Source organism: Nicotiana sylvestris, chromosome 6, assembly GCF_000393655.2.
Source record: "Nicotiana sylvestris chromosome 6, ASM39365v2, whole genome shotgun sequence".
NCBI classification, from domain to species: Eukaryota; Viridiplantae; Streptophyta; class Magnoliopsida; order Solanales; family Solanaceae; genus Nicotiana; species Nicotiana sylvestris.
In genome coordinates this window covers 133,769,963-133,914,141 of record NC_091062.1, presented here as the reverse complement: position 1 = coordinate 133,914,141, position 144,179 = coordinate 133,769,963, and the positions used below count along the sequence as shown (strand labels likewise).

The window sequence follows — 144,179 nt, the reverse complement described above, 5'->3', positions numbered from 1 at the left end:
TTTGGTACAGGATGCCTTGGATAAGGTTAAGATCATTCAGGATAGACTTCGCACAGCTCAGTCCAGGCAGAAGAGTTATGTCGACCGTAGGGTTCGTAATGTGGAATTCATGGTCGGAGAGAGAGTGTTGCTTTGGGTATCACTTGTGAAGGGCATAATAAGGTTTGGAAAGAGGGTCAAGTTGAGCCCTAGGTACATCGGGCCTTTTGAGATCCTTGAGCGAGTGGGAGAGGTGGCCTACAGACTTGCGTTGCCACCTATTTTATCAATAGTCCATCCAGTGTTCCATGTGTCCATGCTCCGGAAGTATCACGGCAATCCATCCCACGTGTTAAACTTCAGCATTGTCCAGTTGGACAAAGATTTGACCTACGAGGAGGAGCCAGTAGTTATTCTATACCGACAGGTTCATCAGTTGAGGTCGAAGAGGTATCCTTCAGTTCGGGTGCAGTGGAGAGGTCAGCCTATTAAGGCATCTACCTGGGAGTCCGAGTCTGATATGCGGAGCAGATATCCCCACCTTTTCACCAGCTCAGGTACTTTTCTATGTCCGTTCGAGGACGAATAATTGTTTTAGAGGTGGAGAATGTGATGACCCAAAAGGTTATCTTATGTTTTAGAACTTGATTATGCACTCTTCAGCCTTAAAAATCTCATTTTTACCTTCATCGAATTGCGTGAGCAGTCTGGACTGTTTTTGGAAAGCTTTTATGTTGAAAGTTGATGAAAATAATAATTTTTGCCTTAAAAGTTAAATTTAATTGACTTTGGTCAACATTTTAAGTAAACGGATCTGAACCCGTATTTTGACCGTTCCGGTGGGTTCGTAATGAAATACGGAACCTGGGCGTATGCCCGGAATCGAATTCCGAGGTCCCTAGCTTGAGATATGAATTTTTGTTAAAAATTGAAAGACTGAAAATCTTAAAGGTTTTAAGAATTTGGTTAACATTTGATCTTGTTGGTATCGGGTCCGTATTTTGGTTTCGGAGCCTGGTACAAGTTCATTATGATATTTAAGACTTATCTGTGAAATTTGGTGAGAAACGGAATCGGTTTGACGTGATTCGGACGTCCGGTTGTGAAGTTAGAAGTTTTAAAGCTTTCTTGAAAATTTCATTCGATTTGGTGCTAAATTCGTTGTTTGATAACTAGGGATTCTAGTTCATTTTACACTCCTTTTTACTTGAGTTTTGATTAAAAATGCATACAAATAGTCCCAAAGGCTTACATATTGTACTTGTTTGCAGGGTTTGGTCAAAAAGGTGACAAGAAGTCAAAACCAATTCAAAAAGGAGTGAAACATGCACAAGTACCAAGAACAAGTCAAAGCACAGTTGCAACAGACCCACCGCGGCCGCAATCCATTTAGTGCGGTCCGCGGTGAGGAGATTTAGAGAGGTGCAGATTTTGGAAGCTCAAGCACTGCGGCCGCAACCCATTTTGTGCGGACCGCAGCACCCTCTTCGCGGCCGCAATCCATTTTATGCGGTCCGCGGAGCATTTTATGCGGACCGCAATGAAGTCACCGCGGCCGCGGTGCATTTTATGCTGCCCGCATTGGCCACATTCAGAGAATGACAATTCAAGCCAAAAAGCCTCATTGCGGTCCGCGGTGCACTTTATGTGGACCCAGTACCTCCGTCAGGGATATTTTGTCCAGAAAATTCGGCCTAGTATAAATACTTTCTTTTCACATTTTTAGGGTATCTTTTATAATCTGTTAGAGACCAGAGCACGTGAACGGCGTTTTAGTTCCATTTTGAGTAATTTGTAGCTAGATTAACACTGAATCTTTATTATCTTAGTTTGTAATCAAATCATATGGTTATTCTTCATCTATTTCTCTATTTTCTTCCACTATTATGAGTAGCTAGACCCATTAGCTAGGGTTGTGGCTCAACCCTAGTGTGGGTATTTGATGGGTCTTTTGATTTAAGACTTAAATGTTTATGGGTGTTTGATATTTGGACTGATTTATGTTTTTCATGTTGAATTAGTGGTTGCAAATACTAATTTATGCCTATTTGACTTGAGTTCTTCTTGAGAAAGAGAGTTTAAGTCTAGGAAAATCAGTCCAACAAGGAATTGGGGTGTAATCAAGAGATTGATAGCCCCAATTAAAGGGTTAAACCTAGAGATAGTAATACCCGACTTGAGTCTACATTGCTTCCACAATTTGACACCCAATTGGTCTTGAGAAAGTCAATTAGGGCAAAGTTGCTCAAGCTACCCGAGAGGTATAGAATGAGTAATTCCGTGTATTGGCTATATCATAATCCCCAACATAACATCTTTGCCTTAGGCTTTAGATCCCGTCAAGTATTCACCTAGGAGAAAGTCACTTCCCTAGTGCCTCTTTAACTATTTAGAAAACCTTACAAGCAACCATTCTTAGTTTAATTTAGTATCTCTTTAGTATAAAAGTAGAAGTAACAAACAACAATTATGATTGGAAGTGTAATTAAGAGCACTACGCATCTCTTGTTTAAATAGGAATCCAATTCCCAATTCTAGCTCCCTGTGAATTCGATCCCGACCATCTCGGGTAAAAGCTGGTTTGACCGCTCTTGCCACTTTGTAGTGGTGTAGGGTTGGCACCGATCACTTTTTGGCGCCGTTGTTGGGGAGCTAATGATTTTGGCTATCTATCTAAATAGTTTTGTGTATTGTTTTTCTTTCCTACTGTCTTACTAATTTGTGAGTGTCACTCATTCAGGTACAAAATGGCTGCAAACAAAGAACCTTTTGGAGACCTTCCACCGGGGGAGGAGGTAGATCACAATATTGATGACGAGGTTCCTATAGTACCTCAAAGACAAAGGAGAGGCCGCCAGGCCAATGATAATGTTCCAGACCCTCCCCCGCCACCTCCAAGAGTGGCTCCTCAGGTGCTTCCCAACCAAGGAAATGCTAGTGCAATTGTCCCACCCCGGATCCAGGCGGGCAATTTTCAAATTACAAATGTGATGCTGACATTGTTGGAGCAGCGAGGGTATTTCACGGGTGCTCCCCATCAAAATGCTTACAAACATCTCAAGGGTTTCATGGATACCTCTTGGGGGAGCAAGCAAACCAATGTGTCTGAGGATGCACTTCGGTTGAGATTATTCTCTTTCTCACTTAGAGGGAAGGCTTTGGACTGGTTTTAAAGGCTACCCAACCATTCCATCACTACTGGATATGAGTTGGCGGATAAATTCATTGCAAAGTTTTTCTCGCCTGGACATATGGCATCTTTGAGGGATGAGATCTTAACTTTCAAGCAGGAGCCCAACGAACCATTACATGAGATATGGTAGAGATACCGAACCATGGTAAAGGAATGTCCCAACAATGATATGATTGAGGCAATGATACAACAAATATTCTACCGGAGCATTAACACAACAAATCAATGCATAGTGAACCAACTTGCCGGGGGTAATTTCATGAAGCTGTCTTATGATGAGACCTGTGACATTCTTGATGAGATGGCTAACACGTCCTCCACTTGGCAAAGTAGAGCCAATGTGCCACAGGGTTACCCCACGGTCATCCACTTGCACAAAGAGCTCCATGATTATGGGCAGGCAATAGCAGAGCTGACAACAACAATGAACCAGCTAGCAAAGGCACAGTTATAGCAGGTTCAAAATCCAAGACAGGTAAATGCTATAGAGGGTGTCAACATGTTAGTAAACAAACGAAAACAAAGAGGTCAACAGAACCAATGGAGTTCAGATCAATATGACAATGATAGTGGTGGATTCCAAGATGATGGTTATGATGGGCAGAATGAAGAAGTGCAATATGTGAACAATTATCAGGGCCAAAGGGGCAATTCTTCCAACCAACAATAATGGAGACCCCAAGGTAATTGGGAAAATCAACAACAAGGGAATAGTAATTGGGGGAATAACAACCAAAATGCAAACTGGGGCAACCAGAACAATAATCAGAACAATCAGGGTAATTGGAGCAACAACTGGGGTGGAAAGAACAATCAGGGTGGTTGGCATAATGGCAACCAAGGAAATGGGGAGCAAGGCTTTCAAAGGCCCCCAATGTATCAACAACCGAACAATCCACCCTTGTTTTCCTCCCAAGGTCCTAGTTCTTCCAATAATGACATGGGGAGAATTGAAATGATGTTTGAACAAATGATGAAAAAGAATGTTGACTCTGATGCCCAGTTGGCATCCCACAATACTTCAATCAGAAACTTGGAGGTTCAATTAGGCCAAATCTCACAATCCTTGAATACTCGCCCTAAGGGGGTGATACGGTAGTCAACCCAACGGGTGGGAATAATTCCGGACATGTAATGACGGTAAGTGGACGAGGCGGTGATATGAATGCCTCCAAACAAAAAGAAATTTTGAGTGATGAAGTTGAGTTGCAAGAAGATGAGATTCCTTTGGTGGTTGAAAATGTGATTGATGAGAACATAAATGAGGAAGTGAGGATTGATATCCATGAGGCCGAGGTGGAAACTCAGAATGACGTGAACCCGTCTAGGTAACACGTAATAGACATGCCAAAAACGGTTATGTCTAAAGCCAAGGCTCCTTTGCCAAGGTCACCTCCACCTTATCCTCAAAGGCTCGCGAAGCAGAAAAATGAGAACCAGTTTAAGAAGTTTATTGACATGATGAAGAGTTTGTCCATCAATGTGCCTTTGGTGGAGGCTCTAGAGAAAATGCCGGGTTATGCTAAATTCATAAAAGACTTGGTGACAAAGAAAAGATCCCTGGATTGTGAGACTATCAAGATGACCCACAAAGTTAGTGCAATAGTTCACTCAATGGCTCCGAAGCTAGAAGATCCTAGTGCTTTCACCATTCCTTGCACCATTAGGAGTGCAAACTTTGCAAAAGCTCTATATGATTTGGGGGCAAGTATCAACTTGATGCCCTACTCAATTTTCAAGACTTTGGGTATTGGGCAACCGAGGCCGACTTTCATGAGATTGCAAATGGCGGATAGAACAATAAAGAGACCTTTGGGTATAATTGATGATGTTCTTGTCCGGGTGGACAAATTTATCTGGCCGGCTAATTTTGTGATCTTGGATTGTGAGGTAGATTATGAGGTTCTGATCATATTAGGAAAACCTTTCCTTGCTAATGGGAAGGACTTAGTTGATATGGAAGCAGGGGAACTCACCTTCCGAGTGGGTGATGAGAAAGTGGTCTTTCATGTGTGCAAGTCAATGAAGCAGCCCAACAGTTCTGAAGTGTGCTCTTTTGTGGATCTTGTCATGGTTGTGATAGTTGATGATACTAGTGCAATGATCAATGTGGAGGACCCTCTTGAGGCAGTATTGTTGAATCTTGATATAAATGAGGATGAAGGCCGAGTGGAGTGCGTCAATGCTTTACATGGAATGGGCTCTTACTCTTATAAGCCTCGGAAACTCTCTTTGGATCTTGAGAATAGGAAGACTCCACCAAAAAACCCTTAATCGAGGAACCTCCAGTGTTGGAGTTGAAATTGTTGCCTCCACACCTCAGGTATGAATTCTTAGGCCCTAGTTCAACTTTGCCAGTTATTCTTTCCTTTTGTCTTACTAACATGCAGGTTGACGCCACATTGGCGGTGCTCCAAAAGTGGAAGAAGGCAATTGGATAGACCTTAGCTGATATTCAGGGGATAAGCCCTGTATTCTGTATGCACAAGATTATTCTGGAAGATGATGCAAAGTCCTCCTTGGAACATCAAAGGAGGTTGAACGAGGCAATGCAAGAAGTTGTGAAAAAAGAGGTAATCAACTGGTTGGATGCCAGGGTTGTGTATCCCATCTCTAATAGCTCTTGGACTTCTCCGGTGTAATGTGTGCCGAAGAAAGGTGGTATGGTTGTGGTTACCAATGCAAAAAATAAGTTGATTCCTATAAGAACTGTCACCGGGTGGAGGGTGTGCATGGATTACCGCAAGTTGAATAAAGTGACCCGCAAGGATCACTTTCCATTGCATTTTCTTGATCAGATGCTAGACAGACTTGATGGGTGTGCCTTCTACTGTTTCTTGGATAGGTATTCTGGGTACAACCAAATTTTGATTGCTCCGGAAGATTAGGAGAAGACCACTTTCACTTGTCCATATGGTACCTTTGCCTTTTCTAGGATGTCGTTTGGGTTGTGTAATGCACCAGCTACATTCCAACGGTGTATGATGGCTATTTTCACCGATATGGTGGAAGATATTTTGGAGGTTCTCATGGATAGATTTAGTGTTGTGGGTGACTTGTTTGATAAATGTTTGAAAAATCTTGATAGAGTGTTAGCCCGTTGTGAAGAAACCAATCTTATACTTAATTGGGAGAAATGCCACTTCATGGTTCAGGAGGAAATAGTTCTTAGGCATAAAATTTCAAAGCATGTTATAGAGGTAGACAAAGCAAAAATTGAAGTGATTTCAAGGCTCCCTCCCCCTACTTCGGTCAAGGGAGTTAGAAGTTTTCTTGGGCATGCGGGGTTCTACCGGAGATTTATCAAAGACTTTTCGAAGGTAGTGAATCCCTTGTGCAAGTTATTGGAAAAAGATGCCAAGTTCGTGTTCAATGAGGGATGTATGCAAGCCTTTGAACTTCTCAAGCATAAGTTGACCACCACTCCTATTATTACCGCACCCAATTGGAGCTTGCCTTTCGAGCTTATGTGTGACGCGAGTGATGTTGTGGTTGGGGCGGTTTTGGGTCAAAGAGTGAACAAAATATTTCATACGGTGTACTACGCGAGCAAGACAGTGAATGATGCTCAAGTGAACTACACGGTGACTGAGAAAGAACTATTGGCTATTGTGTTTGCAATGGAGAAATTTTGGCTGTATCTCATGGGTGCCAAGGTCATAGTTCATACCAATCATGCCGCACTCTGGTACTTGATGACGAAGAAGGATTCCAAAGCTAGGCTGATGCGATGGGTCTTGTTACTTCAAGAGTTTGATTTGGAGATTGTGGACCGGAAGGGTAGTGAAAACCAAGTGGCGAACCACTTGTCCCGCTTGGAGGAAGAGGGGAGGCCTCGTGATGGCCTAGAGATCAATGATTCATTTCTCGATGAGCAACTCTTTTCTGTGTCTATGAATGGTATGCCATGGTTTACGGACGTTGCTAATTTCCTTGTGACTGGTATAATCCCGTGTGAGATCTCTTCTAACCAAAGAAAGAAGCTCAAACGGGATAGTTTGGACTTCTATTGGGATGAGCCGTATTTGTTCAAAATCTGCACAGATGGTGTGATCCGAAGGTATGTCCCGAAGGAAGAGCAATTGAGTATCTTAGAGGCTTATCATTCCTCTCCCTATGGTGGCCATCATGGCGGGGCGAGGACGGCTTCAAAGGTTCTTAGTTGTGGGTTTTATTGGCCAACTTCGTACAAAGATGCAAGTGAACTTGTGAAGAAATGCGACGAATGTCAAAGAGCGGGTAGAATTTTGAAGAAAGATGAGATGCCTCTTAATACCATTCTTGAAATTGATATTTTTGATGTGTGGAGCATTGATTTCATGGGCCCATTTGTTAGCTCGTGTGGGAACACATACATTCTAGTGGCAGTTGACTATGTTTCAAAGTGGGTTGAAGCGGTGGCTTTGCCCAACAATGAGGCCCGAAGTGTTGTTGCATTTCTCAAGAAGAACATTTTTACTAGGTTTGGCACTCCTCGAGCAATCATAAGTGATGGGAGGTCTCATTTTTGTAATCGAGCTTTTGACACTTTGCTTTCAAAGTATGGTGTCAATCATAAAGTTTCTACTCCTTATCATCCTCAGGCGAGTGGCCAAGTTGAAGTCTCAAACAGGAGACTTCAACTAAATTCCACTTGCAGAAAATGGTTAAATTACGAGGCAGTGGAGGAAAACAAAAGGTAAAAGGAGAGTCCTCCCGGGGTAGGGGACAAGGTATGATCAGATTGACCCCCCAAGTCCGGCAGGCAATCAAGGATACCAGAAAATCAATCAAGGCTGCGGATAGAGCTGCTTCCCAGTCGGAAAGTGAGTATTTGCCCTCCCAGGAGGCATCCGACTCCGAATCAGTTCCAGAGTATGTTCCTGACTGGTCGGAGAGGCACAGATTGAGAGATACACCTCTAGGCACTCCTACTGCTCAAGATTTAGTTGCAATTTCTTCTGAGTTATCTGGGGGCTCAGCTGATGGCAGTGGTAGTGAAGCATTTACTTCTCCTAGTGGTTCATCACCTGGAGAGGATCCTATCGACGATGAGGTTTCGAATAAAGAGGGAGTGGGTGTGCCACAATCCGGGGGTGTGGAGAGAACTAGAAACCTCAAGGTATGGAAAAGGAGATTCGTCAGTGAGATTGCTTACCATAAATTTCGAGAGTGGTGGCCTGAGAGGAAGTTGATACTTGAACGGAGATTCATTGACAAAGATTTTCTGCCTCACAATCCTAATGTGTAGAGGCAATTCAGGGAGAGACTAGGCTGAGATTACTTTACATGCAATGTTGAGGAGGCAAATGAGCACCTAGTCAAGGAGTTCTTCTCTAATTTTACCCACATCAAAAGGGCACGAAAGTGACTAAGGTGCGGAACTTGATAGTGAAGTTTGATGGAAAGACAATAATTGACTACCTGGGCTTTCCGGAGGAGGATGAAACATTATACTTAGAAAAGGTAACCTTAGGTGAGGATGCCCGTCCATGGATAGCAGAGTACTTGGCACTCCCAGGTACCACCCTAGCATGGTTGACAACCGGAGTCCAAATTTTGAGGAGAACCCTGAACTTTGAGGCAAAAGAGTGGGAGACCTTTGTTTGCAGCAGGCTAGACCCTACCACTTATGAGAACTCTCTTCATGTCTCCCGGGCTATATTGGTGGCTTCTATCATGGTAGGGTACCCGATCAACATTGGGAATATGAGTCCAGGGTGATTACTAGGATGGTGAATGAAGGTGATAGATCCTACCCCTTCCCAAATTTCCTGACAATGTACTTTAAGGATCAAAATGTGGAGAAAAGAAAATTTGATGTGAAAGTGAAACCCAAGGCATCTTTCTCCTGGTATAGTCTCAAGGGGATGACAACCCCAAAGATCCTAAAGACAAAGCCACTACTTCTATTGGCCAGTCTGAAGAGCCAGTAGTAGTAGTAGCTTCTTCTTAGCCTCCTTCAGCTACACCAAACATTGCCCCAGGACCCTCTACTTTCACAGTTTCAGATATTCCCTCATCCACAACCAACCTTTTGACTGCCCACCGTTTGAGCCAAACCCTTGCCAGTATTAACAACTGTATGCAAACAGATACTTCTAAGTTGTCTGTGCTTTCTAGCTCGGTGGCAGCCCAGTCTATACCTCCACAGCCACAGATTCCACCCTCAGTGGAGGAGACTCTCAAGGAGCTTCTGGACAACCAGAAGAAGCTCCTAGAGAACCAGAAGTTAACATTGGATGATGTGGGTACTCATGGAAAAGCACTGAAGGAGTTAGCAAAGGAAACAAAGAAGTTGAGAAAGACTCGAGCATCAAAGGAGTCTATGAAGGAGCTGAGGGGCGAAGTGGAGAAAATGAAAGCTGATCACTTGCCATTGGAGTTGTTATTGCATGACTCGGTTCCAGCAACCCAGCCTGAGCAGGAGTTGGAGAGGCCAGCAAAGAGGAAAAGGGTGATCCCCCGTGCTGATTATGATGTGATAGAGTTGGAGGACCCGTAAGGAGGTTCCTCTAGCCAGCCTCAGGACCCAGTGCAGGCCCAATTCCCGGTGTAGACACAGGTTACAGGGATCCAATCACAGGTTCCCGAGCAGTCCGAAGACCCAGGGACCCAGGCTCATGATCCTATGCAGACGGAGGGCTAATAGGGAGTTTTGTTTACTCTCTATCTTATTTTGAGCTATTTTTGGTTAGTTAGCATTGGGGACAATGCTAGCTTTTATTTGAGGGGGTAGCCCTATTTGGATGATATGGTATTGTAAATATGATACTATTTTCTTTTTATTATGCTTTGATTTTCACTTTTGGTATGTACATAATTTTACCATTTTATTTCAGTTTTCATACTTTGCAACTTTGGTCTGTATATAAAGTTACTCTCTGATGTATATATTCATTCCCCCTTATGTATATTCTTCTAAATCCCCTCTTGTATATATTCATTCTACTTTCTGCATTTTTTCTTTCATAGCTTCTTATTTTGAGTTTTGCGTTCAATAAGCCTTTGGTTTTCTTAATGCCACGGTTCTTTTCAAAGGTGGAATTTGTGTGAGCCGGTTGGCTCTTCCCGATAATGAATGGCATGACAACCTTCTTAAGGGTTTGAGTCTATTTTCTTTTTGCTTTTGTGTAAATAGTAGCTAGTGAGTAATGGTGCCTCAAGCAAAGCTTCACTTGGGCCTAACACATTTGCCTTTGATATTATGGTCAAAAAAAATTGTTGTGTATAGGATGGTGAAAGTTGTGACCTTGAGACTCTTATGTTGGCCGATAATCATCAAGTGATTTTTCGAGACCATTGTGTTGCTCAAATCTTAGCTAAGGTTGTTGTGGGCCCCCGACTCTGTCTCTTTAGCAATCCTATAGTTTGTGTGACGAGAATTTGAATTGCAAGTCCAAGTCTCATGTCATTAGTCTAGAACTTGCCCTGAATGCTTGTCTAGGCGAAATTCTAAGTGTAGTTTGACTTGAGAAGTGATTATAGGATCTCCTTGATCCGAATGTTATTTTGAAAACTTCCATAACTTACCAATGATAATATCTCTAGTCAACCCTTTTGAGCCATAGCCCTTTTTCTTTCAAAGACCATGATACAAGCCTTTACCCGTTCTAAAAACGACCCTCTCTTGGCACCCGATATTTCCTTAGCACAAGGCAAAAGCATAAGTTTAGGGGGGAGAGACGAGGAATGCAACAAAGTGGTAAAAGGTACAAAATGGAGAAAAGGAAAGACAATGAAAAAGAAAGAAAATCAAAAAGTTAAAAAGAATGAACAATGTAGAAGAAATGAAGGGATTCAATAAACGAAAAGAGATGAAAGGTATGGAAAGTTTAGAAAGGAGAAAAAGGTTTGAAAAGAACAAGAAAGAGTGATTGTGTGTCTCTCTAACCCCTAAAAAGAAGTAAATGACTCAAATAGTCAAGAGAATGCGTGCCAAAATGAAGAAATGAAGTGCTTAAGGGAAGATGAACCTACTTAGACCAAATATTTTCTACCCTGAACCAAAAGCCTCCACTACATCTCCACAAAAGCCCTATATAATCTTGAGTTAAATGAAGTTTACATTAGTGGTGACTCACATAAGGGGAAAGCTTATGATACTTAGAGTCGGACTTGTGACCTTTCTTTGAGAGAGATGAGTGTGTTTACACTATCCTCGTTCTGAGTGCTACAATCTAAAAGTGAGGTTTGCTTAGGGAGAGTTGAGGATGTATGAGTTTGGGATCCACAATGACCAAAGTAGTAGAAAGAGTTTCCCTGATGGGTTGAGTCAACTCTTGATGCTCTTGTGTCGCACTAAAACCATGGTGCTTAGAAGGTCGAATGTTGTTAATGATTCATTTGAATTGAGGGCAATTGTTAGTCCCAATTGATGCAAGATGAGGTCACTTTAGGTCAGCTGAATTTTCTTGGTTTTACTCTTAAAGAGATGGGACTTATTTTGTTTTCTTGAGGACAAGCAAAAGTTTAAGTTTTGGGGAGTTGATAACTAGGGATTCTAGTTCATTTTACACTCCTTTTTACTTGAGTTATGATTAAAAATGTATACAATAGTCCCAAAGGCTTACATGTTGTGCTTGTTTGCAGGGTTTGGTCAAAAAGGTGACAAGTAGTCAAAACCAGCTCAAAAATGAGTGAAACATGCACAAGTACCAAGAACAAGTTAAAGCATAGTTGCAATAGACCCACCGCGGCCGCAATCCATTTAGTGCAGTCCGCGGTGAGGAGATTCAGAGAGGTGCAGAATTTGGAAGCTCAAGCATTGCGGCCGCAACCCATTTTGTGCGGACCGCCGCACCCTCTTTGTGGCCGTAATCCATTTTATACGATTTGCGGAGAGGGGATTCAGAGAGTTGATAGTTTGGACGATGGAAGCCAGTGGGGTCCACGGAGCATTTTATGCGGACCGTAATGAAGCCACCGTGGCCACGGTGCATTTTATGCGGCCCGCGGTGGCCAGATTCAGAGAATGACAATTCAAGCCAAAAAGCCTCATTGCGGTCCGCGGTGCATTTTATGCGGACCATAGTACCTCCGTCAGGGGTATTTTTGTCCATAAAATTCGGCCTGGTATAAATACTTTCTTTTCACATTTTTAAGGTATCTTTTGTAATCTGTTAGAGACCATAGCACGTGAACGGCGTTTTAGTTCCATTTTGAGTAATTTGTAGCTAGATTAACACTGAATCTTCATTATCTTAGTTTGTAATCAAATCATATGGGTTATTCTTCATCTATTTATTTGTTTTCTTCCACTATTATGAGTAGCTAGACCCATTAGCTAGGGTTGTGGCTCAACCCTAGTGTGGGTATTTGATGAGTCTTTTTATTTAAGGCTTAGATGTTTATGGGTGTTTGATATTTGGACTGATTTATGTTTTCCATGTTGAATTAGTGGTTGCAAATACTAATTATGCCTATTTGACTTGAGTTCTTCTTGAGAAAGAGAGCTTAAGTCTAGGAAAATCAGCCCAACAAGGAATTAGGGTGTAATCAAGAGATTGATAGCCCCAATTAAAGGGTTAAATCTAGAGATAGTAATACCCGACTCGAGCCTACATTGCTTGCACAATTTGACACCCAGTTGGTCTTGAGAAAGTCAATTAGGGCAAAGTCGCTCAAGCTACCGAGAGGTATAGAGTGAGTAATTCCGTGCATTGGCTATATAACAATCCCCAACATAATATCTTTACCTTAGGTTTTAGATCCCGTCAAGTATTCACCTAGGAGGAAGTCACTTCACTAGTGCCTCTTTAACTATTTAGAAAACCTTACAAGCAACCATTCTTAGTTTAATTTAGAATCTCTTTAGTATAAAAGTAGAAGTAACAAACAACAATTATGATTGAAAGTGTAATTAAGAGCACTACGCATCTCTAGTATAGAGAGGAATCCAATTCTCAATTCTAGCTCCCCATAGATTCGATCCCGACTATCTCGGGTAAAATCTGCTTCGACCGCTCTTGCCACTTTATAGTGGTGTAGGATTGGCACTGATCACTGTTCTAGGTGTTATTTTGGCGATTTGTTCGTGTGAACAAGTTCGTATGATGCTTTAGGACTTGTGTGCATGTTTGGTTTGGAGCCCCGAGGGCTCGGTGAGTTTCGGATAGGCTACAATATGATTTGGACTTAGAGAAAATTCTGGTTTCTACAGCTTCAGTGCTTTCTGGTTTTCTTCTTCGCGTTCGCGAAGCTACTCTCGCGAACGCGAAGTGTAAGCTAGGTTGGGGGTGGTTTTGTTCAATGCGAACGCGAGGCCATGGTCGTGAATGCGAAGCACTGGGGGGGTCTGCTCTTCGCGAACGCGACTGGCAACGCGCAAACGCATAGAGTAAATTGAAGTGGGTTGGGAATCTTTAGATTGTTATACGCGAGCGCGAACCAAGGCTCGTGAACGCGATAGCCGGTGGGACAGACCATCACGAACGCAAACAACCTTTCGCGAAAGCATAAGCCTTCTAGGCTGCGACCCTTCGCGAACGTGGCAGGCTCTTCGCGAACATGAAAAAGTCCTGCCCAGTGATTTAAAAACAGAACTAAAATGGGATTTTTGCCATTCTCTCTAAAATTTCAAAACTAGAAGACCTAGGGGTGATTTTCAAAAGATAATTTCTTCCCCAAAGTGTTGGTAAGTGATTCTAAACCACTTTCTTTCAATTACCCATTGCATTTCATGAATTTTCAACCTAAAATCTAGAGTGTTTTATGGTAGAATTGTGGGTTTTTGGATAGAAACTAGGGATTTAGGAAATTGGGGATTTAGACCTCGAATTGAGGTCAGATTCCAAAATCAATTTATATATTCGGGTTCGGGGGTGAATGGGTAAATAGATTTTGGTCCGAACCTCGGGTTTTGACCAAGCGGGTCCGGGGTCAGTTTTTGACTTTTTGGGAGAAGTTTGAGAAATCTAAATTTATGCATTGTAGTTGATTCCTTTAGCAATAGTTGATGTTATTGAGTTAATTGTGGCTAGATACGAGTGGTTTGGAGGTGGATACTAAAGGAAATGTTGTAATTGAGCCTTGAGTGGCCCGTAGAGCGAGGTAAGTGTCGTTGATGTTATTGAGTTAATTGTGGCTAGATACGAGTGGTTTGGAGGTGGATACTAAAGGAAATGTTGTAATTGAGCCTTGAGTGGCCCGTAGAGCGAGGTAAGTGTCGTGTCTAACTTTAACTCGAGGGATTAGGAACCCTTGACTTATTTGCTATATGAAATCCATGTGAGCGGTGTATAGGTGAGGTGACGAGTACTTATGCACCGCCAATTTACCTGTTTTGCCTATTTTTCCCATTCCTCTCATGTTGTCTCATTTTCTGTCATAACTGCTACATGTTTTACTTGTATTTCCATGCTTAATTGCTACTTGTTAGACATTATTCCTCTTTGCTGAAAGTACTAGTTATTTCGTAGTTTCGTTGCCTCCTATTATTTGCTTAAGTTGGTTATCGGTACTTTCAAGGAATATTCTAGATTGGTCTCTCTGAGTAGTATTACCTGTGTAAAGTCTTCTAGTGTATAAGCTCCCTAATTGTTTTCGTTTGAAGTTGAGGCCTTATGAAGGGTTATGTGATTTGAATTGTGTAATTTCTATACTTGATGAGTATCTGATATTGATATAGTAGGATTGGGTTGCGTGCTGCAACAAATGAAATAAGGGTGATATATTGAGGAAGAAGGGTGAAATGATATGTACGACTGGATCGGGTTGCACGCCGCAATAGGTGTAATAAGAGTGGATTGTGGTGAAATAAGGCTGAATTGTGATTGTGATGATTGTGATATGGTGGGATCGAGTTGCACGCCGCAACAACCTTTATGCTTATACTTTTCCTTGACTATGTTAGCCGAATGGTAGTCTTAAATTGCACTTAAGGATTGGTAATGACTGAACACTGATGATATGCTTCGACAACTGTATTTATTTCTTGCAAGTTACTAGTCTATTCTATCATGTCTTCTTTCTGCTTTTATTATACACTGTATGCAGGTTATATTGAAATTGCCCCGTCGTAACCTCGTCACTCCTTCGTCGAGGTTAAGCTCGACACTTACTAGTACATGGGATCAGTTGTACTAATACTGCACTCTGCACTTCCTGTGCAGATTTTGGAGCAGGTTCGGGCTGATCAAGAGGTTGACAGTAGGATTCACTTGCTTGGAGACCCAAGGTAGTCCTGTTGGCGTCCGCAGGCCCTGACGTCCGCTTCTATACTCCATACTTTACCATTTTTCTTATTACGTAAATAGTTGTATTTTCTTTCGGACAAATACTTGTAGTAAAATCTTAGAATGTTCGTGTATTGTGACACCGCATTCTGGGTAGTAATAGTATATAATCAAAGTGGCTATTTACGTACTTCCGCATTCATTTCGACTTGTTTTAGCTTGTTTATTGTTAATCACTGAAACGTAAAAGAATTGGCTAATAAAACTCTAATGTTGGCTTGACTAGCAAGTGTGATGTTAGGCGCCATCACGGTCCCAATGATGGAAATTTTGGGTCGTGACACAATAAGCCTCCAAATTATAGCGATTTGTGAAAACTCCTCTTATATCAATGACCGTTTTTCCGTAATAGCCCCAACAAGCTCTAATAAGGTTTAAAATCATTTGAATAAGGAATTTTTTTAAACAGACGATGAAAACTCTTAAAGCAAAAATAAATAAAATATGATTATTTTAGAACACTCAAATAAAAGATGAACTGAAATTACTTAATAAAATATAATATCAATTACTAATAGAAGAAATATTTTGTATTTTGTACATGTAGATTATTTTTATTCTCATTTTAAAATTAAGATAACCATGAACTTGTCCGGAACTTCCAATTACATGCTTAAACTTCACGGATGATATTTTTTTGGGGGGGAGGGGGAAGGAGAATTTCATTAATAGAGGTTACAGAGACATTACATCACTATTAGTAATAGTAGGAATAATACTTAGGTTTCCAAACACTGCTAGTGTATTACATATGGAGCTAAATACTAGTCTAGTAGTAGATGCTTCATTTTTGTCTTCTTGGATCATCCTCTTTACTGGATCTGGAGGTGAGTGCAAAATAATTGTAGTAAAGGTTAGATGTTGTTGTTTGGAACCCAATTTACACAAAAAGTGTGCCACTTTGTTGCCTTCACGGAAGCTATGTCGGACACTGGATTTCCCAATCTCTTCAACAAGTACTGCATTCCAAGAGAGTGTTAGTATAAGCAGGAAAGATATATGTTCGAGTAGTTGGATCGTGTCCATCGAATCAGTGTCAATCTCCAGTGGTGCTAGTCTTTTGTCGTGTGCCATTTTTAGACCTGCATAAAGTGCTTGTAACTTTGCATGGGCAAAGTTATAGGCTTTGATTTTGTTAGCAAATCCTACAATCATGTCCCTTGACTATTTCTTATTACGCCTCAATGCCTCCAGTATTATGATTATCCAAGGAAACATCTATGCTTAATCTGTAGGTGTGAGGTGGTGGTGGGTACCATTTAATGTGTACAGGAATTTTGTGCATGGTGCATTTGTAGTTGGAGGCTAGTAGTTTAAACTCAATGGTTCGTATGTTAACCATTTGGTAGTTTAAGTTCTTTGAGTAGTTGTGGAAGCAGTTATTGTTTCTATTTAGCCAGAGGTGTCATATTGCAAAAGGAAATACATCTTCCCAAGTTATGCAGTTGTGAGTAACCGGTATTTGTAGGTCTTTAATAGCTAGTAGCTAGTGTTTGTTGTGAGGGATGGTGTTGATCTCAATGCTTGTATTGTCCCAGAATGTGTGTGCTACTGTGCACTCAAGGAAGATATGAGTTATGGTTTCTTCTGCCACCCTAGAAACCGTGCAAGTACTGTCATTTGAGACTCCAATTTGATGAAGATAAGAATTAGTAGGTAATCTATTTTTAAAGCATTGCTAGAGGAAAAATTTAATTTTGTTTAGGGTATGTAGCTTCCAAATCCAATCATAGTCGTTGGTCTTTTGGATGTGTTGGTGAAGTAATTTGTATGCTGAATGGGTTGTGAAGATGCCATTTGTGTTGAGCATCCAAATGGGTGTGTCTATGGCTAGGGGGTTTGTTGATATGGAGATGGAGGAGGTATCGTTTGAAATACTACTGGGTAGTTCAAAGGATATTTTGGACCAGTTCCACTGATCATTTGCCCAAACCTGATCAAGGGTCAAGTTACTATCATTCTTGTTAAGAGGACCCTGAATGATTGAGCAGATATTTGTTTTGTTAGGGGTCCAACATCCATAGTAGAAGTTTATAGATTTACCATTGCCAACATCCCTAGACAATCCTTTGGTAATGGTTTCTCATCCTTTCAGGACATTTTTCCAAATGAAGGAGGTATTCTTAGCATTAGGTTTATTATTGTTTTTTTGGATTAGAGTATTTGCCCACATGGTTGATGAATTGGTGAATTATCTCCATGCAAGTCCTGCTAGAATGGCCTGGTTTTTGTGCCATGCTTTAGGTATCCCCAGGCCCCCCAATTCTTTTGGAAGGGTTACAATATCCCAAGAGATGTAGTGTATCTTTTTTTTAATTGGGGTTGTGCCCCAAATAAAATCCTGCTGGATTTTGTCAATTTGATGAAGGATCTTTTTTGGGAGGGATATGTACTGCATATTATGATTAGGGATGGCATTGAGGGCAGGCTTTGCTAGGGTTGTACGTCCCGCTAGAGTTAGGAACTTTGTTTTCCAGTTTGAAAGTTTGTTCCTCATATTGTCAATTACAAATTGGAAGTCGGAAGGTTTAGGCTTGTTATTAGTTATGGGAAAACCTAAATACTTGCCAAATTGGCTAGTTGGATTAATATTAAATAGGTCGATTGCATAGTCTTTCATGGCATTTGAGCAGTTTCCGGAGAAGAGAATTTTGGACTTGGTGTTATTAATTTTGTGACCTGATAGGGAACAAAAGGTTGCTAAGGAGTGAAGAATGGTATTTATGGATTTTTCATTGGCTTGGGCCATGAATGTCAAGTCATCTGCATAACAAATGTGTGATAGATGGGGTCCTTTTGGCCCAATTCTAATGGGATCTCACAGAGTAAGGTCCACTAGGTGATGTATGTATATAGAAAGCAATTCCATGGTTAGTATGAACAAGTAGGGGGATAGGGGGTCCCCTTGTCTGATGCCCCTCGAGGGTTCAAAGAAATTAGTTTGAGCACCATTTACTAAGACTGTTATTTTGCTTGTGGATATGCAGTTCATGATCAGAGTGGTGATTTTTGGTGGGAACTTAAAGAAGGTTAAGGCCTTGTAGACAAACGACCATTCTAGCCTATCAAAGGCTTTCTCAAGGTCTTGATTATCAGTTGGCCATTCATCCCTTTTATATTTTTAAACTAGTTTATAACTTCTTGTATAATAATAGCATTGTCACTTGCCACCTCCCTTTTAAGAAGCTAGCATGGCATAGGCTGATTAATTTAGGAAGAAAAGGTTTGATGCGGTTAACAATTATTTTGGTGATTATTTTGTATGTAGTGTTGAAGAGTCCTATTGGCCGGAAATTATTGGGGTTATTAGCATGCTTGAATTTTGGGATGAGGCATAATTGTGTTTGATTCATTTCCTCAGGGATTCTTGATATGGCAAAAATTTCTTTGCATAGCCGTTTAATAGAGGGACCCACAATATTCCAGTGTCGTTAGTAGAAAATTGGGTGCATACCATCAGGACCGGGGGCTTTGTATGGCTTAAAGGAATATACCGCAGAAATAATTTCTTGGGTGGCTAAGGGCCTATCCAATGAGGAGAGGTGAATGTTGCTAAAAATTGGGTGCGCACTTTTAATGGTATTCCACTCTGAACGAGTATTATTGGTTGTGAATATATCTTGGAAATAGTGGTGAGTGTTTCCATGATTTTTTGTCGATCCGTTATCCAATTACCGGCGTTATCTTTAAAGAAAGAAATATTGTTACGCCTACGCCTATTAAGGACTGATATGTGAAAAAATTAGTATTTGCATCACTCTCATTAAGCCAATTCAGGCATGATCTAATCTTCCAATGATCCTCCTTCAGGCGTAGAGTGTTATTATAATCATTGATTATGTTGTGTTCTAAATTTCTAAGGAAAGTGCTATTAGCATAATTTGGTGAGTTTTGGATTCCCCTAATTCTGACCAGTATCCTTTTCTTATTGGCAAAAATATTGCCGAAATTTTGAGCACTCCATTCACTAACATTAGTCTTGAAACATATTTGGGCATCATTGAAATTCCTATTATCCCAATTTTTCTCAACCACTTTACTAAACTCGGGGTGGTTTAGCCAATATTTTTTGAGTCTAAAGCGTTTGATAGAGTTAGTCCTAGTATTAGTTAGTCTGACTAGTAGGGATTATGGTCGGAGTAGGTCTTTGGGAGGTGAGTAACCAATATTGAGGGGTACTGCTCTAGCCATGCTTCATTAGCAAGGCATCGATCAAGTCTTTCTAATATAAGTCCATGCCTCTTATTTCTATGATTTGACCATGTGTAACGGCAATCTTTGAATTCTAGGTCAATTAAGTTACAGTAGTTAATACAAGACCAAAATCTGGAGGTCCTATTTCTATTAATGTTCCTACCTCCCCATTTCTCATCTTGATTTAGGATGTCGTTAAAGTCCCCACCTGTAAGCCAAGGGCCTTTGTAATTGTCAAACATAGTCTTGAGGTTTTCCCATAGACCTATCCTATTAGTTAACGAATTACTAGCATAAATTGAACTAAAAAGCCAAGGGTTGTGATTTGGTAATACCTGAACTAGGGCATGAAGTTCCTGATCAGTCTACCTCACGATCCACTGCTACCATTGTATCAACCCACATGATGACCATGCCACCAGCTCTGCCAACCGCTAGGATCTCTATTAAATCAGAGATATTGAAATCTGCCCTAAGAAGTGCATGATTTTCCATTTTAGTTTTCAATAGGGACACCATCCATGGATTGTGATTATTAATAAGTTCCTTAAAATTACGCCTGAAGTCTGCATTATTGGCGCATCTAACGTTCCAAATGATTATGCTAGTGGGTGTATTCATGATAGGGGAGTGGTTGTGGAGAGCATTTGCATAGTGATTAATTCCCCTCATGAATGAGTTGTCCCTCAGAGTGGGATTCACTAGGACATCATACTTTGTTGTTGTTATGTTGATCGATGGAGTTATCTTGATTGAGCACCTTTGAAGTGCTACTGGACAACGTAGTATGTTTTTCTTGTCCTCCCTTTCCGGGAATAACATAAGGACTATATCTCTTATTGTTGAGATTTATGTGAAGGAGCTTCTTCCCGGAGGGTGAGGGATCACTACCTCTTTTGCCTCTTGCACTTCCTGATCCTGATTTGCTCCTTGTTCCATCGGAGGGGCCACATGGGGATGGGCTTGTTGAGGTGTCCAAGGAAAGAATAGAGGATTCATCTCTGTTACCTCCTGTGATGGAAAGAATGGTAGTTTGAACATTTGGTTCATGTTCAGTAGGGGATTGAAATGTTGTGGAAAGTTCCAGTAGTTGTGCATGGTATGGTAAAGAGTAGGAGCTATTGCTGGGGCTAGGGGATCGAGAATGTTTGCCATCCACATATGGTTCATATAGTTGTCCATAGCCATTCTCATCCCCTCTGAATGGACTAGGAAGTTTGGGTTTTGAATGATCACCATGACTTCCTGCCCTTCTATCAACATTGAGAAGAATAGAGCTTGGCCTTGAAGTCCCTGCTCGATCCATGAGGTGGGTTGATGGTCCGAATATTGTGGTTGAGTTGCATATACTAAATTTGGAATTTACATGGGGTTGTTTGGGTTGTTGAGGTTCGTCGTGGGAGGTTGGAAGGAGTTTCTGGGCACCTTGTGAGTTAGTAGGGCCAGACGTGATCGTTTGTTTAGAGGCAAAAGTAAGTTTGGCATTTTGTTGTTGTGAAGTATTTGTTTTTAAGATATCGGAGGAATGTTGTAAAGATAAAGAAAATGATTGTGTATCTTTTGTGGAAGATTCAACTTGGGTGTGATTGGGCGAATTAGGTGTGCAAGAGTATATATGATCTATTTGGTTAGAGGTGTCCATAGGTGTGTCCATTTGGACAATGTTTGATGATAAGTGTATGCATGTATGTTGCATTGTGTCTGACTTGTCGTTTAGAGATTGAGTATTAATTGCATGTAGGATGTGATTATCGGCTATGTTATAGCTGTCAGCAGCTTCTTGATTTGGCAGCAACTTGTTATGCAAGTGTTCAACATTCTCATTGGTGGTAGCCACATTTTGCACACATTTCATGTGTACTGTGGCCATGTTCCTTGTTTGTATCGAAGAGCTTTTGTGTGTGGAAGAGGAAAGGTTTTGTGGTTGCAGAGGAATGTCTGTGGGGATGTCAATTCCTTCATATTCCTCTATTTCCTGAAGAGTGTCGAATTTATTATGTAGTAGTTGTGATTGATTAATAATATTGGAATCCATTTTTCTTGTTGAGTTCGTGGTTGTTTGTTTTTTGGGTGTGTATATTAGTCTAGGATCGGGGAGATGAGATTGGTCAGCATCTTTAGACCTATAAGAGAGCTTTTGAGTGTGGAGGTACTTACCTGTGGCTGCTTAAAAAAATTTGACATTAATACATACGTATCCACTTTGAGTGCTTTGTTGGTGTGCTAATAGTTGTGCCTTGTTGTTCCTCATTGCTCTTGACTGTGGTATACTTGCATGTGCTTTACTCCTCTTTTGGAAGGCCACTATTTGCCAATGGTTTATAGGGGTGGTGGAGGTCACCACTTTGTGCTCTGCATTAGAAGGTATGGGGCCGGGGTGGATTTGGTGTGAGAGCAGTGTAGGGTGGTGTGGCCTAGTCTCCCACAAGCTTTGCAGAGGATGTGTTCACCTTTATAAATAATTTGCTGCTTGTAGTTGCCTATGAGAATGCAAGATTGAATTGGTTCTTCAAGGGGCATCTTAATACAGAGGCATGCGTATCGTCCTCGAAGTGTTGCACTTGTGCAGGCATCAATCTTCAGTAGTTTTCCTATGGTGGTGCCTATTTTCCTTAGTATATTGGCATCATAAAAGTCTGTGGGCATCTGGGGAAGCCGTATCCAAATGGCTGACCTTTCCTGGGTGGCATTGCTTGCAATGAAGTTTGGTTCCCATTTCTTTATGGATAGAAAAAAGCCATTGATAAACTAGGAGCCATTTTGCAAGGCACTGATCATGTTTTCCTCCTTGTTAAATTTGACAATAAAATAATCTGAGCCAAGATCTATGAGTGGGAAGTTCTCCGATGGTCTCCACATTTCTTGTATTTTCTTTTTTAGATATTGGTGTCGTATACGTTTATCCAGTAGTTTAATGATCAGAGAGTATTTCCATGGTTGATACATTCTGCTTTTGTCATCCTCTGAAAGTTGAATTGTTCTTATGCCTTCGTGTAATTCATTTGAGGTTAAAGCCATGAAATCCTCTGCTTTGTTGTGCTCTTTTTTTACATGGTCGTTTTCCACCATATCAATATGCATCATATATTCTGATGCTAATAGTTTTTCTTTGAAGGATGATTGGTGGCTTGTAGTTGTAGTGATAATATTTGTTGTAATGATTTCTGGTGGTTTGGGTGGGATGTGCTGGGCTTCCTTATCAGCTTCTTCTTTCTCCATGGATGATATGTTTTAATATAAGACTCCATGTACTTATTAAAAGTGCACCCATTTCCACCATCCAATTATGTTATTACCAATACTTCTTTTTAATTAAAAAAAAAGGCAAAATACAATATTGATGGGTCGGCTGAAACTAATTACATTTTCTAGCCTAAAAATGTATAAAATAATAATTTTTAGTACGGGCTAAAAGTGAAAAAAGCCCTAATTACTTTTTAGGAGCAGCTAAAAATATACCTTTCTTAAAAAAATCAATAGTGTCCAATTAAATCAGTGGAATTTGAGTAAAAATTGTGTTGGGTAGCCACTTTTTAAAGTGGTATTTACTTTTTATCTAGCATTTTCAATGCTTGGCAATAGTAGCCACTAGTTTATTAAAATTAATATGAAAAGATTGTGTTACCCTTTCTTCTATCTTTTTCATGTTAAGGAGAAGAATTGTGATGCCGTCTGTGAGACGGCGACTGCCGTGGACTCCATTCGATTTTCTTTTTGTAAGTTGTCTCCGATTCTGGATATTTATCATATAATTAGTGGGTTTACAGAGGATATCCACTGATGACAAACATCTTCGTTTTGCATACTGCTACTTGATAGTATGTGCATAAGACACTTGGTAGAAAAGATTCATTAGCAGAAGTTGGTACCTTTCTAGGACAGATAGAACTATTTCCTCTTAAGATAGTTTGAATGAAGCACCTGCATGGGAAATACACTTGGCAACTAATTTAAAGGATAAACTAGAACTTTTTATTTTGTAGATGGTGATAACTGTTTATCCCGCATATAGCAGGTAATAGTTTCTCTACTTTTGAACTTTTCATTACAAGTTCAAAAGTTAAGGACACTTGGTCCTGAACTTCGAGTTCCAAGTTCAAAAGTTAAGAATACTTGGTCTTGAACTTAGAATTACAAGTTCAAAAGTTAAGGAAACTTGGTCCTGAACTTAGATTAACAAGCTCAAAAGTTAAGGACAATAGGTCCTGAAGTCCTGAACTTAGACTAACAAGCTCAAAAGTTAAGGATAATAGGTCCTGAACTTAGGCTAAGAAGCCCAAAAGTTAAGAACAATAGGTCCTGAACTTAGACTAACAAGCTAAGTTAAGGACAATAGGTCCTGAACTTAGGCTAAGAAGCCCAAAAGTTAAGGATAATAGGTCATGAACTTAGACTAACTAGCTCAAAGTTAAGGACAATAGGTCCTTAACTTAGACTAACAAGCTCAAAAGTTAAGGACACTTGGCCCTGAACTTACAGTCACAAGTTCAAAGGTTAAGGACACATGGTCCTGAATTTAGACTAACAAGCTCAAAAGTTAAGGACAATAGGTCCTGAACTTAGACTTACAAGTTCAAAAGTTAAGGATAAATAGTCCTTAACTTAGAGTTACAAGCACAGAAATTAAGGACAGGTGGTCCTGAACTTCAAGTTCCAAGTTCAAAAGTTAAGGACATGTAGTCCTGAAGTCCTGAACTTAGTGTTGCAAGTTCAAAAGTTAAGGACACTTGGTCCTGAACTTTATGAGCAGAAGGGTATTTTCGTCCAGGCAGGTAAAGTTTATTAAAGCACTGGCTAAAGACTAAAAATATTTTAAACAGTAGCTCAAAAACAAATACTCCCTTCGTTTCAATTTATGTGAACCTATTTCCTTTTTGGTCCGTGCCAAAAAGAATGACTCCTTTCCTTATTTGGAAACAATTTACCTTTATGCAATGATTTATAGTCACACAAAATATATGTGCCTCATTTTACACCACAAGTTTAAAAGTCTCCTCTTTTTTCTTGAACTCCGTGCCCAATCAAATGGATTCACATAAATTGAAACGGAGGGAGTATATATGTTATTAGTGGGTGCACTTCCCCCGAAATTTGATAAGATCTACACACAAGCCCACTGGACCAGGTCCCTATAATTATTTCGGCACATATGATTTTGGGTTGGACTCAGAGAGGAGCCCAGAACCAGAGCATCAGAACTAGAGTACCCGTTAAACTGTAAACATTTTGGGAGTTTTCATCTCCGGTGGTGGAGTGGTTGTTACGAGTAAACTGGCGGAAATAGATTCGCAGCGGAAGCGTGATTAGATGGGAGAAAACAGCTCTGTCACCGCCGCACCACCACCGCCACGGGGAAAATCCTCCGCCGAGGAGGACGCGCTTCTCAAGCAATTCTTCGCTGAGCTCAGCGAGGTTGAGCGCGATAACGAAGTTAACAGGTCAAGCCCCTTCTCTCTCTCACACACACACACAGCTTTTTATAGCAGATTAAGTGCAAATTCAAATATTGCTGCTTATATGCTTAATTCTAATTTCTTCGTTTGGTTTAAAACTTAAAAAATCTGCAGGATACTTTCATGTTTCAAGTTGAATCCATTTGAATACCTTAACATGTCGTTTGATTCATCCATTGACGATGTCAAAAAGCAGTATCGCAAGGTATATGTCTTAAACATCCCCATTGGCCTCAAATGAGTCCATTTTTATATCATATTTTGTGACCCCGCCCTAATATTTTTAACATAAATTACGTATACGCAGTTGTCTTTGCTTGTTCACCCTGATAAGTGCAAGCATCCACAAGCGAAGGAGGCGTTTGGTGGCACTCTGTGTTGTTACTCGTGTAGAGGAGAGTATTGTTATTTTAGATACTTTCTTCGGTGAGGGACTTCTCTATTCAAACAAACATTCATTATGTATTGGATGAATGCTAAGGTTCATATTTCTCAGGTCCTTAAGCCCCCAAGGCTTTGGTTTAGTGGTACAAGCGCAACTTGTGATGTGTGGCTCAGGCACATGTCACGGGTTTGAATGCCTGGTATTTAAGTGGAGAATGATAGAAGGCAGGCGTATTATCCACTTAATTTCGAACAGTGCGCCACTCGCCCTTGAGGGGTTTCACGGTTATTAAAAGAATTTTTTGGTTTCTTTAGTCTTATAAATGGATCTTTTCACTGAATATTTGAGTTATGATTTAATTGTAATCCCTGTTCTGCTCAGTAGGTTGTTTAATGTTTATAAATTGGTATCTTTCATGTAGAGACTGCCCCTTAAATGATCTTTTTTCATGTATAGACTGCCTGTTAAATGATCGGTTAAAAACATTTTACGTCGAGAAAGATTTTTCATAATGTAAGGCAACCACAGTAGTTGAAAATGGGTAATCCACTAAAGAAAGCAGAAGACTGCAGTTCCTGGGCCATTAATGTGAAACCTATGTTGCTTGGACTCTTTAAAATCCATGCCACACTCGTGTCAACACAACATGGGCGTAGGTGTGGGTGTGGGATGGATACTAGATTTGGTAACTTATCTTGGGTGCTTTGAATACATCTATGACGGAGAAGTATATATTAATGGAGTATTTGGTTAGATTTTTGGGTTTAATATATATATTTTGGTTAGATTTTTTTTTATATGTATATATATATATAAAATATGAGAATATTTTGCTGTTACGTAATTCTCCTGGGTCATACATGCCTTTTTTTGGATCAACCATGAGAAACACACCACCTTAAATGGAGCTTTACTTTCCATATGTGTTCTCATAGTCTGTTTGTGACCTGTTGTCCAGAAGAAGAGGAGCTGGTATGCAGCTTTCATTGAGAAAAGCTTCTTGTTGTTTCCTTTCCATACTAAGTAATCTTTAAAATTGTTCAACCATAAAATCTTATATTGTCTTGAGGAAAAAAAAATGCTTTTGAATCTTGTGATTATGAATATGACATAGTACTAAATGACGATAAATTTTTTGAAATATGTGATCTTAAATGTCATAATATTGTAGAGCTATAAAAACTTGTCATTAAGGGTAGAATGAGAAGTTAAATTGTTTTCAAATTTCAAAAAGTAACATTTTTTAAAACAAATTAATAAGAAAATTGTGTTAATTTTCTTAGGGAGAAGGAGTACATTTTTCCTTGTAAGAACCTAAACATATAATATGCAAGTAAGTTGATGGGTCCCCATTTTCCTCGAATGGTGGCTCTGATGTGTCTTGGGTATATTATACAATATTGGATTAGAGTAATGAGAAACTGAAAGTAATTATGAAAAATAAACCTAAGAGAGAGAAATGAATGAACAATAGGAAATTGAGAATTTTTGAAAGAATATAATTGAATGTTAGTATTAAGTGCTATGGAAAAGAAATCACTGTAGGTTAGCATCACCGAATGCTTTAGTAATTAATTAGCATTCAACTTGAAAATCAAAACAAATCATTGCAATTGAAAATTCAAAATAAACCACTCAGTGTGGTGTGTGTATGTCATCTCTCCTCTGAGATAGCTTCCCTAAACTTATCCAAAAATCAGATGCTCATGCAGAAAAAGGCCAAGAAAAATCTGCAACTAATGGTCCCCCTTCAAGAATTTGACAAATAGTGAATACCTCTTTCAAATGAGAGTATAACCTCATAATCGCTTTCCCACACTAAAAAGAAACGGACAATGGAAAAGTCAGCAAAGCGAAGGATGAGTTTTCATGGATTATGGAGCATGGAACACGAGATAGCTTTCCTCGAAGGCATACTTAGAAATGGGCAAGGGAAAAGGTATGCTCTTTCTTTCCAGTTCTGCAAGTATTCCTTTTGAACCAATCTTCCCGGTCATAAGCACTTCCCTTCACATAAAACCAAACTCGATCATTGTCCTGAATTACCACCATTTAAATTGTCCTTTCCCATTAATACAATCTTTTGTCCATGGAAACACATAGTGTGTTTCTCATGTGTGATCTCAAAAAAAACATGTCTGGACCAATAATATTCCATAATCTCTGGAACTTTCTACAACAACTAATGTTTTTGAGCATGCCTTCTAGGATAGCTATCTCGTCTTCCTTGCTCCATAATCTCTGAAAACTCTAACATCCTCACTAGCACCTTCCTTTGCTGACTTTTCCATTGTCTGTTTCTTTCTATTGTTGGTATGAGATTTTGAGGATATACTCTCGATTGAAGGATGTGTCTAGTGTATTTCAGATTTCTTGGAGGGGATAATTAGGCTGCAGTTTTTTCTTGGTCTTTTTCTGCATGAGCTTTTGATTTTTGGATAAGTTTAGGGAAGCCATTTCGGAGGAGATATGAAGCAATGTTGAGTGCTCTGTTTTGATTTTTCAATTAAAATGTTATGTTTGGATTTCCAAGTTGGACATTACTGAAGCATTTCGATGATGCTAACCGACAATGATTTCTTTTCCATATGTTAGTATTAAGTGTTAGTTAATACTAATATTCAATTTTATTCTTTTGGAATTTCTCAATTTCCCATTTATCTCTTTGGTGTTTGTTTTTCGTAATTACTTTCATGTCCGTAACTCTCATTTAATCATGTATAACACTATTTTTGTTTCTATTAATACACATGAACGATCACTTCAGAAGTATAGTCTATAATAGGCTGTGTCACTATAACAAAGGCATATTTCACTACTTCAGAATTTTGGCTTATACTGGGCTCATCTTCTAAACTAACTGGATAAAGCCTTTTCTTTTAATTAAGCTTCAGCTTTTGATTATTTAGTGTATTGCTTGAAGTAGTGGTTGATCGAATTTTCATTTTCAGATTGCAGAATAATGAGTTTCTTATCATGTTTCCCTGCTTAATTGATCATTCAACTTGGAGCACTTTGTTTTTCAAATAGCACTGTGCCGATTTCTCATTGTTTGAATGTACAGGACCCTTCACCACATTGTCAACTTGGTTATTTGTAGTAAAATGAAATGGTTTAGTGCTGGAATCATTTATTTCGTGTGTTGTTTTCCTTTCTTTTTTCTAAAAAATCAATATTCTATGGTCACAATCTTTAAGGACTATCAAAGGAATGCACTTTCAGGAGAAATATCATAGGTGTTGAGTCAAAAGAATCAGAAGAAGGAATGGGGAGAGCTCGAAAGAGTTTAAGCTTTTCTTGAATTTCAAAAAATACAGGCTTACCTGTAGTCTTATTGCAGGATGATTTAGTTTGATTTATCATTTTACTGCTCAGTATGAAGTAGCTGTTTTTTAGAAGTGGTTAGGTTGACACTAAAATGCTCCCAGACCTTGATAGGAAGGCCTGGAGGTCAAACATTAGGGTTGTAGGATAGGGGTAGTAAAGCTTTCCTTACTTCATTCTGGGAGTGAGGCGGGGTTGGATTAGGGTTGGTCTTAGATGGCTTGCAGTTTATGTTGGACCCACACTATTCTTGTTGTTTGTCTTAGCCCCGGGCCTTAGATTATGGTTACTGTTATTGCATGTCATTCATCTTTCGGTTTTTATGTGTATGTTACTATTACGGTTTCTATTGGAGTTACTAATGAATTCTCTTCTCTTGTTTTTTTTACTTTATTTTTGTCTTTCTGAGCCGAGGGTCTATCGAAAACAGCCTCTTGGCCCCTATCGGGGCAGGGGTAAGGTTTGCGTACACATTACCCTCCCCAGACCCCACTATGTGGGATTTTACTAGGTAGTTCTTGTTGTTGCTTCCCTCTAGGAGGGAGATTCCTCTCCTTTCTCCGGTTCCCTTCATTGGAGAGCAGTTTTAGTTTTCCTTTTTCTTCCCTAGCCTCTTAGTTGCAAGGTTTTATATATTTTCTTTTTTGCTTGTCATGGAGCATAAGATGTTTTTCAGGTCAGGGAAAATGTTTCGACATTCAAGCTCACAATGAAGGTGCTGAATGTTGGTTCGAATGGGTGGAAAGCAGTAGGTATGTTTATTGTAAGTTGATGTTAAGCAGAAAGCTTTCCTTGTGGATCTGTCATATTCTCAAGGAAGCCTCAAAGTGTAAGGGGTCGTTTGGTAGGGTGCATAAGAATAATGTTGAATAGGGTGTATTAGTAATGCTGGTATTAGTTATGCTGCATATTTCTTATCCATTGTTTGGTTTGATATATTAAAGTATTGCACAATTTCTAAAAGAATTGTTTGTTTACAAAAATACCATCAAAACTAGTCCACACTCTAACTTTTTAAAAGAAACATATGTTGAGAAATGTTTTTATATGAAAAAGTTTTAAAAAATTATTTTATTTGTCTACCTATATTGTAAAATAAAATTAAATATTTATTTAGAAAAAAGAAAATATGCTAAGTATTTATTTATTTACTAGGGATATAATTTTATTTCTCACTATTTGGATTATTTTGAACTTGCATTAATATTTTGATTAAGCATAAATTTTGAAGGACAATTGTGTCTTTAACTAAGCTAATGCATGCATTAAAACCCATTGCATTGCTAATACCATTGTTTTCTATGCATTAGTTATGCATATGATAATACCAAATAGGATGTATAACTAATGTCTGCATAACTAATGCATAGGTTCAAAATGTCTACCAAATAATGTATTATTAATATACAAAGTCAATGCATGCATTAGCTTTTCTAATGCATCCTACCAAACGACCCCTAAGGGAAGGATCTTCAAGACATGGAAGAGTGGGGACCATTTCACAGACATTTATGGCTCTCTTAAGCATAATAAATTTGGCAATCTGCTTAATTTCAGTATAGGGTCATAAAAGAACAGTTATGGTTCTACCAGAGAATGTTCCATATGCAGGGTGGGTCATAAATGCTAGGAATATAGAAAATCTCATTAATAGCACTCCATTGTCCACAAAGGCTCCTCTCAGGAGGAATTTATAGAAATTAGTTGGAGAAGAATCATACAAAGAGGCTTTAGACAAGAGCAAATGGAGAACAGATGAAGCGTGTCTTCAAAAAGCGTCTTTGTCAGATAATCTGATCAGAATATCTGGTGGCAAACCCTCAGATGAATCTGAAAAGCTGCAAAAATGCTTGGTGGGTAGTTTTGCTGGTCAGGATGAGCCTCCGACAAGAAATGATGTGCACAGATGGGTGATCGCAGCGGACTCAACCTAAGAAAGAGTGGGCGCTAATACTTTTATCCAATAGCGGTATCGGGGTCAATTTTCCACAGAGAGCTTCAATTTGGAGTTGAGTGTTTGTATGGTCTAGGACTATGTTTTAGCTCCTAATTGATCTTCTAACATTTTTGGTTTTCTTTTGATTATCAAATACAATATAGCAACTACAAATTTAAAGCTAAGTTAGGCTAAGATATTGATTCTAAGTTGTATGCAATATAGAGAAAGGCACTAGGGTCATGGCATGCATCTAGGTGGTCAACTAACGGGTAGAGATTCTTAATGCAAGAATGATGAATATGGGACTTATGCTATAACTGTTGCACTTTTGCACCCACTCTCACACCTCTCGGTAGAGAAAGTGATTTTGCCCAATTGACTCTCTCGAGACCAATTGGGTAGGCCAATTTGCCCAAGCAACTCATGGTTCAAGTTGGGTAATTACTCTCTCGAGGTTTAACCCGTTAATTGGGGCTACCATTCTCATGGGTCCATCCCAATTCCTTGTTGGAATTAATCTTGGGGTCATAGACTCTCTTTCTCAAGAAGAGTCAAGACTCACTAAGCTAGACTTAGTGTTTGCAACCACCAAATCTTAATGAAAACATAAGATTAATCCAAATAACAAATACCCAACATCATTCATGCACTAAACAATCACACCCATTAATTACCCACACTAGGGTTGAGCCACAACCCTAGCTAATGGGTTTAGCTAGCCATAATAGAAACATAAATTGAAGAAATAGTAGATGAAATTGACATAATAATTAATTACAATGTTAATCTACTCAAATCCACGTTAATACTAGAAGAAATTTCCCAAAATAGGCTAAAACCATGTAGTCTCGAGTTCAGCTCCTATCTGATAAAAAACCAAAACTGAAAAAAACCGATCCTAAAAAGTAAAATGTTCTATTTATACTACACAGGAAAAACCGGACAAAAATACCCCTGAGGGTTTGGCGCGGACCGCGCACAAATGACGCGCGGCCGCGTAGGGTTTTGGGTCTTCATATCTTGCTTCTGGCACTGGGGTCGCGGACCGCACAAATGTGACGCGCGGCCGCGTGAACTTCATCCTCGCGGACCGCACTGATTAGGTGTGCGGCCGCGTGGGCTTTTGCCTTGAATGATTGGGTCTCTGACAATCTTAGGCGCGGACCGCGTAAAAAGGGGCGCGGACCGCATGGAAAGGGGCGCAGACCGCGTGAAAAGAGGCGCGGACCGCGCATCTTGACTAAAAAAATGGCATGGCCTTTGAACTTTCCTGCGCGGCCGCGTGGCAAAACAGTGCGGACCGCGCAGGTTGCCCTTGAAAATGCCCAGCCTCTGAACTCTCCTGTGCGGTCGCGTGACAAAACAGTGCGGACCGCACAAGTCATTTTGTTCCCCCTTTTAGTTGTCTTTTGACACTTGACAGATTTCACTCCTTTTTGAGCCGATCTTTGGTATTTGTCATCTTGTCGTTCAAACCTGCAATCAAGCGCAACTTGTAAGCATTTTGGGACAAATTTATAGCAGTTAATGCACAAAGCTTAGGTAAGAATGGGTATAAAACATGTAAAAATCATAGTTATCAACTCCCCCAAACTTAACCCTTTGCTTGTCCTCAAGCAAATAAAATGAGACCTACCCCTCAATGGACAACACCCACGTAATTCCTGCTTATCCTAAAGTAACCTCAACAAGCATCAATTGGGACTAACAATTGCCTTCAATACGAATGCATCATTAACACATTTAAACTTTGAAAGCTTGTGGGTCAAGTGTGACACAAGAGCATCAAGAGCTGACACATTTCATCAAGGAACCTTTCTCAATTTCTTTGGTCATTGTGGAACCCAAACTCACACATCTTCGACGTTCCCTAAGTGAACCTCACCTTTTTAGAGTATTTGCACACAAATCGAGGTGAATGGACTTCTCTCTCATCTCTTATAAAGAAAAGGCTCTAAGTCCGGCTCTAAGTACCATATGCTTGCCCCTTATGTAAGTATCCACTAATGTAGGCTTCCCTCAACTCAAGATCATATACGGCTTTTGAGGAGTCATTGTGAAGGCTTTGGGTAAAGGTAGGACGTGTTTTTGTTCAAATGAGTTCAATCTTCCCCTAAACACTTCTTTGAATTTATTTTGGCACACTTTCTTGACTCAATTGAGTAATTCACTTCTTTCAAGGAGTTAGAGAGACACATTATCACTCTTTCTTTTTGTCTTTTTCTCTTTTTCATCGCCTTGCTTTTCTTTTGCTTTTGCGCCTTTTTACCACATTGATGCAATTCAAACTCTTTCTCCTTTTTACCATTTTTCCACACCTTTTTCACTTTTTTGTTGTCCTTGGATTCCCTTTTTTCTTTCTTTTTGTCTTTTTCTCTTTTTCATCGCCTTGCTTTTCTTTTGCTTTTGCGCCTTTTTACCACATTGATGCAATTCAAACTCTTTCTCCTTTTTACCATTTTCCACACCTTTTTCACTTTTTTGTTGTCCTTGGATTCCCTTTTTCTTCTTTTCTTTTTGTCTTTTTCTCTTTTTCATCGCCTTGCTTTTCTTTTGCTTTTGCGCCTTTTTACCACATTGATGCCTTTCTTGTCTCTCTCCCCCCAAACTTAGACATTTGATATTTACTCAAGGGAAGATTTGGGTGCCAAGAGAGGGTCTCGTTAAGAACGGGTATAGGCTTGTAGCTTGGTTCATGAATGAAAAAGGTTTAAGGCTTAAAAGGGTTGAACTAGGGATTATTTCATTGGTAGGTTATGGAAATTGTTCAAATTTTTGCGTTTTGGATCAAGGAGAGCCTATAATCACGTCTCAAGTCAAGTTCCACCTATGATTTCGCCTCAACAGACATTCAGGGCAAGTTCTAGACCATCGGCTCGGTACTTGGGCTCACGATTCGAATTCTCACTACACACACTCAAGGATTGCCAAAGACGGAGTCGGGGGCCCACAACGACCTTAGATATGATTCAAGCGCACAATGGTCCAAAATGACCACACGATGATTATTTGGTCAACACAAGAGTCTCAAGGCCACAACTTTCACCATCCTAAACACAACATAATGTCTTTGACCATAGGACCAAAGGCAAATGTGCTAGGCCCAAGTGAAGCTTTGCCTGAGGTACCCTTAACTACAAAAACTTGGAAAATCAAAAAGAAAATAAAAAACGGACTCAAACCCTTAAGAAGGTTGTCACGCCATCTATCATTGGGAAGAGCCACCCGGTTCATACAACATCTACCCTTGGAAAGAACCGTGGCATTAAGAAAACCAAGGGCTTATTGCAAACGCCAAAACAAAACAAAAAAAACTACGAGCCTAACTTTGCAACTAAAACGAAAAATTTTAACGAAAACTAGAAAACCAAAATGAAACCGAATGAATATGTACAAAAAGGGAGTAGAATATACAACCAGGGAGAATGAATATATACATAGAGTTTGAGAGCATCTAGAATGAACAGTTATATACAAGTCATCTACAACTACGAATGTGCAGAAAGTAAAAGAATCTATACAGTAATCCAACAGTCAATCCAAATAGTAGGTCCACACCCCCACGAATAAAAGCTAGCATTGTCCCCAATGCTAACTATCAAAATAAGCACAAAAATGAAAGAAAGGATATTGAAAGGCCCTTCAAGCCTCATCCGTCACCCTGTGCTGGTCAATGGCTCCTAAGTCTTCTGTATTGGCGGGGACCTCAGACTGGTCCCCGGCCTGCTGCTGCTGTGCTGCTGGGCCAGGTGCCTGATCAAGAACTGGCTCATCAACTGGTGGGCCAGTGGAGGGACTCTCCTGAACTGGTGCTACCTCAATCACAACTCCCGTAGTGATAGGGAGTTTCCTCTTCTTCCTCGGCCTTTGCTCCTCCTCCTGTACCTGTGCAGCTGCTGGCTCTATAGCCGGGTCCCCAAATAGTAGGTCAAGTGGCAACTGATCTGCCATGAGCTTGTCCACATCCACTCTCAACTGTGTCACTAACTCCTTTGAAGCCTTCTGCTTCCTCAGCTTCTTGTGCTCCCGAGCCAATTTCTCCAATGCTTTGCCATGCGCCCCGACCACCTTAGTCAAGATATCCTGCGTCGCCATCATCTTTTCCTGGTTGGCCAGGATATTCTTCAGTGCCTCCTCAATGAAGGAAGGAATCTCAACAGTAACTGGCGCTCCCTGTGCCTGTACAACAGTGGTTAATGTGGACAACTTGGACGTCTTAGCTGACATCCAGTTGTTCAAACTGGCAAGGGAGTGGGTGAGCTGGTTTGCGGTGAACCGGTGAGTCTTTGATGAAGGGACTACCGGGTCAGCTGCAATAGAAGGACCAACTGCTGATGACGGACCTGGAGGCAATGCCTCATCAGTAGCAGGAATGGTGGAAGGCTCACTGGGCTGCTCAATGACCGTTGGCTCCTCAGACTGACCAGGTGCGGTGGAAGTGGATGCCACATTCTTCTTGCCCCTCTCCGGGTTGTCTGGACCCAACTGACTATACCATGAGTACGGGGCCACCGGAGGTACCTTGACATCATATTTCTTTTTCTTTACTTTCAATTCTCTGAAGTACAAAGAAAGTGTGTTTGGGAAAGGGTAGTTTGTTTGGGTCTCATTACCAACGGTAGAAATCACTCTTGACATAATATTACCCACATTCAGAGGGAAACCCGCCATGATAGATGCTACCAAGACAACACGAGGGAGGGGAATGGAGTGATCATGTGTAGACGGGTCAAGTCGACTACACACGAAAGTCAACCACCCTTTGGCTTCAAAGTTCAGGGTGTTCCTAAAAATCTTTTCTTGTGCTTTCAACCAGACTGGGACTGTACCCGGGGCTGCCAAGTGCTCGGCCAACCAAGGACGAACCTCCTCTTTCATTGCTAGCTTTTCTAAATATTGCGATTCATCCTCTTCTCCGAACCCCAGGAATTCATTCAACGATTTGTCATCAAACACAACTATCTTGTCCCTCACTTTAGTTACTTTGGAGTCCAAAACTATATGGTGAACATTGCTGTAGAACTCCTTCACCATATACTCATTCGCCATTTCAACACGTTCTTTGAAGAAGCCCCAACCCTCCCTAGTGCGGAATTGTGCTTGCACATGAGGGTTGAGAGGGACAAGATCGGCATCTATGAACTTCCTCTCCGGAATAAGTTTCCTTCTGGGCCACCACTCTCGGAATATGTGGAAAGCAACCTCACTAACAAACCTGTCTGCCCATGCCTCCGATTTTCTAGTACGCTCAATCCCCCGACCTGTGGCTCACCTCCCTCAGCATATCCTCCACTCTCCCCTGATAATGAAGTTGTGGGAGATGTGGAGTATTGCTCTTATTCTCTTGCTACGGACTCATCAGACGAGTCCGAGATGACATTAATCGGCTTCTTGGAGGAGGCTACATTATCATGATCCGGGGAAGGGGAATCACGGAGCTGAAATGAAGTGGACATGTGGGTGGGGGCAGATTCCGAGGTAATGCTCCGTGAAGGTGCATACTCACTCCCCGTGGAATGAGATGCAGCTCTATCAGCTTCCCGGATTATCTTCCAGGTTTTCTTTATCAATTCCCTGGTTTGAGGAGTGAGTTTCACAATCCGCCTGCTTTTCCCTCCTCGGGAGGAACCCCCTCTCCCGGGTTGTATTTCTTTGCCCGCTCATTTTTTAGCCATTGTCTGCAAGGAATACATGTCTAACATTGTTAGTATAAGCACATAAGGTGAAGTGGACAGTTCAGTTGAATGAAAAGAGTGCAGACACAGTTACACAGGCAGAGGGGCGCGGACCGCACCAAAAGGCACGCGGTCCGCACAGTATACTGACACCAACACATACCTCTCTGAATACACCGACGCAGTCCGCATAGAAATGGTACGCGGTCCGCGCAGGTGAAATGCCAAAATGTTGACCTCTCTAAACTCTTCACACGCAGTCCGCACTGTTTTGGACCGCGACCGCGCTGGGCTCACGCGGACCGCACAGAAATGATACGCGGTCCGCGCAGAGAGGTTCATTATCTCTTATCCAGAGTCACGTGGACCGCGCACAAATGATGCGCGGCCGCGTAGGGCTAATTTAACTGAGCCGGTTGTTTGTTCAATTAAATTCAATTTTTGTTCACCTTTTTGGGTCCTAAGTGTCCCTACTCAGTTATTTAACAAGATTCCATGCCCATGATTTAAACAAAAACACACAAAAATCTAATCTAACAGTTAAACTAAGAAGAAAAAGACGAAAGTAAGAAGTTACACTAGTAGAAAGCAATTAAACAAAACAAAAATTAGACTATGATTGAAATTAATGAGAGTTGTTACCAGGGATTAATGAGATTTCAACTATGTGCCCAATTAATGTTGATGAACAGTGAAAATTAGAGCTCAGGTGTAAAATTGGCGAAAAGGTTAAAATGAGGCCCAAGGCCTCTATTTATAGAAAAGCCCTGGGACCCAGTACCCACCTACCAATGCGGCCGTACAGAAATGGACGCGGACCGCGCTGGATTTTGCATCTTTCACTTTAGCTGTTCAATCCACGCGGACCACACTGTTTTGGTGCGCGGCCGCGTGGGACTTTTTCAGAGACTTGGTACTTCTTGGTCCTCCAGCGCGGACCGCACAGAAATGTCACGCGGCCGCGTTGGGTCTTCTGGGTCTTAGCCTTTCAGCTGCTCACACCTACGCGGATCGCACTGTTTTGCTGCGCGGCCGCGTAGGCCATATTCAGAGACTGACCATTTTTGCCCTGCGCTGGTTCAACATTATCCCTTCAACACTTCACAAATTATCAGCTCAAAAGTCCTACTCTACAACATAAAAACAAAGAAAAAGAAAAAGACATGGGTTGCCTCCCAAGAAGCGCCTGATTTACGTCGCGGCACGACGCGTGTTAAAATCATAGTCATTTCAAATGAATGAGTGCCACCACGTGGCTGTCATCAATCTTTCCTAAATAGTGCTTGACACGATGCCCATTGACCCGGAAAACTTCACCATTCTTATTTTTTAGATCAATGGCACCAAAGGGAGTTACACCAACCACTTCGAATGGGCCGCTCCACTTAGACTTCAGCTTGCCCGGAAATAACCTCAACCGGGAGTTGAAAAGAAGAACCATGTCACCAACTTTGAATTCCTTCCCTAGGGCATACTTGTCGTGAAGGTACTTCATCTTGTCCTTATACAAGGACGAGCTGTAGTAAGCATGAAACCTAAATTCATCAAGTTCATTCAATTGCTCAACCCGGAGATTTGCCGCGACATCCCATTCTAAGTTCAACTTTTTCAGGGCCCACATAGCCTTATGTTCCAATTCTACCGGAAGATGACAAGCCTTCCCAAACACCAACCGATACGGCGACATACCAATCGGAGTCTTGAAAGCTATACGATAAGCCCAAAGAGCATCATCCAATTTCTTCGACCAGTCGGTCCTATTTGCATTGACAGTCTTGGACAAAATACTCTTGATCTCACGGTTGTACACCTCAACTTGACCACTCGCTTGAGGATGATAAGGAGTGGTCACCTTGTAATTTACCCCATACTTGGCTAGCAAAGAGTCAAAAGCCCGGTTGCAAAAATGAGAACCCCTGTCACTGATGATAGCACGTGGAGTGCCAAACCTCGTGAAGATACTCTTTTTCAAGAACGCCACCACACTTCGAGCTTCATTATTTGGAAAAGCTATGGCCTCAACCCATTTTGACACATAATCAACCGCTACCAAGATGTAGGTGTTGCCACAAGAACTTACGAATGGTCCCATAAAGTCTATCCCCCAAACATAAAAAATGTCAACCTCTAGAATCGTGTTAAGGGGCATCTCATCTTTCTTCGAAATCCCTCCGGCACGTTGGCATTCATCACATCTTTTCACAAAGTCACCGGCATCCTTGAACAAAGAAGGCCAATAGAAACCACAACTCAACACTTTAGACGTCGTCCTCGCCCCACCATGATGGCCACCATAGGGAGAAAAGTGACAAGCTTCCACAATACTCAATTGCTCTTCTTCGGGAACACACCGGCGAATTACACCATCGGTGCAAATTTTGAAAAGATACGGCTCATCCCAATAGTAGTCCAAACAATCCCGCTTGAGCTTCTTCATTTGGTTAGAAGAGAGCTCATACGGAATCACACCGGTAACAAGATAATTGGCAATGTCGGCAAACCATGGCATGTCTAGCATTGAGACCGAGAGGAGTTGTTCATCCGGAAAAGCATCATTTATCTCAAGGCCGTCCAAAGGCCTCCCTTCCTCCTCCAATCGAGACAAGTGGTCCGCCACTTGATTTTCACTACCCTTTCTATCAACAATCTCCAAATCAAATTCCTGAAGAAGAAGCACCCATCTCATTAACCTCGCTTTCGAGTCTTTCTTCGTCATCAAGTACCTAAGGGCGGCGTGATCGGTATGAATAATCACTTTGGCCCCCATAAGGTATGGGCGAAACTTCTCCATGGCAAAAACAATGGCAAGCAATTCCTTCTCGGTGACCGTGTAGTTCCTTTGAGCTTCATTCATTGTCTTACTTGCGTAGTACACCATATGGAATATTTTGTTGATTCTTTGGCCCAAGACTGCCCTACCGCAACATCACTAGCATCGCACATGAGCTCAAAGGGCAAGCTCCAATTTGGTGCGGTAATGATGGGGGTAGTCGTCAACTTGTGCTTTAGAAGCTCGAAAGCCTCCATACATTTCTCATCGAACACATATTTTGCATCTTTCTCTAGCAATTTACACAACGGGTTAACTACCTTAGAGAAGTCTTTGATGAATCTTCTGTAAAAACCCGCGTGTCCAAGAAAACTCCTCACCCCTTTGACGGAAGTAGGGGGAGGGAGCCTTGAGATAACCTCAATTTTCGCCTTATCAACCTCAATCCCTCTTTTTGAAATTTTGTGACCCAACACAATTCCTTCTTCTACCATAAAATGGCATTTCTCCCAATTGAGAACCAAGTTTGTGTTTTCGCATCGGGCCAACACACGATCCAAGTTTTGCAAGCAATCACCAAATGAGTCCCTAACCACACTAAAATCATCCATGAAGACCTCCGATATGTCCTCCACCATGTCGGTGAAGATTGCCATCATACATCGTTGGAAGGTCGCCGGTGCATTACATAATCCAAATGGCATTCGAGAGAAGGCGAATGTGCCATAAGGACATGTGAAGGTTGTCTTTTCTTGGTCTTCCGGGGCAATGAGAATTTGGTTATAGCCTGAATACCCATCCAAAAAACAATAGAAAGCCCGACCCGCAAGACGATCAAGCATTTGGTCCAAGAACGGCAATGGGAAATGATCCTTTCTAGTCACCCTGTTCAACTTCCGGTAGTCCATGCATACCTTCCAACCCGTCACAGTACGAGTCGGAATAAGTTCATTGTTGTCATTGGTCACCACCGTCATTCCTCCTTTCTTTGGCACACATTATACCAGAGAAGTTCACGAACTGTCAGAAATTGGATACACCACGCCTGCGTCAAGCCACTTGATGACTTCCTTTTTGACCACCTCTTGCATGGCCTCATTGAGTCTCCTTTGATGTTCAAGAGACGGCCTAGCATCCTCCTCCAATATTATCTTGTGCATGCAAAACGCGGGTCTAATACCTCGAATATCCGCCAAGGTCCATCCAATCGCCCGCTTGCGCTTTTGAAGAACCGCCAAAGTGGCGTCAACCTGCACGTTAGTCAAGCAAGAAGAAAGAATAACCGGCAAAGTGAAATTAGGACCAAGAAATTCATACCTGAGATGAGGAGGGAGTGGTTTCAACTCCAACACCGGTGGCTCCTCAATAGATGGCTTGGTGGGTGGAGTCTTGCGGTTTTCAAGATCAAGAGATAACTTTCTCGGTTCATAAGAATACGAGCTCATGCCATGTAATGCGTTCACACACTCCACCCTTCTAGCATCATCATCAACAGCCATGTTCAATAGCACGGCCTCAAGTGGGTCCTCAACATTTGCCATTGCGCTTGTGTCATCCACTATCACCGCCGTGACAATGTCAACAAACGAGCACACCTCGGTGCTATCTGGTTGCCTCATTGATTTGCATACGTGGAACACCACTTTTTCATCACCAACACGGAAGGTCAATTCTCCCGCTTCCACATCAACCAAGGCCTTCCCCGTAGCTAGGAAGGGCCTTCCAAGAATGATAGGCACCTCGAAATCCACTTCGCAATCCAAGATCACGAAATCGGCTGGCAATATGAACTTATCAACACGAACAAGGACATCATCAATAATTCCCAAAGGCTGCTTCATTGACCGGTCCGCCATTTGAAGCCTCATAGAAGTTGGACGAGGTTGTCCAATTCCCAAGGTCTTGAAGACCGAATATGGCATTAAATTGATACTTGCCCCCAAGTCGCAAAGGGCTTTTGCAAAGTCGGCACTTCCAATGGTACATGGGATAGTGAATGCGCCGGGATCCTCAAGTTTTGGAGCCATAGAATGCACAATTGCGCTCACTTGATGGGTCATCTTGATTGTCTCACACTCCATTGATCTCTTTTTTGTAACCAAATCTTTCATGAACTTTGCGTATCCCGGCATTTGCTCGAGTGCCTCCACCAAAGGCACGTTGATAGTCAAACTCTTCATCATTTCAATGAATTTCTTAAATTGGTTGTCACCCTTTTGCTTGGCCAACCGTTGAGGATAGGGCGGAGGAGGTCTAGGCAAGGGTGTCTTGGCTTTTGGCACCACCGGTTCGGGCATATCAATGACGTGTTCCCTAAACGGGTTCACGTCCTCTTGAGTCTCCTCCTCACCCTCATCAATTTCAATTCGCACATCATCACTTGCACTTTGTTCAACAACATCCTCAACTACCAACGGGATCTCATCATTTGGTAACTCATCTTCATCTACCGCAACTTGGTTTCCTCTTGAGGCATGCACATCACCGCCTCTTCCACTTCGTGTTGTCACTGCCATCACATGATTATTGTGCCCACCCTTGGGGTTTATTACCGTATCACTTGGTAGAGCACCCTTTGGGCGAGTATTTAAAGACTGAGAGATTTGGCCTAATTGCACTTCCAAGTTCCGAATAGATGTGTTATGCGAAGCTAATTGGGCCTCAGAATCTTGGTTCTTTTTCATCATTTGCTCGAACATGCTTTCAATTCTCCCCATCTCGCCTCCAGACGAACTCGGACCTTGAGAAGGAAAGGGAGGCGGGTTATTGGGTTGTTGATACATTGGAGGCCTTTGAAAGCCTTGCCCCCTATTACCTTGTCCACCATTGTTGTTGTTCCAATTGTTGTTCCCGTTCCAATTACCTTGGTTCCCCGAATTATTGTTCCCCCAATTGCCTCCTTGATTGTTGTTGTAATTCCAATTGCCACCTTGTTGATTGCCCCAATTACCTTGGGGTCTCTATTGTTGATTCCCTTGATTACCTATATTCCCTTGATAGTTGTTGACATATTGGACTTCCTCACTTTGGTCATCAAAACCTTCATTCGAATATCCATTACCATCATTATTGTTGTCATATTGTTCACAATTACCTTGAGGTGGTTGTCCTCTTTGTCTCCTTTTCAAAATAGAAACACCTTCCATTGCGTTGACTTGGCGCGGGTTTTGGACTTGTTGCAATTGCGCCTTTGCCAATTGATTCATAGTTGTTGTAAGCTCGGCTATAGCTTGGCCATGATCGTGCAATTCCTTATGCAAATGGATGACCGTGGGGTCACCTTGGGGCACGTTTGCTCGGCTTTGCCATGCCGAAGAGGTGTCGGCCATTTCATCAAGTACATCACATGCCTCTTGGTAAGAAAGTTTCATAAAGTTCCCTCCAGCCAATTGGTTCACAATGCATTGATTTGTGGTGTTGATGCCCCAATAAAAGGTTTGTTGAATCGTAGCCTCGGTCATGTCTTTATTGGACACTTTTTCACCATTGTTCTATATCTTTCCCATATCTCATGCAAAGGTTCCGTTGGCTCTTGTTTGAAAGCTAGAATTTCATCCCGAAGAGCTGCCATATGACTTGGAGAGAAGAACTTGGCAATAAATTTGTCCGCCAATTCATCCCATGTTGTAATAGAATGATTGGGGAGCCTTTCTAACCAATCCAATGCTTTACCCCGAAGAGAAAACGGGAAAAGCCTCAATCTCAACGCATCCTCGGACACGTTTGTCTGCTTGCTACCCCAACATGTATCCACGAACCCTTCAAGTGTTTGTAGGCATTTTGATTGGAGGCACCTGTGAAATAACCTCTTTGCTCGAGCAAGGTCAGCATAACATTTGTGATTTGAAAGTTCCCCGCCCGGATTCGGGGAGGAACAATAGCACTGGCGTATCCTTGATTTGGTAGAACTCTGGGAACCACTTTCGGCGGTGCCGGAGGAGGGTCTGGAGTGTTGTTGTTCTCATTTGCATTTATATTGACATGCCGGCCTCTCCGTGGGAGTTGAGGTAAGACCTCATCTTGTTCTAGATCCTCTACCTCCTCCCCCGCTATCACATTGCCGAGAGGGTCATTTGCATTAAGAGCCATTGTACCTGATTGATCGACACAACAAGGTCAGTAAATAAGAAGGAAAGAGAAGCAAAATACAATACTAGCTACACAAATAGTCAACACCGTAAAGTTCCCCGACAACGGAGCCAAAAAGTGATCGCAGCGGACTCAACCTAAGAAAGAGTGGGCACTAATACTTTTACCCAATAGCGGTATCGGGGTCAATTTTCCACAGAGAGCTTCAATTTGGAGTTGAGTGTTTGTATGGTCTAGGACTATGTTTTAGCTCCTAATTGATCTTCTAACATTTTTGGTTTTCTTTTGATTATCAAATACAATATAGCAACTACAAATTTAAAGCTAAGTTAGGCTAAGATATTGATTCTAAGTTGTATGCAATATAGAGAAAGGCACTAGGGTCATGACATGCATCTAGGTGGTCAACTAACGGGTAGAGATTCTTAATGCAAGAATGATGAATATGGGACTTATGCTATAACTGTTGCACTTTTGCACCCACTCTCACACCTCTCGGTAGAGAGAGTGATTTTGCCCAATTGACTCTCTCGAGACCAATTGGGTAGGCCAATTTGCCCAAGCAACTCATGGTTCAAGTTGGGTAATTACTCTCTCGAGGTTTAACCCGTTAATTGGGGCTACCATTCTCATGGGTCCATCCCAATTCCTTGTTGGAATTAATCTTGGGGTCATAGACTCTCTTTCTCAAGAAGAGTCAAGACTCACTAAGCTAGACTTAGTGTTTGCAACCACCAAATCTTAATGAAAACATAAGATTAATCCAAATAACAAATACCCAACATCATTCATGTACTAAACAATCACACCCATTAATTACCCACACTAGGGTTGAGCCACAACCCTAGCTAATGGGTTTAGCTAGCCATAATAGAAACAGAAATTGAAGAAATAGTAGATGAAATTGACATAATAATTAATTACAATGTTAATCTACTCAAATTCACGTTAATACTAGAAGAAATTGCCCAAAATAGGCTAAAACCATGTAGTCTCGAGTTCAGCTCCTATCTGATAAAAAACCAAAACTGAAAAAAAACTGATCCTAAAAAGTAAAATGTTCTATTTATACTACACAGGAAAAACCGGACAAAAATACCCCTGAGGGTCTGGCTCGGACCGCGCACAAATGACGCGCGGCCGCGTAGGGTTTTGGGTCTTCATATCTTGCTTCTGGCACTGGGGACGTGGACCGCACAAATGTGACGCGCGGCCGCGTGAACTTCATCCACGCGGACCGCACTGATTAGGTGTGCGGCCGCGTGGGCTTTTGCCTTGAATGATTGGGTCTCTGACAATCTTAGGCGCGGACCGCGTAAAAAGGGGCGCGGACCGCGCATCTTGACTAAAAAAATGGCATGGCCTCTGAACTTTCCTGCGCGGCCGCGTGGCAAAACAGTGCGGACCGCGCAGGTTGACCTTGAAAATGACCAGCCTCTGAACTCTCCTGTGCGGCCGCGTGACAAAACAGTGCGGACCGCACAAGTCATTTTGTTCCCCCTTTTAGTTGTCTTTTGACACTTGGCAGATTTCACTCCTTTTTGAGCTGATCTTTGGTATTTGTCATCTTGTCGTTCAAACCTGCAATCAAGCGCAACTTGTAAGCATTTTGGGACAAATTTATAGTAGTTAATGCACAAAGCTTAGGTAAGAATGGGTATAAAACATGTAAAAATCACAGTTATCAATGGGCTGCCCAAACATGGAAGGCTGCTCATGGCCTCAACGTATACGACATGAATGGAGTTCAATTCCTTTTTGAATTCCCCTCAAGGAAATTGGCGGAACACGTTTTGGTGGGTTGCTGGCAAAGACAGAATAGCAAACTCAGGCTGGAATGGTAGAGTCCAACGGCGGGGTGCTTCCCAACTGTGAGAAGGCACGGGAGAAAATATGATATATTGATATTGTGTGTTCAATACAATACAAAGGTCCTTATTTATGGCTATACTATACAAAGACATACTACTCCTATTCTAATGTGGGACAAGACTACATTATGTACATATCTAACACTCCCCCTCAAGCCGGTGCATACACATCATATGTACCGAGCTTGTTACACATGTAACTAATAGGAGAATCAGTAAGAGACTTAGTGAAAATATCTGCTTCTGATCATTCGACTTTACAAACTTTGTAACAATATCTCCTAAAAGTATTTTTTCTCTGACAAAGTGACAGTCGATCTCAATGTGTTTAGTCCTCTCATGGAACATCGGATTTGACGCAATATGAAGAGCAGCTTGGTTATCACACACTAGTTTCATCCTGCTGATTTTTCTGAACTTTAACTCCTTGAGCAACTGCTTGACCCGAACTAACTCACACGTTGCCATAGCCATGGCCCGATATTCCGCTTCGGTGCTAGATCGAGCAACTACATTTTGTTTCTTGCTCTTCCACGAGAATCAACTTACCTCCTACTAGAACACAATATCCAGATGTAGATCGTCTATCAGAAGGTGATCCTGCCCAATCAGCATCTGTGTACCCAACAATCTACTCGTGGCCTCGATCCTCGAATAGTAATCCTTTGGTTGGAGCTGCATTTATATACCAAAGAATACGAACAACTGCATCCCAGTGACTATCACAGAGAGAATCCATAAACTGACTTACAACACTCATCGGAAAAGAAATGACAGATCTAGTAACTGTGAGGTAATTCAATTTTCCAACCAACCTCCTATATCTCGTAGGGTCTCTAAGAGACTCCCCTGTCCAGGCAGAAGCCTAGCATTCAGATCCATAGGAGAGTCAATAGGTCTGCAACCCATCATTCCAGTCTCCTCAAGAATGTCTAAGGCATACTTCCGCTGTGAAATAACAATACGTGAGCTAGACTGAGCGACCTCAATACCTAGAAAATACTTCAGTCTGCCCAGATCCTTAGTTTGGAAGTGCTGAAAGAGATGTTGCTTCAAATTAGTAATACCATCCTGATCGTTGCCAGTAATAACAATATCATCAACATAAACCACCAGATAAATACACAGATTCGGAGCAGAATGCTGATAAAACACATAGTGATCAGCCTCACTACGAGTCATGCCGAACTCCTGAATAATCATGTTGAACTTACCAAACCAGGCTCGAGGGGACTGCTTCAAACCATATAATGACCTGCGCAATCTGCATACACAACCACTAAACTCCCCCTGAGCAACAAAACCAGGTGGTTGCTCCATATAAACTTCCTCGTCAAGATCACCGTGGAGAAAAATATTCTTAATGTTTAACTGATAAAGAGGCCAACGACGTACAACAGCCATGGACAAAAAAAGACGAACAGATGCTACTTTAGCCACGGGAGAGAAAGTATCACTATAATCAAGCCCAAAAATTTGAGTATATCCTTTTGCAACAAGACAAGCCTTAAGCCGATCAACCTGACCATTCGGGCCGACTTTGACTGCTTAAACCCAACGACAACCAACAGTAGACTTACCTGCAGGAAGAGGAACAAGCTCCCAAGTGCCACTCGCATGTAAAGCAGACATCTCGTCAATCATAGTCTGTCGCCATATAGGATGAGATAGTGTCTCACCTGTAGACTTAGGAGTAGAAACAGTGGACAAAGAAGATATAAAAGCATAATGAGGTGACAACAGACACTGATAACTTAGACCAACATAGTGGGGATTAGGATTAAGTGTGGACCGTACACCTTTGCGGAGTGCAATTGGTTGACTAAGAGGAGACAAGTCCGCAGTAGGTGCAGAATCTGATGCAGGACGTGAATCACCTAGGCATGATGCTGGATGTGGACGGCGATGATAAGTCAAGAGTGGCGGAGCTGCAGAAGGCTGAATTGGATTATGTGGAGGAATTGGACCTATAGGTGGTGGAACTGGAGATATAGATGGTGGAACGGGAGCTATAAGTGGTGGAGCTGGAGATGTAGAGGAAGATGGATGGGAGATAGTGACCGAATCTCCAAAAGAAGAGACTGGTAGTACCTCAGAAATATCTAAGTGATTACCTGGACCTGTGAAATATGATTGGGTTTCAAAGAAGGTAACATCAGCGGATATAAGGTACTGCTGGAGGTCAGGAGAATAGCATCGATACCCCTTTTGCGTTCTCGAGAAACCAAGAAATACGTACTTAAGAGCACGGGGAGCTAACTTATCTGTTCCTGGAGTAAGGTTATGGACAAAACAAGTGCTTCCAAAGACACGGGGTGGAAGAGAGAATAAAGGTAAGTGGGGAAACATAACAGAGAATGGAACTTGGTTCTGGATAGCTGAAGATAGCATACGATTAATAAGATAGCAAGATGTAAGAACTGCATCCCCCAAAAAACGCAGCGGAGCATGAGATTGTATGAGTAGGGTACGAGCAGTTTCAATAAGATGTCTATTCTTTCTTTCAGCTACCCCATTTTGTTGAGATGTGTATGGGCAAGATGTTTGATGAATAATCCCATGAGATTTCATAAACTGTTAAAATGGGAAAGACAAATACTCTCGGACATTATCACTACGAAATGTGTGAATAGAAACCCCAAATTGATTTTGAATTTCAGCGTGAAAGGTCTGGAAAATAGAAAACAACTCGATCGATTTTTTATTAAAAATATCCAGGTGCACCTAGAATAGTCATTAATGAAACTAACAAAGTAGCGAAATCCTAAGGTAGAACTGACCCGAGTAGGACCCCAAACATCTGAATGGACTAAAGTAAAAGGTGACTCTGCTTGATTATCAATACGTCGAGGAAAATGAGAGCGAGTATGCTTACCGAGCTGACAAGACTCACACTCTAGAGCTGACAAGTAAGATAAACCAGGTACCATTTTCTGAAGTTTTGATAAACTAGGATGTCCTAACCGTTTATGTAATAAATCCGGTGAATCAGTAACATGACAAGTTGTTGAAGGAAGACAAGATGTGAGTCCATGTGATTTAGCAAGGATAAGGTAATAAAGTCCATTTGATTCACGCCCGGTACCAATGATCCGCCTTGTACTGCGTTCCTGTATAAAAACATGGTCATCAAGAAATAAAACAACACATTTAAGTTATTTAGCTAGGCGACTAACAACTATGAGATTAAAAGGACTATTAGGGACATATAGAACTGAATCTAAAGGTAAGGAAGGAATTGGGCTTGCTTGACCTATTGCAATTGCCATGGTTTGAGACCCATTGGCCATTGTGACTCTTGGAAAAGATTGAGAATACGAAATAGTAGTGAAAAGAGATTTGTTACCAGAAATATGATTCGATGCACCTGAATCAATGATCCAAGACTCAGAGGATGAAGATTGAGAGACACAAGTCACGCTATTACCTGTTTGAACAACGGAAGCTCTCTCTGAAGATGTCTGCTTACCTGCTTTGTACTGAAGAAACTCAAAATAATCCACTAAAGAAACCATCCGACTATTCGAAGTATCGATTCCCATGTCGCTACAATTAATAGTAGTAGGCTAAGTTGCTCGGACACGGATGCGAGTGTCCGACACGAGTGCGGTTCTTGAGGTCGGATCCTTCGAGATGTAAATTCTAAGATTCGGAGATACGGATCCTAGTACGGATACGGGTGCGGAGATCCGGCTAAAAATAATTCAAAAGAACAAAAACATCTCTAAATTATGCGCAACTTCTGGTGTGCCGAAAAACAAAACCACTTGCATTCTGCTCATGGAAAATCATGACTCATGGAAACTCATCGTAAAATTGGTTGAGGACGGGTGCAGTTCTAGAGGTCGGATCCTTCGAGATGTAAATTCTAAGATTCGGAGATACGGATCCTAGTACGGATACGTGTGCGGAGATTTAGCTAAAAATAATTCAAAAAAATAAAAATGTCTCTAAATTATGAGAGATTTTGTGGAATACTTAAGTATAGCTTGTAAAGTGCGGATTTCTTTTTTATTCTCAAGTTGTAGATAAGTAATTGATTGATTTCCTAAATATAAGGTATGCTATTTTCTTAATTTACCCTAGTTTTGGTTCTGATTTCGGGAATCAAATTGTATCTCGTCTCGAATTTTTCCGTCCATCGTGGTGAAAGTACCCAAAATTGTTTGACTAGATCCGATACGGATCCCATACCCACACCCATACAAGAGTCGTGTCGACACGGGTGCGGCACCTAAATTTTCATGTCGGAGCAACTTAGGTAGTAGGGTTAACTTGAAATAGTGAAAATTAGTAACTCCTTTGGGAAAACTGAAGAAATCGCTGAGAAAACACTGTTTACAGCAGGAAAACAGAACACTGTTCTGCGCTGGAAAACACTGTTCACTCCAGAAATATTGTAGCTCTCGGAATATTACTGTAGCAACCGGAAAAAATTCAAAGTGGTCGGAATGAAATAAAAACAGTAGGGGTAGGATCGGAATTACCAGACGACCCAACTGTTATGGAGAAACTTTTTCAAAAAAATTGCCGGAAGTCCACTTTTGAAATCATTGTTCACGCCGGAAAAAAAGTGGTCAGAATTTGGTGTAAACTGGATGGGTAGGCTCGGAATTGCAAGGGGAACAATCTGTCCTGAAGAATCGTCGCTAAAAAATGGCCGCAAGGTGGCCCACGCAACGTCAGAACTTCGCCGGAAAATTTTCTTCCGACCGCTACACTACCGCCGGGGATTTTCACTGGGGTTTGGTCGCGAAACAGTGACTACTCTTGTGGTAGTGTTGGATTTTTCACATCACTAACCGAGACAAAGCAGACGCAAAACAACTTTTAAAAGTAACCTGGAAAAAAAAAGGGTTCGGGTGACTGATTTCACTTCCCGGAATCGCTGGAATTTATGCACAGCGATAAATCTATCACGATAGCTCTGATACCATGTGAGAAGGCACGAGAGAAAATATGATATATTGATATTGTGTGTTCAATACAATACAAGCGATTCTTATTTATAGCTATACTATACACGAACATACTACTCCTATTCCAATGTGGGACAAGACTACGTTATGTACATATCTAACGCCAACGACAAAAAATTCAACTGGACTTGGATTAGAGTTCTGGGCCTCTCTCTAAACTTTGGAACAAGAAGGTGATGAAAATAATCGGTGACAAATGCGGAGGATGGTTGGAAACAGAAGAGGAAATTGATCTCAGAAACCACCTGAGATGGGCTCGTTTAAAAGTTAAAGGGCCTCCAAAATTAATCCCTGCTAGGTTTGAGATTGAATACGATGGTTTGATTTTCACAATCCCGGTATGGAGTGAAACTCCGGTGTACTTCCGGCGATTGGAGGAAGTAGATAGTTGGTATGGGGTAGGGGTGATTAGTAGGGTAGAGGAGAAGGACTGCGATGGGACAGAAGTGGGTGGGGGAACAGTCGAGGTTAATGCGTCGTATAATCCAGTGGTTATAAGGGGTAGTGGTTCTTTAGGGGTAATCAATGGAGTTAAGGGAGTTTTTAAAAAATAATGGGCGGGGACGGGTAGAAGGTGAAGTAAAGGGGCTTTGTCAGGTTGAGGATAATGGGCCCAACTCTGTAAGCAGCCCAGGTTTTGGTTGTTATAATAAAGGGGAGGTGAGTCACTTACGTGAGAAGCATGTGGGTGTGAAGAATCCAGTTGGGCCACTCTTTGGGCCAAAAGAAAATCCAACCAAGGAAGCTGAAAAAGGTTTTCTTAAGCCCAATCAAAACACCACAAGTAAAGAGTCTGAAGGCCTTTATCTAAACACGGTGGGAGGAAATATCGAAGATCTCCTTGCTCAGATAAAATCCATGGTGGCAGAATCAATTCGTGAAGAACAACAGAAAATGGAAGACTGTATCTTGGCTCAGGAGCAACTTCTTCTCTCTCTCAAACAATCTACCCTCAACAAATCATCAACCTCAGAGAGAGAGGATTATGAAGGACCAATTGGGGAAAATCTGGGCTCTCATCTTCCTCTCATCAATTACTGTCAAGGTGAACCAGAGGATGAGGATGCCCAAACAGTCTTTGTAGACTGCCCCTCTGATAGCGAAGGCTTTTCTGATGAACCAGGCATGCAATTGGTTCAACATCACCAGATTGTTATTGCAGAATCAATTGAGGAGCATCCTCATAACTGTGACCTAGATGTCCCTGCATGGATCAAAAGAAACATTGGAAAGATGAGCAAAACATATGGTGTGAGCTTTGAAGGATGCGAATGGGAAGCTATGGCTCTTTTTTTGAAGTAGACAGTAGGAAAAAGAAGATGAAGGCAATGATGCGATCAAAGAACAAAAGCACAAGGGGTTTCAACAAAATTAAAGGGAGTTTATGAAAGGAAGAACCTGAAGGTTGGAGTGAAATACAAAGACGGAATCCCAAGGAACAGAGGGAGGCAACTTCTCATTAAAAGTTAATGAAGATACATATAATTTCCTAGAATGTTAGGGGTCTTAATATGGGGGGGGGAAGAGGAAGTTGATAAAATCAGCTTTCAAAGAGTGGAGGGCAAACATTTACTGTCTGCAAGAAACGAAGGTGGAGGGGGATTGTGATGGTATTGCAAAGCAACTGGGTAGCAGTAGGTGGATTGACCATATAAAACTAGAAGCTGAAGGAACAAGGGGAGGCATCTTAATTATGTAGGATAAGAGAGAATGGAAAGGGGATTTAGTAGAAAAGGGTAGATACTCTATCACTTGCAACTTTAGCTATGTGCTAGACAATTTCTTATGGGCTTTGACTGGGGTGTATGCTCCATGCAAGAGAGTGAAAAGAAAAGATCTTTGGTTAGAATTGGGGGCTATGAAAGGGTTATGTAATAGAAACTGGGTGGTATGTGGTGATTTCAACACCACCAGATTTGCTAATGAAAGGAAAAACAGGACCTCATACAGTAGAGCAATGGCAGATTTTTCAGATACCGTGGAAGAGCTAGAATTGATTGATCCTCCTCTCTGGGGGCCAATTCACTTGGAGCCAAGGTGATAACTCTGAGTGTGCTTCTAGAATAGACAGATTTCTCTTCTCTATGGAGTGGGATGAAGAATTCAGATTTCTCTTCTCTTTTCTCTTCTCTTGAAATGTGGGGAATGGGAACTCAACAAGTCCTATTTTAAATTCAAAAACTGGTGGTTAGATGTTCAAGAGTTCCTTGAAAAAGTGTAGACTTGGTGGATCTTTTTTGATTGTTGGTAGGCCAGATTTTGTGTTAGCCTCCAAACTAAAGCTCCTCAAATCTAAGCTGAAAGAGTGGCATAAGGAGGAGTATGGCAGTTTAGAGGCAAGGAAGAAGACAGTCCTCAGTAACATCTCAAATTTTGATCAGATTCAAGAAAGAAGAAGGCTCACTGAAGGAGAGTTACTGGAAAAGGTTGGCCTCATGTTAGAAATCAAGGAGTTAGCCAAGTATGAAAAGACTGCATGGAGACAAAGGTCCAGAACTTTATGGCTAAAACAAGGGGACAAAAATACAAAGTTCTTCCACAAAATGGCTAATGCACATAGGAGATACAATCATATTGATAAGCTGGAGGTGCGAGGGCAGACTACCACAAATTCGGAAGAAATCAGGAAAGAAATCATAGGTTTCTACCAAAAGTTGTATGCTGAACTTGAAACATGGCGGCCAAATTTCAATCTGGTTAGGGGGAATTTTTTATCTGAGGAGGAAAGTACTTGGTTACAAAGAGAGTTTGAAGAACAGGAAGTGGTGGAATACCCTAAGTCCTGTGCTTCAGACAAAGCACCAGGACCTGATGGCTTCGCCATGGGATTTTTTCAGAAATGCTGGCCAACAGTCAAGGAAGATGTCATGTCTAACTCTGAAGAATTTCCATTCTAATGAATTCTTTGAGAAGAGTTTTAATGCATCTTATGTGGCTCTCATTCCAAAGAAGAATGAAGCCAGAGAACTTAAAGATTTCACGCCAATTAGTTTGATTGGAAGTGTTTACAAGATTATAGCCAAAGTGTTAACTGAGAGGTTGAAGTCTGTAATCAACAAGCTCATTGGAGGTCATCAAATGGCCTTCATAAAAGGAAGACAAATCATGGATGCTTCTCTTATTGCAAATGAGGTGGTTGACTCTAGGCTTAAAAGCAAAATGCTAGGGGTCCTATGCAAGCTGGATATAGAGAAGGCATACGATCATGTCAACTGGAATTTTCTTATAAGACTAATGGCTAATATGGGATTTGGAGCTAAATGGATAAACTGGATCCGTTTCTATCTTAGCACAGTTAAATTCTCTATCCTGATAAATGGCTCACCCCAAGGCTTTTTTTCTTCCGAAAGGGGGTTAAGGCAAGGGGATCCTTATCTCCTTTTTTGTTCCTGATGGCAATGGAAGGGCTGAATCAGATGTTAAACATTGCAAAGGCAAATGGTTGGGTCAAGGGGTTAAAGGTTTCTAACAGACGAAACTGCAGCCTAGAGATCTCACATCTTCTATATGCAGATGACTCTATCATTTTCATGGGAACTCAACCAGAAGAGATGCTTCACCTTAGACTTATATTAACAACTTTTGAAGCAGTTGCAGGCTTACATGTGAACTGGGGAAAGAGTAAGCTATTTCAGGTAAATGAAGTTCCAAACATACAAAATTTGGCCAATATTCTGGAGTGTGGAATAGAGAACCTACCTACCAAAATACTTAGACCTTCCTTTGGGCTCCAAAAACAAGTCGCAAGAAATATGGCAAGGGGTGATTGAAAGGAGTGAAAAAAGACTGTCAAGATGGAAGAGTCAATATTTGTCACTTGGAGGCAGAGTGACTCTGGTAAATAGTGTCTTAGATTCACTGCCTTCCTATGTGATGTCCCTCTTCCCAATTCCATCTAAGGTGAGGAAAAAGATTGACTCCCTGAGAAGGAATTTCATCTGGCAAGGAAACAGTGAGAAAAAGACTATTCATTTAGTCAAATGGGATACTCTTTTGTGTTCTAAGCAGGCAGGTGGTCTAGGCATCAGAAATCTAAAGGCACAGAATAACAGTCTCCTTGCAAAATGGTTATGGAGGTATAATCTGGAGGAAACATCTTTATGTAGAAGGGTGATACAAGAGAAGTATGGCCATGGAGGACCTTGGTGCACCAAACCAGTATCTTCCCCTCATGGAGTGGGGGTATGGAAAACAATCAGGGGCAATGGGGCTTCATTACTGACCACTCTAGTGTCAAGGTTGGAAATGGAAGAAGAGTACTCTTCTGGGGTGACAAATGGTTTGGGCACACTCTTATAAAAGATAAATTTCCAGAATTGTATAACATTGCCGTGAATCCAAGAATTTCAGTAGCAGAAGCAAAATCCACATATGGGTGGAACATTGTTTTCAGAAGGAACTTAAATGACTGGGAGTTGCAAAGTGTGGCAGATTTCTGGGAGACCTTAGAAGCTTTCCAAGGTCTCACAGAAGAGGAAGATGCTTTAATTTGGAAGGGTCACAAATCAGATTCCTTTTCAGTGGAATCTGCTTATCATTTCATTAACAATACTCCTAATCCTGCGCAAGGATGGCCATGGAAACAAATTTGGAGGGTCAGGGCACCTACAAAAGTCCAATGCTTCACATGGCTAGTAGCAAGGGAAGCTATCCCAACTCAGGAACCCTTCTTAAGAGAGGAATCCAGCTACATGCTAGGTGCAGTCTTTGTGGCAAAGATGGGGAATCAGTTTCCCATCTCTGTATTCACTGTCCGGCCACTACTCAACTTTGGCACTTGTATCTCAATTTGGCTGGTATATCCTGGATAATGCCCAATAACATTGCATCTCTTCTCATTAGCTGGAACAATGGAGGGGTAAATATTAAACAGAAGAAATGGTGGAAAATAGTTCCTGCTTGTATCTGGTGGGGTCATATGGAAGGAAAGAAATGCCAGAGTTTTTGAAGATAGACTTAGCTCTTACCTGAAAATTAAGCTTAATTGTTTTTTTTATTTCATTTTTGGTGCAAAGAGAGCTATAGGGAGGATGTACATTCTTTACTAGATTTGCTAGAAGAAATGTAATCAAATAGAATAGGCTTTGGCAGTTCTCTGATCCTTTGAGGTCCGATTGTGGTTTACACAATCTCTTGTAAATATTGTTACCCATTAATATAATTGTTACCATTATCAAAAAAATGAAGTAGCTGTTTTATATCTATCCCTTCCTGCTTTTGAATTCTTTTATGCAATTCTTTCTCATGTTCTATGCAGCCTTAGCTAAAGCGCAACAGTTATTGCTTGATCCACAGGAGAGGGATTACATTCTGAACCAAGTTAATGCGGCAAAAGGTCCGCCATCACTTCGCTATTCCTTTTTGTGTCCTTTTTGCGTGGATAGACTGCATTCACATTTTACTGTATTTCTGATGGAGCTTTAGAACAGGTCCTGCAACTCTTCAGTGGTCTGAGTTCAACAAAACTGTGTCAGCATTTGTTCGTGACTGTTTTCTTTTTGGAAAAAAGCGTTGTTATTTTTCGGGAAATAGGGTTCGTTTCAAATTTTTGATTTTTTTTTTTGTTGCTAAAAGTTGAAATTTTGGTTAAAGATTAAAGAAGTGCCGAGGAGCTGATATTCACCTTAAAGATCTTCTTTCACTCACAGAAAACACACATAAATCTCTAAAAACTACAACTATTCAATCAAAGCAGCTTGCACAAGTTTTTGTTCAAAATGATGTTCAGACGTAAGATTATCTGTACTTATATGTGCATAATGATGATCAATAGGGGGCAAGTGGATTGTTGCTTTTGGAAGTCTTCTTCTGTAACTCAACATGGATAAATGGAGACTGTTTTGCATTCCCATCATGGAACTAGTATATGAATTATTCTTCTGATTTCTGTCTGTCATTTTTTTTGTCTCCTTACACTGGAAGTTACTTCTTGTGTATGAGCACAGAAGAACTAAGATCAAAGTGGAAGAAGCAGCTTAAGAAAGACACTGCTAGCAAAAGGTAACTCTGCAATTGTCTCAGATTTTATCTACTTCATCTGAATTTAGCTGGAAATATTGCTTCTGGATATTTGGAGGGTGAATTTTCTTTTGAAGCTGAAACATATTATTTCTTACAATGACACCGTGTTCATCTATACACAACCAAAAGTCCATAACCACATTGAACCGTGGTCACCGACTCCTTGATTGGTTCTGTAACGTGATGAATTCTAGTCAAGTTATTTTTACATATTTGCTTAGAAAAAGAAGAAATACACAATTAAAACAAATAATCATTGCATCTAAAGAAGAAATAAAAAGAAATACTCAGTGAGAACCCTTTATTTTGGCGAAAGAAATGTTTTGGCTAAAAATAATGAAATTCCAACCAAATATTTTACAAATTTGACCCCAAAAAGAATAAATATACTGTTGAAATAAATAATCATTGCATGAAAAGAAGAAATGCACATTTTTTTCTTTCTCTAGAAAATACATCCTTTGAACTCCATCACTTTGGCTAAAAGATAATTTTTATTTGGCTAAAATAGTGGAGTTTCAGCTAAGTTTTGCAAATTTGGTCCCGGAAAATAGAGGGGGAAATGGACGCATCTTTATAGGTCCATCAGAATGTGCTTAAATTGAGCAAACAATACGGGGTCAATTTCCATGGATGCGAGAAAGAGGCTCTGGCCTTATTCATGAAGATAGATAGTTGCAGACAAGCAAAAAGGCAAGCAGCAGAACCTTTGATTATGGCAACTCCTAAAAAGAAAGGTACTCAAGAACTTAAAGGTTTAATGTTTGATATGAAGTTCAAGAGCACTGGAGGAAGGAATAGGGGAAAAGAAGTTTCAATGGTGGATCAATGAATGTAAAAATCTTATCTTGGAATGTGAGGGGATTGAACCGCATTCAAAAAAGAAGGGTTGTAAATAGTTTGGTTCAAAAATGGAAAGCTGATGTTTTTTGTTTCCAGGAAACAAAAATTGAAGGGGACATAGAGGAGATTATCAAGCAACTGTGGGGAAATAGGGGTGTAAAATATGGGCAATTAGAGGCTAGTGGAACTAGGGGGTATTCTAATGATGTGGGATAGTAAGATTTGGAAGGGGAAGGTGGTTACTACTGGCTTCTATTCTCTAACATGTAGATTTGAATCTCAAACTCGACTACATTTGGCATTTCACTGGGGTTTATGCTCCAAATTGCAACAAAGAGAGACAAAAAGTTTGGTGGGAAATTGGAGCTGTGAGGGGTCTTTTCACAGGTCCTTGGGTGGTAGGGGGTGATTTTAACATAGTTAGATTCCCTTCTGAAAAAAGGAATTGCACAAGAAACACGTGAGCGATGAAAAATTTCTCTGATTTTATTGAAGACATGGAACTAGTGATCTTGAACTGATAGGGGGAGTTTATACATGGACTTGTGGGGACAATCAGGAGATTTCATCCAGAATTGATAGGTTCCTTGTATCTGCAGAATGGAATGATTGTTTTACGAACATCAAACAAGAAATTTTACCCAGAGTTTGTTCTGACCATACACCACTAGTGTTACAATGTGGTAAATGGGAACAGAAGAAATCCTATTTCAAGTTTGAGAATTGGTGGTTGGAGACTGAAGGCTTCACTAATAGAGTTAGAAATTGGTGGACGTCTTTTATTTTTGAAGGCAGACCCGACTACGTTCTTGCATGTAAGCTCAAAGCACTCAAAAGGAGATTGAAAGAATGGAGTCAAAGCAATTACGACAATTTGGAGATAAGGAAAAACTTAACACTGCATCAAATATCTGAATTCGATGCAATCCAGCAGCTAAGAGGTATGAATGAAGAGGAAAAGATCAAAAGGGCAAATCTTTACATGGAATTTGAAGAAAATGCTAAAAGGGAAGAAATAGCCTGGAGGCAAAGATCCAGGACTCTATGGCTCAAGCAGGGTGACAGGAACACAAATTTTTTCCAAAGAATGGCCAACGCTCATAGAAGAAATAACAATATTGATCAGTTGTTGGTGGAAGGGGAGACTATTGAAGAACCAGAAGCTATCAAAAGGGAGATCACAAATTTCTACACTAAGCTTTACTCTGAAACTGAAAACTGGAGACCCTCTTGCAGTATGCATAATTGTTCTACTATTACTGAAGAAGAACAACAAGCATTGCAAAGTCCCTTTGATGAGAAGGAGATCCTTGAATGTTTAAAGCTATGTGCAATCGACAAAGCTCCTGGTCCAGATGGGTATTCTATGGTTTTTTTTATTTAGTGCTGGGAGGTAGTTAAGTCAGATGTTGTGGCTACTATCCAGAATTTTCACTCTCAGGAGATGTTTCAAAAAAGCTTCAATGCCACATATGTAGCTTTGATTCCTAAAAAGAATGGTGCCAAGGAATTAAGGGACTTCAGACCTATTAGTTTAAATGGCAGCATCTATAAGCTGATCTCCAAAACTCTCACTGAAAGACTTAAAAAGGTGATGCACAAACTAGTTGACTCTCATCAAATGGCATTCATTAAAGGCAGACAAATTACAGATGCAGTTTTGATAGCTAATGAATGCTTGGATTCTAGGTTAAAGGAAAAAAAAACTGGCATAATGTGCAAGTTAGATATCGAAAAGGCTTATGATCATGTAAATTGGGAATTTCTACTAGGGATCTTCCAGAAAATGGGGTTCGGAAGGAAATGGATCAACTGGATGAAGTTCTGCATTAGCACTGTCAGGTTCTCAATCTTGATAAATGGATCTCCTGAAGGTTTTTTCCCCTCCCAAAGAGGATTGAGACAAGGTGACTTTTCTTTTTATACTAGCTATGGAAGGATTGAACAACATGCTGAAGACTGCTCATGGAAATGGCTGGATTAATGGATTCAATGTGGCTAATATTCAAAGAAACAGGATGGAAATTACTCACCTTCAGTATGCAGATGGTACCTTGATTTTTTGTGATGCAGAGGAGAGTCAATTAAGACATTTAAGGGTTATCTTGGTACTGTTTGAAGCTATATCTGGGCTCCACATTAATTGGAAGAAAAGCCAAATATTTCCAGTAAATGAGGTACCTAGGATACAACTGTTGGTGGATATTTTAGGTGGGGAAGTTGGAACAACTCCAACCATTTACTTGGGTATGACTCTGGGAGCAAAAAGCAAGTCCAAAGACATTTGGAATGATGTTTTGGAAAGGTGTGAGAAAAAGCTTGCAAGATGGAAATCCAATTATCTGTCTTTGGGAGGCAGATTGGTGCTCATCAATTCTGTTATGGATGCACTTCCTACCTATATGATGTCTTTATTCCCCTTACCAGCAAGTGTAGAGAAGAGATTGGAAGTTTTGAGAGAAAATTTTCTGTTGCAAGGAAACAAAGATAAGAAAGGGATCCATTTAGTTAAATGGAAGACCCTGACTATCAGTAAACAAGGAGGAGGACTGGGAGTTAGGAATTTAAGAAGGCAAAACAAAAGTCTATTGATGAAGTGGCTATGGAGGTTTTCAAAGGAGGAGCAAGCACTATGGGGCAAGGTGATTAGGGCAAAATATGAAAAGGAAGGATTTTGGATGACTAAAGGGGTGCATACTCCTTATGGAGTCGGTCTCTGGAGATCCATAAGGAATTTGTGGCCAAACCTGAAAGATAAGCTGAGTATTATTGTGAAAGATGGAAGGAAAACATTGTTTTGTTAAGACAATTGGTTGGGAATTGGAAGTCTAAAACAACTATATCCTGACATCTATACTCTGAATCAACAACATGGGGTTACTATGAAGGAACTATGGTCTACACAGGGTTGGAATCTGACATTCAGAAGATTCCTACAGGATTGGGAGGTGCCTAGAATGATTGAATTTTATAGAACACTAAAACAATGTAGTGGACTACAGGAGGGTGAAGATACACTCAGATGGCAAAAACACAGTAGTGGGATGTATTCAGTCAGCTCAGCATACAAAGATTTGAACCGGGAGGGATCTCAACTCAGTTTATGGCCTTGGAAACACATATGGAAAGTAAAAGTGCCTTATAAAGTGGCTTGTTTTACCTGGTTGGTAATTAGAGAGGCTGTCCTCACTCAGGATAATCTAAGGAAGAGGGGTATACCAATTGTTTCAAGATATTATTTGTGTGGGAATGATGCTGAGACAATCAGCCATCTGTTTCTTCATTGTAGAGTGACCAGTCAATTATGGGATTTGTTCATTAATCTCAGAGCTGCTAGATGGGTAATGCCAGGGAGAACCTCTGAACTTTTATTATGCTGGAACACAGAGGTAGACTTTACCACAGACAAAAACAGATAGAAAATTGTCCCAGCAACTATTTGGTGGACAATTTGGAAAGAAAGGAACCTGAGATGCTTTGAAGATACAACCAACTCTCTGCAAAAGATTAAGATGAAGTGTATTCTTCTTTTTTGTTTTTGGTGTAAATCAGAATATGTAGAGGATCCTGATTCAATCCTAGATGTTTTGAGTTCCTTGTAAGAAGAACAAGGACTATATTTTGGCTTTTCCATATTGTAATTTGAATATACTGGATACTTTACCTTCTCAAAAAAAAAAAGGAGAAGACATACATAGTTGGAACAAATAGCCGTTGTATCTAAAGAGGAAGCAAAATACAATTTGGATAAAATATGCAATGTATATTAAGAAGAAACAAGGAGAAGTGCAGTTGGAACAAATAAATCATATTATTTGATTATGTGACAATTAATAGTTGGAAAATACCCCACTTTGGAAGCCGATTTTTCGATTTTTCTTCCCCCCACGCGCCTAAAGGATCCAGAGCGGCCGAGGCTATTAAATTGCTAAGTTCAAGGGGGTAATTAGGACCAAAACTAGTTCAGGTGGACACGGAATAAAAAGTATCAAGTTCAAGGAGGTCTCGATATATTCTGCCAATTTATGAAGCATTTTTGCACTCCTCATCTTGCTTTGAAAAGTAGTGCCAAAGGTTATCCAATATGTGGCACTCATTTGAATAAGATCTGGTTTTTCTTTCAACCAGTCAAATAACTTACACTATTAGCACAAAAGACGGTGTCATAAGTATGTAAGTTTGTGGCTCAATTGTAATCTATGATGTAAAAAAGCGAATCTCTCTTTGCTCCGAAATATGAACGAAAAATAAGCTTGTTATACTAGTCAACTTCATCTCACTATTGTGAAATAATCTCCTAGTTCTTTCCTTGCAAATAATCCGAAGAGACATAATTGTGTTTTTCCTTCAAGCTGCCTTCCGTTTGCTCCAATCTTCTGTAACATCTAACTCACCATTTCTTGTGTTCACACCATAAACTCAAGACAAGGAGAAGGCCTGGGTCCATAACTTTATGTATAGCTGCAACGCAACTGGAGTTTTCTTTTTAACTAGCTTGCTGGAATACTTATTTTATGTTGATTGGAGTATGTTTTTCTTTCATATAACTTGCAGGTGAACTTCTTTGTTACTACTTACCTATCTTGCTTGTTGCTTGTCAGTAGGACTATTCGCTTTATTGCTCGTCACAAAAATCTTCAGGTTTATAAGATTTTTAAGAATAATACTAATGGCGTATCCTCGGTTATTCTTGACGTGTAGGAACAGCAGCACTATAGTTAAATGTTTTCTGAAATATAATCTACAGGAAGATTTTTTTCTGATAGCTGAGTTCCACTTCTTCGTGTCATCAGGTGTCCAGCTGGAGGGATTTCATGAAGGGCGGGAAGAAGGTAAGTTTGGCTTAGATTGCAATCAACACATGCTCCCCCACTTTAGTGTAATATGGTAAAGAATAGGGTGTGGGCGGCGAGCATTTTATAATTGAATATTCAACATGCTTTTTTGCAGGTTAAGAAAGGAGAGAGTCGGCCTCCAAAGCTTAAGACAGAAGATCCCAACAAATCTTATGTTCAAAGACCAGTTAAACGAGGTTAACACATGTACTTGATAGTTTTTTATTCCTTTCATAATTGCGTGAATCTCATCCAAGCTTATGAACTGGCTTCTTGAGAGTAAGCTTCACGCTTGTATAAAGTTGTATGCTTTGAGAAACTAATTATTGAGCAGCAAATTACAATTAGCATTCAAGTGTGGACCTGTCCGGGAAGATGGCAGCTTTTGGTATTCTCTTCTGCACTGGTTACCTTAATGTGACATCCAGAGAGAGAGAGAGAATCAGATCTGATGTATTTTCAGTATTCTCTAGCTCCAATCACGCAATGGCTATGCGTATGCAAAATCTAAAACTAGTATTCATTTATTAGTGTTATGTGCATATACTGAAGAAGCCATCTCTATCATCCTGTTAATCTCTCGTCAGTACAACATGTTGAAGTTTGCAAGAATATATTGGAGGTAAATAAGACTTCAAATGGCCGTTGGTCAAGAAAAATTGGTGCTTGCTTGTGCATATGAAAGAAGTATGGGAAGAGAAAAATTGTTAAATCCAATCGAAATCTTGTTCGCTCTAAAAAGGTCGCCTACACACCTCAAGACGTCCACACCCAAATGAAAGGTAAATGTGTACTGAACCTTGTAAGTATTTAAATAACCCATTACAACACAATCTCCACAACTCAACAAGATACTGTTACTGACGATAGTTTGTCAAGCTGTAGAATGGAGAATAGTCTAACATCTTACCGATAAAAGTAAATTGTTTTCGAAGAAATCCAACCACGTAGTCAATGTCGAAAGCTCATTGCAATTCACTGCCTCTTTTGATGCATTGAGAGAATACTGAACATCTACAAGGCGCTGTATGCAATAAACGAGGAGTTTATGCTGTCAACTGAGTTTTTATTTTCATCAAGGGAAAACGAAAATAAACAGGATAAATAGTAGATGACTAGCTATTTTTTCGCATATTTTTCTTGTTCACAGTGGAAGTAACATTTTACAAGGCAGCAATACAATTACACAAAGCAACCACCTCTATGATACATGAATTACGACAGCGATCTTCAGGATTATATACTCAGCAATGATATGTGGGGGACTCAGTCCTTTTCTATCGTAGAAAAAAATGATACACCCTAAACGAGGAAAAATTTATGTAGGAATACAATAAAAACCCAGCACTGCCCACTCAGAACTGGCTCTTAACAAGGAATAAAATACAATAAAAAACCCACCCCGGAACTGTCTTTGCATCATGATAACATCCTTCTACCTGCTTCTGGCTCAATGTACAAAGGGCAACTATTGGAAAGCCCGAACTGCTCTGCATCATGATGAATAGACCATGCGCCTGCAACCTCCAATATCCAAATCTGATCCTCTGAAAGCATCTTTTCTGTGGAAGAATCCCCAAGTTGCCTCAAGCCTTCAACTTTTCAAGAGGATAAGTATCTCCATGGAACTCTCTGAATGGTGTCGTGCTATGTACAAATCACTGGAAATCCTACATGTTAGCATGAGCCTGGAAGTATAGTAAAATAATCGAACTATATTCTAAATCCAAGCGAGAGAACCTCGATCGTTGGCAACTTGAGGACGTCCTCTAGTTGGTGTAGGTGGTCTGTTAGCATTTAGCTCCTATCCCAACAGTTGTAAGAGTGATTAGATACACATCAAAGCAAAGAATATGCGGGTCGAAGAAGATCTGGAAATAACAAACCTGCATCCAAGTGTCCTCTATATGCCGCTCAGGTGAAGTTTCAGGAGATGTTGCTGGTGGCAGCGGGTGAATAAGTTTTGGAACCACGACAAGATCTCTACCCAATACCAAGATAGCACCAGCGTTATTAGCAGTACCTGTAGAAAGGAAAAAAAAGAACTCAAATATTTTGTATAAAGATAAATCATACATATAAAGTAGAAAACCTCCAAACATCCAAAATTTGTAACATCATACCACAGTAATTAGTGGCTGAAAAAAGTGTAATTAAATGTCCCTGAGCAAATCGTTCAAATCCATCCATCACACATTCATGCGCCCGGACTATCAGTTGAAGATCATTGTTGTTGCAGAATTCCATCACACGATCAGGCTGCATATGCAAGCGCTTACATTAGTGCGACAGGAAATGCTAGAGAAACTACATCACACCAAACACCCCAGAGACAGGCAGTGATATCTCATATTCAAGCACCACATAAACTGAAGTACCAAAACTCCAGTTCAGAAAACAGACAAGTGACTTCAAGGACTTATGAGTTCAACTGTCTTGAATGAGCAGGGGCAGAGCTACCGGACCAGACGAAATTCCAGTAGAGTTTTGGAGGTGTGTGGGTAGAGCAAGCTTGGAGTGGCTGACTGGGTTGTTTAATGTTATTTTCAGAACGAAGAGGATGCCGGAGGAGTGGAGGTGGAGTACGGTGGTTCCGTTGTACAAGAACAAAGGTGATATCCAGAGTTGTAACAGCTATGGGGTATTAAATTACTGAGTCATACCATGAAAGTTTGGGAAAGGGCGGTAGAAGTGAGGGTGAGGAGGACGGTATCTATTTCAGATAACCAGTTCAGGTTCATGCCAGGGCGTTCTACCACGGAAGCTATCCACCTTATTCGGAGGATGGTGGAACAATTCAGGAAAAGGAAGAAGGATTTGCACATGGCGTTTATTGATATGGAGAAAGCCTATGACAAGGTTCCTAGAGAGGTTTTATGGAGGTGCCTGGAGGCAAAAGGTGTGCCGGTTGCTTACATTAGGGTGATTAAGGACATGTATGATGGAACTAAGACTCGAGTTAGGACAGTGGGAGGCGACTCGGAGCATTTCCCGGTTGTTATGGGGTTACACCAAGGGTCTGCGCTCAGCCATTCCTTTTTGCCCTGGTAATGGATACACTGACACACCATATTCAAGGGGAGGTGCCATGGTGTATTTTATTTGCTGATGATATAGTGCTGATTGATGAGACGAGAGGCGGCATCAGTGAGAGGCTGGAGGTTTAGAGACGTCCCTTAAGTCTAAGGGTTTGAAGTTGAGCAGGACTAAGACGGAGTACCTAGAGTGCAAGTTAAGCGCTGAGCCGACGGAAGCGGGATTGGACGTGAGGCTTGATTCACAAGTCATCCCCGAGAAGGGCAGTTTCAAGTACCTTGGGTCGGTTATTCAGGGGGATGGGGAGATCGACGAGAATGTCACACACCGTATAGGGGTTGGGTGGATGAAGTGGAGGTTAGCGTCTGGAGTCTTGTGTGACAAGAAAGTGCCTCATATTCTCAAAGGTAAATTTTATAGACTGGTGGTTAGACCGGCCATGTTGTATGGGGCTGAGCGCTGGCCAGTTAAGAACTCACATATCCAAAAAATGAAAGTAGCTAAAATGAGGATGTTGAGGTGAATGTGCGGGCACACCAAGATGGATAAGATTAGGAATGAAGTTATTCAGGAGAAGGTGGGTGTCGCCCCCATGGATGACAAGCTGCGGAAAGCAAGGCTCAGATGGTTCGGGCACGTCCATAGGAGAAGCCCAGATGCGCCGGTGAGGAGGTGTGAGTGGCTAGCTTTGGTGGGCACGAGGAGAGGTAGAGGGCGGCCTAAGAAGTATTGGGGAGAGGTGATCAGGTAGGACATGGTGAGGCTTCAGATTACCGAGGACATGGCCCTAGACAGGAAGTTGTGGAGATCGAGCATTAAGGTTGTAGGTTAGGAGGTAGTTGGGAATATCTCTACGGCGCCGCAGAGTGAAGCTAGTCTGTTAGGACTTAGTCTTTGACTGTTAGTGGTTAATGTTGAGTTCACACTACTCTTTCATTCCTCTTAGTGATGTGCTGTTATTGTTTTGCTTTTCACTTATTTTCTGGTTCTGGTGATGCTGTTCTTTGTTCTATGGTTTCTATTGATGGTACTGATAGATTGCCTCTTTTTGCCTTCTTTTTGTCTTCTTGAGCTGAGAGTCTTTCGGAAACAGCCTCTCTACCCCAGTGTTCAGAAAAGCGAGCGCTTCGTCGCTTAAAGCGCGAAGCGACTCGACGCGACAGTGTGTCGCTTCCAGCTCCTTAAGGCGACGCGATCTGCAGAAGCGCACGCTTCACTGGAAAAAGCAACAAAGCGAGGAAGCGGCGAAAGCGATAAAGCGATCGTTTTTGTGAAAAAAGCGCAGGGGGCCTTTTTAAAAAAAAACTTTGGGTCTCAGACAAAACAGACCCTAAATTGACAAAAAACCCCAATCCCCTTCTTCGACCAAAAACAGAGGCCTCGACCAGTCGCTCTTCTTCTTCTTCAGTCGACAAAAAAAGCTAGGGTTCCATCTTCTTCTTCTTCAGTTGCTCGACCAGTCGACCTCGAAGACCTTACCCAGGTAATTCTTCTCCTTTCTTCTTCAGTTCTTCTCGTTTTTTTCTTTTTTCTTTCTTCTACTTTCTTCTTTAGACCAGTCGACCAGTCGCTCTTCTTCTTCTTCTTCATTTTTCTTCTTCTTCTTCTTTCTTTCTCTGTTTCTACTTTCTACAGTCCAGAACAGAGCAAGGAACCATTTTTTCTCTTTTTCCTTTTCGTTCGATTATTATATATCAGCATATATATTTAATTATTATATGTATTTCATTTATTATTATATTTCAGCATATAAAATTAAATTATTAGTATATTTCAGCATATAAAATTAATTATATATATGTATTATTTTTAGTTTATGTGATTTTTAAATGTATATTTCAGTTTATATAATTAATTATTATATATATTATTATTATATGTATTTTCAGTTTATTGATTATGTTTTTTTCTTATATCTTAAATAATAGGGATATTAAAATGTCTCAAAGTTCGAAAGAGAAAGACCCGGCTTGACAATATGGCGAGAGAACTAATGAGAAGAATATAAATGTTGTATGCAAGTTTTGCAACAAGATTACAACGGGTGGCATTTATCGCTTTAAATACCATCTAATTGGTGGCGATAGAAACGTCACAAGTTGTCCGAAATGTCCACCGGAGGTGAGGGAAGAAATAAAGAATTTTGTTGAGAAGAAGGAGCAAAAAAATCAAATGGTTCATCAACCAATGGTGGCCAATCTTGATGATGATGATGATGATGATGATATTGAAGAATTGTCACTTCCAACAAAACGGGGAAGAGATGGGTCAAGCCATGGATCATCGACTAAAGGTCCTATGGATTGCTACTTCTCAAAGAAGCCGGGAGCAAAGGGCGGTGGAAAAGATGTACAAAAAATTGCTAAAGACATTTTGAGGGATCGTGCGGTTAGAGCTTTTGCACGATGGGTCTATGATGCCGGGCTCCCCTTCAATTGTGTCAACTATGACACTTTTGGAGACTTTATTGAGGCCGTTGGTCAATACGGACCTGGAATGAAGCCTCCCACTTACCATGAAATAAGAGGTCCTTATCTAAATAAGGAAGTGGAGGAGACTAATAAAATTGTTGAGGAGCATAAAGTTGTGTGGAACAAGTACGGCTGTTCCATTATGATGGATAAGTGGACGGCAAGAACGGGGAAAATGATTATTAATGTGTTGGTGAATTCTCCCCGGGGAAGCTTGTTTCTTGAGTCCATTGATGCTAGTGACTCATCCACTGACCACATCAAAATGTTCACCTTGTTTCAGAATACCATCGAAAAGATTGGTCCAAGCAAAGTTGTTCAAGTGGTCACTGATAATGCAAGTGAAAATAAGAAAGCAGGTGGCATGATTGAAGGAGCGTACAAGAATGTCTATTGGACTCCATGTGCGGCTCATTGTATCAACTTGATGTTCGGGGACATTTTCAGGGAAAAACCCTTCTCTACAATTTTTGGCCAGGGCGTTAGGTTACATTCTTATATTTCTCAGCGGCCCTTGTTATTGAATATGATGAGAAGATTCACCATGCAAAAAAATTTGGTGAAACCGGGCAAGACAAGGTTCGCCACTGCTTTCTTGACTCTGCATAGTATCCACTGTCAAAAAAACAATTTGAGAAAGATGGTCACTTCAGAGGAATGGAGCAAGAGTAAATTTGCAAAGGAAAGTGCGGGGAAAGAGGTTGCACGCATTATTCTTTCTTATTCTTTTTGGAATAATGTCCTTCATGCTCTTAAAATTGGTGGCCCTTTGGTTAAAGTTCTCCGTTTGGTGGATGGGGAGCAAAAACCATCAATGGGCTACCTCTATGAAGCTATGGATAGGGCCAAGGAGACTATTCAAGCATCATTCAGTGATGAGCAGAAATATGCAAAGGTCTTTCAGATCATTGATGCAAGATGGGATGAGCAACTTCATAGACCTTTGCATGCAGCTGGACTTATTCTGAACCCATCACTCTTTTATGAGCAGCATGAGAAGAATTCATTGGCTAAAGAAGTGTGGACAGGATTCCATCAGGTTGTTATCAAGTTGAACCCAGATGAAGACTTGCAAGAAAAGATAGTAGATCAGCTTGCTATTTACAAGGCAATTGAAGGACTTTTTAAGCTCCGACTTGCTATTAAACAAAGAACGACGAAGTCGCCAGGTGACCAAGTGTTTCTATATTTTATAGCTCTAACTTCAATGTATTCTTTATACTTATTAACTCTTGAACATTTTTTTTGACTTCTATAGTTGAATGGTGGGACCAATATGGTGTAGAGACTCCGGAGCTACAGGCTTTCGCCATCAAAGTTCTAAGTTTAACTTGTAGCTCATCTGGATGTGAAAGGAACTGGAGTGTTTTTGAACACGTGAGAAATAAAAAGAATTATTTCGTATTTTGAGATAAAGTAAATTATATCTCAATTGTCCAAACTCCTACTAATTAGTTGACACATCTTTTTTGCAGATTCATACAAAGAAAAGGAATCGACTAACCTTGAAGCGCCTCCATAATCTAGTGTTCATAAAATACAATAGAGCATTGAGGCGTCGCTACAACCACCGCAATATAATTGATCCAATTCTTTTGGACAATATTGATGAGGCTAATGAGTGGCTAACCGGAGTCCCCGAAAATTGCGAAGGTGAAGAAGTATTTGAAGGCGACTCCGATTTCACTTGGGGTGATGTTGCAGTTGGTAGTGGAGTTGGGGAAGATCCTTATGGTTTAAGGAGATATACTCCAAGTTCAAGCTCTATTAGGAAGGGAAAAAGTGTGGCTACTACAAGTCGATCCCTATCCCTAATTGATGAAGATGAAAGTGATCATGAAGAGGAGGGGGAAGAAGAAGATGACGAGCAATATGAAGATAATAGAGGAATTCAAGATTTTGACAATCTTGAAGAAGAAGAGTAGAAGAATAAGATGTTGATTCTAGTAATTTAGTAGCTTTGATTTTGCTTGTCCTATGGTTTGTGGATGGTTTGTGGATGATTTGGTGGTACCTAGTACCTACTTTTAAGTATTTAAATTGAAGTTTTTGATTATTTATAATTTTACATTATGTTTTTTAAGAATTGCGCTTCACTTTAATAAAGCGTGCGCTTCGCTTTTGAAGCGAAGCGAGCCCTTGTCGCTTTTTTGCGCTTCGCGCTCTCAAAAACACTGCTCTACCCCTCGGGTAGGGATAAGATTTGCTTACACACTACCCTCCCCAGACCCCGGCCACTAGTGGGATTTCACTAGGTCGTCGTTGTCGTCTTGAATGAAAAGAGCTTGGACATAGAAGTTAAAAACGTCCAAGTTACAAAGATGGAAGGGCTGCAATTGCACAAAACAAACTCAAGAAAATGACAGTCCATACAACGTCAAAAGTGGAATAAGAGGGCAGATGGAGCAATCTTAACTTTATGTTTGAAATATCATATCTTTCTGCACTGGGCCCTTTTAAGTAACTACAGTTAACTGATAAGAATGTTGCAGCTTCCCAAAAATAAGAGACAATAGGTGGAAGAAAACAAAAAATTCCACTACCCCGAAACAAGATATCAAGAGAAAATTAACTCCCTGAAATTGATACGGAATGAAAATTACTCACCCCAAAAGTGACCAACCCTGGACCTCTTGCATTTGGTCTTAATCCTTCAACGCTATCATTTTCTGTTGGGTCAGACCTAGAAACACACACTGATGTGAGAAAATATGAGTAACTAAAGTCAAAGAAGGAAGCACAAGAGAAGACAGAGACTAACCACAATAAATCCATAAGAACAATTGAGCCAGCATCCATAGTGATAGGACGCTGAATATTTTCTATTTGTTCAACATGATTAATTGACCTTCCAATACCACCATGCATACAGATTATCTTTTTCTCGATTAGTGCTGCCAGAGGAAGCCAGTTGAACAATCTATTAAATCGATGCCATGCCCAAATTCCATCTCGCTCACCCTGTTGCATAAATGGACATCAGTATCTAGCTTGACAGGAAGGACAAGCTTCACCCAGTAAATCATAACATACCATCCGTTCGATGCACTCAATTCGAAAGCCGAAAAGCGCATTAATATCTGAAGCTTCATGGTTCCCACGAATTAGATGTACATTGAGGGGATACTCAACCTAAAGCATCAAGTTATGATCATCAAAATCACAGAGTAACTAAGAAGTTGAAAGCATACAAACATCCAGATATAAGAGTACCTCTAAAGCAAGAAGAATTAGACACAAGAGGTACCTTTAAAGCAAGAAGAAGAGTTATCGTTTCCAAACTGTGTTGGCCCCTGTCAACATAATCTCCTAAGAAGAGGTAGTCAATATACCTGGTATTCACTTACCAAAATTAGTATCAAATTAGAAGAACAAATCTTGACACATCAAACTGATCTAAGTGATAGATCAATCCAAAAAATGGTACAAGTCTGCGGGAGTCAGAATGACATGAGAGACAGCAAATAGACACCAAGAGAATATTGTGACAGCCTCACCTGGACCAAGTAAAGCGTCGCTTAGAATATAAGTTTTGATGTATATAGGCTACATAATCTGCTACATGGGATATTTGGTTATGCAACATAACTTTTACGAAGAGGTTTCTCATCTTTTCCCTTTAATTGAAGACAACAACAGGATTTTACAATCAAATGGTTCCATTGCACAAAATCACAGTATATGGCGGAGAAACACAGCCAAGATGAGAAAGTACAATTATTATTCCTAATTTGAGCAATTGGGGATAATTCGGACCTTGTAACAATATGAATTAAAACAGATTTTCAGATGGGTCGGATAATGGATTTGGGCAAATGAACCGGGTGTTTTAAAATGTGTATTGGCCCTCCACTTGTTGATTTTAATGATGGGTCCGGGTCCCTTAACGGCTGATTGGTATTTGTGTTCAAATGTGTAACGGTAGGGCTATACACAGTCGAATATTCAAATGGAGGGTAGACATGAAAAACTCTCAAAAGCAGAGGGGTAAATATGACCGTTTTCCATAAAATCAATATCAGAATTCTGATAGCCGTATCGAGACACCAGACAGTTACAACAACAAGCAAACTGCGACTCCCGCAATTTTCAATCAAAATATCCTTTCAAAACAAAAAGAGGGTAAATCGAAAATATACTGCAATCCAAGGAATTTATGCTGTCAAAAGGCTTGGACAGAAAATAAAACAGGTAAAAGCAAGATTGAGTCAAGGCACTTACGATATATCCCCAGCAGTCGATGGGGAACCATACTCATCGAAAAGACGCATAAGATCCCCAAATTGGCCATGCAAGTCACCAAATATCTTAATAGGAGCCCTAAGCTGTAAAACACTAGGTTCACTAGCAAATATCCTTTCGGCACTGTCACAAAGATCAGTCATCTCATTGCAGTCCAAGAAAAATTGCCGCCGAACAGGCGGCTTCCAGCCACGAGGCTTCAAAAGATGGGCAATCACCTGAAACAGTAAGGAAAAGAAATGATATAACTAACAAAATGCAGTTATTTGTCTTCATACGAAAATAACTGCTTAAGTTATAAAGATGATGGCAGTTACATTTAGCACAGAACAGGTAAGTCTCTGCTTGAGATTCAGAATGGACTGGTTACCCTGATTGCATCAATGCAGTCCAATATACTGGATCTGAACAACGCAGCAACTTATGTAGAAAAAGTTATGCACTAACTGCAAGCAGTTTACCCTTTTTACTTGCATGAATAACACATCAGCCGAATAATGGTAAGCCACACTGTGGCATGTAATCAGGCTATGCGTCTAGAGACAAATCATTTACCTTTTTGGGAACACTGTTGATGGACATTTGACGATCCAATAGTTTTCTTGCTGCTGTTGCATTTTCTGGGGTTCCATAACTGACTCGCCTGCCTTCATTTTCGAACTGATCAATCGAAAGCTGTCGTACCATGCCACCAAGAGCTCCACCAGTCTCTGCAGCTACAACCACCTTCAATGCATTAAGGCACATCATTAGTCAACCTTATGAGCACCAAAACTAACATAGCATTAAGGATTTGAACACTGACAGCACGGTGATGTAGCCGGACTCCAGCTGGGACAGAATCGGGCTTGATCAAAGAAGGCGTCTGTTTTCCACTTGGCGTTGCCTCTGCTCCACGATCCCTGTCTGGAAGTTCAACTTCTCCATTACCTTGTTGTCGAGCTTTTGCAGCTGCTAGGGTGGCAGTAATAGCCTCAGCTTCTGCGGCAGAAGCCTCCACTAGATATTCAACACCTTTGATGAGTCTCCTGCAAAACAAACCACAAGATAGATCTTTAGAAACATTCATACAATTAACATAAAACAGATAGCAGATGCTGTTGTTCCTATGCAACTGCAAACTCACCGAGATCCTTGAAGCGTCGCATTTTCAGTGCTTATATCAGAATATGTATCACCATTTATAGGGGGTGCAACAGGAGTTCCCAGTACAACTGAGCCATCATTAACTACCTCAGGGTCTGTTTGCCTTGTTCTTTCATCACCAAACCCATACCTTCCTGCTATCCTCCCAGCAGCTGCAGCAGCTACATGTGAAGCTGCACTAGTTGTTTCAGCAGCGGCCAAGTCTTCGGCAACAAGCAAGTCATCTAGCAATACCCCTGAGACAAAACACAGCAGGACTAAACTTGTTGCAGGAACCAGGAAGTGATCTGAATAACTTCTCCCAAGGCATTTTCATTACACTTCTTTTTTCTTACAGTTGGAAACGTGCAACAGATATATTTGAGGCTAAGTATGATTTTCACATCTGACAGAGTAACATGGTGACTCAAACCCACAACGGTAAATGTTGGAAGTGGAGGGTGCTTTCCACTTGAGCAGCCTCTCTTCTTTTATGACCGAAAAATCCATTTTGAGCCAACCCTCTAGGCTAACTGCAGCCTTCAAGACTCGGGGATGATGGGCATGCCCCTCTAACCTTCTCCACTTAAATACCAGAGTTAGTTTGCTTGGCGCAAGGCTCGAACCTATGACCTAAGACACAAGTCCTTCAACCTTTGCCAATCGAGCTACCCTCTCCACTTAAATACCAGAGTTAGTTCGCTTGGCGCAAGGCTCGAACCTATGACCTAAGACACAAGTCCCTCAACCTTTGCCAATCGAGCTACCCTCTCTTGTCTGGCCTCAGTGCAGTTACTAAATTTTTTTGAACGGAGAAAGTTGTTCATCTACGTGCAAACATGACTTATCAGTATGAGTTTGCACCACATCATTACAGCTAAAGTGGACCAGTGCTAAAACTCTTGAATGAAATCCTTTTACACCCGACAGGAAATATGCCCTCTATTAATTCAGCACTTGATCTTAGCCAAAAGGCCAAGAAAGGTATAATAATAATAATACAGTACTTGAAAAGTGACAATGTGAGTTTATTTTTCAGTGATATCTAATTACTGAGTCAGATAATTTGTTATGCACCAGTGGCAGGATTAGCGTTAGACCGATGAAAGACAAAGGAACCAGCATGAGTGTGCGTCATGAAAACCTTTATTCTAACAGGCTATATGCACACTAAAGAACGGGATTTAGCTATGAATGCCTAAACCATAGCACATCCTGAACCAGCCCTGGAGCCGAAGAAAGAAGATACTTTTAGTTACTTTACAATTTCTTTTTTCACAGTTCTGGCCAGCTAGTTACTTTACTATTCCAAGAAAAAGTAAGAATGATTGTCATTTGAAATCAAACTTGAAAGCAAATATAAGAGCATTGATTGATGTCTATCTTATAGTCTTACCACCACGCAGACCACCATAAATAAATATCAAGTCACCAACAGCAGCAGCCGCGTGTCTACAACGTCTGGTCAATTCAACTGCAGCATCTCCCCCAGCTGCATCTGCACTGTATCTGCCAGTTCTAGGACTAGTGACAACAGACTTCGTGTCACACCACACTCCTGCGGCAGTATCAAGAACTGCCAAAAGGGGGTAAAGAACCATGATAGTGAGGGATGAACATAACAGTGCAAAAAGTGTTATCTCCACTATGTATCGACCAAAAGCAAAAAGTACCTGCTATACTAGATGAATCCTCCACCATGCGTCCACCACCAAGTGCCCCTCCAGATACATGGAGCCGAGCATTAACAAAAACCTATAATATCAGAACGTAATTGATAAATACCGTATCCATGTGAAAGTATGCAGTTAATAAAAGGAATGAAACAAACACGTACAGCAGCATGTTGATATCTAGAGGACGGTGACACACCAGGAGCAATGGCCCATTCCCAGCGCCCATCTCTATGCTTGGCAAGTCCATATGCGCTGGCCAGTGGCTGTGGATGAACAAAGCAGTGGGAAAAGTAAGTACAAGTACAATCAACCAATGAGCGCAAGAGCATACGAGGAAGTAACAATTTAAAAGCTCAGGGCCCCATCCAATTAACAATTATACCAAAAGAAGATGAAAGAGCAAACAAAAAACAGAACTCTTGAGTTCATCACTTATGTTACATGGATCTTCAAATCTGTTTTGACGAACCCATGTCAAACAGGTGTAGTAGAGGTGTGGATACTTTTGGCTCTAAAGAATACACTAAGAATACCAAAAACCAATACTGCATCATTGCACTATAATCCCCATAACCTTTTAAATATCCAACTAAACCGATTAAATGGTGGAAGTTGAAAACACAGTTTTCTGAAGTACCATCAAACCATGCTGCATATACTTCCTTAACCTCAAGCCCCAGACATCCATTATTCATTAATCTCAAATCACTAATTCGCTCCACCACTCAAATTGCTATTGCTATGTTTAAGTGGATGAAACTCAACACAGCATCATCGTTCCCTGACAGTTTCTTGGGCATAGAAATCCGGAAAAGATAGTTGCTAAGTCTGTTATTTTTTAAGTGAGTTAGCAAAAGAGTACAAAAACAATAGTTGGAAGCATCTAAAAGATGCTATGTTAACAAGATATCACATCAAATTACAATGCTCAACACAAACTTCAGAAAATACAAATCATAGAAATCTCTCTTTTCACTCTTATGTCCTTAATTTATAGCAAAAAAAAGGCTTTGCAATATTAAGCTTAAGTTAGAGGAAATGTCTTTAGAAATGTAGTTTGAGGCGGCAAACGTCATAACCTACTGAAAAACAAATAAAACAAAAGGTCAAAATGATACGAGATTTCGATCATAAGTTAGTTGGCAAAGCATCTAGGGACTAAGGTAGGACTTTACGCTCCTCTAGTTACTAGCAAACCTCCCCTTATTTTATGGACCACATAACCCTATTTTTGGTCCTCTCTCCCCTTCCTTAACTAGCTTCGCACTCATATGCCTTTTATAAACCAGAAAGAGACAACAAAAGTACTTACAACCAATAAAACAGAATGCTCTAGATGAAAATCAGCTTTCTCTTCAATAAACAAATCCACCAATGGATATTTCTAAAGAATGAGAAGAAGTCACATCTTTTCCACAATATTAAAGGTTATAACAAAATCAAACATTTAGTTGAGCAGGCATTCTGGGAAACAAAGTTTTGTAATCTGACAATTTCTTTTTACTATGTCCTTAAGATTTTACTGCACATACAGCCAATTGTGAATAGATCAAATCTTCTTCTTCTCCTTTCACAAGGTTCTTGGGTGGGGATCATTTTTTTGGCGATGAACTTTTCCCCAAATGTAAGGCTAGGTTCTACCACGCATAAGTCAAAGCGGCAAAGTAGAGGGGCTGCAGACTAATAGGGTATCACCAAGCAGAAGGTTGCAGGGATCATGGAATAAGGATTGTGTTAGGTACAAGAGAAGGGAAGGGTGAGGGGAAGACTGGCACTGGGAAAACGGTTTCTCAGCAGAGGTTGGGCAGATGGGTAGATCAGGGAGAGCAAGGTGGCAACGCAATGGAGTACAACCAAGGTAGGGATCAAGAAGGCTAGAGATTAAAGAGATCTGCAGAGTGCAATCATGAGACGTGAGGCAAAGCTAGAAAGGTGAGAGGACATGACGAAAAAAGTGAGGTAATAAGAAACGCACCATTCTCCATAGAAATAATAAAGGAGTATATTTAACAAAAAAGGGAAAGATAAAGAGCTCCACCCAAGTTTATCCATTAAAGCGATTAACCACTAAGTAGGTACATGAAATGGGAAAAGTGAAGCACCTCCAAACAGATGGGCTAATCAATTTGGGGCAGAGAAACAGAGGATGTTCACATAAAATGGATACAGGCATAATTAGGTAAACAAAGGTGTCCTTGTCTAAGCATTTTTTTCAAATTCGACACTCAATGTAACAAACCATTAGAAAAGAAGTTTGCATGCACTTGGCCGATGAGGTAGTTTATCTCACATATGAATGAGGCTGCAGAAAAGACAAGTAAATGAATAAAAGACTCCCTCCTCTAGCAGTAAAACTTTATAGAAGAGGTGATTCACATAATAAAATACGAGAATGACTCTATGTGAGGAAATGGAAATAGAAGAGGAGTCAGAGAAGGAGAGAGAAGGAGATAGGGCGAGACAAAGAAAGCATCATCTGTTCTAGAAAGAGAACAATCTTCCTAGCGATATATCCTTCAAACTTTTAAGTGCAAGTAAAAATGCTAATGATAAAAACCGAGGGAACAAGTAAATCAGTATAAACTCCATCATTTTTTTCTTATTGCATCAGAAAGCATGCTTCGCTCACCACACTATTGGCATCCCTTCCTCCACAAAGCAGAAGAAGACCATCAGATCGCGCACTTGCAGTTGCGTACCTAGCCAAGTAACAAGACCAGATTAGGATTTCATTACTTTACTGCACACTTGGACCAGCTTAGATTCACAAGAATTTATCTTCAGTTGGACATCACCAGAGGAAACTAATGAGAATACACAAAGAAACTTCAGAAATTAATGAAGATGGAAATGTGTAAAATGCACTCCGACAGCTTCAGTTCAACAAACAGTACAGTCTAACAAGACTTTGCTCAACAAAATGCAGAAGTTTTGAAAAAATAAAGAGACCAACATATGCTCAAACTGTAACAACTGTTCGTCAAATAACCATCTTCAGATAAGAAAAGAATGTACGTTCCACTGCTTGAGTCTTTGTATGTCATGTTTATGTTTCAAAATTGGTGTCCGGGCCATCGAGCATGCAGCTAAACTAATCAACCAGACAACCTGCAATATAAGCACACGTAACGAAGACCTGCCAATAATGACTACAGCAGCTGGGCTCTCAGTAAGTGTAGTAGCGAATTTTGAACCTGAAATGACCATATTGTTATCCTAATTCCTATGCCTCAACCAAACTCCCTAGAAGACAAGCCAAGGTATATCTTCTTTGTTTCATTGAATTCTTTATTTTCTTATAGGTCAGCGAAAAACTTATAAGAAACATCACCAGAAGGATTAACTTGTTTTCTTGACATCGAGAACTCGTACCTGTACTTCACTATTAAAACCTCAGAAAAGGAGCTCCCCTCATAATGTATGAAAACAGAAAAGTAGGTGCAAGAAAATATGCTATTCTAGAGAGATGGCAACTCCACCAGTAGCAACTGAAACTGACTTGAAACCAAGAACATGCCAGCGAGGTGCATAATGGAGCCACTCAACCATCAAATAGTAGCAATAGTTTGTGGAATTTCAAGTTTTAGTTTCCTAAAATCATACCAGGGCAACATTTCCATCATATCTACCTCTTCAAAAATAAGGACTTATCCACGGCAATGTTGATACCAATAATTCAGTAAATTTCTCTTTTTTGAAGTCAATGTCGTATGTATATCTTTACTGAAATAGTCTATACAGTATGGTTTTCTGAACAAGGCTTAAGCACAATAACAACCACCTCAACTTCCGAAAACATCATATTTTTTTGGTGTGATTTATGAAGTCAACAATTTATTGATTTTTCCTGCACAACAACAACAACAACAACAAACCTAATATAATCTCACAAGTGGGGGTTGGGGAGGGTAGTGAGTACGCAGATCTTATCCCTACCAGGTGAAGGTAGAGAGGCTGTTTCCGATAGATCCTCGGCTCAAAAAAAGGTGAAAAAGGAAGAGAAAGGAAGAAGAAGAAAAAAAAAGAAGAGAAGGAAGAAGTAGTATATAAGATAACTGAAGCGCGCGAGATCACAGGACGTAATAGGGATCTAAGAATATGAAAATACAAGAGTACTACTAATACAGTAATACTACCGGTAAAGATAGAGGAAACTCTCGACTACCTACTAACTTTCTACCCTAATTCTCAACCTCCACATCCTCATATCAAGGGTCATGTCCTCAGTAAGCTGAATCAAGGCCATGTCCTGCATAATCACCTCTCCCAGTACTTCTGAGGCCTACATCTACCTCTTTTCAGACCTGCCATGATCAACCTCTCACACCTCCTAGCAGGAGCATCTGTACTTCTCCTCGTCACGTGCCCGAACCATCACAGCCTTGACTCCCGCATCTTGTCCTCCACAGGGGCCACTCCAAGTTTATCCCAAATAACTTCATTTCTAAACTTATCTCTCCTGGTATGCCCACACATCCATCTTAGCATCCTCATTTCTGCTACTTTCATCTTTTGAACATATAGGAGTTCTTAATTGGTCAACACTCAGCCTCACACAGTATAGTTGGTCTAACTACCACTCCGTAGAACTTACCCTTAAGTCTTGGTAGCACATTCTTATCACATAAAATACCGGATGCGAACCTCTATTTCATCCACCCGCTCCAATACGATGCGTGACATCCTTGTCAATCTCTCTGTTGCCTTGGATTATAGATTTGAGATACTTCAAACTACCTCTTTTGGGATGACTTGAGTATCAAGCTTCACATCCACGTCCGCTACATGAGTCCCATTACTGAACTTGCACTTCAAGTTTTCTGTTATAGTCCTGCTCAACTTGAAATCTTTAGACTCCAGGGTCTGTCTCCAAACCTCCAGCCTTGTGTTAACCCTGTCTTGCGTCTATCAATCAGCACTATGTCATCCGCAAATAAAATGCACTATGGTACCTCCCTTGAATGTGTCAAGTCAACACATCCATCGCCAAGGCAAATAAAAATAGGCTAAGAGACGATCCCTGGTGCAACCCCATAACAACTGAAAAGTGTTCCGAGTCACCTCCCACAGTCCTCACCCGAGTCTTAGCACCATCGTACAAGTCCTTAATCACCCTAGTGTACACTACTAGAACATCGCTAGACTCCAAACATCTCCACAAAACCTCCCTCGAGACTTTATCGTACGCATTTTCTAGGTCAATGAACACAATATGCAAGTCTTTCTTACTCTACCTATAATGCTCCACCTATATCCTCACCAGATGGATAACTTCCGGAGTCGCTCACCCTGGCATGAATTCGAACTGGTTCTCGAAAATAGACACATTCCTCACCTTGACTTCCACCACCCTAACTTTAGTAGTGTGACTCAACAGCTTGATACCCCTATAATTGTTGCAATTTTGGATAGTATCCTTGTTCTTGTACAACAAAATCATCATACTTCACCTCCATTCTTCTGGCATCGTTCTTGTCTTAAAAATGACATCAAGCAACTTAGTAAGCCAATCCAAGCATGCCCGCCCGCGTTCTTCTAAAATTCCACCCGGATTTCGTCTGGCACAGTCGCTCTACCCCTGCTTATCTTATGCATCGCCCCCTCAACCTCTTCAACCTTAATACACCTACAATACCCAAACTCACGCAAACCCCCTCCACATTCAACAGTTCATTAATACTTTGTTGTCCTCGTCTTTGATGCACTTCAATTGGTCCGTCACGAGCATTCCTCTCCCTCACCTTGGCCAACATGTACAGCTTCTTGTCCCCGCCTTTGCACCCAAGTTCCTCATACATAAGTCCAAACCCAGTAGTCTTAGCCACCGTAACCGCTAACTTCGCCTCTTTCTTTGTCTTCTTATAACTCCTGATTCGTCCTTTTCTCCTTGTCTGTGCTCTCCACTAGCTTCACAAAAAAAATTGTGTAAATAACAAATTCTCTGCCAAGAGCATCAATCATCAAAATCACGTGCACTCCAATATGTTAAAAAATGAAAAATAAAAACAAGAAGATTCCACTAAGTTGTGTGATAGTATTTTCAACTCCTTCGAAACGCTCGGTGGTTCTCTTCTTACCATATTGTCCACATGAGTGATCTCCTTATCCGACTCGTCCATTTGAACTGCCATCCTACCATCATATCTCTAATGGTCTAATATATCAAACATTTCGAGTGTTGGAAGTAAATTTATATTTTGACGTGTCAAATGTTCGAAAGCTTCAAATACAAGGAAGTGAACAAAATGTTGACAGAGGATCAATGATACGGTAAAAAGCATGTGACTTAAAATGTAAAAAAACTTTTCAACTTTAAAATCTTGATTTGAAGGAACTATTTCTTAAACATATAACTATTTGCTCTACTCTAAAGACAACACTAGAAAAGGAATGTCATTTTCCTCACAAGTCTTTATTAAGTAGTCCACGTGCTTTATTTACAATACGTGTAACACCTCTTGATTCTTTTGAGTGTAGCGAACAAATTCCACGCATAGTTATCTCATGTCAACATTAGTATGTATGGAAAAGAAGTTAGTGTTACACACCAGTAAAGTTAAATTGAAAACTCTTGTTTTATAGCCGAGAAATCCACGAGGGCTAGTGACACACAATTTGAGATTAGATAGATAATGCCCCCCTAACATTCTCCACTTAAATACTAGGCTTTTGTCTGCGCCAGATCTTGAACCCGTGACATGTGCCTAATCCACACATCACGTGCTGCATTAAAAGCTACATTTAAATCTCATGGAAAATATTTTTGAGTAAATTATCAGTTGGAATAATTAACCAATATAACAACTCAGTCTTAAAATGAAGCTAGTTAAGTCAGCTACATGAATTATCACTATCCGAATTGCTTCGCTTCGACTCGTTCTATTCAATATTTAAAAAAATATGTTATCTAACACTAGAAGGCTCTAAGTTTCAAAAAGTAACAAACTTCTAACATTAATAAAAGACTCCAAAATTTTATTGAACCTAAAGTGAGCTTACCAATATGACTAAGCCTCAATCCCAACAAATTGGTATCACATATATGGATTATTTTCTTTCATTATGACCTATTTTTCTCGAAGTCTGCATAAATTACAATAGATTCTACGTCTTTGAAACAACTTTCTTCAACGTGCATCTAGAAGTCGATGCAGGACATGACCAAACCATCTCAAGTGATCTTCTCTCATATTGAACTTGCAACTATAACAAGCTTAATACTTCTTTTTAAAAGTTAAAAGATCTAAGCAATTTCCCAATATAATGTCCCACACAAAGTAATTCTTTTTTTTTCCGGGAGAATTATAACATTGTATTCATCAGTACAAAATGTACTGGCAACAGCATTTACAAGCTACAGCTCCTTGTGTATTTTACAAGGCTTCAATGAGTTGCTAGTATCTTCAAAACATTTGTTGTTTCTTTTCCTCCAGTATTTGATAAGTATGGTTTATATCAAATACAATATGGAATATCTTTATAACACCAAAAGCATATAAAAAACAAAAGGGAGCTGTTAGCTCTCCTCAAAGGATTTTCTACACGCTTAAGTATCGTATTTCTTTCCTTTCAAATTAACAAGAAAAGAAAATGCGGAGTGACCTACAGCTCTTTATTTCATGTATCCAGCTTCTTTATCCTCCAACCAGTCGAGGACTTTGCAACTGTTTCAGGTAGCGTTCACATAGTGTTGAAAATGAAAAGGAATAAAGCTAATAACTCTATCCCAAAAGTGCAACAGAAGATGGTTCACTTCCCGCATACTTTATACGCAAGCAGCACCAACGAACTACGATGCAATTTCATTTCCTTAAATTATCTGCCAAACTCGGAAACTGGCCAGTTTTTTTAGATGTCAATGATCCATCATAATTCTAATAAGCCAACACATACTTTTATAAGCCAAAGAAATAAAGACACCCCCTCCCTTAAGAAAAAAAAAAAGAATAAGCTGGAGTAGTGGATTTGGAACTCGGGTATACATAACAAAATCATCACGATGTAGGTATCTCAAGAAATGACCATGAGGCGTTTTCTTTTATGAATAGAGTACAAAAGATCAGGTGCATTTTCTTATATGGATAACCCCACAACCAAACCACGGAAAAGGAGCCCAACAATAACTCTTTCCCACTTTGATCCCTTGGTGACTTGAAACTCCAACCTTGTGGTTGGAGGGAGAGTCACCTGTTGGCCATCCCTCCCTTGTCAATTATTCTTCTAAGGAATAAATCATAACCAAACAGTCACTGAAGACTACCACTGTTTACCACATGCTACTTCTTCGATTGATATGTACAAATAAATCTTCAGGTTCTTCACCATGAAATAAAAAACATAAAGTTCAAAAAAGCAAATTGAATACAGTCAAAAGTAACAAGAGAATATGAAAGTCATGTACAATGAGGAACTAAAATACACATCTTCAAGAAAGAGATCATGAAATTTACATGCAAGGAGGTGGACCTTCACCCTCAGGTTCTAATTTGCGCCATTCATATGGCTTGGCAGCTGTGTCCAAAGCCCAAACATCCGCTAGAGGCCGTTTTCCTGAAAATAATGGATCAACTTTTTATTTCTTAAATTTCATATGCTTACAAAATGGGAAGGGCCGTTTCACGGGACTGACCATCATTTCCACCAATAGCCATGAGATATCTTTGCCCTACCAAAGCCATGACATGGCCATAACGTGGCCCTGGACCAGGTCCTTGGACCACAACCCTGAAAAGATCAGAATTATTTCAGTAGTTGATCAGCACTTCCATATTTCACACTTCACCAGATACATCACGTTCATTGCAACTAAGTCATTACTTGAACTGCTAAATGCTAACCTGTGCCATCGTGGGCGTTGTTGTGTAAGGTCCAGAACATGAAGATCCTCAGCGGACAAACCAGCTGGACCAATTCCACCCTGGGATGGATAATATAGAGCATCATAATTAGCTGAAGTAGATGATCATGCACGACTCAGACAAAATACTATAAGTTTAAACCAACCTGAATAACAACCATGGTTCCAACAGCTGTAGCAACATGAGCAGCCCTTGGCGTGGGTGGCTCACCTATAGGAGTCATCCTGTGATCATTAAGAAGCAGAGACATACTTTATCCATTCTCAGTAAACCACAAAATAGAGAGTAGCTTATCAGTGACACCAATAACCACTTACCTAGACCATTTATTTGTCAAAACATCATAGCAGTGTACATCAGCTGTAGCACCTGCTAAACCTGCAATTAAGATCTCTTCTATCAATTGATTATTATACAAAAATTAAATTCTGTTTCTTTTTTTATGCATAAACATTGTATTCAGAGGTTTTCTGAGACCAGTAAAAATCACTTCACTCGTTGCATTTAGTCTACACAACTGGAAAGTATACCATATCCTAATCAAGTCCAAAAATTGCCCAGAAAAAAGGGTACAAGTTGGATAATTAGGAGACTTCAAGGAAACATACGAATTCCAGCACTTCCAGCAGAAGAAGGAGTCCCTGAAGCAGCAGAATTCCCTTCAAGCGCAGTTGCACCACCAAAGAGAATAAGCCTGGGACCACTGTAATTGGGGCTACCCTCCTCTCCAACCGCCGGTACAGCCGTTAAGGTATGCCCACACCTCGGCCCTGGACCATCCTCCTCCTTCTCTAGAACAGCGTGCACCACCGAGTACGTCGGAGCACACCTCGGCCCCACCACCGGAGTACTGCCCTGCTGCTGCTGAGAAGTTGCCGGATGCTGCTGATCCTGAGGAGTCTCCGGCGGAGATCCTCCAGCAGATGACTGGCCGTTTAGCTGCTCCGACGACGCGCCGTTATTCTGATCGTGATCGGATTCCGATGACATCGCTGAATCCACGTCCATATCCCCCACCTCGAAACCCTAGATTCTTAAGCTTATCGGAGCTCCAATTCTCAACCATGCGCATTTCGGATCAACATTTCCAATCCAATTCAAACCCTAAATGTCGAAAATCACAACTTCAAATCCTCTGATTCAAACACATCCAAATTTTACGAGTTTCTAGGTTTTTCTTCTCTCTCTTCTTTTCTAAAGAAGCTTTAAGGCGGTCGACGAATACCAATCCGAACAGTTTCTCTCTCTTAAACTCTCTCTTCTCTGTCCAACCCTCGATCACTCATTCCTCTCTCTCTACAAATATTCAAATGTATGTATAGGCGCACATTTAGATATATCTATCTGTATCTATAGATTCATACGTATTTTTCTGCACATAAAGTATCTCTGTCTCTCTCATCTGTCTAATGGCTATGAAGAAATCTGACTATAGTGGACTTTATTTTTACCTCTTAGGGTACAAGTCCTGAAGCGAGATTTACACTGTGTTTATGAAGATCGTACAAGATATTACAGCATCTCGTACAGCTGCTTTAACGGTGATAACCGGTTCCGATTTCAACGGGAGGGTTTCCCTCGTTGATTGGGTGAAAAAAGAAGGATTTAATGAGACGCGCAGGATCAGCGCGTGTGGAGATGATTGAAAGTAATTCAACCTGACAAATACATATGGGATGAGAGCTGGCTTTGGCTAAAGATAATATTCATGATTGGTTAAGACTTAAGAGTCATTATTAAATTATTGAGTTTCATTTTCTTATTATTATTCTATTTTTTTCTTCCTTTTCATCCTTTATTCTGTTTTTTATTCCTTTAATTCTCATACATGATATATGAAGTATCAAATGCTGGAAATTGTCCAGACAATCTCTAAGCTTATAAGATCAATTTTAATATTTTTGCTAGATATTTGATGAAATAGTCAAAGTATGCATGTATAAATTAAAAAAATATACATAAATACTCTCCTAATTATATACTTTAACTTTGCAATGGTCGTATTACTCTTTAGGAATGTCCAAAATAGAAATATTATCACCCTAAGGGGTCGTTTGGTAGGATGCATTAGATAAAATAATGCTTGCATTAGCTTTGTGTATTAATAATATCTTGTTTGGTAGATATTTTAAACCTATGCATTAGTTATGCAAGCATTAGTTATACATCCTATTTGGTATTATCCTATGCATAACTAATGCATAGAAAACTATGGTATTAGCAATGCAATGGGTTTTAATGCATGCATTAGCTTAGTTAAAGACAAAATTGTCCTTCAAAATTTATGCTTGATTAAAATATACTAGTTATTATATTAATGCAAGTTTAAAATAATTCAAATAGTGAGAAATAAAATTATATCTCTAGTAAATAAATAAATAATTGGCATATTTTCTTTTTTATAAATAAATATTTAGTTCTATTTTACAATATAGGTAGACAAATCAAATAATTTTTTAAATTTTTTTATATAAAAATATTTCTCAACATGTGTTTCTTTTAAAATGTTAAAGTGATGGACTGGTTTTGAAGGTATTTTTGTAAACAAGCAATTCTTTTAGAAATTGTGCAATGCTTTAATATATCAAACAAAGCAATGGATAAGAGATATGTCAGCATAACTAATACCAGCTTTACTAATACACCATATTCAGCATTATTTTTATGCACCCTACCAAACGACCCCTAAGAGATCAAATCCAAATTTAAGTGCACAACAATCAGGCGCTAGCCTTTCTTTATGTTATTTTTATCCAAAATGCGATTTAATGTTTTCACGCTCTTTAATTAAGTGTATATACTTATTTTGTCATGTTAGCCAATAAAGATATACTAATTCTACTTTAGAATAGTTTCAGAGGTCATAAGATCCCCGATTTTAAGTGTCTGGGTGAAAATGGGGACAAGACAAGCTAGTTATATATTATTCCAATAAAAAAAAACAAAAAAAAAAAACAATAGTGAGAGGGAGGGATACACCATAGATATGTCAATGTGCAATAAGAGTATTTGACATCGACGTTATCGGGTAAATTTCATGGGTGATTATTCAGCTTTGTGCTCATTACCCAAAAGATATTTTTCTTGCTTTTATTACATAAAGAATATTATTTCTCTAATTAACCTAAAAGTCACTTTTTTTACGTAAAAGTCATTCAACTTTGTGTTCATTATCCAAAAGACATTTTTCTTGCTTTTATTACATAAAAAATATTTTTTCTCTAGTTATCGCAAAAGTCACCTTGGCCTGATTTTACAATACTTTTAATTGAAAAGTCTATTATGTCCTTGACATTATAAATCCTCTCATTTACGTAATATCTTCAATTTTATATACTATATAATACTCCTATATTTTTACCTAGGTATTTTACTTATAATTAAAATAACTTTATATTATTTTAGAATATATATGTTGTCACGTCCCAAACCTGAAGAGGCGTAGCCGGCACCCGATGCCATACTGGGCTCGAGCTTACCACTCTGTAATTGTGAACTTTGGAGGGGTAACTCTCAACTTAGGTCGATGAGGCCATATTCTGAGTCATCTGAAAATAATGTCTCTCTCATCTGAGGGGTAAACATACCAAAAGGTTCATATACATAACTGTGCAGGCCAACGAGATCGCTATGAACGTCTACAACCAGCAATACCAAACTGAACATGTACATAGGGCTGGCAAGGCCACAATACTAACATACAAAATACACAAGACTCGTCTACAAGCCTCTAAAGATAACTAAACTGTATCATGGTAGGAACAGGACCTCAACCTACCCATCAAACATGTATATATAAAATGGACTCCAAGGTCTAGACCTGGTAACTGAGAGGAAGTGGAGCTCACCAACCAGGCTAATGTTTGACTCTTGTCTACTGGAAAGGTCTATCCAGCTGTCTATCAGGACTTGCAGACATGAATTGTAGCGTCCCCAATAAAAGGGTCGTCGGTGCAAAATAATGTAACGAGTGTGTAAGACAACAAAATAACTGCAAGCTGAAACTGAACTGATAATATAATAACTAGAAGTAACTGAAAGTCAAAGATAATCTGAAGATATTCTTACCTGCTGATACTAACTCAACTCTCTCAATATAGTAAGTAAAATAGTTGTCCGGCCCTATAAGGATCGACATGTGTAACTGCTTTTCCGCAGTCGGCTCGCTTATAGGCGCTCGGCTATGGTAGGCTGGGTATATAACTTACCATCTGATTGGAGGTTGCCCAATCGGGGCCTGCCCACCGATTATAGCTCGATGGTGCTGAAAATACTATAAGACTATGTGTGTATGTATGTGTACACCCTATGCTCTTTTGACTGGAAGAAGACAATACTTAACTGAATATAAAGTCCTGATAAGGGAGAATATGATAACTTATGAGACTAGGATAATGTACATAAATTCAGGAATATGAACTTCTCTTTATGTCTCGTTATCAAACACATGCAGTTACGAGATCATGCCAAAATGAAGGAAAGGTTTAGTCTTAACATACCTTAATCCCGTTGAGTCCTTAATAGCTTCCAAGCAACTTTTCAAATAACTCAACTCAATCTACCATAGCATCAGGAGATCCAAAATTAGTGTCGAGTAAAGACTAAGTCCGTAACTTAAGCTAGTAGCTCGTTTATGTAAATTCGGTAGCATATCCCATATAACAAGGGCCTCCTCCAATACCATATAACAAAAACAACAACCAAAAAATCCGGCAACATATAAGTATCAATAATAAGATACCATATAATAACAACAAGTCACAACTACTTCACGCCGAGCGTCAAGCTCCGATTGGAACCCGTGTACTCCAAATCACCCATTATAGACTTCTCACTTTAACTTAATAGTATCATTAACATGATAATGAAGTCATTCATCAATAATTTCAGTCTTATACCATATATTCATAACAAAGAAAACAATCCACAACTCCAAGTATCATCAATTAGCAACTTTATTCACTAGCTCATGTCTAGTCCACCCATTTAATTTAATAAACATCAAGATAACATTAAGCAAATGCAAGAATACAATATACTTACCTCATACAGTAGCTTCAAGTAGAAATCCAAGTTATATTTATCTTATAAATACCATCGAAGCGACTTAAGCTAATCATCACTTCCAATCTCAAGTTTCATATGTTTCTTTCATCACATCACTTGATAAACATATGGACATGCATAACAACAGAAACCATATCATAATCAAGTTATTTCCTCCAATTTTCAGCCATAAACTACATATATATATATATATATATATATATATATATATATATATATATATATATAGCCTTAAAACAACCCAATAAAAGATAACAACATCTCTTCCTCTTTCAAGTGCTATCTTGTAATCTTTCACTCTAGCACCACAACCAACATGTAATTAACCTTAAAAACTATCAAAAGAATGTTAAATATACCATATGAAGTAGATAATATTCAAACCCTAAGCTTAACTTATCTCACCATTATCCTTATTCACATCACAACATCACAGAGGGGTTATTCTTCACCTTTGGCTAACTTTGATGTTGGATTATGGTGTATTTTTTTGAAATTTGTTTGGAGCCTTGACAGAACTGGTTGGGAGGGTTTGGAGAGTGTAAGGATGTAAGTAGGTCCAAAATGAGCAAAGCTCATCCCAAAAATGAGATAAAAACAAGTGAAGGTCAGCCACCGACCAAGTGGAACCCATAGGGGCTTCCTGCGCAATCTCGCAAAAACGTGAATATCTCTTTATTCCGATGTCGTATCAATAAACGGTTTAATGAGTTATAACCTAGACTCATAGATCTTCAATTTGATATGTGGATCATCCAATAATTCAAATATAATGGGGTTAAAGCTCAGCTATGTTTGACCTAATTTTCAGCACATTTATAAATGTAACTTGTGATGACCTTTGCCTTATTTTGTTCTATAACTCGCTTGACTTCAAAACATAACACATGATTATCATACGAATAACATAAATCATAGCATAACATCCTTATAATTTTAAGCACCACAGTCTCACCCTAAAAGTATATGTTATATTATTCCCAAGTTGCCGACTTTCTACGAAACTTATTTTCTTCAATTCGTTTAGCTTCTAAGCCTTTCAACCCTCTTGGTACTTGTTATTCATGATCTTAAATATTTTTAACCTCCATGGTAACATGATTAACTTACTTTATGTACTTTCAAAGATGATCTCATTTCTGAGCTTACATTAATTGACTTACGATGTACTCTCACGTACAAAAACATTCCCCCCCTTTAGAACATTTGTCCTCGAATGTTAACTGATGCACTTATCAGTCCCATAATTTATAGCTTTTATGAATACCTTAATATTGTCCTTGCCCTCTAGGCAACTGTTCTATGAATAAGTCCAAAGGCCTGGGCATTCCCCCTTTAGGTCTCTTTCTCACACCACGACATGTGGTCGGAATTATTCCAATCTCGTAATTGTTGATACCTTCTCTCATGCAGTCTGTATGACTTTGTCCTTGTACGGATGCCTATACAACTCTTCTCTCTTATTTCCTCTGTCTTTTAACCAATCTCTAGGCCTTACTTTATGAATATTTATAGAACTATGGCAACTTGTCCCTCTGGGCATCTATAGGTGTACTGAAGTTCTTCGCTTGGTGCTTTGTCGAACTTATGACTATTGCTATATTTTATTTTATAGCCTCGGTTATCTATCCTTATGGATTTACTGCATCTAGGTAGGTCATAATATACCATAACACTTACTTCAGTTTGTTATTATCGAGGTTTGCTACCCAATTCTAGGTTACTCTCTCGTTGCTTATCCTATATGTATAAATCTAAGTCCATTAATGCTTCCTTATTATTGTTCATCTTAAGAATGACAACCTAATCTCATCTCATACTTTGTAACTTTTATCCAACTATTATTGATTCACCTTCATGTTGATCTATAATCTACCACTAATAACTTGAAACCTCTTACGTAATACATTATCATTATGACTCACATCTCATCGGGGAAAATCTAGAGTTATTTTCCTGATCCACCTAGGGACAATACTATACTTCAATAACCGACTATGTTGTATGGGGCAGAGTTTTGGCCAGTCAAAAACTCCCATGTCAAACAGATGAAAGCAGCGGAAATGAGGATGTTGAAATGGATGTGTGGGCATACTAGGTTAGATAGAATTAGGAACGAAGTTATTCGAGACAAGGTGGAAGTGGCCCATGTGGAGTCAAAGATGCATGAGGCAAGGTTGAGATGGTTCGGGCATGTTAAGAGGAGAAGCACAGATGCCCCAATCAGTAGATGTGAGAGGTTGGCCTTGGGAGGTGAGAGGGGGGTGGAGGTAGGCCAAAGAAGTCTTGGGGAGAGGTGATCAGGCAGGACATGGCGCAGCTTGAGCTAACTGAGGACATGACCCTAGATAGAAGGGTGTGGAGGTTGAAGATTAGGGCATAAGGTTAGTAGGTAGTCATGCGTTTCCTTTTGTCTTCTCTAGCTCGATAGTATTAGCGCTAGTACGGTACCCTTTTTCCTTAGTTTGCTATATCCTCATGTCTTGTTCCGTTGTTACTTGCCATCGGTAATTCCGTAGTTTGCTAGCAGTACTTCATTCATATTCTCGTTTGCTGTCTTGGAATTAGTTTTCTAAATATGTTATCTTGTTGTTACTTGTTATTGGTATCCCTTTCATATTTTCTGTTGCTATCTTCAATTTAGTTTTCTAATTATTTGCCTTGCTATTACTTGCTATCAGGGATTCTCTCACCTTCTTTAGCTGAGGGTCTATCGGAAACAGTCTCTCTTCCCTTCCAGGGTAGGGGTAAGGCTGCGTACATCCTACCCTCTCCAGACCCCACTTGTGGGATTATATGGATGGTTGTTATTGTTGTTGTTGTTGTTTTAATAACCGTAGTTCATAGCATCCCTATGTGATTCATCTTAAGAGGGTATTCTAATCCCATGCAATTCATGAAATCCCTTCTCTTTGAATTAATACTCAATCGAAGGCCTAACTATCATCCGCTTATCATTTGTCATAATTAAACCCTTATTTACTAGCAGGGCAGCATTTTATCTCTTCTAAATGCTTCTAGTCTTAAACACCTTCGAGTTCATTCAGGTTATACAGATATTTCTATAACTTATGGGAATCATCAACTCTCTTGTTTTAATGGGCTTAATCCTGAGGCCTTGCCTATTCTCGTCACCTTCTCACTCACATTTTGTTATCCTTAGTCATGTCTACCTAAAACCTTATTAATCCACCATACTTTAGCGTACGACCTACACATATCTATTTATACTACTCGCAACCTTGCTTTAACTTGCTAGCACTACAGATTTCCTTATATTATTCTAGAACCTCAAGCGAGACATCACGTTGTCTCTAACTCTTCTTAACTCTCTTAACTAGACCTCTCAGCACCTGGAAACCATAGGGTGGAAGATATGCTACTGGATACTGATTCACAATGCTTCTAGCACTCTACCTGAAGTATGGACTATTCACGACCTTCTGCACTTGAGTATCTCGTACCTTCTTCACTTTTACCTTACTTACCATTAAATATTGCATCGTATCTCTATCTCTTTTATAACCTCCCTTCCACATAGGTAGGATTCACATCCACAACTTGAAGTTCTACTATAATACTTGCACCTCCGGTGCATACACAATCCGGTGGGAGCTTCATACTGATTTCTTATGAGGTTGGTACTCTTCTAACTGGCTTTATCGTAGAGTTGCTATAGAATATGGTTGTTGTATTATCTCTTTTGTACCTCTGATATTAAGAGTGATTCTGCAATATTCTTAATCACGATTTCTATAATTATCTAGGTCTAATAATTATACTCCTGATTTACTTAGCTGATGTAACTCTTTAGTTTCCTCTTCTCTCTTAGCCTTTATATAGGCTTAAGCTATCTTCCCATATGCGGATCAGGGTATTAGTTATTACTTTAGCCTTTCATGGACGCTATGGAACATCCATGATATAATATACTAACAATTCAAGCCTTTGTTTGTGACATGAACTCAATTCTTTCTTTTAACGTATACTAGAGTGTACTATAATTGTAAGAATGTCAATATATATACTGCATGAATAATACTTTGAAATCTTAAGTGTGGTCATAACGTAACTAACTCTGGGTTATAGATCGAATAATTCCTTTTGTGCCTTCTCAGTTGTCTTTAAACGTAAACAATTACTTTTCATTGTCGTTCTGACACTTGTTACATGAATATTTGGCCTATCTTAGTACCCACATATATTGGAATTTCGTGCAAATCATATGATCTCGAATGTTACTTTCGATTTTACTTCCCATTTATTGGTCACGATAGGTGCCACTTTATTATGGAGTGCATACATGTTAGATCATTTCTTCTTTAGGTAACCATGCTTATGTTGAAGCCTTCTTCCTTATTTCCTCAGCTAGTCTTTCGTTGTAGCACGTAGGGGAGACCCTTTGACTCCTGTAAAGCTATGAGCTTATTATATTGTATACCCAATGGAATTTTCGATGTTCTTACTCGCCTATAATTATCCTTAGTTACTTACCTCCGCGCCCATGTGCTCGTAGGGTTACTTCATGACTAAAATTTTGACTATCTCCCCAGTGGCACTCTCTTTTATTTTCGTAATACTTATACAGTACCTTTAACTACCCCAACTCTTATCTGAATATTTTTCAAGGATTACAATGTCATATCTGTGAGACTGAATTTCTTGTGCTGGGTTTCACTACGTTTATCTTGCATGATCTGTTGATTTATCGAAGACCTCTTGTCTAGCCATAACTAGGCTCTTCCTGAATCAACTACTAATTACTCGTCAGTCTATGCTCATATTTATATTCTACGTAACCTCTCTTGGGTTATGTCTTTTGTCTTAGCTTACCTTTTGCACTGGCTCCTAATGTATCAACCGTCCATTCACACTTATTTATCAATAATATCCTGGTCGAAAACCCTTACTGCCTCTCATTGGCATCGTGCTTGCATAATATTCTGGAGTCATAACATATTAGTAGGATTTGAATAAATGTAATCTCATTCCTTTTGCCTTTTTACCGCATTCTTCCTTTATTATTCCATAGCTATCTCAACCTCTTAACTTCGACGTAATACCATATCATCCTATCTTCCGACCTTTAGGGGAGTACCAACATTTAATGCTATGAAGATTTACTTATAAATATTTTACCCCTTTATCTTCGGCGTCTTTTCATATCTTCACAGACTCTTACTTTCCTTGCGGTAACCCTTCTCAACCAGGGATAATTGAATTTCTTACGAGGGTGACACCTAGTGTAACTGGCACACTTAGTTCCTTAAGCTTAACTCTGCTCATAGTGCTTGCTTTAGGGAAGCGTCTTCCTGAATGACCTTTAAAGGTTATTCTTCTGTTGTCCATTCTATCATTGCCGAAACGCGATCTCTGAAATCTTGCGATGCCAACTATTATCAATTCTTTCGGTCCCTAAATCATGTTCGATTTTTTTTCTTGTTTACTAGCCCATACTAATTTCTATTACTCCGAGGGTCTAACTTAGCCTTCTAGTAATCATGATATTGCTTTATGGCATATACACTTTTATAGTCTCAAGTCCTGTCACCTCTAGTCTTTCCCTTTACTTGACTCTAGACTCTTTCATCTGGTCATATTATGATTTACCATTATCTCCCTTTTATCACATCTTACTCGTAATACTTCATTTACTCTCTTTTTATTCTCATGCTAATATCTCTGTCTATTACCTTATTCTGAAAACTTCAACAAAATATTCTTTCACTTTTATCTCCCCTTGCTTCATCTCACCGGCTCTTCGGGTTGCCTAATATTCTCTTTTTACTAGGGGCGGGAGTCATACTAAGGTAAATATTTACACTTCTAGGATTCCACTACATATCTTCTGATATTTTCTAAATGTCCTAGTATTCTACCTGATTGTACTATTCTAGAGTGCACCACCTGGTATGCACGATCTAATAGGGCCTCAAACAGGGCCACGTCATCTAGAATTCTCTCTCTACTAATGCCCTTACCTGCTGCTGTATTATCCCTCTGGTTAGATGTAATTTTTCTAATTGAAAGCATCTCTATATCATTAGCAAACATAAGTTTTGGCTCGAACTCCTATGACTCAACTCTATAGCACGATTTGGATTTGAAAGAAGGGTAACAAACCCCTAAATGCCTTGTAGCTTCCTGTTTATATAATATGGTGAACAACATATCTATAAACAGGGCTCTACTAGACACAGCTTGTAGACTCCCTAGGATAGAACTGCTTTGATACCAAGTTTGTCACACTCCAAACCTAAAGAGGCGTGGCCGACACCCGATGCCATACTCGGCCCGAGCGTACTACTCTGTAACTGTGAACTCTGGAGGGGTAATCCTCAACTTAGGTTGATGAGGCCATATTCTAAATCATTTGAAAATAATGTCTTTCTCATTTGAGGGGTAAACGTATCCAAAAGCTCATATACATAACTATGTAGGCCGACGAGGCCGCTATGAACTTCTACAATCAGTAATCCAAACTAAACATGTACACAGGTGATAAGTAGGGATTTTGACTGCTTATTAGCATATTTTAGCTTTGTTTTAGGCTGAAAGTATTGAATTTTGTTCCCGAAACTAATGAAATTATGCAAATTGCAGGAATGGAAGTTTGGTCTCCCGAGATGAAATACGACTCAAAAAGGAGTGTTCTGAAGTACAAGGCAATAAAGGGCGCAGAAGCACAAATGTGCGGTCCGTAGAAGGAATTATGCGGCCCTAGAAGAAATTGTGGACCACAGAATTCCATATGCGGCCACAAACCAAGAAGGAGAATCTAGCAGAACTTTCAGCAATGTGTGGACCACAAATGAATTGTGCGCAGCAGAACTGGGCTAAGAGTCAAAGATCATAAAGTAAGCAAAAAGACCAAATCCAGGAGCCTTTGTGAATTGCAAACCGCACAAGAATTGTGTGGCCGCAGAAGATTGCCTCGCGGCCACAGTTTAGAAATGTGCGACCGCAGAACTCCATTTCCTGCCAGCTGAAGAAATCTACGGACCGACATGGAATTTGCGGCCGTAGAACCTCCCGAGGGTCATTTTTGTTTGAGATTTTCATCCCTATATAAATAGACGAGTTTCACAAAATTAGGTCAAGTTTGAACATCTGAAGTTGTTGCAGCCGTTATCTTTGCTATTTTAGGAAGTTTTAGCTTATTTGAGCATTTTAACATTAGATTTCATCATTTTAATCTTCCATTATGAGTTTTATTAGCTTTTCTTCTTTGTTTTCTTCAATACCCATTATGAGTAGCAGGAGTTTTACTAGGGTTGTGACCCAACCCTAGTGTGTAAACATCATAGGTGATTAATTTTATGTTTGTTTATGATTGGATGTTGATTATTTAGCTTAGTTCATGCTTCAATTTTAGAATTAATGGGGAATTGGGTTAATTGAGAGACTGATTAGCCTAATTAAAGGGTTCAAACCAGAGATAGTAAGAATCCGACTTGAGCTCATATCAACTATTTTGTTTGATACCCATTTGGACTCTGAGAAAGCCAAATTAGGAAAAATTACTCTCTGATCGAGAGGTAATAAGTGGGTAACGTAGAGTTGAGAGCTATAATACACCATAATCAATAAAATAAGTATAAATGTCTTTATCCCATTAGGCAAATACCTTAGTTATGGTCACAACCTTAGGCCTTTAATCCAATTGGAAAGACCTCAAAAATATTTATTTATAGTCTATTCTCTTTAGCTTGCATTCATAAGAGTAACAATAGAAGTAGAAAGTAAAAATCTATTGTGGAAGTGCAATCTAGATAACCCATTTGGTTACATCAAATACATACTCCTAACACCCCTCATAACTCCCAATGGATTCGATCCGGACTCATAGTTGGGTAATTATTATTGCATACGACCGTATCATATCTCCTATAGAGGTATGTTGTGGACGTCATCAACAGGGTTGGCAAGGCCACAATACTAACATACATAATACATAGGACTCATCTACAAGCCTCTAGAGATAACTAAACTGTATCATGGTTGGGATAGGGCCTCGACCTATCCATCAAACCTGTATATATAAAATGGACTCCAAGGTCTAGACCTGGTAACTCCGAGGAAGTGGAGCTTACCAACCAAGCTGATGTTTTACTCTTGTCTACTAGAAAGGTCTATCTAGCTGTCTATCAGGACATGCAGGCATGAAATGCAGCGTCCCCAACAAAAAGGACGTTAGTATAAAATAATGTATCGAGTATGTAAGGCAACAGAATAACTGCAAGCTGAAACTAAACTGATTATATAATAACTGTAAGTAACTAGGAGTCAAAGATAATATGAAGATATGCTTACATGCTGACACTGACTCAACTCTCTTAATATAGTAAGTAAAATAGATGTCCGGCCCTATAAAGCTTGGTATGTGTAACTGCTTTGCCATAGTAGGCTCGGTCATAGACGCTCGACCATACTAGACTCTATATCTCGACCATTCTAGGCTCATTCATAAGTACTCGGCCACTATAGACTCGGTATAACTTACCATCTGATCTGAGGTTGCCCAATAGGGGCCTGCCTACCGATTATACCTCGATGGTGGTGAAAATACTACACATACACACACATACACCCTCTGCGATCTTGACTGGAAGAAGATAATACTTAACTAAATATAAAGTCCCAATAAGGAAGAATATGATAACGTATGAGACTAGGATAATATACATAAATTCAGGAATACGAACTTCTTTTTATGTCTCGTTATCAAACACATGCAGTTTCAGGATTATGCCAAAATAAAGAAAAGGTTTAGCCTTAACATATCTTAACCCTATTGAGTCCTTAATAGCTTCCAAGCAACTCTTCAAACAACTCAACTCAATCTACCATAGTATAAGAAAATTGAAAATCAGTGCTGAGTTAACTTAAGCTAGTAGCTCATTTATGTAAATTCGGCAGCATCTCCCTTGCAACAAGGGCCTCCTCCAATACCATATAACAACAACAACAACCAGAAAAATCTAGCAACATATAAGTAGCAATAACAAGACACCATATAACAATAACAAGTCACAATTACTTCACGACGAGTGGCAAGCTCCGATTAGAACCCGTATACTCCATATCACCCCTTGTAGACTTCTCACTTTAACTTAATAGTATCATTAACATGATAATGAAGTTATTCATCAATAATTCTAGCCTTATACCATATATTCATAATAAAGAAACTAATCCACAACTCCAAGTATCATCAATTAGCAACTTTATTCACTAGTTCATGTCTAGTTCATCCATTTAACTTAATCAACATCAAGATAACATTAAGCAAATTCAAGAACACAATATACTTACCTCCTACGGTAGCTTCAAGTCAAAATCCAAGTCATATTTAGATTACCATAGCCCTCAATGTCAATACAACACCATAGAAGTGACTTAAACTAATCTTTACTTCCAGTCTCAAGTTTCATATGTTTCTTTCTTCACTTCACTTGATAAACATATGGACATGCATAACAACAGAAACCATATCATAATCAAGTTATTTCCTCTAATTTCCAGCTATAACAACATATATATATATATAACTGTATGGATCCAAATTTGACTTGACCTCGACCTATGATGAGTACGACCAACGACCGAGTATCTTCTAATCGGCGTCCCGAGGAAGACGACCTTAAGGCAAAAGTAGAAACTGTACGACCTTTGTAGAAATGTAAGCCCATTAGGAGACATTGAGAATATTCTGTCGAATATTCCTTGTATTTTTATTTCTTATAATTCTGAATGTTTTCTCTCTAGTATATAAGGGGAAAAAGATCTTGTAGGGGGGGGGGCATTCTAAAAGTGAACGAATCTTGAATACAAAGAAACTTTGCAACTCTCTTCTCCTTATCTACTATTAGTCTAGAGATAATTATCTTCAACTACGATTTACCCCTTCATCTTTAATTGCTTTGTCCAAAAAGGTTTTAACATATTTTGAGTCAAACAATTTGGCGCCGTCTGTGGGGATTTCCATAGCTAAAATCATAGTTCTTATCTAGATCCCTGAAAGTGATCACCTTTCTTCGAACCTCCAAAACCAACAATGGCGGGAAAGGAAGCGAGGCTGAAGGCGATAGCAGACGTCTCGAACAATCTCCTAAACTCCCTCGACGAAGCCGGTAGAGAAGATGATGGGAATACAACACCAAGAGCTACACTTGAGGGGGAGATCTCACCTCTTCCACACGAAGATCTAACGATCTTGCGCGAAAGGGGAGCCTCAACATCCACCATGGGGGAAGCACCACCAGCAGTCAAAAAGTTGATGGAAGAATGGTTGACAAGTGCTTTTAGCAACATGATCGAGAAACCCACTCAAGGAGGTGTCGAAGGCATACCACCTACAGAAATCCCAGCTACCGCCGATGAGCCAAGCACTACACGAGCAGGTAATACCCACACTATCACTAAAGCAGGTGACGCTACACTCATGGCCATCTTAAAGAAAATGGAAGTGATGGAAAATGAAAACAAAATACTCCGCGACCAAATGAAGGAACATCAGGAGAGGGTCGATAAAATACTAGGTGCTCCAAAGCTATTACCGAAATGCGACGTAGGTCGATTCGTCGAACAACCTTACAGTGAAGGGGCTGCTCCTCATCCTATTCCCAAGACCTTCAAGATGCTGCCATACTTGAAAATATATGACGGGATCACAGACCCGGAGGATCACCTAATCCATTATGTTACCGAAGTAAAAGGCAATGATCTATCAAAAGAGCAGGTATCGTCTGTGCTGTTGAAAAAATTTGGCGAGACCTTGACAGGGGGAGCATTGACATGGTACTCTCAACTACCAGCACGATCGATATTGATGTTCGAAGAAATGGCAGATAAATTTGCCACCGCTCATGTAGGAGCGAAGAAGGCTGAGGCTAGGGTCAAGATATCTTCGCCGTCAGGCAAACGAAAACGAGGGGCTTCGAGATTTCTTGGCCCGATTCAACAGAGTAAGGATGAGCCTACCGAACGTGTCGGAAGGGATGTCAGTCGTAACCTTTCAGAATGGGTTAAACAAGAGCGGGTCAAAGGCAACCAAAAATTGCTCAGTAGACTCATGAAATACCCCCCACCACATGGGAAGATATTCACAACGCCTACTGTGCCGAAGTGAGAGCGGATGAGGACGACCTGAACAACCCACTTCAACGATTAACATCAGTTCAGACCGAGACAAAGAGAGATCAACGTAGCGACGGACGACGAGATCAACCACCACGTTTCAATCACGAAAGGCATCAACCCATATTCGAACATCCAACCCGCACCCTCCACGACATGCAGATGTTGTGCCACGACACACTGCACCCCTTTGGAGCGAAAGAGATATGCCTCCACTACTATCTGCTCATAATTTCTGTGTTTCCCCTTCAGAAATAGTGTACGCACTAGAGAAGCTGGTCACGAAGGTGCAGTGGCCACAAAAGAAGAAATCAGATCCAAGCACCAGGAGGTCGAACGTCCTCTGTGAGTTCCACCAAGAAAGAGGACACAAGACCGAAGATTGTATAGGTCTACGGCAAGAAGTAGTTAGAATGTTGAACCAAGGGTACCTGAAAGAACTGTTAAGTGATAAAGGAAAGGCCAACTTCGCTCGAGGATGCGACCCATCTCAAGACCTCCAAAGCCACCATCGCCAGCACGTACCATACAAATGATCATTGGCTGCGGCGATGATACGGTAATCAACCATGTGAAGTTCACTACCACGCACAAACTCAATTCTTTAGTGACTTCTCAATTTATTCAGTAGTCAACTCCAAATCTTCAACTTTACTTAACATCCTTTAAAATAATGAAAAACAATAAACAAAAACAAGAAAAGAATGAGAAACATAATTAAGTATAAGAAGTGCACGCGCAGTTCCACAAAAAATAATGGTCATCATGATATTTCTTTCAAATCAAGAATTTAATTAAAAAAAGTAAAAGAAGCATAATTTGTGCAAAATTCACCATGTTTCTCTTACTTCTGATAAATATGCCATTTTTCCTCCTTTGAAACTCCAAACAAGAAGAAACACTAAAGCAGGGAAAATGAGACGGACCTTTAAAACGTCATCGTTTTAGTTCTCCACTTCCCCCTGCTTTATTCATTTCAATGGCTAAACAAAATTCAACGAATAAGAAAACAATTCCACCATATATGAAAGCAATTTCCGGTTCATTGGGTGGTGTTGTGGAAGCCACACACTACCTGTCCTAGCAGGAGGGGTCACCCTGGAAACAACGTTCCACATTATGAACCAGGAAACGACCTACAACGCCATCATATGACGACCATGGATACACGCCATGTGAGCCGTCCCCTCAAGCTTCTATCAGGTGATCAAATTTCCCACCCTATGGGGGATATTCAGCATCCGAGGCGAGCCATGTACCGCCCAAGAATGCTATTAGATCGCCCAAGATTGCACACACACCAGACAGCTAAAAGGGGCAAGCACGGAAGCATAGCAGTCAGCCATGTCGGGAACTAAGCTCGACATACAAGAAGAGGCCATCAAAGATCCGGACAATGTAGAAGATTGCAAGGCAACAGTAGAGTATCTCGACCCCATCCAGTTAGATAACACCGATTGCGCCAAAAAGGCTTACGTTGGGCACAATCTCTCGGAGCCAGGTGAGTATCGTGAATTTTTAACTAACAACGCCGATTTGTTTGCTTTTTCGTATTCAGATATGCCAGGAATCCCAAGGGAGATCGCCACACAAAAGCTAAATATCAATCCGCTTTATCCACCGATACGACAAACGGGGAGGAAATTCAATGCCATGATCAATGAGTCGGTTAGCGAAGAAGTTGATAAATTACTCGCCAATGGTTCCATCAGAGAATCGAAATACCCCCAATGGGTAGCCAACGTGGTCATGGTCAAAAAGAAGAACGGGAAGTGGCGAATGTGTGTCGACTTCACCGATTTGAACAAAGCATGCCCGAAGGATTCTTTCCCGCTGCCTCACATCGACCAACTTATCGATGCAACAACGGGCTACGAACTGCTAAGCTTCTTGGATGCGTACTCCGGTTATAATCAGATTCTAATGGCTGAAGAGGATCAAGAAAAGACCACTTTCATCACTCACCAAGGTACGTACTGCTACAAGGTAATGTCGTTCGGGCTCAAGAACGCAGGGGCCACGTATCAAAGATTGGTCACCAAAATGTTCAAAGAACAACTCGGTAAAACAATGGAGGTTTACATCGATGACATGCTAGTGAAGTCAGCAAAGAAAGAAGATCACATTGGTCATCTAAAGGAAGCCTTCGAAATACTAAGGCTGTACGGAATGAAACTGAACCCCAAAAAGTGCGCCTTCGGCGTGACTTCTAGAAAGTTCCTCGGTTTCCTAGTGTTGCAAAGGGGAATCGAGGTCAACCCAGATCAAATCAAGGCCATCGACGCAATATCGGAAGTACTGACAAGCAAAAAACAGGTACAGAAGTTGACGGGACGAATAACTACCCTATCAAGGTTCATTTCACGATCCTCGGATTGATGCCATAAATTCTTTAATGTACTAAGGAAAGATCACGGGTTGCAATGGAACAATGAATGCATCGACGCCCTGAAAAAGCTGAAAACATATCTATCCTCACGACCGCTGCTCGTCAAAGCAGATCCAGGTGAATGCCTACTTGTGTATCTAGCAGTTTCCGAAGTTGCGGTAAGCGTAGTCTTGGTTCGTGAAAATAAAGGTACGCAATCTCCAATTTACTATGTCAGCAAAACTTTAATCGATGCTGAAACGAGGTACCCTCACCTTGAAAAACTAGCTCTGGCACTGGTCGTAGCTTCACGGAAGCTTAGACCATACTTCCAATGTCACCCTATAAAAGTGGTAACAACCTTCCCCCTAATAGGTATCCTACATAAACACAAACTATCGGGTAGGCTGGCCAAGTGGGACATATAGCTAAGCGAGCACGACATAACGTACCAACCGCGAACTACCATCAAGTCGCAGGTGCTCACAGACTTCGTCGCTGATTTCAGCACAGAAATATTGCCCGAGGTAGAGCAGGAAGCACTTCGCACTTCTGCACACACCGACCTCTGGGTCCTCTACACCGATGGTGCCTCCAATGCCTTGGGCTCGGGACTGGGACTCGTCCTCGAGGTCCCTACAGGCGAAGTAATTTGTCAGTCCATACGATGCCCCGAGATGACTAACAAAGAGGCCGAGTATGAAGCCGTGATTGCAAGTTTGAAGCTAGCCCTCAAATATGGCGCCCGACGACTCATCATCCGATGCGACTCCCAACTCGTGGTGAATCAGGTCACCGGGAATTTCCAAATCAAAGAGTAGAGGCTACAAAGATACCAGTTAGAAATCTACAAACTTCTGCCGGAGTTTGATGAATGCCGCCTCGACCAAATACCTAGGGCACAAAATATCAAAGCAGACGGCCTCGCTAAATTGGCTACGACCACAAAAAATATTAGCAAAGAAAACGTGGTCACCCTACTCCATTCCGCAATAGACCACATAGGTACATTCTATAAACCTAACTTGGGACTGGCGTAATCGCTTCGTAGCCTATTTTCAGGATGGAACACTCCCGCAAGACAAAAAAGAAGCCAAAAAACTCCGGGTGCAGGCAGCCCGGTACAACCTAGTAAATAGCGATCTCTACAAAAGGACGTTTGGCGACCCACTAGCCAAATGTCTTAGGCCGCATCAAACGAGGCAAGTACTAGAAGAAGTACACGAGGGGCACTACGGCACCCACACGGGAAACCGCGCCCTTATAAGATGCCTCATTCGCGCCGGATACTACTGACCCACCATGAAAAAAGAAGCCGCCGACTATGTCAGGAGATGTGAACAATGTCAAAAGTACGCCCCTATGATACACCAAGTAGGGGAACTCCTTCACTCCATCACTTCGCCATGGTCATTCATAAAATGGGGAATGGACATATTCGACCCCCTCCCAGTAGGACGAGGTAAGGTACACTTTCTTTTAGTTTTAACTGACTACTTCTCTAAATGGGTGGAAGCAGGTGCATACACTCAGATACACGAGCAGGAGGTCATCGCCTTCATATGGAAAAACATTATATGCCATTTTGGCATCCCCAAATAGATCAGCTACGATAACGGACCCCAGTTCCTCGAAAAATGAACGATTGAGTTTTTCGAAAAATGGCACATCAAACGGATACTCTCTACGCCCTACCACCCTACCGCCAATGGTCAAGCCGAATCCTCCAACAAAGTAATATTGAACATATTGAAAAAGAAGCTTGAGGAAGCTAAAAGGCTGTGGCCTGAACTACTACCGGAAGTATTGTGGGCATACCGTACTATGCCAAAAACCAGCACAGGAGAAACGCCATATTCACTGGTCTACGGGACCCAGACCCCGATCCGATCATGATGGCGCCTCTCGTGAAGACAAGGCCAGCCAACCAACCCATTTCGCCTTTTCAGAATAGTTAATATTAATAAACAGTTCTAGCATAATTAAATAACCACAGTTTAAATAAAAGTTTTCTTTATTAAGTGCGGAATATAACCCAAACACAGCCCAAACCGGGGTGTCACAAGTCACGAGCATCTATTTGAGTATAAATACAACTGCAAAGCCTGAAACATATAAAATAGGACTAGTAAACAAAAGGAAGAAATGTGGTGCTGCGAACGCTAGCAGTCACCTCACTAAACTCCGATAACTTAGCCTCCGACCAGCTCAAAACACGCTGCCGGGGTGAACAAATACCTGCATCTGCACACAAGGTGCAGGGAGTAATGTGAGTACTCCGACTCGGTGAGTAATAAAGGTAAATAACAACTGAGTAGTAAGAAATCACGTAAAGCAACCAACATGCTGTATAGAAGCAGTGAAAACCCTTTAAGAAAAATAGTGAAGCTGTGAAATCTTTAGAAATGTCTTAGCTCAGTTTAAACCTCTTTTGAAAATGACTTTCTCAACAGTTACGCAAATGAGTGCAAAACGAATAGTGCAAATAAGCACGAAAATCCGCCCCTCGGGCACAACACTCAATTAACAGATAATGCCAGGCAATCAGATAGATATCACATGGAGTAGCACAAATAACAGATAATGGCAGACAAATGAGATAAAGTAAACACATAGAACAATATCAACACCGCTACGGCGTGCAACCCGATCCATATATTGTTGCGGCGTGCAGCCCGATCCATATTTTACGTCGACGACGCTAACTGGGGGTGTGCAGACTCCGGGAGGGGCCCCTTACGGCCCAAGCGCAATATAAAGCCATATCGTAGCATCAAAATCTAGTCCATCGGCCTCATATCAATATCAGTATAACATTGCTGTGGCGTGCAGCTCGATCCATTAGTATCCTCACATCTGGACCTCAGCCATACTCAGTCCAAAAATCACATAAGCCCCTCAGGCATTAGTAAAAACAGTAGTTCTCAGCCCAAAACATCATTTACTATATCATTTTAGTTTCAAAACTGAGTAAAAGTGGTTGAGTTGTAAAACAGTGGAAAACAGTACGACTGAGTTCAAGTAGTAGATCAAAACAGTGAGGAAATAGTGATAAAAATCCCCGGAGGGTTCAAATAGTTGGCTCGAAGCCCAAATATGGCAATCAGTCCAAATAATGATGATAACAAATAAGTTTCAATCAAATATGCGGTAAAAGCGTCAATCGGGACGGACCAAGTCACGATCCCCAACAGTAAACGACCTCACGCTCATCATCAAGCGCGTGTCTCACCTCAATATAGCACTACGATATGCAAAAATGGGGTTTCAAACCCTCAGGATATCATTTACAATCATTACTCACCTCGAACCGGCGAAATCTCTAGCTCGCGACGCCTTTGCCCCTCAAATCGGCCTCCACGCACGTCGAATCTATCCAAAATCAGAACGAATGCATCACAATATGCTAAGGGAACAATGCCCAAGCGAAAACAAGTAATAATGGGCACAAATCCCAAAATTACCAAAAACCCGAGCCCCGGGCCCACTTCTCAAAATTCAGAAATTTTTACATCATTAGATTTCTTATCATCCCACGAGTTCATACATACCAAAAGTTCTCAATTCCGACCTCAAATGGTCCTTTAAATCCCAATTTAAAATCTCAAAATCCCAAGCCCTAGTTCTTCCATTTTTAGCCAAATTTTCATGAATTTCTAGGTTAGTCTCACAATAAAATCACGTTTTAGGTTCATAAAACTTATCTCCAATCAATTCTCCTTGAATCCCTCTACAATTCCCCTCCGAGAGCTCCCAAAATACTCAGCTATGATGAAAAATGGCTCAAAATCGCGGATGAAACAACTTAAAACATTCTGCCCAGGGGTTCTTTTCGCATCTGCGGACAAAAATCCCGCTCCTGCAGCACCGCTTCTGCGGGCACTTCTCCGCATCTGCGGAACTTCACCTAAGGTTCGAAATCCGCATCTGCGGTCAAATGGTCGCATCTGCGACTCCGCAGATGCGGTTCCTATACCGCACCTGCGGTTCCTGCCTTACCCCCTCAAAACCGCATCTGCGTCTTTCCTTCCGCATCTGTGACACCGCACCTGCGGTCCCAATTCCACAGGTGCGGAAATACCAGAAGCAGCAGACATCAGCTATCTTCTAAGTTCCAAAAATTCCTGTTAGCCATCCGAAATCACCCCGAGGCCCCCTGGGCCTCAACCAAAAGCATGAACATGACCCAATACCTTATTCAAACTTGTTCCAATCATCAAAACACTTCAAACAATATCAAATCCATCAATTCACATCGAATTCAAGCCTAAGTTTTCTAAAAACTTCCGAAATACGCTTTCGATCAAAAACCCAACCAAATCATGTCCGAATGACCTGAAATTTTGCACACACATCACAAATGACATAACGAAGCTACAACAACTCTCAGAATTCCATTCCGACCATCGGATCAAAATCTCACCTATCAACCAGAAATCGCCAAAATACTAACTTCGCCAATTCAAGCCTATTTCTACTCCGGATCTCCAAAACCAATTCCGATCAAACTCCTAAGTCATAAATCACCCAGCAAAGCTAACCAAATCATAAATTTTTTGATTCGAGATCATATACAAATAAGTCAACTCTTGGTCATACCTTTCAAATTCAAAGCTTTTAACTAAGACCGTTCTTTCGAATTCATACCGATTTCCGTAAAAACTAAAATCAACGATTTACATCAGTCATAATACATCATACGGGGCAAGTCATGCCCGAGAACTGGCGATCAAAGTGCAAAAGCTTGAAACGACCGGTCGGGTCATTACATCCTCCCCCACTTTAATACATGTTCATCCTCGAACGTACCCAGAGTTGTTCTAAAAGCCAACCCGTAGCTGAATAATTTTACCATGCATATACCCGGGGGTGATCCCATGTCACCCTATCTCATATAGGTCTGATAACACATTGCAACTAAAATAGCACAATCCAATCTGGCCCATAAGCCATAGAACCACATTTCCACTTCTGAAACCATCAATATGATCAAAACCTCACACCTATACTCAGAATAGACCCGAACCAGCTGTAATAACCCATGCCTGCAACCTCGGGAGCAATCCCATAATATACCACATAACTCAAACACTCGTAGCGATAACTTCTATTCACAGCAGCTGCCCACAACAATCGAATACTGGTAGAAAACCTCTTATCAACTAAAGTCTCATTCCAACACTTTCATATACTGCCAACGATAAATGAAATATGCACTGAACCATAACCATTTCTGAGATCGACTATTCATGTAGCCACTTCTCCTTTGGCAAATACCATAGCAAATTTTCGAGCCGAACCTCGACATTATCCTCCCAACATGCTGAAATCGAATATGTTCGTATTCATTAATGATCCCAATGATCTCCTCTAATCCAACACATCACTCTGGTGACATGACGCATCAATAGAGGCCTAAGCCACAACTGGCATAATACGCGCGCCAATAAGCAACGGTCCTAACATACTCAATCATGAAAATGACTCAATGAAGGAGCTGTACCTCAAGCTCACCCATACCACCACAACACAAGACTGAGGACACGTCTCACATCATAGAAATAGAACACTTGAATCTAACCCGCAATGTCATATCTCCACTTAGCTTCGTTGCAAAAATGCGCGATTCCATCCAAACACTGTTCCACATGAAACACCTCAAGTCACTATGCTCGAAATTGACAACCGCGCGCAATTTGACGCCTGGAACCAAAGCAAATCACTACACCCACGGTGAAACAAGGAACACATACCACGCAGACCCGATACGACGTAACCGATACATCATCCACCGAGTAATACCCAATTACTTTTCCCGCTCGACTTCCACTATGAATCCCAATAGAACCGCACCATATGTGCCCATAACCAACAAATCATAACGTCTCGCAACACAAAAAGGCAACTCATAGATCTCCCAGATCACTAGTAAGCTCAATAACGATCGAATCAACATGTCCCTCAACAATATAGCTTGGGGCCAACTAAGCCGACTCAGCTAGAACACGTATCCACATTGGCCTGCCAATGAACTCCTTATCAAGGAAGCCTGACGCTGCTCCTTCCACTACTATAACTCCTGCCGGAGCCATACGATACGGTGCAGCACCAAATCAATACCGAAATCAACAACCCTGCCCGATGACATGCCCGACCATAAGAAACACATCTGGAGAGTCCCTCAACACCAGAACTGAATCAGTGGTAGAATCCTCTACACCGACATCCATCACAAAGGCTCAATTAAGAAAGGCAATCCTTCCCAGCTGTTCGCTGGGTCCTTGAAATATAAACCACTCTACTAGAACATAATCCGTCGCACCTCGCCACTCAACCTATGGCATTTCCGGCATAGCCCACAATGTAATAGTCTAGAATAACCCAACACTGAGATAACCAGTCTGAACTACAACATCACATCCAACATCTAACATACCAACAAAGAAAGATCCACTCGAGCCTCCAAATCCCGATAGTCGCTAAATAGTGCCGATACACATGATCCACAACCACAACATAGCCTAAATATGAGAACTTCCCTCTCCAAATCCACACGGCCTATGAATCACCATATCCGATCCTAATTTCGCCGTCCGAATACATGCTACGCCTCAAATACCCAATCATTCCATGATAGATACTCAAAAATTTCCCTGTGCCACCAAGCAAACTCGAATATCACCAGTCAATCTAACAAGAAAGTGCCGCAATACTACCGAAGTACCATCAACTTAATCACATTGTCTTTTCTGAAACATATACCCTCATCAGATCACCCCAATTAGCACTACCACTTCCTTAATCATCTGAAACTGCCTGTGCTGCCTAAGGATTCATGACTTTCCGTTCAGAACTGAACCGTAACCTTCCACACACAATTGTCAAACCTCCACAACCCACCGCATATACCATACCATCTCAAGATAACATGAGAACTTCACCTTCCTTCCAAGCCACAAACATCTACGTACTCAATTGGTCAAGAACTTTCCATTGGTCCCAATCTAGAAGAAAAATTACTATACATCCCATGCTCCGCATGCCCATAGAAAATATACATCTCCAAACCGTGGTAAAAACCATCAAGAACTCTCCGAGTTCCCTTTGCACAAATCAGACATGTCAGTACTGAATCCTTCTAACTTGATCAAACAAAGCAAGCCATCAAAACCTAAGAGCATCGCTGCAAAATACCTGAAAGAACTCATTACCTCGAACACACACAAGAAATTAATCATATCCTTACCATACCGATTCGGTCTACTGTCAAACTATTCCATTTATCTAAATTTCCTTCTGATTCATTTTCAACTTGATATTCTCTCTTGCTGTAGTACCACAATTCCTCAACCCAGGCTCACCACACGAGACCCAAGCACAAGACCACACTGTCTAAGACCTATAAGGCGCTGAATACTCACTCAATTACTCCCAGAAACACCACATTCCAGAACATTTTACGCTGAGGAACTTCCTGCGAATCTAAATCTGTTACCTTTACTTTCTTGATACTGATACATAGAGTCCTATATTCAATATAGAAATATCACAAGTCTTGACCTCTTCCCATGAAAACACAGTTTCTAACCCCATATACAACTTTAAGATACCCAATTGTTACATGTAGAACCTCGAACACATTAGAACCATTCTCGAGAGTCACTCACTCTCTTCAAACTGCAATTAGCCTGATCAAACGAACAGAACCACCCGTGCCTCATTAGCACTCTAACACCGCAGAATGAAATCCTCATCCCAACACATCCATGCAACTTCCTACTCTATGCACCGAGCATTCCTTACCAACAACAACTTAAGACATCCCGTGATTTTTCTTACTCTATGAAGCATAATATAACCTTTGTCAAAAAATTTCCTCTACTCGAGTCATCCTTGGTCTCAATTCCACAAGCCATAACTGATTCACCTGCACGCCTCAAACTGGGTCCAACATAGCGCCTAACCGTGCAACCAACTACTCACAGCAGACTCCCCCACTTGGCTCGATGCCATAGATCAAAATACACTCGATAACTCATAACACTTATACTCTATTGATGCCACAATACCATAGTGAGATTAAGCTCAAATCCTTTTGTAAGCTTGTGAAAACACAGATCATCTAGTACTTTAAATCTTCTGCAAATCTCGCATTCATCCCCGCAACAGTTAAGCCCACTCTCTTAAGCGACCCAAAATTTCAAATTTCAACACGCACTTTTCATTTACACATGAGATCTTCTAACATACACATAGGGATCACATCACTTTAGAACACTCCGCAGGAGATGACCCACCTGCTTCGCCTCAATCTAACATTTCTGTATACCTTCCACCGTCATACACATTACACAATCGCTTGGTCTTCCTGAGTCTGAACTCGCACCGCAACATAAAATTTACTTCACTCTCAACTGAAAAACATGAAAAGAGCCTTCACGCACCTATAACTCAGGGCTATACTTCGAATCAAGATGGAATTCAAGCACCTAATAGTTCTTCTATCCTCTAGCCGGCCTTCCTCGTTACTTCCAAGTCGCATAGATACATCTCGCAGTACTAACATACTCACCACATAGTTACCCAACCGTCACTCCCACTAATAGGGACAATACTGAATATATAAGTGCAACACACTTGCTCACACAATCAGCACCTCGGTGCTCAAGCCATAGGTAAAGATCCGGCCTCAAGTTCTCCAGACTGGCCCAACATCAAACTTATAGAGATCACATCTCGCCCCTCGATCAGGGAATCACAAGCCATCAAGGCACGTCTGATACTGAGCGCTCATGCGCGCATGCGAACACGTGGAAGGAATTTCAAGAGTTACTTTTCAAGCTGGACCAAGGACGCACGATAAGAATTCAAGAATGTGAACTTTTTTCCTAAAGGTTCTGCAGCTTCTCGAGGATAAATACAAACGTCTCCATACCGATCCGCGAGACTCTACTAAACCTGCTCATAACTCGTGAGACCTATGTAATCTAGGCTCTGATACCAACTTGTCACGACTCAGACCCCGATCCGGTCATGATGGCGCCTCTCGTGAAGACAAGGCCAGTCAACCAAACCATTTCGCCTTTTTAGAATAGTTAATATTAATAAACAGTTCTAGCATAATTAAATAACCACAATTTAAACAAAAGTTTTCTTTATTAAGTGCGGAATACAACCCAAACACAGCCCAAACCGGGGTGTCACAAGTCACGAGCATCTATTAGAGTATAAATACAACTACAAAGCCTGAAACATATAAAATAGGACTGGTAAACAAAAGGAAGAAATGCAGTGCTACGAACACTGGCAGTCACCTCACTAAACTCCGATAACTTATCCTCCGACCAGCTCAAAACCCGTTGCCGGGGTGAACAAATACCTGCATCTGCACACGAGGTGCAGGGAATAATGTGAGTACTCCGACTCAGTGAGTAATAAAGGTAAATAACAACTGAGAAGTAAGAAATCACGTAAAGCAACCAACATGCTGTATAGAAGCAGTGAAAACCCTTTGAGAAAAATAGCGAAGCTGTGAAATCTTTAGAAATATCTTAGCTCAGTTTAAACCTCTTTTGAAAATGACTTTCTCAACAGTTACGCAAATGAGTGAATAATGAATAGAGCAGATAAGCACGGAAATTCGCCCCTCGGGCACAACACTCAATTAACAGATAATGCCAGGCAATCAGATAGATATCACATGGAGTAGCACAAACAACAGATAATGGCAGACAAATGAGATAAAGTAAACACATAGAACAATATCAACACCGCTGCAACATGCAGCCCGATCCATATATCGCTGCGGCGTGCAACCCGATCCATATTTTACGTCGACGACGCTCACTGGGGGTGTGCAAACTCCGGGAGGGGCCCCTTACGGTCCAAGTGCAATATAAAGCCATATCGTGGCATCAAAATCTAGGCCCTCGGCCTCATATCAATATCAGTATAACACTACTGCGGCGTGCAACCCGATCCCTTAGTATCCTCACATTTGGCCCTCGGCCATACTTAGTCCAGAAATCATATAAGCCCTTCAGGCATTAGTAAAAACAGTAGTTCTCAGCCCAAAACATCATTTGCTATATCATTTTAGTTTCAAAACCGAGTAAAAGTGGTTGAGTTGTAAAACAGTGGAAAACAGTATGACTGAGTTCAAGTAGTAGATCAAAACAGTGAGGAAATAGTGATAAAAATCCCCGGAGGGTTCAAATAGTTGGCTTGAAGCCCAAATATGGCAATCAGTCCAAATAATGATGATAACAAATAAGTTTCAATCAAATATGCGGTAAAAAGTCAATCGGGACGGACCAAGTCACGATCCCCAACAGTAAATGACCTCACGCTCATCATCAAGCGCGTGTCTCACCTCAATATAGCACTACGATGTGCGAATACGGGGTTTCTAACCCTTAGGATATCATTTACAATCATTACTCACCTCGAACCGGCGAAATCTCTAGCTCGCGACGCCTTTGCCCCTCAAATCAGCCTCCACGTGCGTCGAATCTATCCAAAATCAGAACGAATGCATCACAATATGTTAAGGGAACAAAACCCAAGCGAAAACAAGTAATAATGGGCACAAATCCCGAAATTACCAAAAACCTAAGCCCCGGGCCCACTTCTCGAAACTCAGAAATTTTTACATCATTAGATTCCTTATCATCCCACGAGTTCATACATACCAAAAGTTCTCAAATCCGACCTCAAATGGTCCTTCAAATCCCAATTTAAAATCTCAAAATCCCAAGCCCTAGTTCTTCCATTTTTAGCCAAATTTTCATGAATTTCTAGGTTAGTCTCACAATAAAATCACGTTTTAGGTTCATAAAACTTACCTCCAATCAATTCTCCTTGAATCCCTCTACAATTCCCCTCAGAGAGCTCCCAAAATACTCAGCTATGATGGAAAAATGGCTCAAAATTCAGGATGAAACAACTTAAAACATTCTGCCCAGGGGTTCTTTTCGCATCTGCGGACAAAAATCCCGCTCTTGCGGCACCGCTTCTGCGGGCACTCCTCCGCATCTGCGGAACTTCACCTAAGGTTCGAAATCCGCATCTGCGGTCAAATGGTCGCATCTGCGACTCCGCAGATACGGTTCCTATACCGCACCTGCGGTTCCTGCCTTGCCCCATCGAAACCGTATCTGCGTCTTTCCTTCCACATCTGTGACACCGCACCTGCGGTCCCAATTCTGCAAGTGCGGAAATACCAGAAGCAGCAGACATTAGCTATCTTATAAGTTCCAAAAATTCTCGTTAGCCATCCGAAATCACCCCGAGGCCCCCGGGGCCTCAACCAAAAGCACAAACATGACCCAATACCTTATTCAAACTTGTTTCAATCATCAAAACTGTCACGACCTCAACCCCGGTCATGATGGCGCCCAACACACTACTAGGCAAGCCCGACCATTCAACAACATTATCCCAAATTCTTATTCAGATTATAGATAATTATCACAGAGAATTTACTAATTCATTACATACAAGTGTATAATTAATAATAAAATTTGCGGAAGTTCAATTAAAATACCACACCATAGCCTAATAGAATCCGGTGTCACGAATATGAGCCTCTAATACAGAATATCCACCTATTACAAGTCTGTCTAGGAAAAATGCGGAATAAAATATAGAGATGGAGGGGAGAGATCAAGGCTGCGAATGCCATGCAACTACCTCAATACTCCTGGATACTGCTATTCAGCTAAACAAATCCTTACTCAACCTGTGGTGTACCTGGATCTGCACGCAAGGTGCAGAGAGTAATGTGAGTACTCCGACCCAGTGAGTAATAAACATAAATAAAGGCTGAGAATAAGAAATCATGAAAAAATACCAAGTAAACTATAACTGGCAGTTTAGAACAACAAATAGTGAAGCAACAAGTCAATTAAATCAGAGTACCAAATACTGAGACAGGTATAACCGATAAAAACAAATGCATGAGTGCAATGCAATGCATATGATGGTACACTCTAGTACCCACTGCGGCGTTCAGCCCGAGCCATCCATTTATTTATCGTCGACGACGCTCACTGGGGGCGTGTACAGACTCCGGAGGGGCTCCTATAGCCCAAGCGCAATATCAAGCCATCTCGTGGCATCAAATCTAGGCCCTCGGCCTCATATCAATCTCAGTATAATCAACCAGGATCTTGGCCTCAATATCAATGTACTCAACCAGGCTCTCGACCTCAATATCAATGTAATACTGCTGCGGTGCGTAGCCCGATCCATGCTCAGTCCAGAAATCATCATAAGCCCCTTGGGCATTTGTAAAACAGTAGTTCTCCGCCCGAAATATCATTTAGAAATATCATTTAAGTTTTTAAATCTTAGAAAGATGGCTGAGTTTCCAAAACAGTATTTAAAACCTAGGACTGAGGTCAAATGATATGCGAAATATGTGAAAGCAGTGATATCAATCCCTGAAGGATTCAAATAATTGGCAAGAAGCCCAAATGTAACAATTAAATCTAAGTAAGGTTGATTCTCAATTTAGTTCAAGTAGAAAACACGGTACAAACATCTCTCGGGACGGACCAAGTCACAATCCCCAATGGTGCTCTACCCCACACCCGTTATCCGGCGTGCAAGTCACCTCAATATAGCGTTACGATGTGAAATTCCGGGGTTTCAAACCCTCAGGACATCATTTACATCAATTACTCACCTCAAGACGGTCAAAGTCTAGCTCGCTATGCCCTTGCCTCTCAAATTACCCTCCTCGTGCGACGAATCTGCCCAAAATCACAACGAATATGTCGCATTATGCTAAAGAGACAATACCCAATCGAAAGCAATCGAAAAATATCAAAATTCACGAATTTGACAAAACTCGAGCCCCGGGCCCACGTCTCGAAAACTCAGAAAATTACCATCACCGGATTCCTTGTCTCGCCACGAGTCTATACATACCAAGAACTCCCAAATCCGAGTTCAAATGACCCATCAAATCCTAATTGTTTGGTTTCAAAATTCAAGCCCTAGTTCTTGATTTGTAGGCTTATATTTCATGAATCTCTAGGTGGAATTCACAATAAAAACGAGTTCTAAGTCCAAGAAACTTACCTCAAGTCGTTCCCCCTTGAATCCCTCTTTAATCTCCACCAAGAAGCTTTCAAAATGATCAACCATGGAGGAAAAATGACCCAAAATCGCGGATGAAGTGTTTTATAAACTCACTGCCCAGAATTTTTGGAAGTACTGTTCACGCGTACGGTTACTGTTCACGCGCGTGATCACTGTTCACCTGCGCGGTTACTGTTCACGCGCGGGGGTTACTCTTCACGCTGCTAAAAAAAATACAGCAGCAGCCAAAGAAATTGTAGCACTTTTCTTTTCACTAAAATGGCTCTAACTCCATCATACGAACTCGGAATTCGATGATTCTTGTTCCTATGAGTAAAAAATAATAGTACAAACATAGACCTTCAATCGGAACTCAATTCGGAGCTCTTTTGCTCAGTTCAATACCCATTTTTCTCGTTAAACAATTAACTCATGTTCCGTGTCAAAAACCCAATCGCGACTTGATGAAATTAGACCAAACTTTCCAGATCACTCCTATAATTCATTATTTAAATTCTGGAAATCTCAAAATAAAATTTCGATCTCTAGAACTAAAAATGGATCTTTGGATCATTACATTCTTATGCTGAAACGACAAAAATCTTCGAAAAACTCTTCCAAAACTTATCCGAGCCTCATGGGACCCCGACCAAACATGCCAACATAATTCATAACATTATTCAAACATCTTACAATCATCAAAACACCTCAAACAACATTAAATTACCCAAAACTCATCGAATTCAAGCATAATTTCTTAAAAACTTCCGAAATACGCATTTGATCAAAAACCCGACCAAAATACCTCCGAATGATCTGAAATTTTGCACACACATCCAAAATCACCTAACGAAGCTACTGCAACTCTCGGAATTCCATTCCGACCCCCGTATCAAAATCTCACCTGCCAACCGGAATTCCCCAAAATACTAACTTCGCCAATTCAAGCCTAATTCTACTCCGGACCTCCAAAATAAATTCTGATCACACTGCTAAGCCACATATCATCCCCCGAAGCTAACCGAATCACCAGAAATCACATCCGAGCCCTCTAACTCAATAGTCAACATCCGGTTGACTTTTTCCAAAACAAGCCTTCCTTAAAGAGACTAAGTGTCTCATTTCCTATCAAAGCCAATCCGATTTAACTTTAACACTGAATACTGATAATGAAACATGAAGAAGCATAAAAATGGGGGAAACGGGGCGGTAACTCATGAGACGACGGGCCGGGTCGTCACATCCTCCCCAACTTAAACAAACGCTCGTCCTCGAGCGAGTCAAGAAACATACCTGAAGCCTCAAACAGGTGAGGATATCTTCTCCGCATCTCCCGCACGGTCTCCCAGGTAGCTTCCTCCACGGGCCGACCTCTACACTGAACTTTTACAGAAGATATATCCTTTGACCTCAATTTCCGAACCTGATGACCCAAAATAGCCAATGGCTCCACATCAAAGGTCAAATCACCATCCAACTGAACCGTGCTGCAATCCAAAATATGGGACGGGTCCCCAACATACTTCCGAAGCATAGAAACATAAAATACCGGATGCACACTCGACAAGTTGGGTGGCAAAGCAAGCATATAGGCCACCTCCCCAATCCTCCTAAGTACCTCAAAAGGTCCAATGAATCGTGGACGCAACTTTCCTTTCTTTCCAAATCTCATAACACCCTTCATGGGCGAAACCTTCAGCAAGACCTTCTCACCAACCATGTAGGACACATCTCGAAATTTCCGGTATGCATAACTCTTCTTACGCGACTGCGTTGTACGAAGCCTCTCCTGAATCACCTTCACCTTCTCTAAGGCATCATGAACCAAATCTGTCCCCAATAGCCTAGCCTTGCCGGGCTCGAACCAACCAACTGGAGATCTACACCGCCTCCCATACAAAGCCTCATACGGTGCCATCTGAATGCTGGACTGATAGCTGTTGTTGTAGGCAAACTCTGCAAGCGGCAGAAACTCATCCCAAGAACCTCCGAAATCAATCATACAGGCACGCAACATATCCTCCAATATCTGAATAGTACGCTCGGAATGTCCGTCCGTCTGAGGATGAAATGCTATGCTCAACTCCACCTGGGTACCCAACTCTCGCTAAAAAGTCCTCCAAAACTGGGAAGTAAACTGAGTACCTCTATCTGAGATAATAGAAACTGGAACACCGTGCAATCGCACAATCTCTCGGATAAATATCCCTGCCAACCGCTCCAAAGAATAAGTAGTACACACCGGAATGAAGTGCGCGGACTTGGTAAGCCGATCCATAATCACCCAATAGAATCAAATTTCTTCAAAGTCCGAGGAAGACCACTCACAAAATCCATGGCAACTCTCTCCCACTTCCAATCTAGGATAATCATCCGCTGAAGCAAACCACCCGGTCTCTGATGCTCATATTTCACCTGCTAATAGTTGAGACACCGAGCTACATAACCTACAATATCTTTCTTCATTCTTCTCTACCAATGGTGTTGTCTCAAGTCCTGATACGTCTTCGCGGCACCCAGATGAATAGAATACCACGAGCTGTGGGCCTCCTCCAGAATTAACTCTCTAAGCCCATCTACATTGGGCACACATATACGACCTTGCATCCTCAATACGCTATCATCATCTATAGTCACATCCCTGGCATCATCATGCTAAACTCTGTCCTTAAGGACAAGCAAATGCGGATCATCATACTGCCGTTCTCTGATGCGATCATATAAAGAAGACCGAGAAACCACACAAGCCAACACCCGACCGGGCTCAGAAATGTCCAGTCTCACAAACCGATTAGCCAAGGTTTGAACATCAACTGCAAAGGGCCTCTCCCCAACTGGAATGTACGCCAAAGTCCCCATACTAACTGCCTTTCGGCTCAAGGCATCTGCCACTACATTGGCCTTTCCCAGATGATACAAAATGGTGATGTCATAATCTTTTAGCAACTCAAGCCACCTCCGCTGCATCAAATTAAGGTCTTTCTGCTTAAACAAATGCTGAAGACTGCGATGATTAGTGAATACCTCGCAAGATACGCCATATAAATAGTGCCTCCAAATCTTCAAGGCATGAACTGTAGCAACCAACTCTAGGTCATGAACATGGTAGTTCTTCTTATGGGGCTTTAACTGACGAGAAGCATAAGCAATAACTCTACCCTCTTGCCTCAACACACAACCAATCCAAACTCTCGAAGCATCACAATATACAGTATATGAACCAATAGCTGATGGTAAAACCAATACTGGAGCTGTGGTCAAAACTGTCTTGAGATTTTAAAAGCTCTCCTCACACTCGTCTGACCATACAAATGGAGCACCTTTCTGAGTCAACTTGGTCAAGGGCGATGCAATGGATGAAAACCCCTAAACAAACCGACGATAGTAGCCTGCTAATCCGAGAAAACTACAGATCTCTGTGGTTGAGGACGGTCAAGACCAACTCTGCACTGCTTCTATCTTCTTTGGATCAACCTGAATACCCTCGATATACACTATATGTCCCAAGAATGCCACAGAACTTAGCCAAAATTCACACTTGGAGAATTTTGCATAAAACTTCTCCTCCCTCAATCTCTGCAACACTACACACAAATGCTTGGCGTGCTCCTCCTGGCTACGCGAGTACACCAGAATGTCATCAATAAATACAATAACAAAAGAATCCAGATAAGGCCGAAATACACTGTTCATCAAATGCATGAACGCTGCTGGGGCATTGGTCAGCCCGAAAGACATGACTAGAAACTCATAGTGACCATATCTAGTCCTGAAAGCTGTCTTAAGAATATCCGAGTCCCTGATTTTTAACTGGTGATAGCCCGAATGGAGATCAATTTTTGAAAACACCCTCGCTCCCTGAAGCTGATCAAATAAGTCATCAATGCGAGGTAAAGGATACTTGTTCTTCACTGTTACCTTATTTAACTGCCTGTAGTCAATGCACATTCTCATTGTGCCATCTTTCTTCTTCACAAACAGAACTGGCGCACCCCACGGTGACACACTAGGCCGAATGAACCCCTTGTCTAGGAGCTCCTGAAGCTGCTCCTTCAATTCTTTCAACTCTGCTAGTGCCATACGATATGGCGGAATAGAAATGGGCTGGGTGCCCGGCACCAAGTCAATGCCAAAATCGATATCCCTTTCCGGCGGCATGCCCGGTAGGTCTGTAGGAAATACATCAGAAAAATCCCTCACAACTAGGACAGAATCAATACTAAGAGTCTCAGCTCCAACATCTCGCACAAAAGCTAGATATGATAGACAACCCTTCCCAACCATACGCTGGGCTTTCAAGAAGAAAATTACTCTGCTAGGAATATAATCAGTCATACCATGCCACTCGATCCTCGGAACACCCGGAATAGCCAAAGTAACTGTCTTAGCATGACAGTCTAGAATAGCATGACACAGAGATAGCCAATCCATGCCTAGAATAACATCAAAATCTACCATGCTCATCAACAATAAATCAACTCGGGTCTCCAAACCCCCAATAGTCACAATACAAGATCGATACACATGGTCTACAATAATAGTATCGCCCACCGGGGTAGATACATGCACAGGTAAAGCAAGACATCCTCGGGCCGTACCCAAATGATGAGCAAAATATGAGGACACATAAGAATAGGTGGATCCGGGATAGAATAATACAGAGGCATCTCTATGGCAGATTGGAACAATACCTATAATGATAGCATCTGAAGCAATAGCATTTGTCCTGCCTGGAATAGCATAGAAATGAGCCTGGCCACCGCCTGATCGACCTCCCCCTCTAGGGCGATCCCTGGATGCCTGACCTCCACCCCTAGCTAACTGGGCGGGTGCTGAAGAAACTGGAGCAGAAGACGAAGGTTGGCCCCTCTACTGAAACTGACCACCACGAAGTCGAGGACATTGCCTCTTTATATGACCAAACTCTCCGCACTCGTAGAAACTACCAGGTACTAGAGAAGGGAACTAGAGGGAACCCCTCGCACCTGAATGACCAGCCGATGCACTCGGTGCAGACGAACCCTGAACTGAAGGCGCATAGGATGAGCTCTGAGCTGGGAGAGCGTTAAGTAAAGACTGGCCCTGATGAAATCCCTGATGACCACAGTCTGAAGATGTCGTACTATACTCTGGACGGGCTGGCTGAGGAGGTCTGAAGGAACGACCTCTACCACACTGGAACCGGCCCCTAGACGGAGCACCACTAAAACTGCCTGAACCTCTAGGCCTCTTGGCCTCCCTCTCCTCTCTCTCTCTGCGGCGAACTATCTCAATATCACGAGCAATGTCAACCACACCCTCAAATGAAACACCCAATACTCTCTCTAGCCATCAAAATGCGGAGAGAGTAGTTAAGACCATCCACGAATCTCCGGATCCTCTCACGATCCGTCAGAATCATCCAAGTAGCATGACGAGCCAACTGTGAAAATCTCATCTCGTACCGGGTCACGAGCATATCTCCCTGAGTCAACCACTCAAACTGCCTACGCAGCTCCTCTCTGCGGGACTGAGGTGCATACTTCTCCAAAAATAGAGTGGAGAACTGCTGCCAAGTAAGGGGCGCTGCACCAACAGGTCTACGCCTCTCAAAATCTTCCCACCAGGTAAATGCAGCTCCTTGGAACTGAAATGTAGTAAAAGATACACCACTCGACTCCAAAATCCCTGCGGTGCGAAACATACACTGACACTTGTTGAGAAAACCCTGGACATTCTCGCCCTCTGCACCACTGAATGTCGGAGGCTGGAGCCTACCAAATCTCTCGAGACGACGCTGCTCATCTTCTGGCATAGCTGGGACCACAAGGTTCTGAACTGGTGCAACCGACTGAGCTGGAACAGCTTCCGGTGTCTGCAATCCCTGCACAACCTGCTCAGCTGTGCGATTAACAAGAGTCTGGGTGCCTTCCCTGGCCTGTGAAGTAACTGCGGCTGTAGTTGCTGAGACCGCTTGAGCTAGGCCAGTGCAAACTGTCAAAATCTGAGCCAAGGTCTCCTGAAGACCCGGAATCACAATAGGCATAACTGGTGCTTGAACTGGTACAACTGCTGGAGCCTGATCTAGAACTGGGGCAGCTGGTGGATTAACAGGTGCTACCCGCGCTACTCTACCTCTGCCACGCCCACAACCGCGTCCACGACCTCTGGTGGCATCAGTGGGTGGCACTGGTGGTCGTCCGCCTCGTCCAGTAGCACGAGTCCTTGCCATCTGCGAGAGAATAGAATGATAGAAAGTCGAATCAACAAAGTCGCACGACAAGAATTTCAAGAATAGGAAGTTTTCCTAAAGGTTCTGCAGCCTCTCGAGGATAAATACAGCCGTCTCCGTACCGATCCGCGAGACTCTACTAAACTGGCTCATAACTCGCGAGACCAATTAACCCAGGCTCTGATACCAACTTGTCACGACCCCAACCTCGGTCATGATGGTGCCCAACACACTGCTAGGCAAGCCCGACCATTCAACAACATTATCCCAAATTCTTATTCAGATTATAGATAAATATCACAGAGAATTTACTAAGTCATTACATACAAGTGTATAATTAATAATAAAATCTGCGGAAGTTTAATTAAAATACCACACCATAGCCCAATAGAATCCGGTGTCACGAATATGAGCCTCTAATACAAAATATCTACCTATTACAAGTCTGTCTAGAAAAAATGCGGAATAAAAGATAGAGATATAGGGGAGAGATCAAGGTTGTGAATGCCATGCAGCTACCTCAATACTCCTGGATACTGCTGTTCAGCTAAACAAATCCTTACTCAACCTGTGGTGTACCTGGATCTGCACGCAAGGTGCAGAGAGTAATGTGAGTACTCCGGCCTAGTGAGTAATAAACATAAATAAAGGCTGAGAATAAGAAATCATGGAAAAATACCAAGTAAACTATAACTGGCAGTTTAGAACAACAAATAGTGAAGCAACAAGTTAATTAAATCAGAGTACCAAATACTGAGACAGGTATAACCGATAAAAACAAATGCATGAGTGCAATGCAATGCATATAATGGTACACTCTGATCCACTGCGGCGTGCAGCCCGAGCCATCCATTTATTTATCGTCGACGGCGCTCACTAGGGGTGTGTACAGACTCCGGAGGGGCTCCTACAGCGCAAGCGCAATATCAAGCCATCTCGTGGCATCAAATCTAGGCCCTCGGCCTCATATCAATCTCAGTATAATCAACCAGGATCTCGGCCTCAATATCAATGTACTCAACCAGGCTCTCGACCTCAATATCAATGTAATACTGCTGCGGCGCGCAGCCCGATCCATGCTCAGTCCAGAAACCATCATAAGCCCCTTGGGCATTTGTAAAACAGTAGTTCTCAGCCCGAAATATCATTTAGAAATATCATTTAAGTTTTTAAATCTTAGAAAGATGGTTGAGTTTGCAAAACAGTATTTAAAACCTTGGACTGAGGTCAAATGATATGCGAAATATGTGAAAGCAGTGATATCAATCCCTAAGGATTCAAATAATTGGCAAGAAGCCCAAATGTAACAATTAAATCTAAGTAAGGATGATTCTCAATTTAGTTCAAGTAGAAAACACGGTAAAAACATCTCTCGGGACGGACCAAGTCACAATCCCCAATGGTGCTCTACCCCACGCCCGTTATCCGGCGTGCAAGTCACCTCAATATAGCGTTACGATGTGAAATTCCGGGGTTTCAAACCCTCAGGACATCATTTACATCAATTACTCACCTCAAGACGGTCAAAGTCTAGCTCGCTATGCCCTTGCCTCTCAAATTACCCTCCTCGTGCGACGAATCTGCCCAAAATCACAACGAATATGTCGCATTATGCTAAAGAGACAATACCCAATTGAAAGCAATCGAAAAATATCAAAATTCATGAATTTGACAAAACCCGAGCCCCGGGCCCACGTCTCGAAAACTCAGAAAATTACCATCACCGTATTCCTTGTCTCGCCACGAGTCTATACATACGAAGAACTCCAAAATCCGAGTTCAAATGACCCATCAAATCCTAATTGTTTGGTTTCAAAATTCAAGCCCTAGTTCTTGATTTGTAGGCTTATATTTCATGAATCTCTAGGTGGAATTCACAATAAAAACGAGTTCTAAGTCCAAGAAACTTACCTCAAGTCGTTCCCCCTTGAATCCCTCTTTAATCTCCACCAAGAAGCTCTCAAAATGATCAACCATGGAGGAAAAATGACCCAAAATCGCGGATGAAGTGTTTTATAAACTCACTGCCCAGAATTTTTGGAAGTATGGTTCATGCGTACGGTTACTGTTCACGTGCGTGGTCACTGTTCACCTGCGCGGTTACTGTTCACGCGTGGGGGTTACTGTTCACGCTGCTAAAAAAAATACAGCAGCAGCCAAAGAAATTGCAGCACTTTTCTTTTCACTAAAATGGCTCTATCTCCATCATACGAACTTGGAATTCGATGATTCTTATTCCTCTGAGTCAAAAATAATAATACGAACATAGACCTTCAATCGGAACTCAATTCGGAGCTCTTTTGCTCAGTTCAATACCCATTTTTCTCGTTAAACAATTAACTCATGTTCCGTGTCAAAAACCCAATCGCGACTTGATGAAATTAGACCAAACTTTCTAGATCACTCCTATAATTCATTATTTAAATTCTGGAAATCTCGAAATAAAATTTCGATCTCTAGAACTAAAAATGGACCTTTGGATCATTACATGCTTATGCTGAAACGACAAAAATCTTCCAAAAACTCTTTCAAAACTTATCCGAGACTCATGGGACCCTAACCAAACATGCCAACATAATTCATAACATTATTCAAACCTCTTCCAATCATCAAAACACCTCAAACAACATTAAATTACCCAAAACTCATCGAATTCAAGCCTAATTTCTTAAAAACTTTCGAAATACGCATTTGATCAAAAATCCGACCAAAACACCTCCGAATGATCTGAAATTCTGTACACACATCCAAAATCACCTAACGAAGCTACTGCAACTCTCGGAATTCCATTCTGCCCCCCGTATCAAAATCTCACCTGCCAACCGGAATTCGCCAAAATACTAACTTCGCCAATTCAAGCCTAATTCTATTCCGGACCTCCAAAATAAATTCCGATCACACTCCTAAGCCACATATTATCCCCCGAAGCTAACCGAATCACCAGAAATCACATCCGAGCCCTCTAACTCAATAGTCAACATCCGGTTGACTTTTTCCAAAACAAGCCTTCCTTAAAGAGACTAAGTGTCTCATTTCCTATCAAAGCCAATCCGATTTAACTCTAACACCGAATACTGATAATGAAACATGAAGAAGCATAAAAATGGGGGAAACGGGGCGGTAAATTATGAGACGACGGGTCGGGTCGTCACAAAAACACTTCAAACAACATCAAATCCATCAATTCACATCGAATTCAAGCCTAAGTTTTCTAAAAACTTCCGAAACACGCTTTCGATCAAAAACCCAACCAAACCACGTCCGAATGACCTGAAATTTTGGACACACATCACAAATGACATAAGGAAGCTATAGCAACTCTCGGAATTCCATTCTGACCCTCGGATCAAAATCTCACCCATCAACCAGAAATCGCCAAAATACTAACTTCGCCAATTCAAGCCTATTTCTACTCCGGATCTCCAAAACCAATTCCGATCACACTCCTAAGTCATAAATCACCCAAAAAAGCTAACCAAATCATAAAAATTCCAATCCGAGCTCATATACAAATAAGTCAACTCTTGGTCAAACCTTTCAAATTCAAAGCTTTCAATTGAGACTGTTCTTTCGAATTCATACCGATTTCCGTGAAAACCAAAATCAACAATTTGCATCAGTCATAATACATCATACGGGGTAAGTCATGCTCGAGAACTGGCGATCAAAGTGCAAAAGCTCGAAATGACCGGTTGGGTCGTTATAGGGAGCCCAGTTTGAGATACTCCAACGAGAGCGGAACAGGAAACGACTAAAGTAGACTACAAGATATGGATGAAGTTTAATAGCGAAGAGACATGGCCCACATAAGAATGGTAGCCTAGAAACAACAAGTAGAAAGATACTACAACAACGGAGCCAAGGTACGACCGCTCAAAGTCAGAGATTACGTCCTCAAGGCTAAAACACAAGCTTCAAAGGATCCTAATGAGGGAAAATTGGGAACAAACTGGGACATACCATACAAAATCGTAGTAGCAGCAAACAAAGGAGCGTTCAAGCTACAAACAATGGAGGGAAAACTACTCCAAAACAACTGGAACGCCGCTCATCTCAAGTACTTCCACTTCTAAAAGAAGGCGTCACCTAAGTCGTACTCTTTTTCCCTCACCTGGGTTTTGTCCCAATCGGGTTTTCCTGGGGAGGGTTTTAACGAGGTGGCGAGGGGGCCGCCTTAAGGATCGACACGCTGTTCATCATCTCGACCCATTGATATGATCTCTGGATCAAAGTAATGAAGGGACTACATATAGATAATCAAATCTCCATTGTATGTACGGAATCAAATCTCCACTGTATGTATGGAACCAAATATCCATTGTATGTACGGAACCAAATATCCATTATATGTACGGAATCAAATCTCCATTGTATGTACGGAATCAAATCTCTATTGTATGAATGGAATCAAATCTCCATTGTATGTACTGAATCGAATCTCCATTGTACGTACGAAATCGAATCTCCATTGTATGAGCAGAACCAGATCTCCACTAGTTGACATCTGACGTCTTCCTACGGGAATACGATCAAATCCCCACAGCCAAGGCCGTCGACAAAAACATAAGTTCGACCTTGTTCAAACCACGATAGGATTCTACTTCGACGACAGTTCGAAGCAACATTCCTACGGCCAAGGCCGTCAATAAAAATATAAGTTCGAACTCGTTTGAACCACGACAGGATTCTACTTCGATGACAGTTCAAAGCAACATCCCCACGGCCAAGGCCATCGACGAAAGTATAAGTTCGACCTCGTTCAAACTACGATGGGATTCTGCTTCGATGACAGTTCAAAGCAACATCCCCACGACCCAGACTGTCGATGAAAGTATAAGTTCAACCTCGTTCGAACCACGACGGGATTCTGCTTCGACAACAGTTCGAAGCAACATCCCCACGGCCAAGGCCGTCGACAAAAATATAAGTTCGACCTCGTTCGAACCACGACGGGATTCTGCTTTGACGACATTTCAAAGCAACATCCCAATGGCCAAGGCCATCGACGAAAATATAAGTTCGACCTCGTTCGAACCATGACGGGATTCTGCTTCGACGACAGTTTAAAGCAACATCCCAATGGCCAAGGCCATCGACGGAAATATAAGTTTGACCTCGTTCGAACTACTATGGGATTCCACTTCGACGACAGTTCTAAGCAACATCCCCATGGCCAAGGCTGTCGATGACAATTTAAGTTCGACATCGTTCGAACCATGATGGGATTCTACTTCGAGGACAGGTCGAAGCAACATCCCAATAGACAAGGGCGGTAATATCATGTGCGATAAATACAGGAAAAAACAAGCCGACGAAAGTAAAATTTTACATTACAACAAAATATCATTTACATTTGCCCCTACAAACAGGCCCAAGTACGACCCCTGAAAAAATTCCTAAACAAAGGTAAATACGAACCAGGACTACACATCATCCCCAACGGGGTAAGCGTTTTCATACCACGAATCTGAAGCAAGGTGATTCACGTCATCAGAATTGATGCCTTCCCCAATTCAACCAGGTCGCCATGAGTAGGACTCCGGCCATAACATAATCGACAAATCCAAGATGTACTCCTACAAGTAAAGGGAGTTCGAATAGAGATTGGTTGTGCCCGAAAGGTTATGAATCGATTTACAAGTCCAATGCCAATGTCTTGATTTCTAGTGGCAATACATCGCGGACCCATGTATATATCATCTGCTAATACACGACCAATTAATGTTTGGATAAAAATCCTTTCCGGCATCATCCCATTCCGAGGACTCACAGAAATACCCCGGGCGGTGCCACAATCCGTTCGACGTACAACAATGTGTTGAACTACTTCAACAAGTCTGCGAGTGAGATATCCAGCGTCTGATGTTCGTACAGCAGTATCCACAACTCCTTTACGGGCTCCGTAGCAAGAAATGATGTATTCTGTTAAAGAGAGTCCTTCGCGTAAATTGCTTTGAATAGGTAAATCAATCATTTGTCCTTGAGGATCTGACATTAATCCTCTCATACCTACTAATTGATGTACCTGAGATGCATTTCCTCTAGCTCCCGAGAAAGACATTATATGAACTGGATTAAAAGGGTCAGTCATCCTAAAATTAGGATTCATTTCTTGTCGCAAATATTCACTTGTAGCATACCATATTTCAATGGATTGACGTAATTTTTCTACCGCGTGTACATTCCCATAATGATGGTGTTTTTCCAAAATCAAACTTTGTTGTTCAGCATCTTGAACTAGCCATCCCTTAGAAGGTATTGTTAAAAGATCATCAATTCCTAATGAAATGGATGTAGCAGTAGCTTGTTGGAACCCCAGAGTTTTTACTTGATCCAGGATATGTGATGTATATGCCATTCCGAAGTGATCTATTAATCTACTAATAAGTCGTTTCATGGCAGTTCCGTTTATCGCTTTATTGTGAAAGACCAGATTGGCCCGTTCTGCCATAAGTACCTCCATATTCCGCTGAGTAGAATTCGACAATGGGTTTGAGTCGGTGATTGTAAAACTTCCTTTTATCGATCTTGATTCGCGTATAGATTTATCTATCATTATAGGCAGACAGCACTAACAAAGATAAAGTGACAGACATATAAAAGAAATTGATTCATCATCTGTAACATCTATCCATCCCGCAATTCCAATCAACCGATTCATTGAGTAACTCTTGAGTAAACTATTAAACTAATAAGAGCTGTATCGTCTAACTGCATTCAAAAATGAAACTTGAATTTTTATAGAATAAAAATAGAAATGATTTTCGAATTTGATCATTTCTTAGATTCTGTTGAATTGTATCGACTCCATTTTCGATTTTAAAGCGAACAGTTACCTTATAAAACTTTTTCTTTTTACTTTCATTTAAGTTTAACTCATTAGATTTAGTAATATATTAATTCACATAATATCTTGAATGATGGAGAAGAAGAAAAAGTTATCACACAATCGCTTGAAAAAATCTTTTTTTTGTCCAACTAGATTCTAAAACTAGTAATTTCTATTAGGTTCCACATTTTATCTTTCCCTACTGCCCCATCCTTGTAGCTAGATCAAGAAAGAACCTTTGGATCGAGATCCACAACAATGCATCACAACTATGGATTCCAATTATTCGATTTTTTCTTTCCTCGAATATGATCTACTACTCTTATTTCTTACTCGACCATTAACTTCTTCTTTAAAAAAAGGATTCCAACAACAAAACTGCTTCCACAACTACGAAAAGCAAATTTCTATATCTCGCATCTACTTAAATTGTGTGAATATGAGAATCTCTTTCGTTGAATTGAAAGAATTTTCTATTGAATGGAAGATGATTTTACATCAACAAGTAAAGGAAAAAAGAAATTATTTAGTACTTACTTTTGATACTATTTCAAATTGCGTTGCTGTGTCAGAAGAAGGATAGCTATACTGATTCGGTATACTCTAAAGACGCCTTCGGTACAATATTGACGATCTCACAAAGATGAAATTTCAGTGAATTGTCATTTACTGATCTCATCTTTTACGGAATCGATCTTCTTTGACTGTACAAGAATATGTGGAGCTCAGCATGTCTGGAAGCACAGGAGAACGTTCGTTTGCTGATATTATTACCAGTATTCGATACTGGGTCATTCATAGCATTACTATACCTTCCCTATTCATTGCGGGTTGGTTATTTGTCAGCACCGGTTTAGCTTACGATGTGTTTGGAAGCCCTCGGCCAAACGAGTATTTTACAGAGAGCCGACAAGGAATTCCATTAATAACTGGCCGTTTTGATCCTTTGGAACAACTCGATGAATTTAGTAGATCGTTTTAGGAGGCCCTAATGACTATAGATCGAACCTATCCAATTTTTACAGTACGATGGTTGGCTGTTCACGGCCTAGCTGTACCTACCGTCTTTTTTTTTGGATCAATATTTCCCCGTTCTCTCCCCCGATTGAGATATCCCCCGTTTCATCTAAGAAAGATAAATCATCAAAAATTTAGAGCGTGAAGTGCAATTATATCCATTTTTGAGGGGATTCATATTACTATTATCAATTAGAATAATTTATGGTTGGCTTGGTTGGACTAAAAAAATTAAGTATCCAGGCTCCGTTTAGAAAAAACCCAATTGGATTGGTAAGATGTCTAGGTAAATCCATTTTATTATTCAACAATGAGCCACTAGACACTATGTATCTACTGCATGTACTTATGCATATATACTTATGTTTATAATATATGTACCTATAGATATTTTATCCACATAGTGAATAATTCCGGAATTAAATCAAAAAGGCCCTTTTAACTCAGTGGTAGAGTAACGCCATGGTAAGGCGTAAGTCATCGGTTCAAATCCGATAAGGGGCTTTGTAAAACTCCAATCTAGTATTCATATTTGAGGGGAGAATTGTATTTTTATTTGTAATAAAAAAAGTAACTAACTGGATAATACATTATCATTATACTTAATTATTATACTTAGTTATAAAGTTGAACATTTGTTTAGTCAATTTTCATTATTATGAATTTCTGAATAATGAAAAGTCACTTCTTGAATCACCGAATATTCCTATTTTCCATTATACCAACCAAATCCATTCGAAAGGTTAGAAATCAACAAAAGAAAAAGTAAGTGGACCTGACCTATTGAATCATGACTATATCCGCTATTCTGATATTAAAATTCGATAGAGATGAAATTGGAGCAGTTGATTTTTTTTTAATTTCATTTTTTTGTTTTGGATTCCACAAGAATTTGTCGATATTTCCGATTAAATCTTCTTGTTACTAGATTTTCTATAGGAAAAATTATAGGAATAAATTGTTATTCCTTTCCTCTACAGAGAAACCTTTCTTCCAAGTCACACCATAAGAGCCATTTATTATCTTTCTTTGATTCCAGATCAAAGATTAATTTCATCATTAATTTCTATCTAGATTATATATCTATATTATATTAAGTAGATTGTAGATTTCGATGTATATCTATCAGATCGTGGCTTCATGTACCAAATATTTCAATATCGTTGCATCCGGTATTTTTGTTTTGTTCCAACAGTGTGATGAAGAATAGATCCGAGAAAGAGACTTTCATTTTCAGTCTCTTATTTATTATAAACAGTAATAAACATAATATAATATCCAGAGATTGCGAAAATTTAACGATAACATCAGTGAAAACCATCCCGACACAGCCCAAATCGGGGTGTCACAAGTCATGAGCAACTAAGAAATCCGGATACAAGTCTACTGAACACTAAATCCGATACAATAGTTCTAAAAACATGAAAATGATAAGATAAGGGAGGCACGGGGCTGCGAACACCAACAACTACCTCGTAGTCTCCGAATCACTGCCTAAACTGGGGGAATCAGCACTCAGGAGCGGACTCTGCGATGCCTAAATCTGCACATATGGTGCAGGGAGTAATGTGAGTACTCCGACTCAGTGAGTAATAATTATAAATAATGGCTGAAAGTATGAAAACACGTAAAGGCACAAAGCAATTCCATATCAAGCAGTAAAATCACTTAAAGCAGTAAATTAGTGAGGAAATCAAATGATATTCCTTTTTAAAACAAGTAAAATAGGTAATTTAACAGGCAAATAACAAGTAGAAATCCGCCCCTCGGGCATAGTATCAATCACTCAGAATAGTATCAGCCCCTTGGGCTCACTCTCAATACAGTATCAGCCCCTCGGGCTCAGTATCAATCACTCAGAATAGTATCAGCCCTTCGGTCTTACTCTCAGATCATAATGGGTACCCGCGCTCACTGTGGGTGTGCAGACTCCGGAGGGGCCCCTTACGGACCAAACGCTATATCAAGCCACCTCGTGGCATCATCACTTGGCACTCGGCCTCGCATCACTCGGCACTCGGCCTCACATCACTCAAGCCACCTCGTGCATATAAAGTATCTCAGACCCTCGGCATCATATCACTCAACATATCCTCACATATGGCCCTCGGCCTCACTCAGTCCGAAAATCATCACAAGCCCCTTGGGCATTAGTAAAACAGTAGTTCTCAGCCCAAAACATGATGTAGAAATATCATTTAAGTTTCAAATCAGAATAAAAGTGGCTGAGTTTGTAAAACAGTAGATATCAATAGGACTGAGTTCAAATAATAAGTCAAGCAGTGAGGAAAATCCCCGAAGGGTTCAAATAGTTGGCACGAAGCCCAAATATGGCAATCAGCTCAAATCGTGATGTAACAAATAAATTTCAGTCAAATACGCGGTAAAATAATCAATCGGGACGGACCAAGTCACAATCCCAGTAGTAAAAGACCCCACGCTCATCATCCAGCGCGTGTCTCACCTCAATATAGCACTACGATGTCCAATTCCGGGGTTTCAAACCCTCAGGACATTATTTACAATCATTACTCACCTCGAACCGGCTAATTCTCTAGCTTGCGACGCCTTTGCCCCTCAAATTTGGCCTCCACGCGCTTCGAATCTATCCAAAATCAGAATGAATACGTCACAATATGCTAAGGGAACAAAGCCCAAGCGAAAACATTCGAAAAATATCAAAAATCCCAAAATTAGCAAAACCCGAGCCCCAGGCCCACGTCTCAGAATCGGGTAAAATTTCATTTTCGGAATCCTCATACCCTCACGAGTCTAACCATACCAAAATTATCCAATTCCGATACCATTTGGTCCTTCAAATCATCATTTTACATTTTTGAAAGGTTTCACAATTTTCTTCCCAAATTCCATCCCAAATCACGAATTAAATGATGAATTCAGTGATAGATTCATGTATTCTAGCCAAATCTGAGTTAAAATCACTTACCCCGATAAATTTCTTGAAAAACCTTCAAAAAATCGTCAAAATCCGAGCTCTCTGGGTCAAAATATCAAATAAAACACAAAACTTCATATTTATAGAGTACCCCTCAGACCGAGAAACCACATAAGTCAACATCCGGTTGACTTTTCTAACTTAAGCCTTCTTAAAAGAGACTAAGTGTCTCATTTCTTACCAAAACCACACCAAACGCAAACCAATCAACTCGACCACATAAAACACGGAAAATGAAGCATAAAGAAGCTAAAATAGGGGAAAACAGAGCGGTAACTCATGAGACGACTGGCCGGGTCGTCACATCCTCCCCAACTTAAACAAATGTTCATCCTCGAACGAGTCAAGAAACATACCTGAAGCCTCAAACATGTGAGGATATCTGCTCCGTATCTCCCGCTCGGCCTCCCAGGTAGCCTCCTCCACGGGCCGACCTCTCCACTGCACTTTTACTGAAGCTATATTCTTTGACCTCAACTTCCAAACCCGACGACCCAAAATAGCTATTGGCTTCATATCATAGGTCAAATCATCATCCAACTGAGCCGTGCTGAAGTCTAAAACATGAGATGGATCCCCAATATACTTTCGGAGCATAGAAACATAAAATTTCGGATGCACACTCGACAGTCTGGGTGGCAAAGCAAGCTCATAAGCCACCTCCCCAATCCTCCGAAGCACCTCAAAAGGCCCAATGAACCGCGGACTCAACTTCCCTTTCTTCCTAAACCTCAACACCCTTCATGGTCAAAACCTTCAGTAAGACCTTCTCACCGACCATGTAGGACACATCTCGAACCTTCCAGTCCGTATAACTCTTCTGACACGACTGTGCAGTACGAAGCCTCTCCTGAATCACCTTCACCTTCTCTAAGGCATCCTGAACAAAAATCTGTCCCCAATAGTCTAGCCTCGCCGGGCTCGAACCAACCAACTGGGGATCTACACCGCCTCCTGTACAAAGCCTCATACGGAGCCATCTGAATACTCGACTGGTAGCTGTTGTTGTAAGCAAACTCCGCAAGCGGTAGAAACTCATCCCATGAACCTCTAAAGTCAATAACACAAGCACGCAACATGTCCTCCAATATCTGAATCGTACACTCTGACTGTCCGTCCGTCTAAGGATGAAAAGCTATGCTCAACTCCACCCGAGTATCCAACTCTCACTGAACAGATTTCCAAAACTGGGAAGTAAACTGAGTACCTCTATCTGAGATGATGGAAACCGAACACCATGCAATCGAACAATCTCCCGGATATAAATCCCTGCTCCGCTCTAAAGAATAGGTAGTACACACAGGGATGAAGTGCGTAAACTTGGTCAGCCGATCCACAATCACCCAAATAGCATCAAACTTCTTCAAAGTCTGAGGAAGTCCAACCACAAAGTCCATAGTGATCCTCTCCCACTTCCACTCGGGAATAACCATCTGCTGAAGCAAGCCACCCGGTCTCTGATGCTCATATTTTACCTGCTGGCAGTTGAGATACCGAGCTACAAATCCTACAATATCTTTCTTCATTCTTCTGCACCAATAGTGCTGCCTCAAATCCTGGTACATCTTTGCAGCACCCGGATGGATAGAATACCGCGAGCTATGGGCTCCTCCAGAATCAACTTTCTAAGTCCATCCACATCGGGCACACAAATCCAGCCCTGCATCCTCAACACACCATCATCACCGACAATCACGTCTCTGGCATCATCATGCTGAACTCTGTCCTTAAGGACAAGCAAATGCGGATCATCATACTGGCGCTCTCTGATGCGATCATATAAGGAAGACCGAGAAACCACATATGCCAACACCCGACTGGGCTCCAAAATATCCAATCTCACGAACCGATTGGCCAAGGCCTGAACATCAACTACAAGGGGTTTCTCCCCGACTGGAATATATTCCAAACTCCCCATGCTCACTACCTTTTAGCTCAACGCATTGACCACCATATTGGCCTTTCCCGGATGGTACAATATAGTGATATCATAATCCTTAAGCAATTCCAACCATCTCCGCTACCTCAAATTAAGATCCTTTTACTTGAACAAATGCTGAAGACTATGATGGTCGGTGAATACCTCACAAGATACACCATACAAATAATGCATCCAAATCTTCAATGCATGAACTATGGCAGCCAACTCCAAATCATGAACATAGTAGTTCTTCTCATTGGGCTTCAACTGACGAGAAGCATAAACAATAACTCCACTCTCTTGTATCAATACACAACCAATCCCAACTCTCGAAGCATCACAACACACGATATATGAACCTGAAGTTGATGGCCAAACTAACATTGGAGCTGTGGTCAAGGCTGTCTTGAGTTTCTGAAAGCTCTCCTCACACTCGTCTGACCATACAAATGGAACAACCTTCTAAGTCAACTTGGTCAAGGGCGATGTGATAGATGAGAATCCCTGAACAAACCGGCGATAATTGCCTGCCAACCCAAGAAAGCTACGAATCTCTGTGGCTGAGGACGGTCTAGGCCAACTCTGAACCGCCTCTATCTTCTTCGGATCAACCTGAATACCCTCGCTGGACACCACGTTCCCCAAGAAAGCCACTGAACTGAGCCAAAACTCACACTTGGAGAATTTTGCATAAAGCTTCTCTTCTCTCAATCTCTGCAATCCAACTCTCAAATGCTCCGCGTGCTCCTCCTGACTACGAGAGTACACCAGATTATCATCAATGAATACAATAACGAACGAATCCTGATAAGGTCGAAATACATTGTTCATCAAATGCATGAACGCTGCTGCTGGGGCATTGGTCAGCCCGAAAGACATGACAAGAAACTCATAGTGACCATATCTAGTCCTGAAAGCAGTCTTAAGAATATCTGAATCCCTGATCTTCAACTGGTGATATCTCGAACGGAGATCAATCTTAGAGAACACCCTCGCTCCTTGAAGCTGATCAAATAGATCATCAATGCGAGGCAAAGGATACTTGTTCTTAATTGTTACTTTGTTCAGTTGCCTATAATCAATGCACATTCTCATCGTGCCATCCTTCTTCTTCACAAACAAAACTGGTGCACCCCAAGGTGACACACTAGGCCGAATGAACCCCTTATCTAGGAGTTCCTGAAGCTGTTCTTTCAATTCCTTCAACTCTGCTGCTGCCAACGATATGGCGAAATAGAAATGGGCTGAGTGACTAGCACCTGGTTAATACTAAAATCAATATCCCTGTCCGGTGGCATGCCCGATAGGTCTGCAGGAAACACATCGGGAAAATCCCTCACAACTAGGACATAATCGATACTAGGAGTCTCAGCTCCAACATCCCTCACAAACGCTAGATATGAAAGACAACCTTTCCCAACCATACGTTGGGCCTTCAAGAAAGATATCACTCTACTAGGAATATAATCAGTCACACCACGCCACTCGATCTGCGGTACACCCGGCATAGCCAAAGTGACTGTCTTAGCATGACAGTCTAGAATAGCACGACACGGAGATAGCCAATCCAAGCCCAAAATGACATCAAAATCCACCATGCTCAATAGCAATAGATCTACTCGGGTCTCTAGACCCCCAATAGTCACCACACATGACCGGTACACACGGTTTACAACAACAGTATGGCCCACCGGGGTAGATACATAGGTAAAGCAAGAAACTCACGGGGCATACCCAAATAATGAGCAAAGTATGATGACACATAAGAAAAGGTGGACGAGCAAAGTATGATGACACATAAGAAAAGGTGGAACCGGGATCAAATAATATAGAGGCATCTCTGTGGCAGACTAAAACAATACCTGTAATGACAACATCTGAAGCAATAACATCTGGCCTGCCTGGAAGTGCATAGAAACGGGCCTGACCGCCCCCTGATAGACCTCCCCCTCTGGGGGAGCCCCTGGCTGCCTGACCTCTACCCCTAGCTGGCTGGGCGAGTGGTGAGGTAACTGGAGTAGAAGTCGAGGGCTGACCCCTCTACTGAGATGAACTAGCAATACGACGAGGACACTACCTCCACACATGTCCAAACTCTCCACACTCAAAACAACTCTCAGGTGCTGGAGAAGGGGACTAAAGGGAACCCCTCACACCGGAGTGACCAGCTGATGCACTCGGCATAGAAGAACCCTGAGCTGACGGGGCACGAGATGAACTCTGGGCTAGAAGGGCACTAAGTGAAACCGACCCTACTGTGACCCATGATACCCACAACCTAAAGATGCCCCGCGATACTCTGGGCAAGCTGACTAAGCAGGCCTGAAAGAACGGCCTCTACCATGCTGAAACTAGCCCCTCGAAGGAGCACCACTATAACTGCCAGATCTTCGAGGCCTCTTGGCCTCCCTCTCCTCTCGATCTTGATGGCGAACCGTCTCAATCTCGTGAGCGATATCAACCACCTCCTCGAACGTGGCACCCAACACTCTCTCTAGTCATCAGAATACGAAGATGGTAGTTAAGGCCATCAACAAATCTCCTGATCCTCTCACGATCTGTCAGAACCATCCAAATGGCATGACAAGCCAACTTAGAAACCTCGACTCATACCGTGACACAGTCATATCCCCTTGTCGCAACCACTCAAACTGTTAATGCAGCTCCTCTCTGCGGGACTGCGATATATACTTCTCCAAGAAGAGAGTGGAGAACTCATGCCAAGTAAGGGGCGCTGCTCCAACCGGCCTATGCCTCTCATATGCCTCCCACCAAGTGAAGGCAACCCCAGTAAACTGAAAGGTGGTAAATGCCACACCACTAGTATCAAGAATCCCTGCTGTACGGAGCATCCGCTGACACTTATCAAGAAAACCCTGGGCATCCTCGCCCTTAGCACCACTGAATGACGGAGGCTGGAGTCTACCAAACCTCTCAAGACGACGCTGCTCATCCTTTGGCATAACTGGTACTATGAACTCCTGAGCTGGCGCAACCGGCTGGGCTGGAGGTGCCCCTGGTGTTTGAAGTCCCTATACTACCTGCTCAGGTGTGTGAGCAGTGAGGGTCTGATTACCTCCCCTGGCCTGTGAGGTAGCTGTTGTTGTAGTGGCTGAAACTGCCTGAGCCAAACCAGTGCAAACTGATAAGATCTGGGCCAAGGCCTCCTGAAGACCCGGAATCACGATAGGCACAGCTGGTGCCTGAACTGGTGGTGCTGGAGCACCCATAGCTGGAGCCTGATCCGGAGCTAGGGCAGCTGGTGGATCTACAGGTGCTCCCTTGCTGCTCTGCCTCTACCGCAGCCACGACTGCGTCCACGGCCTCTGGTGGTCTCAGCTGGTGGCACTGGTGGTCGTCCACCTCGTCCGGTAGCTCGCGTCCTCACCATCTGTGAAAGAATGGAATAATAGAAGTTTAGTACTCGAACCAACAAGTTCGCAAGACAGGAATTTCAAGAATATGAAGTTTTTCCTAAAAAGGTTCTGCAGCCTCTCGAGGATAAATATAGACGTCTCCGTACCGATTCGCGAGACTCTACTAAACCCTCTCATGACTCGTGAGACCTATGTAACCTAGGTTTTGATACCAACTTGTCACGGCCCAATTCCCGAACCCGGTCGTGATGGCGCCTCTTGTGAAGACAAGGCCAACCAGACCAAAACGGAACACCTCTTTAAGCAGTTAATTATCATAAATAGTAATAAACATAATATAATATCTAGAGATTGCAAAAATTTAACGATAACATCAGTGGAAACCATCCCGACACAGCCCAAACCGGGGTGTCACAAGTCATGAGCAACTAAGAAATCCGGATACAAGTCTACTGAACACTAAATCCGATACAATAGTTCTAAAAACATAAAAATGATAAGATAAGGGAGGCACGGGGCTGGGAATACCAACAACTACCTCGTAGTCTCCGAATCACTGCCTGAACTGGGGGAATCAACACTCAGGAGCAGACTCTACGATGCCTGAATCTATACACATGGTGCAGGGAGTAATGTGAGTACTCCGACTCAGTGAGTAATAATTATAAATAATGGCTGAAAGTATGAAAACACGTAAAGGCACAAAGCAATTCCATATCAAGCAGTAAAATCACTTAAAGCAGTAAATCAATGAAGAAATCAATTGATATTCCTTTTTTAAAACAAGTAAAACAGGTAATTTAACAAGTAAATAACAAGTAGAAATCCGCCCCTCGGGCACAATATCAATCGCTCAGAATAGTATCAGCCCCTCGGGCTCACTCTCAGTACAGTATCAGCCCCTGAGGCTTAGTATCAATCACTCAGAACAGTATCAGCCCCTCAGGCTCACTCTTAGATCATAATGGGTACCCGCGCTCACTGTGGGCGTGCAGACTCCGGAGGGGCCCTTTACAGCCCAAGCGCTATATCAAGCCACCTCGTGGCATCATCACTCGGCACTCGGCCTCGCATCACTCGGCACTCGGCCTCGCATCACTCGGCACTCGGCCTCACATCCCTCAAGCCACCTTGTGGCATATAAGGTATCTCAGGCCCTCGACCTCATATCACTCAGCATATCCTCACATATGGCCCTCGGCTCACTCAGTCCGAAAATCATCACAAGCCCCTTGGGCATTAGTAAAATAGTAGTTCTCAGCCCAAAACATGATGTAGAAATATCATTTAAGTTTCAAATCTAAATAAAAGTGGCTGAGTTTGTAAAATAGTAGATATCAACAGGACTGAGTTCAAATAATAAGTCAAGCAGTGAGGAAAATCCCCGAAGGGTTCAAATAGTTGGCACGAAGCCCAAATATGGCAATCAGCTCAAATTGTGATGATAACAAATAAATTTCGATCAAATACGCGGTAAAATCATCAATCGGGACGGACCAAGTCACAATCCCTAGTAGTAAAAGACCCCACGCTCATCATCCAACACGTGTCTTGCCTCAATATAGCACAACGATGTGCAATTCTGGGGTTTCAAACCCTCAGGACATCATTTACAATCATTACTCACCTCGAACCGGCTAATTCTCTAGCTCGCGACACCTTTGCCCCTCGAATTTGGCCTCCACGCGCGTCGAATCTATCCAAAATCAGAACGAATACGTCACAATATGCCAAGGGAACAAAGCCCAAGCAAAAACATTCGAAAAATATCAAAAATCCCGAAATTACCAAAACCCGAGCCCCGGGACCACGTCTCGAAATCGGCTAAAATTTACATTTTCGGAATCCTCATACCCTCACGAGTCTAATCATACCAAAATTATCCAATTCCGATACCATTTGGTCTTTCAAATCATCATTTTACATTTTTGAAAGGTTTCACAATTTTCTTCCCAAATTCCATCCCAAATCACGAATTAAATGATGAATTCAGTGATAGATTCATGTATTCTAGCCAAATCTGAGTTAAAATCACTTACCCCGATGAATTTCTTGAAAAACCTTCGAAAAATCGCTAAAATCCGAGCTCTCTAGTTCAAAATATAAAATAAAACCCAAAACCTCATATTTATAGAGTACCCCTCATATTTCAGCCTCCGTGGGCTGCACCAAATTGACCGCGGTCCGCACAAGCCAGTCTGGTCCGCGCAAAAACAATCGCGGCCGCACAGGCCTTCCTCTGCAGTGATAGACTTTAGTATTTTGGTCATACCTTTTTCTACAGATGTCCAAATTGCAATATCTTTACCTTTCAGGAAATTAGACATGAAGGGCTACAACTTTTGTTTTTGAATCATCTCGAAATTCCTTGTAGATCAAAAGATATGAGCTTCCGAAGTAGGACCAGTGAATCATTCCCTTCCGCGGCCGCACACCATTTTGTGCGGTCCGCATGACACCTACCGCGGCCGCACTTCTTTTTGTGCGGTCCGCACAGCACATACCGTGGCTGCAATTCTTTTTGTGCGGACCGTGCGGTTGGTTTCCGAGGTCTGCAACCCTCCTGGACCTGCTACAACTATGATTTTCGGTCTAAAACATCCCGGAACCTACCCAAGACCCCCGAAACTTTAAACTAATTGTACCAACACATCCCATGACATTATTCAAACTTGTTCAACACTTCGGAACGCTTACAACAACATCAAATCACCAATTTAACATAGGATTCAAGCCTAAGAACTCCAAGAACTCTTAAATTATGCTTTCGCTCAAAAAGTCTATCAAATCTCGTTCGAATGACCTGAAATTTTGCACACACATCCCAAATGACACAACGGAGCTACTGCAATTCTCGAAATTCCATTCCGACCCTTATATCAAAATCTCGCCTATCAACCCGAAATTACCAAAATATCAATTTCGCCAATTCAGGCCTAAATCTCCTCTACAACTCCAAAACTCATTCCGATCGCGCTCCGAAGTAACAAATCACCTCCGAAGCTAACCGAACCATCGAAACTCACATCCGAGCCCTCTAACTCATAAGTCAACATCTGGTTGACTTTTCGAACTTAAACCTTTTTAAAAGAGACTAAGTGTCTCATTTATTACCAAAATCACACCAAACGCAAACTAATTAACTCGACCACATAAAACACGGATAACGAAGCATAAAGAAGCTAAAATAGGGAAAAACAGAGCGGTAACTCATGAGACGACTGGCCGGGTCATCACATGTATTTTTGTTTTGTTCCAATAGTATGATGAATAATAGATCCGAGAAAGAGACTTTCATTTCCAGTCTCTTATTTATTTTATTTTTATTGAATTTTCGATTTTCTAAAAGGAAAATCTAAAAGGAAAAATAGTAGATTATCTCTTCTTCTAACAGATAAAAGAATCTAAAAATAAATATTCGGTCAAACTGTCTTTTTTCCTTCGATCCGTGGAAAGATATACTCTGGGGTTTTAGATTTATTTATATGAAGTATGAAGGAAAGGGATAGCTTGGTCCTTGAAGAGTTCTTTCAAAACAAAGGATTGATTGAATTGTCTTATTAGGACAATTCATGGTTCATATGCTTAGTCAGAAGGAATAATCCAATGGAGTTCATGGATTTACCTAGGACAATTTATGGGCTAATAAATAAAGGATATTTATCTTCGAAACCCATTGGAAAGAGTAGTGCAAGAGAAATCATACAAAAATGATCGAATCTTCGGACGCCCCGAAAAAGATATGAGGTGCTCGGAAATGGTCGAAGTAGTTGAATAGGAGGATCACTATGACTATAGCCATTGGTAAGTTTACCAAAGACGAAAATGATTTATTTGATATTATGGATGACTGGTTATGGAGGGACCTGTCACGACCCCAACCTCGGTCGTGATGGCGCCCAACACACTGCTAGGCAAGCCTGACCAACTAACAACCTCGACCCATTTCTTCTACAATTCATTATTAGCTAACACAATTAAATTGCCAATTTATCACAATAAAAGTTTAGGATAACGAGTCAAATATGCGAAAATTCAGATGATAATACCTCTACATAACCCATACAGATCTGGTGTCACAAGTCTGAGCTTCTAATACAGGTTTACCAATCTAATACATATCAGTCTAGGGAAATGCGGATAAGACAAAAGGATAGAAGGAAGAGATCAAGGTTGCGGATGCCATGCAACTACCTCGATGCTCCCGGATATACGCTGCTCAACTGAAGAATCCTCACTCAGCCTCAGATGCACCTGGATCTGCACGCAAGGTGCAGGGAGTAATGTGAGTACTCCAACCCAGTGAGTAATAAACATAAATAATGGCCGAGAATAAGAAATCATGGAAGAACACAGAGTAATCTATAATCCGGCAGTTTAAAACAAGTAATATGGAAGCGATAGACCAATGTAATCGAAATATGAAAGATACTACAACAGATAAGTAGATAAGTGACAGTCAAATAAAGAAATGCAACACATAGTACGGTACCCTACAGTACCCGTTGTGGCGCACAATCCGATCCATTTATTTATCATTGACGGCGCTCACTGGGGGTGTGCAGACTCCGGGAGGGGCCCCTTACGGCCCAAGCGCAATATCAAGCCATCTCATGGCATCAAATCTAGGCCCTCAGCCTCATATCAATATCAGTATAACACTGCTGCGACACGCAGTCCGATCCCATGGTATCCTCATATCTGGCCCTTGGCCGTACTCAGTCCAGAAATCATATAAGCCCCTCGGGCATTAGTAAAACAGTAGTTCTCAACCCGAAACATCATTTAATATATCATTTTAGTTTCAAAACCGAGTAAAAAGTGGCTGAGTTGAAAAATAGTGGAAAAACGATATGACTGAGTTCAAGTAGTAAGTCCAAACAGTGAGGAAATAATGATAAAACTCCCCGGAGGGTCCAAATGGTTGGCACGAAGCCCAAATACGGCAATCAGTCCAAATAATGATGATAACAAATAAGCTTCAGTCAAATACGCGGTAAAAGCATCACTCGGAATGGACCAAGTCATCGTCCCCAATAGTAAACGACCCGACGCTCATCATTAAGCGCGTGTCTCACCTCAATATAGCACTACAATGTGCAAATTTGGGGTTTCAAACCCTTAGGACATCATTTACATTCATTACTCACCTCGAACCCGCAAAACTCTAGCTCGCGACGCCTTTGCCTCTCAAATCAGCCTCCTCGCGCGTCGAATCTGACCAAAACTAGAACGAATACGTCACAATATGCTAAGGGAACATAACCCAAGCGAAAACAATCGAAAAATATCAAAAAATCTCGAAATTAGCAAAACCCGAGCCCCGGACCCACTACTCGAAACTCATAAATTTTTACATCATTAGATTCCTTATCACCCCACGAGTTCATACATTCCAAAAGTTCTCAATTCCGACCTCAAATGGTCCCTCAAATCCCAATTCAAAAGTTCAAAATCCCAAGCCCTAGTTCTTCCAATTTTAGCTTAAATTCCATGAATTTCTAGGTTAATTTCACAATAGAATCACGTTTTTGGTTCATAAAACTTACCTCTAATCAATTCTCCTTGAATCCCTCTTCAATCTCCCTCAAAGAGCTTTCAAAATGATCAACTATGGTGGAAAAATGGCCCAAAATCGCGGAGGAAATGTCTTATAAACTTTCTGCCCAGTTCTGATATTCCTTCTTCGCGAACGCGGTCAACGTCTCGCGTTCGCGAAGCATAAACTTACGTTGACCAATTTTTGCCCTATACTAACGCGTCACACCAACCGCGAACGTGATGCTTCTGCCTCCTACACCTTCGCGAACGCGACAACCTTACGCAAACGCGATGAACAAAATGCCTTGGACCCCAATTTGCTCTACGTGATCGTGGGTGCCTTCTCGCGAACGCGATGCACTGCTTCCCATCCTTTCACGAACGTGAGGCACCTCTCGCGAACGTGAAGGATTAATTCTGGTCTTCCTCAAATCCTTTTACGCGAACGCGACATACCCCTCGCGAACGCGAAGGGTTATTTTCTGCAACACCTGAACTCCCAAAATCTGCAACTTTTCAATTTAGAAAATGATCCGATTGACCACCCGAAACTCACCCGAGGCCCCCAGGACCTCAACCAAGAGCACAAACATGTCCTAAAACCTCATTCAAACTTGTTCCAATCATCAAAACACCTCAAACAACACCAAAACCATCAATTCTCATCGAATTCAAGCTTAAGTTTCTAAAAACTTCCGAAATACGCTTTTGATCAAAAACCCAACCAAACCACATCCAAATGACCTAAAATTTTGCACACACATACCAAATCATATAAAGAAGCCACAACAACTCTCGGAATTCCATTCCGACCCTCGGATCAAAATCTCACCTATCAACCGGAAATCGCCAAAATACTAACTTCGCCAATTCAAGCCTAATTCTACATCGGACCTCCAAAACCACTTCCGATCACACTTATAAGTCACAAATAACCTTCCGAAGCTAATCGAACCATCGGAACTCACATCCGAGCCCTCTAACTCATAAGTCAACATCCAGTTGACTTTTCCAACTTAAGCCTTCTTAAAAGAGACTAAGTGTCTCATTTCTTACCAAAACCACGCCAAACGCAAACCAACCAACTCGACCACATAAAACACGGATAACGAAGCATAAAAAAGTAGAAATGGGGGAAAACGGAGTGGTAACTCCTGAGACGAATGACCGGGTCGTCATAGGACGTTTCATTTTTGTAGGCTGGTCCGGTCTATTGCTCTTTCCTTGTGCCTATTTCGCTATAGGGCGTTGGTTCACAGGTACAACCTTTGTAACTTCATGGTATACCCATGGGTTGGCCAGTTCTTATTTGGAAGGTTGCAATTTCTTAACTGCCGCAGTTTCTACTCCTGCTAATAGTTTAGCACATTCGTTGTTGTTACTATGGGGTCCTGAAGCACAAGGAGATTTTGCTCGTTGGTGTCAATTGGGGGGTCTGTGGACTTTTGTTGATCCAATGTTCGTTGCTCTTATTGAATAGTTACCATTAATGTT

At 41.1% G+C, this 144,179-nt stretch overlaps 2 protein-coding genes, 2 long non-coding RNA genes and 1 other non-coding gene across 9 annotated transcripts; 4 read left to right on the top strand and 1 right to left on the bottom strand.

The window, feature by feature from the left end:
• Positions 1-24,730: 24,730 nt before the first annotated feature.
• LOC104211397 (uncharacterized) lies at positions 24,731-55,395 on the top strand. Of its 4 annotated transcripts, none has more exons than XM_070147541.1 (5): positions 24,731-25,019; positions 25,149-25,239; positions 25,342-25,460; positions 29,420-29,495; positions 55,362-55,395. In XM_070147541.1, exons 2-5 carry the CDS (start codon positions 25,217-25,219, stop codon positions 55,378-55,380), a joined length of 237 nt encoding a protein of 78 aa, XP_070003642.1. In that variant the 5' UTR covers positions 24,731-25,019; positions 25,149-25,216; the 3' UTR covers positions 55,381-55,395. The 4 variants fall into 4 exon arrangements, with proteins under 4 accessions (XP_070003642.1, XP_070003643.1, XP_009758747.1 ...); XM_070147542.1 differs by lacking the exon at positions 55,362-55,395 and adding an exon at positions 55,324-55,348; XM_009760445.2 differs by lacking the exons at positions 29,420-29,495; positions 55,362-55,395 and adding an exon at positions 25,531-25,839 and having other exon boundaries at positions 24,739-25,019.
• A 548-nt stretch (positions 55,396-55,943) lies between these two features.
• LOC104220980 (uncharacterized) lies at positions 55,944-62,149 on the top strand. Its single transcript, XR_709618.2, has 3 exons — positions 55,944-56,066; positions 61,724-61,762; positions 61,881-62,149. It is a non-coding gene; the product is annotated as an uncharacterized lncRNA (long non-coding RNA).
• Positions 62,150-62,859: 710 nt separating this feature from the next.
• On the bottom strand, positions 62,860-84,680 carry LOC104220981 (serine/threonine-protein phosphatase BSL3). Of its 2 annotated transcripts, XM_009771952.2 has the most exons (22): positions 83,782-84,676; positions 83,491-83,551; positions 83,319-83,397; positions 83,153-83,232; positions 82,945-83,039; positions 82,766-82,865; positions 76,945-77,014; positions 74,477-74,578; positions 74,313-74,394; positions 74,036-74,215; positions 72,641-72,896; positions 72,320-72,542; positions 72,070-72,240; positions 71,494-71,732; positions 70,520-70,604; positions 70,306-70,404; positions 70,034-70,233; positions 69,880-69,955; positions 63,889-64,024; positions 63,652-63,788; positions 63,506-63,569; positions 62,860-63,426 (listed from the first exon to the last, which is right to left on the bottom strand). In XM_009771952.2, exons 1-22 carry the CDS (start codon positions 84,179-84,181, stop codon positions 63,413-63,415), a joined length of 2,949 nt encoding a protein of 982 aa, XP_009770254.1. In that variant the 5' UTR covers positions 84,182-84,676; the 3' UTR covers positions 62,860-63,412. The 2 variants fall into 2 exon arrangements, with proteins under 2 accessions (XP_009770254.1, XP_009770253.1); XM_009771951.2 differs by lacking the exon at positions 62,860-63,426 and having other exon boundaries at positions 63,486-63,569; positions 83,782-84,680.
• On the top strand, positions 68,508-69,358 carry LOC138870040 (uncharacterized). The gene is made up of 2 exons (XR_011400241.1): positions 68,508-68,649; positions 68,748-69,358. It is a non-coding gene; the product is annotated as an uncharacterized lncRNA (long non-coding RNA).
• A 44,642-nt stretch (positions 84,681-129,322) lies between the features above and the next one.
• TRNAT-GGU (transfer RNA threonine (anticodon GGU)) lies at positions 129,323-129,394 on the top strand. The gene has a single exon. It is a non-coding gene; the product is annotated as a tRNA-Thr (tRNA).
• Positions 129,395-144,179: the final 14,785 nt, after the last annotated feature.

Bases quoted from the DNA above. Each gene is read 5' to 3' on its own strand.
- LOC104211397 (XM_009760445.2), top strand. From the start codon at position 24,889: ATGGGAGAAAACAGCTCTGTCACCGCCGCACCACCACCGCCACGGGGA. The intron at 25,020-25,148 runs GTCAAGCCCCTT...AAAAATCTGCAG, and splicing joins CGCGATAACGAAGTTAACAG to GATACTTTCATGTTTCAAGT. The intron at 25,461-25,530 runs GTGAGGGACTTC...CATATTTCTCAG, and splicing joins TATTTTAGATACTTTCTTCG to GTCCTTAAGCCCCCAAGGCT.
- LOC104220981 (XM_009771951.2), bottom strand. From the start codon at position 84,181: ATGGACGTGGATTCAGCGATGTCATCGGAATCCGATCACGATCAGAAT. The intron at 69,956-70,033 runs GTTAGTCTCTGT...GTGTGTTTCTAG, and splicing joins GTTCTTATGGATTTATTGTG to GTCTGACCCAACAGAAAATG. The intron at 63,789-63,888 runs GTATGATGTTAC...TCCTTTCTACAG, and splicing joins TTCAGCCACTAATTACTGTG to GTACTGCTAATAACGCTGGT.